Below are 128,083 nucleotides of genomic sequence, written 5' to 3' on the forward strand. Positions count from 1 at the left end.
ACGTTCGGCTGACCCCACTGGTGGAAGATCCTGTCCGCTAAACAGGGGTCCGCTCGTGGAGTTGGAATGTCCGGCTGAGGTTGTGCGCTACCACATTCTCGGTGCCTGCCAGGTAGATGGCCCACAGGAGCATGGAACGTGACAGGGCCCAGGCCCATATCTATGCCACCTCTTGGCAAAGGAGATAGAGCCTGTGCCCCACTGGTTGTTCACGAACCATATGGCCATCTGGTTGTCCATCTGGATCAAGATGACTTTGTTGGACAGGCAGTCCTGGAATGCGTAGAGCGCATACCGCATCGCCCAGAGTTCCAGAAAGTTTACCTGGCAGCGTGCCTCAGCTTTCGACCACAACCCTTGTGTGTGTAAGACCATTGACATGGGCTCCCCAGCCTAGGTTGGAGGTGCCCATGGTTAAGGTCACTTGAGCAGCCGGGGGCTGAGAGGGAATTCCCTTGCTGAAGTTGGATTCTCGCGCCCACCAGGCGAGGGAGAGCTGGAGTGGTTTGGTTATGTGGACCAGTGCTGAGAGTCTATGAGTGGCTTGGTGCCACTGAGATCGTAGGGTCCATTGTGTGATCCTCATGGCTAGGCAGGCCATGGGGGTGACGTGCACCGACGATGCCATGTGACCCAGCAACTTCAGGAGCAGGTGAGCTGAGGCTGTTTGCCGGCGACAGATGAATGTGGCCAGCCCGGCCAGGGTAGCTATGCGTTCACTGGGAAGGAACGCCTTGGCCACCGTGGTGTCCAGGTCTGCCCCGATGAAGTTTAGTTGCTGGGACGGAGTCAGCTGGGATTTTGAGTAGTTCACAAAGAACCCAAGTGACTGGAGGATGCTCAACATCACTTTCAAGAACTGGTTCCCTCTTTTGAAGAACTCTTGATGAGCCAGTCGTCCAGATATGGGAACACATGCACCCCATTCCAGTGCAAGTGTGCTCCCACCACTGCCATGCACTTCGTGACAACCTGGGGCGCGGAGACCAGCCCAAAGGGGAGAACCTTGTATTGGAAGTGCGGTGGCCTACTACGAAGCACAGATATTTGCGATGAGGTGGAAAAATCACAATGTGCGCGTAAGCGTCCTGTAGATCCAGAGAGCAGAGCCATTCCCCTTGATGCGGAAGCGGGAGTAGAGTACCCAAGGATACCATTCTGAACCGTTTTCTGCGAAGGATCCTGTTTAAGGTCCGAAGATCGAGGATGGGACGAAGGCTGCCTGTTCTCTTTGGGATGAGAAAACACCGGGAGTAGAACCCTCATCCTCGCTGAGCACGGGGAATCGATTCCACGCCTCTGGACCATAGCAGAAGCGAGAGTTCCAACTCAAGGGTAGAAGCGTGTTCCACAAGAATCCACGATGGGGAGTCTGGAGGAATAGTGAGTAGATTCAGGCGGTATCCTCATGCTATGATGGATAATACCCATTGGTTGGTGGTAACTGGGAACCAATTGATGAATTGGCAGAAACAACCTCCCACAGGTGGGTCAGACGGTGCGGGCAAAGGGGATAGGTTTCTGCTCTCTGTATGCCAGTCAAAAGCCAGCTGCAGGACCAGGCTGGGAGGCTGGCTGAGCTCTAGGTGCTCTTTGTTGGCGAGGATGGCCTCTTTGGGAGGACCGAGCTATATGAGCATAGGAGGCTGGAGGATAGTATCTCTGTTGCTTGTAAAACTGCTTCCTGGTATCTTCATGTGGACCTCTACAGGTCGCCGAAGAGGCTCAGAGGTGGTAGTTGATAGCTGACTTAGGGTCTCATTGTGATCCTTGAGTTGGGACACTGTGTCCCGGATTTTGTCCCCACACAGGTTTTGTCCTGTACAGGGTAGGTCGGCCAGTTTCTCTTGAACCTCCGGTCGAAGGTCGGAAGCTTTTAACCAGACCCAGCATCTGGCACTAATGCCTGCTGTTGAGACTCTTGACGCTGTCTCAAAAACGTCATAGGCCGTTCTCACTTCATGTTTTCCAGCTTCCAGTCCTTTCTGGAGGATGGATTTTAGGCCATCCTGAAATTGCTGTGGCAGGGGCTCAGTAAACGTCTGGACTTGTTTCCAGAGCTACCTGTTGTACTGGTTCATGTACAATTGGTATTCCACTATGCGAGCGATAAGCATGGATCCCTGGAAAACCCTTCGACCCAGGGCGTCTAAGGTTCTGTGGTCTTTTCCTGGAGGGGCAGAGAAGTGAGGGCGGGTCCTTCTGGCCTTTTTCTGGGCTGATTCAACTACCACCGACTGATGTGGCAACTGGCTCTTCTGAAAGCCTAGGGCCTGTTGTACTAGATAGGTGGCATCCGTTTTCTTATTGACTGGAGCCAAGAACCTGGGTGTTCCCAGACATTTATTTATTTATTTATTATTTTTGTTATACCGAGTTTCATGACAGATATCACATCAACCCGGTTTACAATTAACAATGTGTGTAAAGCATAGTGTAACGTAATAAACAATATTCCCAATAAACTGTGAAACTTTAAATACAGTGAATCAATACAGTGTGTGAGAAAGTTACAATAAAACAGGGAAGATTAACTTGGAGCTGGATCGGGAGCTGGAAGAGGGGGAAAATTGAACAATGCAATATATACATTTCTTCCAATTAATAAAATAGTATAGTAGAGTAAATAAATAAGCCTATGTGGATACATGTGATGGTACATAAATAAGAGATGGTAAAAATAAGTGATCAAGGGAATAAATAAGACACAGTAGTGCATGGAAAGATATGATAAAAATGGAACGGTAGTATGTAACCAAGAGAATAAATAAATAAGACACAGTAGTGCAAGGTAATGGTATGATAATACATGATAAGACATGGTGAAGGAGGTCCAAAAGAACCTCATGCACCGGGACAGCCATCACATCCTCAGGAGCGCTTACAAACTGGAGGACCTCCAACATCTTGTGACGGGCATCCTCTTCTGTTAAAAGTTAGAAGGGAATGGTCTCCGCCATCTCCTGGGATGGTGAGCCGTCTCTCTTCTGGTAGGGAAGGCTCTGACAGAAGGTCCTTGGAGGCCTCCGAGGAATGTTCAGAGGAGATGTTTTCCCATGGATCATAAGGGGCCTCTTCCTCACCGATAAGCTGCTTGGATAGAGGAGGGAGGCTAAAACCCAGAGTATAGGGCGCGGGCACAGATGGTTGGAAAGGTGGAACTGACAGCGGTGGCGCCGGCATCGAGGGCCCTGGGACCTGAGATGGACATCGGGGCACCGAAGGCCCAATGGCCTGGGGATGGGATCCGGCATCAGCGGTTCCATCTGTGGAAACGGGCAAGGAGCCGCATCTTCCTCCTCCAAGGAGCCTGGAATCAGGATCAAGACGGGAAGAGGCACTGGTTGTGGGCAGGGTACCAAGAGGCCTGCTGGCATGGGCTGCGTCAGCAAAGCACCGAGCAGCACGTCCAGCCTTTCCAGCAGAGGTGCCAAAATGGAGGGCGCCGGTGTTATGCTCTCCTCCTCCAGAGGGGAGGCGTTAGCAATCTGTTATCGCTCATCCCGCCAGGAGGGCGGAGATAGCAATCTATTCTGCTTTTCTCCTGAAAGGAGGAGGAGTTGGCAATCTGTCATAATCTGCTCCTCCAGAAGGGAGGAGTTAGTTATCTGTAGTGCTTACCCGCCAGGAGGGCGGAGTTAGTAATCTTGTTAGCGAACTGCTGTTAGATGCTCCTGAAAGGAAGGAGGTAGCAATCTGAGAATGATCAACTCCCCAAGGAAGAGGAGTTGGCAATCTGTACAATGATACTCTTCTGAGGAGAGGAGCTAACAATAGATATATTGTACTTCGCTATGGAGATAGCAATCTATCATGCCTCCGCTACGGAGTAGCAATCTGTTATATATAGGCTGCTGGCAAGTCCCATAGAGATAGCTATCTATAAAATACTTCCGTAAGCGGTGGTAGTGGTCGGTAGTGGTTGGCTCCCACAGAGTGATAGTAGTGTAAGGAATGACCACTTAGAGGACATGATAAATCCCTGGGCCGATGGCAGATGACAGCACCCCCAAGAGGAGATCCTGAGAGGAACCACTGGCTAGGCTAGAATATGAGATAAACACAAATAGTTCTTTATTAAGCTGGAAGCTGGACCACCAAGTAGGGGAAGCTGAACTCACCAGTAGTGAGTCGATGTGTTCGGCAAGACTGAAGTCCTTCTGATACTGGAATATAATCTCTGGATTGCTGAGCTGTAGAGAGAGACTAGAAGTAGTGAGTAGACAGGGTATACTGGATACAAGATGGTACACTCACAATAGTAGTCTGCAATGGTCTCTATGCCACGGAGAGTCTTCAATATATTCAGGTCAGGAGCCATAGGCGAGCACTGGTTCCTATAAACAGTCTGTAATAAGAACTCACAATAGCTGTATATGAAATGGCTTCTAGAGAGAGTCTGTAAAGGATTTTAGAAACATGGGCCCTTGTGGAGCGAGTACCGGTTCCTATCTGCAATCTTGCCAATATAACTCTCAATCTCTGTTACCCAAGATAACGTCTTGGAAGGAAGGGAGTCTTCAGAGCTATAGGAATGTAGGCCCTCGTGGAGAGAGTACCAATTCCTATCTACAATAGAACTCACTGAGTTCACGTCTGCGATCACTTCCAGGCAATGAGGAGTCTTCCGAGTATGCAGGAACCTCGAGGAGCGAGTACCGGATCCAGTCTTGACAATCTGAAATCAAGAAGAGAGAGCGGAGCCCCCGTTGCGCGGGTACGCCTGGTAAGTTTGAAAAGGCCGAGCAATGGAGAAGGATTCCCCTAGCTGTCTCGGATCGTTGTTGCAAGTATCGTGGACTGCCGAAGCAAGTCCTGTTGGAGTTCCTTGCTAACTAGTTAGAGGTTAGCAAACAAAGACCTTTTAAAGTGGAAATGGATGACGTCACTACGGGGGGATGCCCCCGAGGTTTGCGCCCTTGCTGGTACAAAGTCTGGAGTGCACGCCCTTACGTCATCAGAAACATGGCGGATTTGTAGCGTCAAGCCAGCCCGGGGACACCGGGACCAAGAGGCAGGGAGAAGCCGCGGCTGCAACTGTCCATCAGAGCCGAAGGGAGTCACTCCCAAGGTAGAGAGGGTGAAGCGAGGGGCGAGAAGAGGCACGAACACAACAGCCGGTTCCGATGCCGGTATGGGGGCCAGCGTCAGTGGCGGCTAGAGACCCCGAAGGGCATTAAGCACTGCCTGCTGAATCATGTGGTCCAACTCCTCTTGAAATGAGGGTGTGGACAAAACCGACCCTGGAGTAGGAGGGCAGGTTGGGAGTCACTGGAGCATCCACGGAGGCTCAGTGCCCGGCACAGATATCTGTGAGGAACACCCTGGACTCCCAGGTCCAGAGAAGGAGGGGGCCTCCTCTCCCCGGGGCCTCTTTAGAGGTGTTTCGGCCGAGGCCACTCTGGTGTCGGCAACGGCACTGGACGGTGATGACTGTCAGTGGTGTCAATACTTCTCATGGTGTTCAGACCAGTCCTTTTTCCGGCGCCGAGGAAAACTATGCAGAAGTCTTCGTGACTCAATGCCGATGAGGGGCAATACTCTTCTGGTCCCTGATCCTCTCAGCAGGGCTTCGAAGGTGAAGTTCCCAAGTCAGTTTGATCCCCACGACTCGATGTACCTGGTACCAGAGTCAATGGAGCAGATTGCTTGGAACCAAACTTGGCTCCATCTTGTCCAGGCGGGTGCGCTGGCCTTTGGGGGTCATCTGAGCACAGCTGGGACACCGGACGTCGTGGGAAGGCCCAAGACACAGTATTCAGACGTTGTGTTGGTCCGTTATGGACATAGTCCGTGGACACTCCAGGCACTTCCGAAAACCGGTCGCCATGATAAAAAAGGGCGTGTGCGGTTGGTGGCCATAAGCCACTGGGAGGTAGACACTCGGGAACAGACAATAAAAAAAATGCGAAACAGACTTAGCAAACACCGAAGGAATCTGTTCGCGACTGGGAACACTGGAGCAGGGAAAAACTGGAAGAAAAACTTTGAATTGTTCCTTCAAGAAATTGTGAGGATAAAGTTCTCACAGAGCTCCACTAACCACAAGGCAACAGCTCTGCAGAAAAAAAATAGACTGAAGGGGGACCCCATGTGGCTGCGGCAGTGGTGGCATGCTGGGCATGCTTAATGTGCCAGTCAAAGTTCTAAAAACTTTGACAAAAGTATTCCGTGACAGGGCTCCATCTGATGATGTCATCCATCTGTGAGGACTACCATCCTGCTTCTCCTGGGAAAATAGCCTATTTAAAGATTCTAAAATAACTAAATAGTGTTTATATGTAGATGTATCTCAAATTTTTGTTAAGAATCAACATCGCATTTATAAACTTCCAACTAAATACGACTGTCATACATCCCAGGTGATATAAGCAATTAGATGTCCTTGTGACCGTTTATATATTGGCAAACTAAAAGAAAAATGTGAACACGTATCTTAGAACATCTAAACTGCATTCGTACTAAGAAAGATGGAGCCCCATTGGTCAACCATTAGGAAACAATGAGAGACTGTATTGAAGATCTAAGATTATTTGTTATTACCCAGGTTGTCTTCAATAGAGGAGATGACACTTCTAAATTATTAATATGCAAAGAAAAAAGATTCATTTATGAGTGGCATACAGTTGAATCTATGGGTCTAAATGTTGACATCGAGTGCAGAATCTTTCTTTAACATTATGGGCAAGCTGGCCGTTTAAGCTTGGATAGTTGAGATGAATAGTAAACTGTATTTTTGATTGGAGTTAAGTGGTCCAATAGTAGTGGTTTACATATTGGTAGGTGGTTCCTTCAAGCTATATATAAAAGACAGATCGAATACAGTTCGCATATGCAGTGTTTTTTGGAGTAGAAGACACGTTTGTTGAAGCTGTGAACTCTAGGAAAAATATTTTAAATATTGATATGTATGTATTTTTGGAAGATTTATTTGGGATAGTTAGTAAAACCATATTATATTTAAGCTGCAAATTTTTCTATGTTATTTTTAGATAATCCTTAATGGTATTTTTAAGTAAATTTACAGATATTTAAGAATAATTGATCCTGTCGGATAATGGATGGTGAAGTTCAATACTGTCAAAATTGTTCGGATAAGCTCAAATATTAATTTGGTAGATAGATGTGGATCTTGAAAATATTAATATATTTTTTTGTTTATTTTTATTTATTTATTTATTTATGATTTTTATATACCGGTGTTCATTTCAAAAAGAGATATCACATCGGTTTACAATAACGTACAATAGGTAATTCACTATCCCCTAAAAGGGCTTACAATCTAAAATTTTTGTACCTGAGGCTAAGAGATTACAAAAATAAAACCATCAAAATCAAAGTTCTTAACAATTAAGCAAAAGGTATAACAAGGAGCATATTAAAGAAATAACACAAAGGGTTGCACGAAGGGGTGCTTGCTTGGTGCCTTTCAAACTGCCCGGCTCTGTTTGCGATGATGTCAGGGGAGGGAGCGGGTCTCAGAATCATGGTTTTCCCCACAGAAATTTCTTCTCAGTTTCAAAGACAGTTTTTTCAAAATTTTTTTTCTTTTTACACCTTGGATGTTAGCTGCTATTTTCTAGGAATTACGTTGAATATAGTGTTGCCTAAATGGGTCCGGTATTGTGAAGATACTATTTGGCATTACACCCAATTACAGTAAATATTTTCTTTTGAGTTAGATATTTTTATTTTTATATATTGGCAAAGACCATAAATAAATAAATAATGGTTGTTTTCTTTATATTTTAGATACAATATGGATTTTTCAAAAATCATAGTTGACAACTTATATAAAGCACAATATTTGTGCGATTATTTGATTGTATTAAATTATTACTATTGATTGTTGGGTTTGTTCTTAACGGGTGGGTATCTGAAGAACACGACCATGAGTCGTTGAAACTAGGGTCCTAGTAGGTATATGATGTATTTGGTAATGTGGGATATGATATATCTGGAAATGTGGGGGATTTTTTATGTGAATGAGGGTTGATGATAATGTATGAAAAAACAATTTCTTCTTTGTAGATTTTTGATAATTGCAATAAATATAATTTTATTAAATTAGGTACCAATTATAGTTTCTTTTGTACTTGTGATCGTTGGTACCACATTTATACCTTCAGTAATTAATACTATTTATTTATTTTATTTCTTTTATATACCGACATTCGATCGAGATATCACATTGGTTTACAGGTAACTGGGCGGATAGGGCGAGTTCTGCCCTATTTTACATTATAACATGATAACAAGATAACAATTATAACATGGTAACAATTATAACATGAATATATGGAAAAAAATAATATTATGGCATATAACATATGTACATTATGTCTTGATGATAAAATAATTTACTACAGTCACTTGCCATAGAAAAGATTTGTATATTAATTAAAAAGAATTGTTTATTTAGGCTTTGGATCACCTTTCTACAAAGTTCAAGGTAATGTACAAACTATAAATACAATAATTGCAACAAACATATACAAATAAAACAAACATCAGGCATTAATTATGAGAAGGAATACTAAGAAAAGGCCATACTACTAAGTTTTTCCCCCCATAGATACAAAATGTGAAACATACTTTAGTACATCTGACTCCAAAGTATTGAAAAATTAGCTATTCTGAAAATAACATCAAATAATATATCCATTAACACACTTTTGAAACCAAGGGGGCTCATTTATGTTTAAGAAAAAATACTGCATGCTCCAGTGACAAGTTTGTTTTATTTTAATCTCACACTATGATTTTCTGCTCAAGTCAATATCAAAAAATGTAATCTTGCCTCTGAAGGAAGTCATCAGGAAGCCATTACACTTGCATAAGTTTGAAAGTTCAGTGCCAGTGTTTGATTTTAAATGCATATAAATAAAAATTATATAAAATGGATTAAGGAAGGATGATGAAAACACTGAGCGGCTGGTTTGAAGGACTTTAAAGGGAGTGAAAAACGGGTATTATACTCATAAGCCCTTTTGCTGCATTCTTGATGGTTCATAATAATAATCAATATTTTAATTCCAAGAACCCTATGCGAGTCCGCCTTATTCAGCAAAATTTAATGAAGTTGGTATTTTTTTTTAACAAGATTAATATTTTTTATATTGATTTGAGCAGAAAATCATAGTGTGAATTATTTTGTGTATTTATTGCTCTGGAATATTTGTATTTATTCTTATTTTACCTATTGCTGAGCATAACCCACTGAATCTGGAACTGCCCCCATGCACTCTGAATCTCTGTACCTCAAAACTAAAAGCACTTTCAGGAACCCCCATTCCTTTCTCTTAGCAAAACACCTGCTCTTTAAATTGTTTAGTATAAGGCTGATAAATAACTTGCAAAAGAATAAAACACGACATAAAACTTGCTCATTTGCCTCTCAGGCTGTTCAACATACACAGATATACACCTTGTATCAATCCAGTGTTCTTCTCTACAAGATGCTACTGTTGGTTATCCCCATTGCCAGTGTTCTACACCTGCCAGTTTTCAGTGCTTTTCTATATTCAGTGATTAGTTTGGTTTAAAATACTTCAGTAAACTGTTAGACAAAGGGGACCTTGGAATGGATTTTTTTTTTCCTTTAGTTACTTTCATTTTTTTCTCATGTTTATTTACAGGTATTTTGGAAGTGAGCTCTTGTCTTTTCCATTCGGCTATTAATTCATTTTGCACTTCTGATGGTAGTTCTGAAAAAATCTTGAGGTCAACATTAGAGGGAAAAGTGGTTCCTTCTCCAAGTTTTATCTCCAATGGATTCACAAGAGGATCAAATTCAGAGCCTGCATCTCTAGGTTGCATATGATCAACTGTAAAAGGGGCTGTTTTCAACAATAGTTGGCTTTGCAAGTTAATATTTACTGGCTGCACACTTGCAGAATGGAGAGTCTGTGATGTTTGACTCATACATTCATCAAGAAGTACTGTTTCCAGACCCAACTGGTCTTCCTGGGTGCAGGTGATATGACTTGGTCTAGGCAGGAGTTCTGGGGACTCCTCTGGAGAATTAATTTGGGAGTTTTACTGCATGCCACAGAATCTCTATTATGGTCATCTATCCTGGAGTATGAAGATGTAATCTCCTTTTTTTGGTGTGCAAAAAATGACTGCATTCCTTTAGACAATGGGGATGTTTGACTAAATGTGCTGCCTGTAGAGTTTCCTCTTTCACTTGTGTTAGACAGAATTTCCTTCTTAATGTCCCCTGGAAGTTGACTGAAGACTTCCCAATCAATGCCAACAGGAAGTTGTTGAAATGGGAATTCATGGATTCCTTTCATTTCAGTATCATCTGGTATGTGCGAGCCTTTCATTTCAGGCTCTCTGGTATGTGCGATTGCACCAGGAATCAAATACAAACATTCGTCCTTGGTCTGTGAAAGATCTTCTATGGCAGCAATTAAATTTTCCTGTAGAAAATAAATATATTAAATTGAATGAAAATATTTATATGATTTAAAGTATGGTTGTGATATACCTACATATAATCCACCACAATAAGTGATACTTTAAATTATAAATCCAATAAATATAATCACCTATAAAACAATTTTAAATAACCTTAATTTTTAATTCATTCAATATACTTTTATTTCTAGTCCATTACCAGTCTATTCTTTGGCATTTAAGTATAATTATCACGTGATATGGATTAATATAGGTACAACTTGATAAAAACGGCACGGGCGAGTTACACAAGATGTAGAAGGCACAGGAACATCTGAACATCCCCTGAAGAAGGATTCGGCGTCAAACGTGGCCACGTTGGGAGGGTAGTAAGCTATCTCGGTCTTCTCATAAGACTGGCAACACGTCTGGATAGGGCTGTATAGCCATTTTTGTTTTACATCAGTTCGGCAATGTTGTTTAATATAAATACAAACAGACACTGAAACATTATAATCACGGTTCCCTATACGTACCCGGATCAGTCCAGACAGTGGGTTATGTCCCCCTTCCAGAAGATGGAGTCAGAGAAAATTTTGAAGGGTGCTCCCATATAAGCTAGTGCACCCTCTGTTATCCTTCAGTATTCTTCTGACTCCAGCAGATGAGAGTGGCTGAACCCAAATTTCTTAGCTTCCTTCCTATCTTAACATGGATCAAGGTTAACAGAGAATAGTAAAAATAAATAAATAAAGACAGGGAAAGCTCAGACCCTTGTCTAGGGTCCAGCAATCTAACTTGCAGGAAGAGTTGTTTTTCAGTCTCCATTGCTGTATTTGCTTTGTGGGGGTAAGTTTTTGTACCTTTCTTAATTTGCAGGTTAGATTTGTAAGCTCCGGGGTGCAAGTTGGTGGTCCAACCTCTCCCCCTTTTCCTTCGAGCCGACCCGCTGCCCTGAGAAGTCGTTTTGTCTCGGGGCAGCTTCCACAGAGACGTGACGTTCCTCTGTGTGGTGTTAATATCAATTCAGGCAGGTCGGGGAGGAGTAGTGCTGCAGAGGGGTTTTTTCCTTGCTACTCACAGCCACTCACCAGCGATTCGTTGGCGGCTCAGCTCATAGATCCATGCCGTGGTCCTCGAGGTGCTGCGTGTGCAGAGAGCCCGGTTCCCGGCTCTCCCGTGAGGGGATCTGCACAAGATGCCTCCCTGGGGGGAGGGTTCCTCGCGGCCCGCAGGACGAGCAGTTTTGCGCGCAATGGCGTGCCTTGATGCACAGAGGCTGGCTCCAATCCTGCCCAGCGCAGGAACGGTGGCCATCTTTGATTCTGAGCAGACTGCTCCAGAGCAGCCAGGGGACGATTCGGATGCCAGTTTTTCAGGGCTGCTGCCGATCCTGACCCCTGTCAACCCCCTGGACCCTTGTACACCCGCAGGAGACACCCCCCCCCCCCCTCAGTGCCTTCTTCTGGACCACCTCCATTTTCGGCAGACTTTGTGCTTTTAATGCACAATGCCTACCCCTCGGTGCCTTCTTCTGGACCACCTCTATTTTCGGTGGATTTTGTGTTTTTAATGCACAATGGAACAGCAGCAAGATCTAACAGGGCCTCCCCCTCCTAAGGTGAGCAGGATGGCTGATCCCCGGGGCCTCCGGGATGCCCTCAGGGAGGGGGGGCCTCAGGACCTGGGGTTCACCAAGGTGCCTCCAGGGTCCGCGTGGTCCATCATCCTCCGGGGGCTTGGCTCCTCTTCCTCGAGGCCCTATCCCGGACCCAGACCTGGACGAACCCTCTCTGATGGCTCAGATGGAAGGGGATGGAAGGGGGTACTGCGTCTCTTCCAGAGGGATGAGTTGGATCTGCTCATCCCATATGTCGTGCAGGAATTGGATATTGAGGATCCACAAGACCCTCTAGGGTCTTCTCCACCAGCTAAGAAGGGGGACCCCGTGCTCTCAGGTCTGCGTCCACCATCGAGGTCTTTACCTTCCCATCCTACGCTGCTGCAATTGCTGACCCGGGAACGGGATTCCCCTGAAGCCTCCCTCAAGGTGGGTAGAGCTATAGATAAGCTATACCCCCTCCCAGATGATTTTCTGGAGCTTCTCAAGGTTCCCAAACTGGACGCGGCGGTATCTGCAGTGACGAAACACACTACCATTCTGGTGACGGGAGGTGCTGCTCTACAGGATATGCAGGATAAAAAGCTAGAGGTGTATCTCAAGAATCTTCAAGGTGTCGGCTCTGGGCATCAGAGCCACGATTTGTAGTTCCCTCACACAACGGGCAGGACTCCGATGGGTCCAACAGCTCGTCAGTACACAAGAGCTGTCTCCTGCTGAAGCGCAGCAGGCTGACCGCCTGGAGACCTTGATAGCGTATGGGGCAGATGTGCTATATGACTTGCTCCGAGTTCTGGCCAGGTCTATGATTTCAGCAGTCTCGGCCAGACGCCTCCTGTGGCTCCACAACTGGTTGGCGGATTCCTCCTCCAAGTCCCAGTTGGGCTCCCTACCCTTTCAAAGGGAAATTACTCTTTGGAGATGATCTGGACCAGATTATCAAGTCACTCGGCGAGAATAAGGTCCACAAGCTGCCGGAGATTCGGCCGCGGGCTGCTAGGACCTATGGTTCTACTTCAGGAACATCTGAACATCCCCTGAAGAAGGATTCAGCGTCAAACATGGCCACATTGGGAGGGTAGTAAGCTATCTCGGTCTTCTCATAAGACTGGCAACGTGTCTGGATAGGGCTGTATAGCCATTTTGGTTTTACATCAGTTCGGCAATGTTGTTTAATATAAATACAGACAGATACTGAAACATTATAATCACGGATCATTCACTGAAGCTGTTTTAGCTTTTCAAGTTTATAGGCTTTGTGCACTTATATCACATACAATGGAAGGAGGTTGGAAGTTAATGATTAAACCAAAATCTAGCTCATTACCGGGAAGTAATGGTATATAATATGAAACCAACAACCTTCTTCCAAAAATATTATTTCTACAATTGTACTTAAAAGCCAAAGAATAGACTGGTAGTGGACCAGAAATAAAAGTATATAGAATGAACTAAAAATTAAAGTTATTTAAAATTGTTTTATAGGTGATTATATTTATTGGATTTATAATTTAAAATATGGTTGGGCAGTACCATTATATATTTACCAATTATTGAAAATGGAGAAATGTATACTTACCTGATAATTTCCAACTTCATTTCAAATTCTTTCTTAGCCTACCTTATCAATGTTTTACTTACCTTGACAATGCTTATGTTTTTTTTCTATTGTCTTCAGATAGAACCCTCTTCCAATTTTTGAAAGATTTTTTTTTTACCTCCTCTTTTAGCCATGCTGGTAATCATTTTGCCTTCTTTCCAGCTTTCATAATGCATGGAATGTGTCTGAACTGCGCTTCTAAGATTGTATTTTTAAACAATGTCCACGTCTGTTATACACTTAACTTTTGCAGCTGTACCTTTCAGGTTTTTTTTTCTATTTCCTCATTTTATCAAAGTTTCCCTTTTGAAAATTTAGTGTTAGAGATGAAAATTGGTTCTTACCTGATAATTTTTGTTCCTGTAATACCACAGATCAGTCCAGAAAAGTGAGTTGTGTATCCCTACCAGCAGGTGGAGTCAGTTAACATTTAGAACTTTGGGCACTGCTACATAACGAGAGTGCCACCTGCAGTCACTCAGTATTGACCTGTACCCAAGCCCATGCTAACAAAACTAAATAACGAAGGGTAGCACCCAACCAAAATTTCCGGACTACCACTTCGCCGCTGGCAAAAACCAGCCCGAACAACTGCTAAAAACTGCTCCATGAGTCATGTCTGCAAAAAAGGAGCTTCAACAATAAAAAACGTAAGCAGGTTCTGACCAAGACAGTCTTTCGGTATCTGAAGAAAGGGGTGGCCCTCTGGACTCATCTGTGGTATTACAGAAACAAAAATTAGCAGGTAAGAACCAATTTTCATTTCCTGAACATACCCAGATCAGTCCAGAAAAGTGGGATGTACCCAAGCCACCCTACACTGGGCGGGAACCTGAAAGACCCACACGAAGCACACTCTCCCTGAAGGACGGTTCATCAGAAGCCTTAATGTCCAATCGGTAATGTTTCGTAAAAGTGTGAATAGACTACCATACCGCCGCACTACAGATCTCCTGGGGCGACAGTAACTGACACTCTGCCCAGGAAGTAGCCTGAGCCCTAGTGGAATGAGCTCTGAGACCCAAAGGCATCTGACGCCCTCGGGCTACGTATGCTGTGCAAATGGCTTCCTTAATCCACCGAGATATGATCACCTTTGATGTTTTGTCCTCCTTCTTTGGGCCACCAAAGAGAACGAACAAATGATCGGAACTTCTGAAATCATTGGTATCCTCCAGATAACACAATAAGGCACGCCGCACATCCAAAAGATGAAGGTCTCTGTTCTGAGAAGACTCCCGGGACCAGTTAGGAAACCCCGGAATCTCCACAGTTTGATTGACAAGAAAGGCTGAAACCACCTTAGGGACAAAGGACGGAACCATACGTAATGATACCCGATCACCGTAAATCCGAAGAAAAGGATCCCGACAAGACAGCGCTTGCAACTCTGAGATCCGACAGGCCGAGCAAATGGGCGGCCGAGCAAATGGCCACCAAAAACACTGTTTTCAAAGTCAGATCTTTCAGGGAAACTCCACGAAGAGCTCGAAAGAAGGTCATACAGAACTTGCAGGACTAAATTCAAACTCCAATCCGGACACACCGAACGGATGGGAGGGTGCAAACGTTTGACCCCCTTAAGAAACCGAGCAATATCCAGATGCGCTGCTAGCGAACAACTGTCAAAGCTTCCCCGCAAGGCACCTAGAGCTGCAACTTGTACATGAAGGGAACTGAATGCCAAGCCCTTAGCGAGGCCCTGTTGCAGAAAGTCAAACACCCGAGGAACATGCCCGGCTAAAGGGTCGCAGGAACGCTGACATCATGTCTCAAAAAGCTTCCAAATTCTCACATAGGTCAAAGAGGTGGCTGGACGTCTCGCCTGTAGGAGGGTGGAAATGACTTGTTCTGAATAACCCCTCAAGCATAAACGTCACCTCTCAAAAACCAAGTCGTGAGAGAAAAGCGATCCTCCCGATCCGAAAATATGGGCCCCTGACGGGACAGATGCGTTAGATGAGCCAGCTGAAATGGACCCACTAGAGCCAAGCATACCAGATCGGCGAACCACAGATGACATGGCCACTCCGGCACCACCAGAATCACCCTTCCCAGGTGCCGCACTATGCGACGGAGAAGCCGACCTATGAGGGGCCAGGGCGGGAAGGCATACAGAAGAATTCCCGTGGGCCAAGGACACACGAGAGCGTATATGCCCATCGAGCCCTGTTCTCGGCGACGGCTGAAAAACGAACTATTTTTGCGTTCGCCTGCATTGCCATCAGATCCAGCTGAGGAGTTTCCCATCTGGTGCAAATGAGATTCCACGCCTCGAGAGAGAGTTCCCATTTCCCTGGGTCTAGTTGCTGACGGCTGAGATAACTGGCTTGCACATTCTCTACTCTCGCGACAAGGGATGCGGCAATGCCCTCGAGATGACGCTCTGCCTAGGTGAACAGAAGACGTGCCTCCAGTGCTACGACGGAACTTAGAGTCCTGCCTTGCCGGTTGATGTATGCCACAGTTGTCGCATTGTCTGAGAAAACTCGCACCATTCTGCCCTGGATCCAGGGAAGAAACGCCCGCAGGGCCAGACGTACAGCCCTGGTCTCGAGTCGGTTTATGGACCAGGATCTTTTCATTGCCGACCAGAGCCCTTGGGCGGACCTGTCTGCACACACCACTCCCCAACCTGAGAGTCTGGCATTGGTGGAGATTATCAGCCAATTCGGAGTGTCCAAATCCACCCCCCGTTCCAGATTGTCCAGTGACAGCCACGACAGACTGGCTCTGGATTCCGGAAGTAGAGGCATTGGTAGATGGAATTGCTCCGACACAGGGCTCCAGCAAGACAAAAGCACACGCTGTAAAGGTCTTACGTGAGCAAACATCCAAGGAACCAAGTCCAAGGTTGAAGCCATGGAGCCCAGGACCTGAAGATGATGCCACACTGTGGGATTGTTCCTTCGAAGAAGGGAATGTATTTGTTCCTGCAACTTCTCTGTTTGGTCCGCCGCTAGAAACACTTTGCACAGCAAGGTATCGAATTGTGCTCAGGAGATAAATCAACTTCTGAGTGGGTTCCAAGTGACTATTCTGCACATTGATTACCCATCCTAGGGATCACAATGTGAACATCACCATGTGGATTGATCTCTCGCAGTCCTCCTGAGACTTTGTGCGAATCAACCAGTCGTCTAGGTACGGGTGGATCAAGATTCCCTCCTGACGAAGGAAGGCCGCCGCCACCACCACCATCACCTTGGTGAACGTGCGAGGAGCTGTTGCAAGACCAAATGGGAGGGCTTGAAATTGGAAGTGTCTGCAGTCCAAGGTCCAAGGACCTTGGACCGCAGAAACCTCTGGTGATTCAGCTGTATCGGAATGTGTAAATACACCTCTGTGAGGTCCACAGAACCGAGAAACTCCCCTTCGAACCGCGGCCATCAATGTCCTCAGAGTTTCCATACGAAAGCGAGGAACCCAAAGGCAACGGTTCACCTTCTGCAGATCGAGGATGGGCCGAAATGTGCCCTCCTTCTTTGGGACCACAAACTACATGGAGTACCGATCTCGTCCTTGTTGAGCCTCCAGAACTGTGACAATAGCTTTGAGCTCGAGAAATCGTTGTACAGTCACCCGGACCACCTCTCGCTTGACACTTAAGGCCACTCGGGACTCCACAAAAACCTCCCGGACCGGGCGCAAGAACTCCAGTGCATACCCATTCTTTGATCACTTCTAAGACCCAGCGGTCTGATGTAATTCTTGCCCATTCCGTGTAAAAGTGGGATAATCTACCTCAGACTGCTTCGACGATGGAATGGGTGCTCGTGGCTTCATTGGGTTTTTTTTTTTTTTTTTTTTTTATTACTTCCTGTACCAAGATGTCCCGAATCTCTTCCGGGCCGGCGACCCTTCAAAAGGACTGCTGGTGCCCCGAAGCAGGTTTAGAAGCAGGTGGTGTAGATTATTTATTTATTTATAAACTTTTTTATACCGACATTAGTGGGAAACAACATATCGGTTTACAATAAACTGAAGGTAGAAAATACATGGAATAGGTAGGGGGAATGGACTAAAAGTACACAAAAAATTTAAACTAATTATAGAAAAATAGAGGAGGAAACGAAAGTGTGACTATATAAATAAAATTACAGGAGGGAAATTAACATGATGACAATAACACAAATTTAGGGGGGGAATTTCTGAGGTGATGGGATAATAGGGTAGGGCCCTAGTCTGGGTAAGCCTGCTTGAAGAGCCAGGTCTTTAATTTTTTCTTGAAGTTGATAGAACCTTGCACTAACTACCCACTCTGAAGCAGCGAGTCCCCCGAAACCTAGCTCGAGGAGGGAAGACTTTCTTAGAAGATCTTTTATCTTACGGCACCTGATTGCCCTTGGATTCGGCAAGCAGCTTTACCAGCTGATCCAGATCCGCCCCAAACAGGAGCTTTCCCTTAAAGGTTAGATTACAAAGCTGGGACTTGGCATTCCTCATAGGTGGAAAATCCAGGCTGCCACTGCTGGATTCAGTGACTACTTGTGTGGCTGGAAGGAACGACTCAGGCGGTCCGCCAGCACGTTCAATGTCCCAGCCAGATACGTCGCTCGCAGAGACATGTCCTGCAATAGAGCCCAAGATCAGATCTGCCTCCTTGTTTGATGTACTACATTGCTACCTGATTGTCTGAATCAGGACTGCCTTGTGGGACAAATGGCCTCGAAATGCCCACAGAGGGTAATAAACTTCCTGGAGCTTCAGGCGATTTATCTGGCACTGACCCTGTACGTGGAGGCTGTCCACATGGGCCCCGCAACCATGGGTAGAGGCATCAGTGGTAAGTACTACCTGAGGTGGGGCAGCTTGAAATGTTTTCCCTGCTCCAGGTTGGAGAGATTCTCCCACCAGGACAGGGAGATGGAGACACGGGCCGCGAGGTCCTGGGATGCCTGTTGCCATTGTGACCGCAATGTCCATTGCGCCCTGGTATGCAAAGGCGGACCAATGGGGTGACATGGACAGAGGTCGCCATGTGCCCCAGCAGGTAAAGCAGCAGGAGAACAGGAACTTGCTGACTGCTGCGCACTAAGGCCACCAGCAAGGACAGGGTGAGGGCCTGGTTGCAAGGCAAAAATGCCTTTGCTGAGTCATGTCCAGTCTGGCTCCTATGAAGTCCAATCGGGGAGACGGGAAGAGGTGGGATTTTGGGTAGTTGATGACAAACCCGAGATTGCAGTACCTGTATGGAAAGCATCCAGTGCTCCCTCCTGAGTTCCAGGCAGAGGAACTCATGTATCCCCTGATGCCTGAAGTGCGCTGCCACCACTGCCAGGCTCTTGGTAAAGATTTGAGGGGCTGAGGCTAAGCCAAACGGCAGTACCCGGTACTGGTAGTGAGCTTGCCCAACCACAATGCAAAGAAACTTCCTGTGGTTTGGGAAGATCGCAATGTGGGCATTGGCATCCTTGAGATTGAGGGAGCCGAGCCAGTCTCCTCTCTTGAGGAGCAGGATCAGAGTACCCAGAGAGACCATTTTGAACTTTTCCCTTTGAAGGAATTTGTTCAAGGCCCTGAGATCGAGAATGGGTCGTAGGCCCCCAGTATCAGGAAATACCTCAAAATACAACCCCCGGCCTTGCTGGTGTCAGGGAACGGGTTCCACTGCTCCTGCCATTAGAAGGTCGGAGAGCTCTGTTAAAAGTATTTCCTGCAGAGCAGGTGAACCCCACGATGGACATGGAGGAAAGTCCACCAGGACGTCTCTGAAATTTAGCCGATACCCCTGGCGGATGGTAGTGAGAACCCACCGATCCGAAGTCATGAACGGCAAATGGTGGGCAAAGTAATGAAGTCTGCCTCCTACTGGGGGACCGTGTGCCGGGGGTATGGTCTGCTGACTCCGGCTCCCTCGCCTCCAATCAAAACCCCGTAGCAGGGTCCGCTGGCGGGGGGGCTAACTGGGGTCTGGAGGCCTGCTGCTGACTTGAGTGACCCCTGAAACCAGCACGGGGTGTGTGAGCCCAGGAGATAGGAGGGTAATACTTCTGCTGCCGATAAAAGGATTTCCTCAAACTTGGTCGAGAGGACTTCCTGACAGTGGACGGCAGATCGGAAGCCTCCTGCTATTGCTGTGGCAGGTGTTCTGCGAGTTCCTGGACCTGTTTCCTCAGGTTTCGGTTATATTGGGTCATATATGATTGGTAGGAGGAGATACGGGCGATAAGCACAGTTCCCTGAAACACCTTCCTATCTAGGGCATCCAGCTCCCTGTGATTTTGGCCCGGAGGGGCGGAGGCAAGGGTGCGGGAATGCTTGGCCTTTCTGAGAGCTGACTCCACTACCACCTAAAGCCTACTGCACCAAATAGATAGCGTCTGCCTTCCAATTTACCGGAAGAACTAACACCGGATATTCCCATATCCTTAAAGATATCGTAGACAGGAACAGCCACTATTTCTTTTGAGGTGTACAATAACTGAGGGAAAATAATCAAATATTGGTTCCCCAATACACGCAATTACCCATAAATAAGGAGAACCTTATATAATATAACAAAAATACTTTAAAACACACATTTATTAAGAAAGACACATCTAAATGTAACCCCACTAAATACATATACAATCACACATTTAAAAACATCAAACATGAATATCATATAGGCAGAGAATATTTGTAAATGTAATATAATCATAAACAATATGAATCTTCACATATGTTGTATTAAAGTGCTTCTAAATGCAGATTCTCGTAGTTTTCAACTTCGCAGCTCTCCTCCATTAATCACTGCCGTAATGAAATTCACTTGAGTACTACCCGACACTACTCCCGATACTACTCCCGACGAAGATCTCCGTTTCACCTGACAAGCAGGCTTCCTCAGGGGAAACTTCTAATATCCCTGCAACAATCAAACAAAATCATTTACCTCATCCCACATATAACCAATGCCTACATATCACTATAACTATAAATCCTTACCATATGCGTCCAAACAAGGGACACACAAAAATTCTTATCCAAGTAACGAATTTCTCCAAAAATCTTTGATATACTTCAATTTCATCAGAGCCTTATATCCATTCTTCAATTTGGTCACGAAACTGTAAACCACAAACATTATTTTCAATCATCAAAGTTTAAAGAAATGAAAGACAGCATACTACCTGAACAAACGCTACCATCACGTACCTTCAAAAGACGGAAGTGACATCATCACTTCCTTTCTGCAAGGATCTCCATTCTACACAACTAGTGCATTGCCTACTCTATATATAGTCCTCAACTACCTAAACTACCAATTAAAGAACGCTCATCAACAATAATCCGCTGCTACAGATACTGGAGGAAACCACACAATCAACCAATCAAAGTAAATCTATTCCAAACCCCTCTGAAAGGATAACTAACAAATTACAACAAGAAATATACTTCCATCCAACCAATTATTTAATGAAAGCCCCCCATTCAATTGGACCATTGAGTCCATGTGGACTCACAGTGTCCCAGTTGAAAATGTAACGTTGTTCAACCTGTCTTAGAATTGCTGATAAATCACCCCCAAACTGAAGTTTAATCTTTTTAATAATGAAGAATTTTAATTCTTCTATCGAGTGACTTTTGTCAATCCAGTGTTTAACTAATGGGGCATTCTCAACACATGATCTGATCCTACTCCTGTGTTCCCCAATGCGTAATTTAATAGCTCTAGCAGTTTGCCCAATATAAATAAGCTGACATGGACAAATGATTACATAAATCACGCCATTAGAAGTGCAGGTAAACCTTTCAGGAATCACATAAGGTTGACTCAAATTCGAATGGTAAAACACTTTCAAAGGTAACACATGCTCACAAACGGAACATGATCCACAAACAAATTGACCCCGTTCAGAATCTACTCCACTATCCTGACTCCCACTGAGCTTTAAATTATCCCATAAGTTCTTCCATTTTTTCAAAGAGAAAATAGGTTCATCAACAAAAATGTTCAATGGAGATAATACATGCCAATATTTTTTAACAATGTCTTTAATTTGAAAAGCCTTCGTTGAATAAGGAATGGTACACACCATTCGAGAAAGAGGCTCCTTCTGCGAATTAATCAACAAGTTATCCCTGTTCGAAAACAAGGCACGTTTATATGCCTTTTTTAAAACAGAATTTGAGTAACCACGGTTCTTAAATCTGGTATTCAATTTTTCAGATTGTATCTTAAATTCATCGGTGGAGGTACAATAAACGCCTGTATCTAAGGAACTGTCCCACTGGTATGTTATTCTTCAACTGCAGCGGATGAAAGCTACGAGAATGCAAAAGCGTATTTTTATCCGTTGGTTTCCTATATACAGTGGTCATGATCTGAGAATTATGAAAAAATACCTTCATATCTAAAAAAGAAACAACATGTTTATCCATAGTTACTGAAAATTTCAAATTTGGATCACCACAATTAATATCTTGAAAATTTTTTTTCAGATCTTCAACTTCTCCCCTCCAAACCATAAAAACATCATCTATGTATCTACCCCACCAAAGAACCTGTGTGTACCAGTTTGAGGAATAAACCACTCGTTGTTCGAATGCTGCCACGTACAGGCATGCTAAAGTGGGCGCAATGGGAGAACCCATGGGGATTCCTTTGACTTGCAGAAAAAAATCGAGACTTATATATAAAGTAACTGTTAAACAGTATAATTTCTGCTATAGTCAACAAAAATTGTAATTTCTTCTCTGAAAAATCCATAGACCCAAGTAGATCTGTAATAATATCAAGGGCAGCGGACTGTGGAACGTTAGTATAAAGGGCAGTGATATCTGCTGTAGCCAAAAGCCAATCTGATTCAACCTTAGGTAATACCTTTAATTGGTTGAGAAAATGGATAGAATCCTTTATATAAGAAGGAATAAGAAGTGCCTGAGGTTGCAAGATCTTATCTAAGTATTTGGACAATGGCTCAAAAATTGAACCTATGCCAGACACTATAGGCCGACCCGGCGGTGACACAAGAGACTTATGAATTTTTGGCAAGATAAAAAAATGTGGAATACACGGACAAAGTACAGTAAGATAGTTAAACTCTTTGCCAGAAATGATCTTTTCCTTAAACGCTGCCTGTAAAATATTATTGATCCGCATATGAATATCACGGGTGGGGTCAGTATCTAGAGCTGAATAATATTCAGTGTCTTCTAACTGTCTAAGCACCTCACTGTCATAGTTCACTTCATCTAGCACCACAATTCCGCCTCCTTTATCTGCTGAAACAATTTTAATGGAGCTATCATTCTGTAATTCTTTCAAGGCTAACCATTCATTCTTAGATAAATTATACTCTGGAATTTCCCTAGTTTTATCCAAATTTTCCAAATCATTCAAAACCAAAGTTTCAAATGCCTGAATCAAAGTACTAGGGGGTGTGGGTGGAGACCATCCCGAAGGTTTAAACAAAGCATTTTTATCAGGGGTATAGTCACTCGGTCCAAAAAACTCTCTAATATGCAATCTACGAAAAAATTTTTGAAGTTCAATACGAGTCTGAAAGGGATCATATCTAGAGAACGGAACGAAAGAAAACCCTTTATCCAATACATTAATCATGGATGTAGAGAGATGTTTAGAGGATAAATTCACAACGGCTTCACAGCCCTTTTTATAATTCTCAACAGTATCCTTCTCATCCCTGCCTGGATTTAATCTCAATCCAGCCATCCGAATGGAACTGCACGCTGCCACTCTAGCTGAATATTGCCACATTAAACGTATACCCCGGGGGTTACGTCTTAATAAAGAACCTTCTATGTTTAATGAAGATGAGACATTTATTTTAAAATGGAATTCCATTTTAAACAAATGTTCGCACGATCTGATGCTCTTACTTGTGGAAACCACCAAAACCAAGATTGAGGTACTTAAAATTGAAATTGATGATGAACTCACCAAAGTGTTTGAATGTTGTCCTAAAGATACAGTAGAAAATCAGTTAGGGGATTTACAGGTCCAATTAGACGATTTGAGAAAAGAGATTAAATTATTTAAGATCAACAAATTTAGACGTGATGAAAGGGATTACACGGGTGGCTATGTCTACCCGTGGATGAATGTGAATAGAAAGAAGGGTTTTAAAAAACGAGGGGATTTTTCATCCTCTGATGATTCAGGGGATGATGTTGGTCAAAATACAGTGAAAAATAAATTAGACTCTCGGCATGTTCATTTTAAGGACACTACAACTGACAATAGAGAGGAGCATTCCTCCTCGTCTTTTTTAGGTGCTCGGACCCAAGGCAACAAAAATTCAAAAACGTTTCGTACACAAAAAAACACACGTACGCAGACGAATTACAATTTACGTCATTGAGATTAAATCCAGGCAGGGATGAGAAGGATACTGTTGAGAATTATAAAAAGGGCTGTGAAGCCGTTGGGAATTTATCCTCTAAACATCTCTCTACATCCATGATTAATGTATTGGATAAAGGGTTTTCTTTCGTTCCGTTCTCTAGATATGATCCCTTTCAGACTCGTATTGAACTTCAAAATTTTTTTCGTAGATTGCATATTAGAGAGTTTTTTGGACCGAGTGACTATACCCCTGATAAAAATGCTTTGTTTAAACCTTCGGGATGGTCTCCACCCACACCCCCTAGTACTTTGATTCAGGCATTTGAAACTTTGGTTTTGAATGATTTGGAAAATTTGGATAAAACTAGGGAAATTCCAGAGTATAATTTATCTAAGAATGAATGGTTAGCCTTGAAAGAATTACAGAATGATAGCTCCATTAAAATTGTTTCAGCAGATAAAGGAGGCAGAATTGTGGTGCTAGATGAAGTGAACTATGACAGTGAGGTGCTTAGACAGTTAGAAGACACTGAATATTATTCAGCTCTAGATACTGACCCCACCCGTGATATTCATATGCGGATCAATAATATTTTACAGGCAGCGTTTAAGGAAAGATCATTTCTGGCAAAGAGTTTAACTATCTTACTGTAGTTTGTCCGTGTATTCCACATTTTTTTATCTTGCCAAAAATTCATAAGTCTCTTGTGTCACCGCCGGGTCGGCCTATAGTGTCTGGCATAGGTTCAATTTTTGAGCCATTGTCCAAATACTTAGATAAGATCTTGCAACCTCAGGCACTTCTTATTCCTTCTTATATAAAGGATTCTATCCATTTTCTCAACCAATTAAAGGTATTACCTAAGGTTGAATCAGATTGGCTTTTGGCTACAGCAGATATCACTGCCCTTTATACTAACGTTCCACAGTCCGCTGCCCTTGATATTATTACAGATCTACTTGGGTCTATGGATTTTTCAGAGAAGAAATTACAATTTTTGTTGACTATAGCAGAAATTATACTGTTTAACAGTTACTTTATATATAAGTCTCGATTTTTTCTGCAAGTCAAAGGAATCCCCATGGGTTCTCCCATTGCGCCCACTTTAGCATGCTTGTACGTGGCAGCATTCGAACAACGAGTGGTTTATTCCTCAAACTGGTACACACAGGTTCTTTGGTGGGGTAGATACATAGATGATGTTTTTATGGTTTGGAGGGGAGAAGTTGAAGATCTGAAAATTTTTTTTCAAGATATTAATTGTGGTGATCCAAATTTGAAATTTTCAGTAACTATGGATAAACATGTTGTTTCTTTTTTAGATATGAAGGTATTTTTTTCATAATTCTCAGATCATGACCACTGTATATAGGAAACCAACGGATAAAAATACGCTTTTGCATTCTCGTAGCTTTCATCCGCTGCAGTTGAAGAATAACATACCAGTGGGACAGTTCCTTAGATACAGGCGTTTATGTACCTCCACCGATGAATTTAAGATACAATCTGAAAAATTGAATACCAGATTTAAGAACCGTGGTTACTCAAATTCTGTTTTAAAAAAGGCATATAAACGTGCCTTGTTTTCGAACAGGGATAACTTGTTGATTAATTCGCAGAAGGAGCCTCTTTCTCGAATGGTGTGTACCATTCCTTATTCAACGAAGGCTTTTCAAATTAAAGACATTGTTAAAAAATATTGGCATGTATTATCTCCATTGAACATTTTTGTTGATGAACCTATTTTCTCTTTGAAAAAACGGAAGAACTTATGGGATAATTTAAAGCTCAGTGGGAGTCAGGATAGTGGAGTAGATTCTGAACGGGGTCAATTTGTTTGTGGATCATGTTCCGTTTGTGAGCATGTGTTACCTTTGAAAGTGTTTTACCATTCGAATTTGAGTCAACCTTATGTGATTCCTGAAAGGTTTACCTGCACTTCTAATGGCGTGATTTATGTAATCATTTGTCCATGTCAGCTTATTTATATTGGGCAAACTGCTAGAGCTATTAAATTACGCATTGGGGAACACAGGAGTAGGATCAGATCATGTGTTGAGAATGCCCCATTAGTTAAACACTGGATTGACAAAAGTCACTCGATAGAAGAATTAAAATTCTTCATTATTAAAAAGATTAAACTTCAGTTTGGGGGTGATTTATCAGCAATTCTAAGACGGGTTGAACAACGTTACATTTTCAACTGGGACACTGTGAGTCCACATGGACTCAATGGTCCAATTGAATGGGGGGCTTTCATTAAATAATTGGTTGGATGGAAGTATATTTCTTGTTGTAATTTGTTAGTTATCCTTTCAGAGGGGTTTGGAATAGATTTACTTTGATTGGTTGATTGTGTGGTTTCCTCCAGTATCTGTAGCAGCGGATTATTGTTGATGAGCGTTCTTTAATTGGTAGTTTAGGTAGTTGAGGACTATATATAGAGTAGGCAATGCACTAGTTGTGTAGAATGGAGATCCTTGCAGAAAGGAAGTGATGATGTCACTTCCGTCTTTTGAAGGTACGTGATGGTAGCGTTTGTTCAGGTAGTATGCTGTCTTTCATTTCTTTAAACTTTGATGATTGAAAATAATGTTTGTGGTTTACAGTTTCGTGACCAAATTGAAGAATTGATATAAGGCTCTGATGAAATTGAAGTATATCAAAGATTTTTGGAGAAATTCGTTACTTGGATAAGAATTTTTGTGTGTCCCTTGGTTGGACGCATATGGTAAGGATTTATAGTTATAGTGATATGTAGGCATTGGTTATATGTGGGATGAGGTAAATGATTTTGTTTGATTGTTGCAGGGATATTAGAAGTTTCCCCTGAGGAAGCCTGCTTGTCAGGTGAAACGGAGATCTTCGTCGGGAGTAGTATCGGGAGTAGTGTCGGGTAGTACTCAAGTGAATTTCATTACGGCAGTGATTAATGGAGGAGAGCTGCGAAGTTGAAAACTACGAGAATCTGCATTTAGAAGCACTTTAATACAACATATGTGAAGATTCATATTGTTTATGATTATATTACATTTACAAATATTCTCTGCCTATATGATATTCATGTTTGATGTTTTTAAATGTGTGATTGTATATGTATTTAGTGGGGTTACATTTAGATGTGTCTTTCTTAATAAATGTGTGTTTTAAAGTATTTTTGTTATACTATTTCTTTTGAGGCATCGACAAACTGGAGAACTTCCAGCATCCTCCTCTATGAGGAGTTGGAAGGGAATGGCTTCAACCATGGCTCTGATGAAGCCTGCAAAGGAGAGATCCTCTGAGGGCGACCTACGCCTTTCATCCGGTGACGAAGGCTCCGAGAGGATATCACCAGTCCTTGGAAGAGGAATCCGAAGTGTCATCCCCCCCATGAGTCATATGGGGTCCTCCTCCTTGCTAAGGTCCCCAAGGGGCCTCTGCGGATGAGCCCTGCCCAAGCTCCTCAGCCTGGGCAATGAGGGCACCGGCAGCATCGGTGGCCTTGATGGTGGCAAAGGTGCCAATGGCCGTGAGGATCTCTATTTTCCAGGCACGGGTTGGGGACTGTGGCCTCAGGGCCAATAGACCAGACGGTGCCGCAGGCCGCTGCGGATCTTTCTCCTCGAAGGAGCCAATGACGGGAATTGCTCTGGAGGAGGGCATCAGTGGTCACTAGGGAACAGAGGGTCCCCCGGGCACTCGTTGTGTCAGAAGGACACCAAGCACGACGTCCAGACGCTCTCTTGGGGTGCCAAGAGAGATGGTGCATGCTTCGGCACCAGTATGGGGGCCGGTGCCAGAGGCGGTTCGAAGCCCTGAAGGGCTCAGATCACCGCACTCTGTGCCCTGCAATCCAACTCCTCCTGGAAAAGTCTGGTGAGGACAGGACTGAGAGGGGGATGAGGCAACACCAGAGCCTCCTTGGTGCCCAGTATCGATATTGGTGGGGAACGCTTGAGTCTTCCAGGTCTGTAGGAGGATGGGGCCTCCTCACCATGGGGTTTCTTCGGTGGTGGCACAGCAGCTGCCGGTGCTGCACTGGAACCAGAGCTGTAAGCAGATGGCAACCAATGTCTGTGTTTATGGGATTTCCCACAATGCTTGGCCCCAGTCTTTTCCTGGCGCCGAGGAGGCTGAGGATCCCAAAGTCTTTGAGAGCGTCGACATCAGGGAAGACCTATCCTCGCTCCCTGGATGATCCCACCGGGGGTGTAGAGAGGGACAGCGTATCCAGTGGTTCCCCCTCCAACCCCGGGCATCGATGACTCCGATGCCAGAGTGGATGGAGCAGACTTTTTAGGGCCAAAAAGCTTCTCCATTTTATCGAGCTGAGCACAATGGCCTTTGGGGATCATCTGATCGCACAGCTGACACCCTCAGGCAGAGGATACAAACCTCATGTGGATCAGTAATGGACATGAACCGTGGGCACTGGGGGCACCGACAAAAACCAGACAATACTGGGTCCATCGAGCCCAAACGAGACTCTTCTGGGGGCGCAGCAATCCCTAATTCTTCCAGAATTGCAGGAATTAGGGGACCCAGCTCATCCCTTCGGAATAGGTGGACTACCTTAGGATAGTCACCCTCAGTGACCTGACTCTACCGTGCAGTCCCATGAGGTTGGTCGCTGACTCCTTCGACCCCCCTCGGGGGCAGGGTAGTCTCATCTGGATCTTCTGGATCTGGGGACTCCGAAGCCGAGTCCGAATCCTCCCGGGGTGGGATAGCCCACAACGGACATTGAGCCTTGGAAGACCCCCCTGGGACCAGTGACTGGCTCCGCCTCTTGGCTGGGGGGGGGGCATGCCTCAAAGTCCCCGGATTTAGGAGCATGCCTTTTTGAGGCGAGCCTTAAAGGCTCTATGCATGGCTAAATTAAATCTGAAGAAAAAGACGAACAGGAACCCTCTGAATCCGTTCCTGTATCGTCATCCTGCAGCCGTCGCCGTCGGAACAAGCCTCGCAGCTGGCTGCTGCGGGGAGAGGGAGGGCGGGAAATCTCCCCCCCCCCCCGCGATCGGAACTGTAAAAGAAGCAGCTCCCAAAATGGCGGCTTTTCCTGCGCTCACCGGCACTGGTCTGTGAGAAGAGGCAGGCAGTTCCCCGATGGCGATCGCCATTGAACTCCACCTCACAAGCACCCCCCTGACCGGCCGCAATGGCCCTTCACCTCCAGGGATGCAGGCAGAGCACAGCCCATCCCGCGAGAGGCGTGTGTGCTCCGCCCCACAAGCGTCGCAAGCTGGACCACGTGGCATCGGGGAGCCGGGCCGACTCAACACAAAACGAGAAAAATCTAATAAGGGGGGGAACGGACACTCCAAACGGATCGCCTTGGCAAAAAAGTAAGAAGAGACCCGCCAGAGAAAAAAAAGCTTTTTTTTTTTTTTTTTTTTTTTTTTACAGTAAACGCCACCTAACCTGCTCCGCTGTCCTGAAGCGGTCTGGTTGGGGTGAGTGATCCGGGCTTCCTGGTATCACCCCACGCTGGGCTGCCTAAAAGGCACAGGTAGGGCCCTCGATCCTTAGCCAAAGCCGCCTGCAGAACCAGGGGGGATGGTCCCCTCAGGACCTGCCAACCATCTGGGAGGCAAAGTCAGTCAGCCAGCAGTCCCTTTCCTTCGATTAGAATTTCCCTGTTTTTTATTTTTTTAAGAAATCAGACTGAGTGTTGCACCCGGACCATCTGCTGGAGACAGAGTAATACTGGCTGACTGTGGGTGGCATCCTGGTATATATGGCACAGCCAGTCAAATCTTGCTCTGTCTCCATCTGCTGGTATGGAGGCAAAATCCAGGAGTTTGGACTGATCCGGTATTTATTTATTTATTTGTGTTTTTCTATACCGGCATTCACGGAAGTTCGTATCATGCCGGTTTACATAAAACAAGGGGTGAGCAATACATTATAACGTACATAACTATAACAAGAGAGTATACTTTACAATTTAAAACAAGTGCATAGAAAAATAAGTTACAATAAACAGGGATGAATCTTACTGGGAGTAGAATAAGAGGAAAGATAGAGGATTAACAAGAAGTAGAACGTTGCAGTAATTTATTTATTTATTTATTTATTTAAAATTTTTATATACCGGCATTCATGTTGCAAACACATCATGCCGGTTTACATATAACAGGGGTGTACAGTAAACAATTCAATAACCTATTTGTGTAGAAGGAAGCAGTTACAAATAACAAGGTAATAGAACTGGGAGGAGAGAAGAAAAGAAAGAGAATAACATTAGGTATAGGTATTTACATTAATAATAACATTTTGTATAATAATTTTTTTATAATAATAACATTAGGTATAGGTATTTACATTAATAATAACATTTTGTATAATAATTTTTTTTGTATAAACATTTTTGTATAATAATAACATAATTGGTAAAGTCTGGATCAGTTTAGAGGATGATGATCAGTATGTACAGGGAACAGCCTTTCACTGTTGCTGCCAGTCAGGCACTGCACCATGCCATGCTCCTAAAGAAAAGTTCCATAGGGCAAAAGAGAGGGGAAGGGCAGAGATGTGCATTAAATATCCCTTCTCCAGATTTCTCCGTTCAACCCTGTCAATGCATCTCATAAAAAAATTGAATACATTTTTTTCCTCTAAATGTATTTCTTACTACAACCAACTCTGAATGTTTAAAAGTGATTAAAACATAAAACCATGATATCTGTTTGACATTATGTTCAATTCTGCCAGTATGCTGTTTGACTTCGTTTCTTCTCTTGTGTATGTTGTATTTAAAACCTGGGTGATCGCACGTGTTTTGCTATTAAATAATCATGAGGAAAAATGCTACATATAGTAATTCTAATAATGCCAACACAGTAAATGACAGCAGAATGTCCAAATGACCCATCCATTCTGCCCAGTTTTCCCTGTACATAGTACTAGTGATATATTCACAGCTGGCAGTCGTAGAGCATGACCACTTGTGAGAGCTCTCCTTATCCAGGATAGTTTATAGTATTCCTCATTTGTATGCCATCATCTTGGATGAACATACACCCACTTAGTTCACACCCAGCACCCACTCTTACCATGTCCAAGTATAAAGCTTTGTAATAATCTAATCTAATTAGTTATCAATACTAATGTTGCTGTTGCTCAAACATTTGACTTCCTAGATCCTCTGCATAGCCTGTGAAACACTGTTGACCAATCACATTTTAATGTGCTGCAGAAAAGCTGCATCAAGATGAAGCCACCTTACCTGATTGCACTGGTCAGTGTCAGGACCTATAGTTTTCTTCTGAGTCAAATAAAACCCAATGGATCCTTTGGTGATGCTGGATGCAGCCTTCATGTTGCAGAAGCAGACGCTCAGGAGGGTGAGATGAAAAGGCACCTTCACATTTATCATTTTATGAAACAGTTTCATAAGCAATTCAACCAGCGGGGCTATGATATTAGAGTTCCCTAATGGTCAGATTGAAGAAAAATTAGTTTTTCTCCCATGCACAGTCAAAATATACATAACAAAATTGTTTTAAGACTGAAAGAAAAGATATTTCTCCATTCTATTGCTGCCAGCCATGGTTGATTCTACTGCCTTTGTATACATATACCCAACCAAGTAGCATTCTCTGCTCTAATGGGTCTTTTGATTTCCAGTATGATTCTTCCTATACTGCAGTTTAGGCCCACTCCCCCTAGTCAACTTCCAAGCTACTGAAAAAATGATTTACCTCATAACTCCAACCACCCCCTCTCCCTGTTTCCTAGTTCCCCTTGCTAGTTCCCCTTTCCTACTGAAATCTAAAGTTTTCAGTGAAGAAACAGCATTCCCTGACCACTTTTGATAGTCTAGGCTCATGCTGTAGTAAGTGAATATAGGCCTTGGTGATAAAGCTGCACAGTGCTATGTCTTCAAATCCCAGGTCAGATTTTCCATTCTCTAGCCAGGCAAGGCTACAGAGGCAGTGCTCGCAACCCATGGGAGTCAGGAATCTCGGTCATTGTGCAAGGATGATTGCAGGGCTCGGTGCACGGCCTCCAGCCAAAGGACTGTCAATGTAATGACTGGGTTGAGTTAAGAGGAGAAAAATCTCCAGGGAGTTGTAAATGAAGGAACATGATGACAAATCCCTGCCCAGGTCCTGACTGAATCTAGAAGCCCAAAAGAGCAGGAGAGAACTACCAGGCCCAAAAAAAAATATGGAAGTGAACAGAAGATTTCTTTTTTATTTTTAAATAGTTACATTTTGAATGTTTACAAAAATGATGCATGAATGATAGCTTAGCTAAGAATGATGCCTTCACCAATATTGCTGCATTATTAATTTATGATGCTGTTTTATTGCTGTGTATTTCATTTTTGACTAAGCTTGTGCATTGCCCTGTGGCTCTTGAACAGGGTGGTTGATAAACAGAAGAAATGCATACCTAAATCTAATTAGTTTAATGCCCTCTGGTACTTCATTCTTTACATGGAAAACAATTAAGACCACTTTTTTTTTAAACATTTCATATTTAACTTAATGAAATGGAAATTTAGTGTTTAAAGTTTTTGAGTACTTCTCCTATTATACCACACCCACCATTTTGTATCTAAGTTATTAAAATCTCATACAGGCATCTCTGATCCATGTACAGTATGAAAACAAAATGGCAGGAGGAGCACCAATCCCTGCCAAAATTACAGCTGTGCTTGCTACAGAGGCAGGTGTTGCCAGTAACGAGTGCCCTCCTGTTCATAAACCAGCAGCTTGAGAAACAAGACAGAGCTTCCCAGGAACTTGATGGGCGTTCCCTGATGAGGAAGGGCAGGAATACTATTAGATCCATGATAGGAAATACTGCTAAGTCCCTAGTCCCAAGTAGTTTGTTTTTATTGGTTCCCAGGAAGGAGGTGGTCTGTTAACTTCCCAGCCTTCCTAAGGAGTGTGAAGAATCAAATGCATGATGCAGCTCTTTGCAAAGTTTTGATTCCTAGAGGTAAGGGACAGAGACGTTTAAATTTGCCTGAAACTATGATTAGTCTGTTAAGAAGGTTGGGAACTTGTTTAAACAGCTGGATCTCCAAATCTCAAAGACAACAATAATTATTAAATTGTTCCAGAGAGCAATTTGAAGGACAGACTTTTCTGAAGCTTAATGCCATCATCATTCACCTGGCAAACCTGTCCCATACAGTGGCAAAGTGGGATGCAACCACCTACTGGTAGAAAAGGACAACAAAAGAGACAGAACACAAGATACTGGTGTGCCCTGTTACTAATGAAAGGCAGTAAGGGTCCCATAAGATGATGGGCATATTGGCTTGCATGTGCGGTGTATATGGTATGCTGGAATTTTTAGCCAGGGCCCCCACAGCAATATAAAACCGTTATTACACAGGTGTATTTTTTTCTGTCTCCTTCTTCAAGCCATTAAAATAGAGGGTGCATTTGCCAAGTTGCCAGAGATATACTGGAAGCAATGCTGGCAGCAAACTAGGATGACAATAAGTGGATGATAAAGCAAGTGATACAAATCCAGGAGCAAATGAAAGGCAAACTCATGGGAACAGGAGCATGTTTCCTACTCTTCAAGGAAGAAGCAGTGGGACCCATTAGAAAAAGGATGCAGATGACCCAATACAAATGGACATTTGCAGTGTATTAATCAGGACCTCAGCACTGAAAGTAACCCTTCTGCAAGGGAGTGGATTGCTAGTGGTACTGTGATGGTTCAGGTTGATATAAAGAATCTTTTCAGGAACACTGATGAGAACTAACTGGGCAGAAATCTGACTTGGGATTAAAGTTTAAATCTAATCAACAGAATGCTGGGATTGGCAGTAAGCCATTTGGAAGAAGAGGGTAAAGAGGGAAGATGAGTATGTATGGAATGTGGGAAAGAATGTTACACTAGCTGGTGAGGAGTCCGGCAATGGACAGGAGAGGCACTGTTTGGAACTTAGCCACTGACCCAACTAATCCATTGCAAATAGATTTGGAGAAAATTATTCAAAACGTATGTGGGACACATAGTTTATTCATAAAAATATAAAAGCAGAGAGAAATTGAAGCTGACCCAAGAATAAAGCCATCCCGGAGAAGGTTTTCATGGGTAATGATTCAGATGGACTGAACCAAATCACAGTAAACCTGGAAGATGTGGTAGTCCTGATTGACAAACTGAAGAGTAGTAAATCACCTGGACCGGATGGTATACACCCCAGGGTTCTGAAGGAACTAAAAAATGAAATTTCAGATTTATTAGTAAAAATTTGTAACCTATCATTAAAATCATCCATTGTACCTGAAGACTGGAGGGTGGCTAATGTAACCCCAATATTTAAAAAGGGCTCCAGGAGCGATCCAGGAAACTATAGACCAGTTAGCCTGTCTTCAGTGCCAGGAAAAATAGTGGAAAGTGTTCTAAACATCAAAATCACAGAACATATAGAAAGACATGGTTTAATGGAACAAAGTCAGCATGGCTTTACCCAAGGCAAGTCTTGCCTCACAAATCTGCTTCACTTTTTTGAAGGAGTTAATAAACATTTGATAAAGGTGAACCGGTAGATGTAGTGTATTTGGATTTTCAGAAACCATTTGACAAAGTTCCTCATGAGAGGCTTCTAGGAAAAGTAAAAAGTAATGGGATAGATGGCAATATCCTTTTATGGATTACAAACTGGCTAAAAGACAGGAAACAGAGAGTAGGATTAAATGGACAATTTTCTCAATGGAGGGGGGATGGGCAGTGGAGTGCCTCAGATCTGTATTGGGACCCATGCTTTTCGATATATTTATAAATAATCTGGAAAGGAATACGATGAGTGAGGTAATCAAATCTGCAGATGATACAAAATTATTCAGAGTAGTTAAATCACAAGCAGATTGTGATAAATTGCAGGAGGACCTTGTAAGACTGGAAAATTGGGCATCCAAATGGCAGATGAAATTTAATGATAAAGCAAGTGGTACAAATCCAGGAGCAAATGAAAGTCAAACTCATGGGAGCAGGAAACAGAGAGTAGGATTAAATGGACAATTTTTCCATAAATGCAAGGTAAGGCATTTAGGGAAAAATAACCCATGATATAGTTACACAATGTTAGGTTCCATATTAGGAGCTGCCACCCAGGAAAGAGATCTAGGCATCATAGTGGATAATACATTAAAATCGTCAGCTCAGTGTGCTGCGGCAGTCAAAAAAGAAAACAGAGTGTTGGGAATTATTAGGAAGGGAATGATGAATAAAACGGAAAATGTCATAATGCCTCTGTATCGCTCCATGGTGAGACCACACCTTGAATACTGTGTACAATTCTGGTCGCCACATCTCAAAAAAGATATAATTGCAATGGAGAAGGTACAGAGAAGGGCGACCAAAATGATAAAGTAGATGGAACAAATTTCCAATGAGGAAAGACTAAAGAAGTTAGGACTTTTCAGCTTGGATAAGAGATGGTTGAGGGGGAATATGACAGAGGTGTTTAAAATCATAAGAAGTCTAGAACAGGTAAATGTGAATCTGTTATTTACTCTTTTGGATAATAGAAGGACTAGGGGGCACTCCATGAAGTTAGCATGTAGCACATTTAAGACTAATTGGAGAAAGTTCTTTTTCACTCAACACACAAACTCTGGAATTTGTTGCCAGGGGATGTGCATAATGCTGTTAGTGTAGCTAGGTTTAAAAAAGGTTTGGATAAGTTCTTGGAGGAGAAGTCCATTACCTGCTATTAATCAAGTTGACTTAGAAAATAGCCAATGCTATTACTAGCATCAGTAGCCTGGGAAATACTTAGTTTTTGGGTACTTGCCAGGTACTTGTAGCCTGGATTGGTCACTGTTGGAAACAGGATGCTGGGCTTGATTGACCCTTGGTCTGATTCAGTAAGGCATGTTCTTAAGCAGAGATGCTTACCTGTAAGATATTCTAGAACAGCAGGATGTTAGTCCTAACAAGTGGGTGACATCATCAGATGGAGCCCAACATGGAAAACCTGTCAACGTTTCTAGAAACCTTGACTGGCACACTGAGTATGCCCATCATGCTACTGTCCACGCTGGGTCCGTCTTCAGTCTTGTAATATAGAATTACAAAAAACTAAAATAACAAAGTTGGAGAAATCCTAACTCTGCGGGGTGGCGGGTGGGCTTCCTGAGGATTAGCATACTGCTGTCTTATGAGAACACCTGTTACAGGTAACCAACTCCGCTTTCTCCTAGGACAAGCAGGATGGTAGTCCTCACAAGTGGGTGAATCCCTAGCTACTGGCTGTTCCCAAACAACAGGACCAACTTTCATCAAACCAGGTGCCAATGGGCACAACAATCGAGACACAGGGAGACAGCCTGAACAAGGGGTCTGAGGCAGAAAGAGTTGGGTTTGACAGCTGAAAGAGATTCCGGAGGGAGGATGGACTGACCGAAAGTGCTGTCACGTCGGCCGTCCCAGTCTAGACAGTAGTGCAAGGCGAAGGTGTGGAGAGAACTCCATGTCATTGCCTTGCAGCTCTCATCCACAGGGTCCACTCGCAAGCGGGCCACTGAAGTTGCCATGGCTCTGACAGAATGAGCCTTGACATGGCCCCCAACCTGCAGTCCCGCCTCACCATAGCAGAAGGAAATGCAATCCGCTAGCCAGTTGGATAGAGTCTATATAGCAATCGCAACTTCCAATTTGTTCCTGTCAAAAGAGATGAAGAGTTGTGTGGACTACCTATGGCCTGCTGTCTGCTCCAGACAGAAGGCTAAAACTCTTTTGCAATCCAAACTGTGCAAAGCCCGTTCCCCCTAGTGCGAATGAGGCTTTGGAAAAAAAAAGTAGGTAGGACAATTGACTGGTTTAGATGTAAATCTATCACCACTTCAGGCAGGAAGCTAGGGTGCGTGCGCAGGACTACCCTATCGTGGAAGAGCTTCATGTAAGGTGAGTACGACACCAAGGCCTGAAGTTCGCTGACCTTGCGCCGATGTGACTGCCACCAAGAAGATAACCTTCCAAGTCAGGTTTTAAGTTCACAGAAGTGCAAAGGCTCAAAGGGAGCCTTCATAAGCTGGGACAAGGCCACATTAAGGTCCCAGGACACAGCAGGGGGGCTTAGGGGAGGCTTCAGCTGAAGCAAACCCCTCAAAGCGCCCCACTATGGGCTGCACCGAGATGGGCCATCCATCCACCTCTTGGTGGTAGGCCCCAATCGCATTGAGATGCACCCAGACGGAGTTGGTCTTTAGACCAGCCTGTGAGAGGTGCAGGAGGTAATCCAGTAGCTCCAGTATGAGGCACGAAAACTGATCCAAGCCATGGTGCTCACACCAAACGGCGAACCTCCTCCACTTTAGGACATAAGACTGTCTAGTGGAAGGCTTCCTGGATGCCACCAGAATCAGAGACACATCATCTGAGAGGTCTAGGGGCAGCAAAATTATCCTCTCAACATCCAAGCCGTTAGGGATAAGGCCTGGAGGTTGGGATGGCGGAGTCTGCCCTGATCCCACATGATGAGGTCTGGGGAGGTCCCCAGATTGATCGGCTCCTGGAGGGAGAGATCCTGCAGGAGGACGAACCAAATCTGCCTCGGTCAATAAGGGGCAATGAGGATCATGGTTCCCTTGTCCTGTTGGAGCTTCAGGAGAGTCTTCGACACTAGCAGAAGCGGAGAATACACATACAGGAGGTCCACGCCCCAATGCCAGGCGAAGGCGTCTGATGCTGGTTTGTCGTTCTCCTTGAACAGGGTGCAGAACTGGTCTACCTTACTGTTACAGGAGAAAGCAAAGAAACCCACGCCCAGGGTTCCACAGAGACAAAAGATCCAATCCGCAACCTCCTGCTTCAGGGGCCACTCGTGGGGACGGAAGGAGCGACTCAGGTAGGCTGCCACTACATTTCCATCCCCGGCAGGAACATGGCTCATAGCAGAATACCCTGGGACAGAGCCCAAGACCAGATCTGGACTGTTTCCTGGCAAAGGATATACGATCTTGTGCCTCCCTGCTTGTTGAGGTACCACATCGCCATCTGATTGTTGATCTGGATGAGGACTGCCTTGTTGTCCAGGCGATCCCGAAATACTCAAAGAGTGTATTGGATTACATGGAGTTCCATGAAGTTTATCTGACACCTCGCTTCCTTAACAGATCATCGACCCTGGGTGCAGAGGCCCTCCATATGGGCACCCCATCCCAGGTTGAAAGCATCTGTGGTGAGCACAACTTGAGCGGGGGATGCCTGGAAAGGCACCCCTATCACCAAATTGGACAGATTCTCCCACCACGACAAGGAGTCCTGGAGTGGCAGAGTAATACAGATGCGCACCCGAAGGTCCTGGAAGGCCTGTCGCCACTGAGACTGCAGGGTCCACTGAGCTCTACACTTGTGCAGAAGAGCAAAGGGAGTGACATGGATGGCTGCAGCCATGTGCCCCAACAGACCTCTCAGATGGTGTGCCGAAATCAGGCAACTCTGAGAGGTCATTCTCATCAAAGACAGCACAGTGAGAGTTCGATCCCGGGCTAGAAATGCCCTGGCCTACGCCATGTTGAACCTGGCACCAATAAAGTACAGCTGGAGCGACGGAATGAGTTGCAACTTCGGGTAGTTGACCAGAAACAAAAGGGTCTCCAACAAGAATGGTGTAGTGCAGGGATTGCAATGCCCCCTCCTGGGTGGCACTCTTGATTAGCCAGCTGTCCAGATAGGGGAACACCTGCCCTCTCATCCGCCACATGTAGGCCCTTACCACGGCCAGGCACTTGGTGAAGACGCGGGTGCAGACACCAGGCCGAAGGGCAGAATCCTGTACTGGAAGTGCTGCTCGCCCACCTCGAAGCAAAGATATTTCTGTGCTCCTTTGAGATCGAGGGAACAAAGCCAGTCCCCCCTTCGCAGGAGATGAATCAGGGTGCCCAGTGAGACCATCTTGAACTTTTCCTGCTTCAGGAATTTGTTTAAAGCTCTCAGGTCCAGAAGAGGGCAAAGTCCCCTTGTTCTCTTTAGAATCAGGAAATACTTGGAGTAGAATCCACTCCCTCGTTGCTGTCGCAGCACGGGCTCAATGGCCATTATGAGGGCAGAGAGCTCTTGCAAGAGTACCTCCTGATTCACTGAAGGGCCCCAAAAGAGACAAGGGGGAGAGTCCAGAGGGATGCCCCGAAAGTTCAACCTGTATCCGCGACGAACAATGGACAGGACCCACCGGTCTGAGGTGACGGACAACCATCGGTCAGCAAAGAGCGCTGGCTGAATCCTAGGGGCTCGTTGCCTTGGGTGACCCCTGGGACCAGCCTACTGAGATCTCGCCCTGGTCTCTGGTGGGTAATACCTGCGCGGCCTGTAAAAGGGGCGCCTCAGCCCTTGCTGTGAGTGCATCTTGCCTGAGGACTGTGGGTCCGAGGTGCTGACTGAAAGACGCTGAAGAGTCTCATTATAATCCTTCAGCTTTGCTACTACCTCCTTAAGTCCGCAATGCGCTCTTGCACCTCTGGGATGGAGGTCGAAGGCTTGAAGTCAGGCCATGCGGTGGGCTCCAATGCCTGCTGCAACCACTCTCACCGACATCTCAAATAAGTCAAATGCAGACGGACCTCATGATTGTCACATTTCAAGCTTTGCTGGCCCTCCTTCAAGAAGTCCTCCTAAAGTTGCTGAGGAGGGCGCTCTACCAGATCTTGAACCTGCTTCCAGAGGTTCCTGGAATGCTGACTCATATACAACAGGTAGCAGGCAATGCGGGTTACCAGCATGGAACCCTGGAAAACTTTCCTCCCATGGTGACCAGAGCCCTGTGCTCTCAGCCCAGGGGAGCAGAGGCATGGGTGCGAGAACGCTTTGGCTTCCATAGAGCAGACTCCACCACCACAAACTGTTGCGGTAGCTGGAGACGCTCACACCCCATGGTAGGCTGAATTAAATACATCGCATCAGTCTTCCTATTCACAGGAGGTACCGAGATGGGTGCTCCCAGATCCGGACAAACAATTCCCTGAAGATGTCGTGGACGGGGATAGACATCACTTCCTTAGGTGCATCCACAAACTGGAGGACTTCCAGCATCTTGTGTCTGGAGTCTACCTCAGTCAGGAGCTGGAAGGGAATGGATTCCGCCATAGTCCGCACAAAGCCGGCAAATGTTAAATCCTCGAGAGGGGACTTACACCTCTCCTCCAGAGGAGATGGCTCAGAGGGTAGGTTCTTGGAGTTAGCAGAAGAAGACTCAGAGGTGTCCTCTCCCAACAGGTTGTACGAGGCATCCTCCACAATGAGATCGCCCAGAGACAGCAGTGGGGGAACCCTCATTACGCTCTTGGTGCAGGCAACGAAGGCACCAGAGGTCTGGAGGTACCAAAGGCACCGCAGGCATCGGAGGCACTGAGTGCTTCGATGGACCCAGTAGGGGCTCGGGCAATGCTAGCTGTGGAGTCAGCCTCAGAAGAGGTGCCACCGAGCCCAATGGTCCTCCCTTATCCAAAGAATCGCGATGAGAATGGTCTCCGGAGGCAGCATCAGTGCCCCCCGGGGCATAGAGGGCACCAGAGGCACCGAGAGCAGTTGCATCAGCAGGGCACTGAGGAGCATATCTAAATGCTCAAGCAACGCTGCCAGCATCAATGGTGCTGGTTCCGGCATCGGTGGCGGCCCCAATGGAGCTGGAAGCTCGATGCCTTGTACAGCTCGGCCAACTGTACTCTCTGTTCCAACTTCTTCTTGAATGCTGCCGAGGAGAGGACAGATGGAGGAGGAGCTACCTGGTCTCCCTCGGAGCCCAGAGGGAGACTGGGGTCAGGCACCAATATCAGTAGGGACTGCCTTGGGCTCCAGGCCTCGATGGAGGGCGACAATTCCTCAGCCCGGGGTCGCTTCAGGGGTATCTCGGCCTGTGCCAGTGCCTTCCCGAGCTTGGTCTCATGCAAAGATGGAGACCGATGATGATGCTTCTTCGCCTTCCCATAGTGCTTGGTCCGGTCTTTTCCCCAGACCTGGAAAGGGAGGAAAGAGGTAGGCTGGTGCCCAGTGCCTACTTTGACCTGGAGACTCGGCGGCAGAGAAGACAGCATGGTCCCGGCAGCCACCGGACCCTTCTTCCCTAGAGTTGTCGACAATCCCGATGCAGAGGTCGAAGGACCGGATTGCTTGGGGCCGAACAGCTTCTCCATCTTGTCTAGGCATGTGCAGCAACCCTTGGGGGTCATCTGGGTGCAGAGGGGGGCATCCCCTGACATCGGGAGATTACCCCAAGCACAGGACATAGACCTTGTGGGGGTATGTGATGGACATCACCTGGGGGCATCGGCGAAAGCTCGACGACGCCATGTCAAAAAATAACAGACGAGTGGTTGAAGGTCGGTGGACTCGGGAGGGATGGCACCATTAGGGATCGACTGCAAGGAACATGAAACTCATCGTGATGCCCACTAAGGCCAGGACGATGTTGACGGACTCAGCGCAGAAAAAAAGAGTGAGAAGAACTTGAACATGGAAGTTTGCAAGAAAAAACAGCACAAGCTCCACATCCGCAAGACAATAGCTCCACGGAAAAAGAGAAACTGAAGAGGGACCTCGCATGGATGCGTGGATAGTGGCATGCTGGGCATGCTCAGTGTTTTCCATACCGGGCTCCATCTGATAATATCGCCTGTTTGTGAGGACTACCATCCTGCTTGTCCTAGGAGAAAAGCTAAATCTTGAATAATCTAAATGATGCCACTGCTTTAATCAGATAGAATCTGGGAGAGGGGCTGGGGGTGATCACAGCCAAAAACAGCACAGTTGTCACGTTGTCACTGGCTTGCAATTCCAAAGTTATAAAAAGAAACAGGACTATGTAGAAATCTCAATGCCAAAACATTTTTACTTTCACTGGAGTAGGATTGGCTGCACTATAGGCAAATTGCTATGATTCTCAGTATGAAAATTAACAAAAATAAATTGATTCCATCCCACTTTCTACCCATGCTGGAAATCTGCAGTAATGACGGTATGTAATAAAAACAACATGCATGCACAAAATGTCAGAAGAGAATTACTTGCACCAAGCTTCTGAATCAGGTGAGATGGAATAGGGCTCTGCCGACTTTCCCGATTGAACCACTTATTGGTTGGAGAAAACTGACGAATAGTTAATCGTATTGTATGTGGTTTCCTTCCATCTTTACAGATTCTAAAGACAGAAAAAAAAAGTTAGAGGGGAGTGGACTGCCATTGCCCTGGAAACAGAGTACACACTACATCCTCTAGGAGACAGCAGCAACCATGAAATGGACAGATGTACTGATGAGTTCCTCCCATTCATAGGGAAATACTTAGCATGTTTGATCTAAAGGATGGTCAGAGAAACAACAATTTGTACAATCAAATTTAAAAAAAAACAAAAACATTTCTTGATGAATAAGCATCTTAACTTTAACATTTCTCGTGCCCATTAAAGATGTTTGGAAAAGAACATCTATAAACCAATGGTGAATTCCATGATTCATATGGATGCTATGTACTAGACTGCTGTAATTCTCTTTAAGCAGGCCTCCCAAATGCTTGTTTACAAGCTCAAGCTTTACAAACTCTGCCACTAGGCTTCTCTTGGGTGGACATTATTGTGATCATATAAAACCATTATTGAGAAAGTTGCATTGGATTCCCATAAAGCAATGAGTAAAATTCAAGATCTTAAGACTAAGTTTATAAATCGATTTACAAAAAGGTACAATCTATCTAATTTATGTATACGATTTGCGCCTTCATTTCCTCTTAGGTCTGCGAATCAGGTATTAGTGGAAGTGCCATCTGTTAGGAAGGCCCACTTAACTATGATGCGAAGTAGGGCCCTTTTGGTGGAAGGGCTCGTTCTTTGGAACAAACTCCCACTGGAGCTTCTAAATATTTCAGATTTTAAAACCTTTCATAAACAGTTTATTTATTTATTTAAAATCATATATCCTGCACCCTCCAAAGTTCACGGTGGGTTACATAAAAACATTTACAATATAAATGAGTAATCATCACAATTACAAACGAAAGCCATGGACTCAATAGTTTAGAAGATAATATGTGCATCAAGGGCTAATCAAAGAAGGCTAGGTGCTTGTATTTTGCTTTATTAAATCTTCAAATGCCTTATTGAAGAGAAACTTTAACATTTATTCTATGAAAGGCCTTCGAACATAAGAATTGCCTTACTGGGTCAGACTGAGGATCCATCAAGCTCAGTATCCTGTTTCCAATAATGGCCCATCCAGGTCATAAGTACCTGGCAGGAATGCAAAACAGTAGATAGATTCCATGCTGCTCACACCTGGGATAAGTAGAGGTTTTCCCAAGTCTATACAGTTAATATGTTTATTGACTTCTCTTTCAGGTCTTGTCCAAACCCTTTTTATACTCCAGCTACACTAACTGCCTTTACCATTTCCTCTGGCATGAAATCCAGTGCTTAATTGTGTGTTGAGTGAAAAAGAATTTTCTATGATTGATTTTAAATGTGCTACTTACTAGCTTAATGGAGCTATCCCCTAGTTTTTGTACTTTTTGAAAGAGTAAATAACCAATTCACATTTTTCTAATCTATTCCCCTCATGACTTTATAGACCTCTATCATATCCCCCTTCAGCTTTCTCTTCTCCAAGCTGAACATCCCTAACCTATTTAGCCTCTCCTCATAGGGAAGCCATTTTATTCCAATCTTCTCTGTACCTTTTCCAGTTTATCCATATCTTTTTTGAGAAATGGAGACCAGAAATTCACACAGTACTTTAGGTGCAGTCTCTCCATGGAGTGATACAGAGGTATTATGACATTCTCCATTCCTTACCTAGTAATTCCTAACACTGTATGCTTTTTATTTTTTTATTTTTTACCACTACTGCACACTCAGCTGAGGATTTCAAGATCCTTTTCCTGGGTGGTAACTCCTAATATGGAACTTAACATCATGTAATTACAGTATGGATTATTTTTCCCCATATGCATCACTTTGCACTTGTCCACATTAAATTTCATCTGCCATTTATATGCTCAGTCAGCTAGTTTTGTAAGGTTCTCCTCAAATTTCTCACAAATCTGCTTGTGATTTAACAACTCAAAATAATTTTGTGTCTGCAAATTTGATCACTTCAATCATCATAGCCTCTTCCAGATCCTTTATAAATATATTAAAAAGCTTAGATCCCAGTACAGATCCCCGAGGTACTCTACGGTTTACCTTTCCCCATTGAGAAAACTGACCATTTAGTCATACTCTCTGTTTTCTATCTTTTAACCAGTTTGCAGTCCACAATAGAACACTGCCTCTTATTTCATGACTTTTTTTTTCAGGAGTCTCTCATGAGGGACTTTGTCAAATACCTTTTGAAAATTCAAATACACTATATCCACAAGCTCACCATTATCTACATATTTATTAACTCTTTCAAAAAATTTAACAGGTTGGTAAGGCAAGACTTGCCTTGTGTAAATCCGTGTTGGCTGTGTCCCAATAAATAATGTCTATCTATAGGTTCTGTGATTTTGTACTTTAGAATGGTTTCTATGATTTTTCCAAAGCACCAAAGTCAGGTTCATCAGTTTTTAGATTCCTGGATCACCTCTGGATCTCTTTTTAAGGATTAGCGTCACACTGGCCATCCTCCAGTCACAATAGACAATTTTAATGATAAGTTACAAATTACTAGTAACAGAAACACAGAAATGATGGCAGAAAAGAACCAAATGATCCACTCAGTCTGCTCAGCAAGCTTATGCTTATGCCAATATCTGCAGCACTGTGCAAGTTACCCCTATGCTTATCAGTTTCCCAGACCGTAAAAGTCAGGGCCCTCGATTGCTGATTGAATCAAATTTCTCTTAACCCTTGCCGTGAAAGCAGAAAGCAATGTTGGAGTTGCATCAAAAGTATCAGACTTACAGGCCGATACATTACAGTGCGCTCTGACAGTGCACAGAAAAGCAGTAAAAACTGCTTTTCTGTGCACCCTCCGACTTAATATCATGGCGATATTAAGTCAGAGGTTCCGAAGAGTAAAAAAAGTAAAAAAAAAAAAAAAAAATTAAAAATGGGCCGGACGCTCAATTTTGCCGGCGTCCAGTTTCCGAGCCCGTGGCTGTCAGCGGGCTTGAGAACCGACAATGGCAAAATTGAGCCTCTGCTGTCAAACCCGCTGATAGCCGCTGCTCCGGGTCAAAAAGAGGCGCTAGGGACGCGCTAGTGTCCCTAGTGCCTTCTTTTGCCCGTTTCTACCGCACCACCTAATTTAATACAGAATTGCGCGCACAGGCGAGTGTCCCTAGCGACTTTTACCGCGGGCCCTCATTTATATACGGACTGATACTGAATCGCGCGCCCAGGCCAGTGTCCTGGGCGCGTGTCGGGAGAGTGGGCGCTCGCCGGCTCTCTCGCGACTTTTACTGTATCGGCCCTTATGTTCCTCAGGGGACAGATGTGTCTCCTGCATTAAGGCTATAGAGCTGTGCATTTGACTATCCCCATGTTTATTTATTCTCCAAACCATAAAAGTCGAGGCCCTTGTTGGTTGCTGTCTGAATCCAATTCCCCTTTTCCCCACTGCCGTTGAAGAGAACAGAGAGCAATGATGGCGTTTCATTAACAGCATCAAGGCTTATTTGTTAAGGGTAGCAACTGTCACACCACCAATTTACCCCCATGCACTATTTTCTTTATTTCCATCCTCTAGCCATTAGGGATCTACAGTGTTTATCCCATGCCCCTTTGAACTCCTTCACTGTTTTTGTCTTCACCACCTCCTTTGGAAGGGCATTCCAGGCATTCACCATCCTCTCCGTGAAGAAATATTTCCTGACCTTGGTTCTGAGTCATCATCCCTGGAGTTTCATTTCATGACACCTAGTTCTATTGATTTCTTTCCAACAGAAAAGGTTTGATTATTGTGCATCATTAAAACCTTTCAGGTATCTGAAGGTCTGTATATATATCTCCCCTGCACCTCCTCTCTTCCAGGGTATACAGCCTCTCCCCACAAGTCTTCCAATGCTGACCTCTCGGTCGCTCATCTTTAGACCGCCTCTATCCTGTCTTTATCCTTTTTGAGATATGGGCACCAGAATTGAATGCAGTCCTCCAGGTGAGGCCTCACCAAGAACCTGTACAAGGGCATTATCACCTCATTTTTTTTCTTACTGGTTATTCCTCTCTCTATGCAGTCCAGCATTCTTCTGGCTTTAGCTATCACCTTGTCACATTGCTTTGCTGCCTTCAGATCATCAAACACTATCACACCAAGGTCCCTCTCCCAGTCCTTGCGCATTAGAGTTTCACCACCCATCACATACAACTCTTTTGGATTGCCGCACTCCAGATGCATGACTCTGCACTTCTTGGCATTGTATCCCAGCTGCCAAATCTTTGACCACTCTTCAAGCTTTCTTAAATCACTTTTCATTCTCTCTACTCCTTCAGGCATGTCCACTCTATTACAGATCTTAGTATCATCTGCAAATAGACAAACATTACCTTTTATCCCTTCCACCAGGTCGCTCACAAACAGGCTGATTCAATAAGAAGCGCAGGAAAAAGGGCACTCCGTGCTGAGTGCTCGCTCTCCCACACCCAGCCAACCTCTCCTGGGAGCACAATCCTTCATTTAAATGAGAGGTCATGCTAAAAAGGGAGCACTAGGAATGATAGCGCGTCCCTAGTGCCTCCTTATTAGCAGCAACCCAGGAGAGGTGGCTGTCAGCAGGTTCAGGAAATCGACGTTCAATTTTATGAGTGTCGGTTTTCCAAACCCGCTGACAGCCATAGGTTAAAAAAATGGACGCCATTAAAATTGAGCGTCCATTCTCCTAACCTGATCGGCTGGCACATTTTTTATTATTATTTTTTAAATTTTATTTAAATTTTGGTTTTTTTACATTTGGTTCCTCCGACTTAATATCGCTAAGATATTAAGTCAGAGGGTGTTCAGATAAGCAGTTTTTTTCTGCTTTTCTGTACACCTTTTTGGACTGGCCGCACATTTTACTTTCAGTATCTTGGGTGAATAACTAATAACTTCATGAACATGCATTTGCATGTGATGAGAATTATTAGTTTCAGGGGGGGGTTTGGCCGTGCTAAACCCCTTACAGTACAAGGGGCAGTGGACGCGCGTTGGAAACATGCAATCAAGCGCGTGTTAAACAGGGTGCCGGAGTGCACCTTACAGTATTGACCTGATAGATACTTGAACAGAACCGGTCCCAAAACAGATACCTGTGGCATTCCACTTAACACCGTACTTTCTTCACAGAAGGTTCCATTTACAGTTACACGATGTCTCCTGTCAGTCAACCAGTTTGCAATCCACGCTACTACCTTGGCATCCACTCCCAAGCTACTCATTTTGTTCACAAGTCTCTTATGTGGGACAGTATCAAAAGCTTTACTAAAATCCAAGTAAATCACATTGAGCGCTCATCCCTGATCCAATTCTCTAGTCACTCAATCAAAAAAATCAATCTGGTTTGTCTGACAGAACCTTCCTCTGGTGAATCCATACTGCCTCAAGTGGAGCAACTCACCGGATTGTAGATAGTTCACTATCCTTTCCTTCAGCCGAGTCTCCATTAATTTTCCCACCACTGAGGTCAGACTAACCAGCCTGTAGTTTCCAGCCTACTCTCTGCTCCCACTCATGTGAAGCAGAACCACCACCGCTCTTCTCCAATCTTGCAGCACCACTCCAGTTTGCAGAGATCTGCCAGCACATCTCTGAGCTCCCTCAATATCCTAGGATGTACCTTATCCAGCCCCATGGCCTTGTCCACTTTCAGTTTTCCTAGCTCTTCACATACATTCTCTTCTGTAAATGGAGTTTCGTCTACTCCACCCCTATAACAATCTTGTCAACTAGCGACAGTCCTTCTCCAGTGTCTTCTTTAGCGAACACCGAACTGAATTACTTTTTTAATATTTCAGCCATTTCTTCATCTCTCTCCAATATATCTGAAAATTGTTTTGTCACCTTGCTTTACTTCTTTGGCAATCTTTTTTTCTGCCTGACTTTTTGCTTTCTTGATTTCTTTCTTCGTCTCCCTCAGTTTCACCAGATATTCTTCCCTGTGTTCCTCTTTTTGGGATCATTTATATTTCTTGAACGCTGTTCTTTTTGCCTTTATTTTATCAGCCACCTCCTTTGAGAACCAGACCGGTTTCTTAATTCTTACTTTTGTTTACTTTTCTAACATATAGATTTGTTGTCTTTGTAATTGCTCCTTTTAGTTTGGCCCACTGTTGTTCCACCTCTCCCATTTTCTTCCAGTCTTCTAGTTCTACTTCCAAGTATGTCCCCATTTCGACAAAGTCTGCATTTATGAAATTCAAAACTTGGGTCTTTATGTGACCTCTTGGTATCCTATTTGCGATATCAAATAATACTTTTAAATGAACCTGGTGCTCAGGTGGGAACCCACCCAGACATTAGAGACATTATCCCAGTTAGTGAACACTAGGTTGAGTATAACACCCTCCCTCACGGGTTCCATTACCATTTGTCTGAACAGAGCCCCTTGCAGGGCATCCACTATCTCTCTACTTCTGGTAGATTCCCCAGAAGGGATTCTCCAGTCTATGTCCGGCAGATTAAAATCTCCAAAAATCAATACTTCTCCCTGCTTTCCAACCTTTTGGATGTCTTCGATCAGATCTCTGTCTAGATCTTCCATTTGAGTTGGAGGCCTGTAAAGCACTCCGATAAAAATAAATGTATTTTTTTTTTAAAGGATGGCCCATAATGCTCCTTCCTTACCCCACATTCCTTGCAGTTCAGTTGCTTGGATAGTAATAAATCTACAATTTAATGTTTTAGTTCTTTCAGAATTCCAGGGTATAAACCATCTGGTTCAAGTGATTTGCTACTCTAGTTTGTCAATTTGCCCTAATACATCATCCAAGTTCATTGTCATTTGTTTCAGCTCTTCCGAATAATCATGATTAAATACCATTTCCAGCACGGGTACCTCAAACATCCTCATCAATAAACAACAAAGCAGAGAATTCCACAATAGCCTTGTCTTTCCTAAGTATACCTCTAACCCTTCGATAGATGATCCAACCAACTTCCTCACAGGCTTCCTGCTTCAAAAATATTTTTAAAAGGTTTTATTATTAATTTTTGCCTCTATGGCCAGCTTTTCAAAATATCTTTGTTTCCCTATCAATGTTTTACATCTAACTTGCTAATGCTTTTTTTTTTTTTTTCTATTTTCTTCAGTTGGATCCTTTTTTCAATTTTTGAAATAAGTTCTTTTGGCTAAAATCGCCTCTTTCACCTCACTTTTTATCATGCCAGCAGTCATTTGGCCTTCCTTCCACTCTTTCTAATGCATGGAATACATCTCGTCTGGGCTTCCAAGATGGTATCTTTAAACAATGTCCACACCTGATGTCAACTTTTAACCTTTATTGCTGCACCTTTTAGCTTTTTCCTATTTTCCTCATTTTATCAAAGTCTTCCTCTTGAAAAGTTAAATGCTAGAGCAGTAGATTTATTTAATGTCTTCCCTCTAATCATTAACTCCAGTTTGATCACATTATGATAACTGTTGCCGAGCAGCCTCACTATCATTACCTCTCTCACCAAATCCTGCATTCTACTAAGGGTTAGGTCTAAAATGGTTCCTCCCCCCCCCCCCCTTCCTCTCGGTTTCTGGACCAACTGCTCCACGAAGCAGTTATTTATTTGGTAGAATCTTTATCTCCCCTAGCATGTCTTAATGTAACATTTACCCAGTCAGTATTGGGATAACTGAAATCTCCCATTACTGTGCTGCCAAATCTGTTAACTACTATAATTTGTTAATTTTGGCCAGATGACAGTAATATATACCCACTGCTATACTCTTCCCCATCATGCATGGAATTTCCACCATAAAGATTCTACTGTGCATTTAGTCACATGCAGGATCTTTATCCTGTTGGAATCTATGCCATCCCTAACTAAGCACCACTCCGCCACCAAGTTGATCCACCCTATCATTGCATATAATTTGTCCCACTGGTTATCCTCCTTCCACTAGGTCTCAGATGACAATTAAATCTCTCTTCATTTAGGGGTAGATTTTCAGACGAGCGCGAACAGCCTACTTTTGTTTGCGCTCCAGGCGCAAACAAAAGTACGCTGGATTTTAGTAGATACGCGCGTAGTCGCGCGTATCGGCTAAAATCCTGGATCGGCGCGCGCAAGGCTATCGATTTCGTATAGCCTGCGCGCGCCGAGCCGCGCTGCCTACCCCCGTTCCCTCCTAGGCCGCTCCGAAATCGGAGCGGCCTAGAAGGGAACTTTCCTTTGCCCTCCCCTCACCTTCCCCTCCCTAACCCACCCGCCCGGCCCTGTCTAAACCCCCATCCTACCTTTGTCGGGGGATTTACGCCTCCCAGAGGCCCCCGGGCCGTAGCCACGCCCCCGTACCCGCCTCCAAAACGCTGCCGACACGCCCCCGAAACGCCGCGACGACCGGGCCCGCCCCCCGACACGCCCCCCTCCGAGAACCCCGGGACTTACGCGAGTCCCGGGGCTCTGCGCGCGCCGGGAGGCCTATGTAAAATAGGCTTCCCGGCGCGCAGGGCCCTGCTCGCGTAAATCCGCCCGGTTTTGGGCGGATTTACGCGAGCAGGGCTCTGAAAATCCGCCCCTTAGTGCTATACATTCTAACTCTCCCATCTTATTTTTAGATTTCTGGCATTAACATTTCAAGGTACGTTTTGTATTCGTATATACAACTTTTCTAGCAGTTAATAAGGTTAAATTAGAACATTTTAACTTACTTTTTTTTTTTTAAACTTATAGGCACATGGTCTGCTTTTGCTTTTATTGGAACGCTCTAACTCCTTTGTTATTTTAGGATCATTTGAAGATACCACCCTCCGAACCATGTGCTGCTGAGTGACTGTTGGCTTCCCCCATGTTCTAGTTTAAAAGCTACTCTTTCTCCTTTTTAAAGGTTAGTGCTAGTAGCCTGGTTCCACTCTGGTTGAAGTGGAGCCCATCCTTTCAGAATAGGTTTTCCCTTCCCCAAAATGTTGCCCAGTTCCTAACAAAACTAAAGCTTTCTTCCCTGCACCATCATCTCATCCATGTATTAAACTTTCAAGCTCTGCCTGCTTCTCAGTTCTTGTATGTGGAACATAAGCACATCAGAGAATGCTAGCCTGGATTTCAACTTTCTACCTAAAATCCTAAATTTGGCATCCAGAACCAGAACCTCCCTCCCATACCTTCCTATTTTGTTGGTGCCGACATGTATGACAGCTGGCTCCTCCCCACTTTACAGTGGCTTTCAAAGCTGCCACTGTAAAAATAGCTGGCATGCTCAGCAGCCAGCAACACTGTGTGTAAGACCTGGGAAGGGGGAGGACAAAAGATATTCCACTGATCCGAAAATGCTCTCATCTGGAGATGGAAGGTGAAAAGAATCATGGGGTCCCAGAGGACAGGGGAGGTGAGAAGCATTACTACTGGCACAAATATCCTTTTTGCAAATGTTTGTGGGTTTCCACTTTGGCATTATACAAATACCAAACTTTCTGGTTTTGTGTGGATGCAATATTAGCCCTCTTCCCATTGCGCTAGAGTACATGCATGGTTGATATGTCTATTCAAATAAGAAAATGTAGATTTACAGTAAAATAGTATTTTCCTTCTAAAATTTAACACACATTCTAAAATGGAGGCAACAAGAGTTGCCTAATAAGAATACTGCACAAGCATAGCCTGTAAAAATTGTGGAATACAAGAAGTGGCTGCTGTAAGTTCCCCACCTACCAACAGAAGCAGTTGTTGCAGGCCTTCCTTGCAAGAAGAGCCTGATGCAAACCCATGGTTACAGACAAGTAAAAACACTACTGTGATCCCTTTCTCACTGACAGCAGAAGCAGCAACCAGAGCAGACCCCTCCACTGCTGCCAGTTAACAAGAGATGAGGCCAGTATAATTCTGTGCCAATCAACCATTAAAGAAGAAGAAGTGGAGCTCTATGCAGCCAAGAAGTAAACAGGATGTACTGGTGCCATGCAACCGCCAGCCAGCTAAGGAATAAAGTAACAGATGGGTCCCCTGAAGTCACTCTGAGGGAGCAAAGGTACAGTGTTCTCACTAATCCTCTTCAACATCCAGTCTATGACATCATTCAGGTCTTCAAAAATGTCACCTGTCTGCCAACATATAGCTTTGCATCAAAAGAGGGATAGGTCAAGCTGCATCCATTTCAAATTTCAATGATTTTCTCAACTTTGCCCTACTTATCAGGACCCCGCCCTTATATCCAAACCCTCAGCAGTCTGGGGATGCAACTCAACCACCATTTCACAATGGAAAGCCATGGGGAAAACGTGAATAAGCCCCTTCCAACGGTCCTATTCATGAGACCTGATTTCCTGCACTTCCAGTTGCCTCTTCTCTGACATAATTAGAGGCTGCCTGGGGTCTATAAAATAGCAGTGTTCAGCAGAACATCGCTGCACCAAAGCAGTGCGCTCTTAGGTCTGGATATTGAGGTTCATACTTCACACAAATGCCGACAGTCCCAGAAGATGACATGGGAAAGAAGAGAAAAGGTAACTGCAGATTTACCCATCTGAGACATTGTCACTCCTCTTTCTTCCCAGCCAACACCAGAGGTTTTCAATTTTCAGAGTCAACCTAATATGAGAGTTGAACTTGGAGCTTCGAGTGCCATTCACAGTGAGGCTTATGTTCCCTTAAGTCCTGATGCCCAGAGTCCTCCCACAGGTAGAAATTTTGACTTCTACTCCTTTCTGACTCCAAGATGGGGAGTTTTTTTCTGCTGTGAGTTTGGTGTCATCTACTCCGATGAGGCTGGAAGCACTGAGTCACTTTTGAAAGTAATGTGGCTCTTATTAAAGATAATTATACAGCATATACCCGTATTTCCTCATTAAATCAACCTAATTCTTTATTACAACCTTCATTAAAAAACATACATTACATTCCCTAAATTACCATTCACCCCACACATTCATCCCTAAACAATACATGATACATATACATTAAAACCTATTAACCCCATATGTATAACATACATTAAATACTGTTTTTTTAACACAACTTAAACATTCCCACCCAATTACATATTTTCAATTCCACTCAATTATTTGTGTGGCTTATTTATCACAGATTTTTTTTCTCACAATACTCGATTTTTTCAATATTCAGTTTTCAACTTGCTCTTCACATGATTTTCTCTCAACTCTCCCTTCACTAGATATTCTCTCAATTATTCTCCCGAAAGGAAGCTCCTGTTTCACCCTTCAGTTTCTTCAAGGGATTAGCCTTATAATCGTTCTTCAAAACTTCATCACATGGAGAACATTCGACAATTCTGTATCGCCAATCACCTTATTCATGGAACTGTCATTCCAATCCTATTATTTCAAAAATACCTTAAATGAAGCTCAAATATTCCTTTTACCCTTTATCATAGACAATTCCATTAATACCTGTAGGGTGTATTAAATTTTAATTTTATTAATATATGGTGAAGGTATTAATGGAATTGTCTACGCGTGTATCTTTTAAAATCCAAGGTCGGCGCGCGCAAGGCTGCGCAAAATCGGCAGCCTGCGCACGCCGAGCCACACAGCCTGCCTCCGTTCCCTCCGAGGCCGCTCCGAAATCGGAGCGGCCTCGGAGGGAACTTTCCTTCCACCCCCCTGCACCTTCCCCTACCTAACCCATCCCCGCAGCCCTATCTAAACCCCCCCCCCCCCCCACCTTTGTTGGAAAAGTTACGCCTGTCCAAGGCAGGCATAGCTTGCGCGTGCTGGGCCGCCTGCCGGCACGCAATGTTCCAGTCTAGGGGCTGAGGCCACGCCCCCAGGCCGGCACCACGCCCCCCGGAACGCCCCCGAATGTCGCACCATCCCTGACACGCCCCGCCGAGCCTATTCAACATAGGCTCGGCGCACGCAGAGGGAGGTTGGAGCAGGTTTTCGGGGGTACCCTTTGAAAATCTGCCCCTATATGTATATTGATTTGATCAAAAAGAAGCGCACGTTTTTTTATGGCTGCACAATTCAGATGCCAGTAGCAATGGCTGCCTGATATAATAAACCAGCACTATAGCAAAATAAACAAAAAGAAGTATGATCAAAACATACGTTCATATTGCGCGCCCATAGCAACTGTGGTGCCTGATGCAATAAACTCCTTTGAGCACCCGACACACACAGTTCTCCCTTAGTGTGCCCTTTTTTACGCTACCCCGATTTCCCCTGTATCGGGTGCACAGGAGATGTGGCAGCGCACGTTAGGAAAATGGGTGCTCAATGCAAGCGCCCATTTTGAATGTGCATCTTATTACATTGGCCCCAGAGTGTGCTACTCTACTAGTTACATAGACTCAAGAATCAGATAAGCAATGTATAAGGTTATTCTTTCGTCTTAAAGATACTCAATTTTTGGAGCAAAAGATTGCATTGTTCCCAGATGTAGTTAAACAGAGAAAATTGCTTCTATTGAAAAAGTACAGAGTGATTGGCTTTGAGGCCACTTTTCTACTGAAATTTCCATGCAAATTGTAATGAGAGATACGTCCCATTACAACAGCTAAAAAGGAAGTTAGACAAAAGTTCAGCCGGGGGAGGGGAGGACTACAACTCCCAGAGGCAAAGGGACTGAAGGAAAGGAAAATTGATCATCATCTACTAATTTTCGTTCCTGAAGTACCACGGATCAGTCCAGACAAGTGGGTTTATGCATCCCTACCAGGAGATGGAGGCAGAGAACAAAGCTTTGAGGCAGTGATACATAATTGAGAGTGCCACCTGCAGTCCCTCAGTATTCACCTGTACTCAAGCCAAGATGTCTACCTTAACAAACCCCAATAAACCTGGGGCGAACAGATACTTAAAGGTTGGAGCCCCCTGAAAAAAAAAACAACTAGGCCCTCTTAACCTGTCAGAACGCACATCTAAAAACTATGTACACTTCTCATTACTCTGAACATATCACATATCAGCTCAGCAATATCCAGAAGCGAGGAAGTCTTTTGAAATATGGGGACGGGTCTCTGGAATGATCCGTGGTACTTCAGGAACAAAAATTAGCAGGTAAGAATCAAATTTTCCTTTCCTGTTCATACCCCGATTCAGTCCAGACAAGTGGAATATACCCAAGCCCCTCTTATTCTGGGAGGGAACTCTAAAGACCCACACACAACACACTTTCCCCAAAAAAGTCTCCTCTGACACCCGCACATCTGAGCGGTAATGTTTTGTAGAAGTGTGAAGAGAAGACTACGTCGCCGCACAGCAAAACTCCTATAGAGAAAGCAATTGACAATCCGCCCAAGAAGCCACTCACGCTCTAGTAGAATGTGCTTTCACAGCCACCGGTATTTGACGACCCTTAGAAACACAGGCAGAGCAATTGTTCTCCTTCAACCACTGAGAAAGGAATTTATGACTTCCAAACACCACAACCGAGTGCGTCACACATCCAAAAGATGCAAGTCTCTCTCCTGCGAGGAATCCTTAGACCACTCCGGAAAGGCCGGCAACTCCACCATCCGATTCCCATGAAAAGAGGACACCACCTTCCGTAAGAAAGAGGGGACTGTACACAATGTGACCCCAACATTAGAAATATGCAGAAAAGGAACTCTGCACGACAGCATCTTCAATTCCGAAATCTGCCTGGCAGAACAAATGGCTACCAGAAACACTGTCTTCAACGTCAGGTCCTTCAATATCGCCCTTCTCAAAGGCTCGAAAGGCGTTCCACAGAGTACCCGCAAAACCAAATTGAGATTCCAATCTGGTCACAACTTCTGAACTGGAGGCCGCAAATGCTCGACTTCCTTCCGGAAATGAGCCACAACAGGATGAGAGGCCAAAGATCTCCCCCGCAACTTGCCCCTAAGGGAACCCAAAGTGGATTCCTGAACACGGAGGGAGCTAAAGGTCAAACCCTAGACAAAAACCCTCCTGCAAAAAGGCTAAGATCTGAGGAACGTCCACAGATAAAGGATCCATTTTCCGAAGTAGACATCACGATTCAAAGACCCTCCAGACCCTGGCATAAAACAGAGACGTAGAGGTCTCCGAGCCTGGAGGAGTGTGGAAATAACCAGTTTTGAATAGCCTTTCAACTGCAAACCGCCTCCTCTGAAAAGCCAAGCCGCGAGACCAAAGTGATCCTCCCGATCCGAAAATATGGGGGCCCTGCCGAAGCAAGCGCGGCAGATGAGTCAACCTGACAGGACCCTCTACTACAAGATGCACAAGATCTGCAAACCATGATCATTGTGGCCACTCTGGTGCCACCAGCACTACCATCCTTGGATACAACTCTATGCACCGCAGAACACAACCGATGAGAGGCCACGGAGGAAGCACATACAGAAAAATCCTGGTTGCCAGGGACACACCAGAGTATCTAGACCAACCGAACCGGACTCCCTCCTGCAACTGAAAACCCTTGACGTCTTTGCATTGGCCCACATCGCCATAAGGTCCAACTGGGGAACACCCAAAATGTGAATTCCAGGCTTCTGGGGACAGCTCCCACTCCCCCGGATTTAGCTGCTGCCTACTGAGGAAATCTGCCTGCATGTTGTCCAATCCTGCGATGAACGAGGCCGCAATCCTCTCAAGATGGCGTTCCGCCCACACAAACAGCTGCGTCTCCTGGGCCACTGCAGGACTCCTGGTCCCTCCTTGCCGGTTGATGTATGCCGCCGTTGTCGCATTATCCAAAAACACTCGAACACTGGTCTGTGCGTCCCTGTACCAAAGACAGGAACACCTCCAGGGCTCTGTGCACCGCTCTCAACTCCAGGCAATTGATTGACCAGGATGCCTCTGCCGCTGACCAAAGATGCTGGGCCAACTGTCACAGGCACACCGCTCCCCAACCCTTGAGGCTGGCATCTGTGGTCACCACCGCCCAGTTTGGGGCCTCCAAGTCTACTCCTTTTTCCCAGTTGGCCCTTGACAGCCAACACAAAAGACTGGACTTGGATCCTCGTAGAAGAGGTAACAGCAGATGATACTCCTCGGACAATGAATTCCACCTGGACAAAAGCGCCTTTCTGTAAAGGACGCAAGTGAGCAAAGGCCCAGGGAATCAAGTTCATAGTCGAGGCCATGGAGTCTAGCACTTACAAGTAATCCCAGACCTTCGGCATCAACAGGCTCAAAGACACGTCACCTGCACCTTCAACAACCTGTCTGCTGTCAGAAACACTCTGGAAATTCAGCTAAAGCAAATGTTTGAGGTGTCTATCTTGAGCCTCGGGCTGCAGTGTGGCAGCCTGATGCAGCAGGCTTGTCTGTGCTGGGTTCAGAAAGCACAGGTGTAGGCTTCTACTGGGATGCTCAGTCTAGGGCAATACACGTGCTTGGAGGCAGGAGTGGCCTATGTGGTAGATGTGCTGTATGATTTGTTGCATGCATCCACCAGGCTTTTATGGTTGTGCAATTTGTTGGTGAACCTGTGATCCAAATCCCAGCTATGTAATCTGCCTTTTAAAGGAAGGCTTTTGTTTGCAGAGGATTTGCATCAGCTGATGAAGTCTTTGGGAGAGTCCAAAGGGAACAGTTTACTGGGGGATAAGGGGAACTGAGGTTTCTGTCTGAGAATGACCAGCATGTATAGTATAACATGATAAAACAATAGCATACTACAAGATATATAATCTTCTACAAGAACATTTCTCAGATGAAGGCAAACAAGCTCCATATTGTGCCTTTTAAGCTCACCTTACAACATTACAATTCAGAATGGTTTATATTATAGAAGAGCCTTAGGCAAAACACGAAAGCTGGGGGTTATGAAGCAGACTGGCTGTAAGAGTAACTCTGCACTCACCTTTCTAAAAGGGGTATTAGTAGTTCCTCAATTTTCTTCTTGACTTCAGCTTCTGTGGAACACTTTTTAAAGGAATCTTCATCACTAAGAGACTATAGCAAAAATATATGCAAATGAATGGACATTAATCCACACACACTGGCCACAGATAAAGTATTCAAACTCTAATATCAGATTAGAATTTAGAAGTTCTCTGCTCTATGATCATATTTATACCAACACACCCAGGGCTTAATTTGTAGACAAAAAGGAAGAGGAACTGTGGAACTGAGAAGGGGAAAGTGGAGCAGGGAGTGACCTATATGAGGGGTAAGGGCAGGGCCAATGTGAACTTCTTCTCTCTCTCTCAAATATACTGTCTCTCTCTTACGTACACATGCATGAACATGCTCTTCCCACTTTTCTTCCTTAACCCAGTGATCCCCCAACCTCAACCCCCCACCAGTGCTCAAGCCCCAGACATTCTTCAACTTGATGAGCACTGGTGGGCGAAGGAGGCTGGGGGATGAGGACTGCTAGGATCACTGGGGTAAGGAGGATCACTGGCGTAAGGGTGAGGAAGAAGGTGGTAAAAAGAAATCCTCTCTCTTCCCTTTTCCTTCTCTCTGCTCTGGGGATCCTGGTCCTCCATTCTCCCAAATGAATCCCCCAGTGCTCGTAGGGCCCCCAAGTCTCATTCCTATAGTCCTTGATCCCCATCCCACTGAAAAATTACCTTCTCTAGCAAGTCTCATCCTCCCCCTCCTTAGCCAGGCCTAATCTAAATCAAAATCAGCTGGCTCTTCTCAGCCTTGGAGGATGTGGGAAGACTGCTGTGTACTGCCCACTCTCCTCAGCCTTCTTGGACTGGTGGGGGGGGGGGGGGAACACCTAGAATCCATAAGCATGGTCTGCTCGCTGCCTCCTTGAGGAAGGAAGTAAGACAGCAATATTGTATGCTCTCCTCACTCGCCCTCTCCTATCCCCTCCCCTCATACACTCTTTCCAACCCCCCTCCGATCACCTCAGATAAGAACATAAGAAGATAAAAAATTGCCATGCTGGGTCAGACCAAGGGTCCATCAAGCCCAGCATCCTGTTTCCAACAGAGGCTAAACCAGGCCACAAGAACCTGGCAATTACCCAAACACTAAGAAGATCCCATGCTGCTGATGCAATTAATAGCAGTGGCTATTCCCTAAGTATAATTGATTAATAGCCGTTAATGGACTTATTTACTTATTTATTTATTTAGGAGCTTTTATATACCGATGTTCATGTACTGGTACAAATCAAGTCGGTTTACATATAACCAAAGTAGGAAATTATATCGAACAATAAACATCGAACAATCGAACATTGTGTCAGACAAGAGGTAACAAGTCACAGGTCAAACAACATGAGAACTTATAGATTATGCTGGGAACTTTTGGATGGAGCTGGGGACAACTTAAAGGTTAAACTTAAAATTAAAATTATTACAAAATCAAATAAGAGTCAATAAACAGAGTCAATAACAGAGTCAAAATAACAAATAAATAAAATTAACAATCAAAACAGAGTCGGAAATTACAACCGACTTATTAAACATGGGTGTAGATAGATGTAAAGTAGAGCTAAACAGGGGAGTTAAGGGCTACGGCGTCCGGGTTCTAACATGATGGGGTGTGACATCCAAGAACTTATCCAAACCTTTTTTGAACCCAGCTACACTAACTGCACTAACCACATCCTCTGGCAACAAAAATTCCAGAGCTTTATTGTGCGTTGAGTGAAAAAGAATTTTCTCTGGAATGCCCCCTAGTCCTTCTATTATTCGAAAGTGTAAATAATCAAGTCACATCTACTCATTCAAGATCTCTCATGATCTTAAACACCTCTATCATATCCCCCCTCAGCCGTCTCTTCTCCAAGCTGAACAGCCCTAACCTCTTCAGCCTTTCCTCATAGGGGAGCTGTTCCACCCCCTCTATCATTTTGGTTGCCCTTCTCTGTACCTTCTCCATCGCAACTATATCTTTTTTGAGATGTGGCGACCAGAATTGTACACAGTATTCAAGGTGCGGTCTCACCATGGAGCGATACAGAGGCATTATGACATTTTCCATTCTATTAACCATTCCCTTCCTAATAATTCCTAACATTCTGTTTGCTTTTTTGACTGCTGCAGCACACTGGGCCGACGATTTTAAAGTATTGTCCACTATGATGCCTATATCTTTTTCCTGGGTGGTAGCTCCTAATATGGAACCTAACATCGTGTAACTACAGCAAGGGTTATTTTTCCCTAAATGCAACACTTTGCACTTGTCCACATTAAATTTCATCTGCCATTTGGATGCCCAATCTTCCAGTCTTGCAAGGTCCTCCTGTAATGTATCACATTCCGCTTGTGATTTAACTACTCTGAATAATTTTGTATCATCCAACACCACCTTTGATTCCCTCACTCACACTCTCCTCTATAAAACCTACAGCCCCTCCAACCTGATCACTTACTCTTTTGCTTTCCCACAGCCCCTCGCTCCAATTCCCTTTCCTTCCATTTCATCAACAACTCTCCCTACTGTGGGAATTATGAGCTTTGCCAGTAAGCCATTTCAGGGTTTAACACTAACTTCCCTTCTCCCTGACCTTTGCGCTGAATAAAGCATCACTTGTGCTTAAGCCTCTCTGCCTAGGAGAGGATACCTGACTGTCATGTATTTCTCTGACTTATAATTAACCCTGATAGCCTGAAAGAAGGGCTGGGTGTTCCCTAGTCAGAGGCAGGACAAAGACAGGAGGTATAGGATTCAGCAGACAATGAAATGATCCGTACACCCCCCCTGAGCCAAGCCAATAGTGTGGTGATACGTCTGTTGCTATGTGGAGAGGAGCCAATCACGTGATGACACATCATCTGCTTTTGAATGTATGCACAATAAAAAGAGGACCCTCGTGAGGGCTCACCCCTTTTCCTGCCTGCCATGAAACCTGCCTGATGTGTCTTCTTTGCCTCCATATTCAATACCCTACCCCACATCCCCTCACTCTCTTGCCACTTCCTCCTCCACTAGTGTGTTCATCAGGGGAAGAAACGATGAGACTCAGGAAGCCAGTACAGTAAGCAGTAGTGGGGCCAGTAAATCAACACACCAGTAATAGCAGAAGTAGTGGGGCTGGCAGGGATCCATTCCATGTATATTTGACCTTGGCTATTCTCCCTCACAGTCTCCTCAATTGTGCTAAAAAAAAAAAAAAAAAAATCACACAAAAATCAAGGCCACCCTTGTTTCAGGGGTAAACCACTTACACGTTCTCTGCTATGCTTTGTTTCCTCCAGGGGCTGTGGGGCCAGAAATGATTCATCCTGCTACTGGCTCTATTCCATTTCCACAGGAGAGCCAGAACTGATTTACACTACCAGCTCTACTCTTGCTTCTATGGGTCCCAAAAAAAAGGTGGCAGAATGCTGTTCTGGGATGTTCCACCAGAAATTAAACCCTAGATAACAGACCCAAAAGGGGGATGAATTAATTTAGCCAAAGTTGAAGCCTTGACAATTGATCCCGCTGCTCACAAGCTTCAAACTTGTGCTAATTCAACTGCTCTTTGGGTCCTTTGCTCTGCAGTGTCTGCTTCATGATCACCCTCTCCCCTCTTGTTCCCCACAGGAGAGGAGGGGGAAACAATATTACAGGAGCTAGATTAGAACACACTGAGGTCGATGCAATAAAACCCACTCCAAAATCAGCACTATTTTTTAGCGTTGATTTTTAATACCACGAGTAGTTTAATCAGCAGCCTTGCTCGATGTTATTACATAATGGTATACAAGAACATAAGAAGTTGCCATACTGGGTCAGACTGAGGGTCCATCAAGCCCAGCAACTGTTTCCAACAGTGGCCAATCCAGGATACAAGTACCTGGCAATATCCAAACAGTAAATAAATCCAAACAGTAAATAAATTGCCATTAAGAACATAAGAAAATGCCATACTGGGTCAGACCAAGGGTCCATCAAGCCCAGCATCCTGTTTCCAACAGTGGCCAATCCAGGCCATAAGAACCTGGCAAGTACCCAAAAACTAAGTCTATTCCATGTAACCATTGCTAATGGCAGCGGCTATTCTCTAAGTGAACTTAATAGCAGGTAATGGACTTCTCCTCCAAGAACTTATCCAATCCTTTTTTAAACACAGCTATACTAACTGCACTAACCACATCCTCTGGCAACAAATTCCAGAGTTTAATTGTGCGTTGAGTAAAAAAGAACATTCTCCGACTAGTTTTAAATGTGCCCCATGCTAACTTGATGGAGTGCCCCCTAGTCTTTCTACTATCTGAAAGAGTAAATAACCGATTCACATCTAGACCTCTCATGATTTTAAACACCTCTATCATATCCCCCCTCAGTCGTCTCTTCTCCAAGCTGAACAGTGGCAATTCCCCAAGTCAATTTTATTAATAGCAGTTGATGAACTTCTCCTCCAGGAACTTGTCCAAATCTTTTTTTAAACACAGCTATGCTAACTGCCTTAACCACATCATCTGGCAATTAATTCCAGAATTTAATTGTGCAATGAGTGAAAAAGAATTTTCTTCAATTTGTTTTAAATGTGCTACTTGCTAACTTCACAGAGTGCCCCCCTAGTCCTTGTATTATCTGAAAGTAAAATAACCAATTCACATGTACCCATTATAGTCCTCTCATGATTTTATAGACGTTTATCAAGTTGGCAAAAAATCAAGCAGAAGAGAGGATTGCCAAGGAGATAAAAAATGGTGACAAAACATTTTTCAGATACATCAGCGAAAAGAGAAAGGTCCAAAGTGGTATAGTGAAATTGAAAGGTGGTAATGATCAATGTGTGGAGACAGACGAAGAAATGGCAGAAATATTAAACGAATACTTCAGCTCTGTGTTCACTAAAGAAGACCCTGGAGAAGGACCATCTCTACACAACAAGAAACTGGAGGGAAGTGGAATAGATGAAAATCCTTTTACAGTAGAAAATGTGTGGGAAGAGCTAAAGAACCTGAAAGTGGACAAAGCCATGGGGCCTGATGGGATTCATCCAAGGATATTGAGGGAGCTCAGAGATGTTCTGGCGGGTCCGCTGTGTGACCTGTTCAATAGATCCCTAGAAACGGGAGTGGTGCCGAGAGACTGGAGAAGAGCGGTGGTGGTCCCGCTTCACAAGAGTGGGAACAGGGAGGAGGCTGGCAACTACAGGCCGGTTAGCCTCACTTCGGTGGTGGGAAAAGTAATGGAGTCTCTGCTGAAAGAGAGAATAGTGAACTATCTACAGTCCGGAGAATTGATGGACCAGAGGCAACATGGATTCACCAGGGGAAGATCCTGTCAGACAAATCTGATTGACTTTTTTGACTGGGTAACCAAGGAATTGGACCAAGGAAGAGCGCTCGATGTCATATACTTGGATTTCAGCAAAGCTTTTGATACGGTTCCGCACAGGAGACTGGTGAATAAAACGAGAAGCTTGGGAGTGAGTGACAAGGTGGTGACCTGGATTGCAAATTGGTTGACGGACAGAAGACAATGTGTGACGGTAAACGGAACCTTCTCTGAAGAGAGAGCGGTTTTAAGTGGTGTACCGCAAGGATCGGTGTTGGGACCGGTCCTGTTCAATATCTTTGTGAGCGACATTGCGGACGGGATAGAAGGTAAGGTTTGTCTTTTTGCGGATGACACTAAGATCTGCAACAGAGTGGACACGCCGGAAGGAGTGGAGGGAATGAGACGGGATCTAAGGAAACTGGAAGAGTGGTCGAAGATATGGCAGCTGAGATTCAATGCCAAGAAGTGCAAAGTCATGCATATGGGGAGCGGAAATCCAAATGAACTGTATTCGATGGGGGGGGAAAGGCTGACGTGCACGGAGCAGGAGAGGGACCTTGGGGTGATAGTGTCTAATGATATGAAGTCTGCGAAAACAATGCGACAAGGCGATAGCAAAAGCCAGAAGAATGCTGGGCTGCATAGAGAGAGGAATATCGAGTAAGAAAAGGGAAGTGATTATTCCCTTGTACAGGTCCTTGGTGAGGCCTCACCTGGAGTACTGTGTTCAGTTCTGGAGACCGTATCTACAAAAAGACAAAGACAAGATGGAAGCGGTACAGAGAAGGGCGACCAGGAAGGTGGAGGATCTTCATCGCATGACGTACGAGGAGAGATTGAAGAATCTAAATATGTACACCCTGGAGGAAAGGAGGAGCAGAGGTGATATGATACAGACTTTCAGATACTTGAAAGGTTTTAATGATCCAGCAGAACCAGGGGTCACGATTTGAAGCTCCAGGGAGGAAGATTCAGAACCAATGTCAGGAAGTATTTCTTCACGGAGAGGGTGGTGGATGCCTGGAATGCCCTTCCGGAGGAAGTGGTGAAGACCAGAACTGTGAAGGACTTCAAAGGGGCGTGGGATAAACACTGTGGATCCATAAAGTCAAGAGGCCGCCAATGAAGAGTGGGTGACTCGCCAGAATGATGGCTACTGCCTGGAGACAATACCCTTATTCAATAAACATACACATGGTTACTGTGACTCCAACATCACTCTAAGCTTCAACAGCAAGAGGAAATGTGGAAAAAAGGATTTGCACTCACAAAGACAGGAGTAGCTGGCTTGTTACGGCGGTTACTACCCCAAACCAAATATCCAAATTACTACCTCCACCTTCCTCTATTCCTGATGCCTTTCAACTAGCTTGATCACTCCATTCTTATACTTCACTTCAATGCATATCCAGCATAGTTCTCTGCTTCAACAGCAGGGGAAAAGAAAAACTGTTACTTCACACATCCAGCAGAGCTCTCTGCTTAAACAGCAGGGGAGAAGAAAAAAGGATTCACACTCACAAAGCGGGGAGTAGCTGGCTTGTTACGGCGGTTACTACCCCAAACCAAATGTGCCTGATACTTCACTTTCAATGCATATCCAGCATAGCTCTCTGCTTCAACGGCAGGGGGAGAAGAAAAAAACTGATACCTCACGCATATCCAGCATAGCTCCCTGCTTCAACGGCAGGGGAGAAGATAAACAACCAATAAGGGCTGTATAACATAATCTGGGTAAAAACAAATAAGCATGGGTGTAGCTTGCTTATTGCGGCGGTTACTACCCCTACTACCTCTAACTACTCAAGCTAGATATTTCACTTGGATGCAGCTCCATCACCCGCTCTCTACATTAATGGTGGGGGTGGAAGGGAATTAGAACCAAGAGCTAAGAGAAACAGATAAGTATGAGAGAAGAAATGAGGGAAGCTTGCTGGGCAGACTGGATGGGCCATTTGGTCTTCTTCTGCCGTCATTTCTATGTTTCTATGTTTCTATATCATATCCCCCCCTCGGCCATCTTTTCTCCAAGCTGAACAGGCCTAGTTTCTTTAGCCTTTCCTCATAAGGAAGTCATTCTATCCCCTTTATTATTTTGGACTCTCTTCTCTGAAACCTTTCCAGTACAACTATATCTTTTTTGAGATGCGATGACCAGAACTGCACACAGTACTCAAGGTGCAGTCTCACTATGGAACCATACAGAGGTACTATGATATTCTCTGTTTTATTCACCATTCCCTTCCTAATAATTCCTAACATTCTATTTGCTTTTTTGACTGCTACAGCACAATGAACCAATGATGCCCAGATCTTTTTCCTGGGCGATAACTCCCAATATGGAATCTAACATAGTCTAACTACAATGTACAATACGTTACCCTATGTCCATCACATTGCACTTGTCCACATTAAATTTCGTCTACCATTTGGATGTCCAGTCTTCCAGTCTCACAAAGTCCTCCTGCAATTTATTACAATCCACTTATGATTTAACAACTCTAATGTATTTTGTCATCTATAAATTTCATCACCTTACTTGTTCCCCATTCCAAATCATTTTTAAATATATTAAAAAGCACTGGTACCAGTACAGATCTCTGAGGCACCCCACTGTTTATATTTCTCCACTGAGAAAACTGACCGTTTAATCCTACTCTCAGGTTCCAATATTTTAGTCAGTTTATAAGTCTCAAAAGGACATTCTCTCTTATCCCATGAATCTTTTTAACTTTTTTAGGAGTCTGGCATGGGGGACTTTATGTAATGCCTTTTGAGAATCCAAATTCACTAAATCTACCGGTTCACCTTTAACCACATGTTTATTAACCTCTTCAGAAAAAAATAAATTAGCAGGTTTGTGAGGCAAAATTTGCCTTGAGTAAATCCATGCTGGCTGTGTCCAATTAAATCATGTCTATCTATATGTCCTGTGATTTTGTTCTTAAGAATAGTTTCTACAATTTTTCCCAGCACTGAAGTCAGGCTCACTGGTCTATAGTATGCAAATGAGTCCTACATTAAAAACACACACCAAAAATGCACATTAAGGCCCTGAGGCAGAAAACCGTGAGAAAAACAGGCATTAAAATTGGCACTAATTTAAAAAAAAAAAATGCTCAGACTTCCTACATGGCTGGTAAAAGTGACATGGGCCAACTGCGGTATAACTGGTGTGCCTAGATATCCATTAAATATTCTGGGACACTCTTTGCAGGGTAATAAAAGACAGCTCTTTCCAGGGCCACGTGCTTGGTGGTGTTAGGAGTTGCTTAGAGTTGGTGGTTGGAGTTCTTTTGCAATTGCCGAGGGGTGTCTTTTGTGCTGCTTCTTTTTGCTTCGAGGTATCCATTTCCTTTTATCTTTAGTATGTGTTATTAAGTGAATCTTTAGTTATATCCGTCTAAATTAAACCTGCTTTTTGGCAGGTATAACTTATCTGGATAACTTAACCGGATAAGTGGTGCCACCCTGATCTGCCCACAGCCTGCCCATATTTTAACCAGCAGCCACTAGATAGCAGGATAAAAGACAATTGGTTCTTACTTGCTAATTTTCATTCCAAGAATACCACAGAACAGTCCAGACTCTGTTTTGCATTACTGCCAGCAGATGGAGACAGAGAAAGTTTCACTGACACTGCTACATAACCTAGTGTGCCATCTACAGTTCCTCAGAATTGATATCATCTTGGCTTGGGAACAGGTCAACACTAAGAACCTTGAATGCAAACTCCCACAATGAGCAGGAGGAAGGTGAATTTGCAACCAAATGAAAACTCATTCCCAGAAAATAAGAAAATAAACAGCATGGACAACCACCAACAATTCTGCATTATAAACAAACCATCAGTACAAGTGGCAGACTAACCCCCTCCCAACTGGCGGGTCTCTGGCCTGATCTGTGGTATTCCAGGAACGAAAATTAGCAAGTAAGAACCAATTTTCCTTCTATGTTCCTGATCCAGAATAGTCCAGACTCTTGGGATGTACCTAAGCTTCCATAAACAAGATGGGACCTGAAAAGTCCCACTCTCAGAACAGCCACATCAAAACACATGCAAGCCAGAGCCCCAACATTCAAGTGATGTCTAGCAAAAGTATACAACGATTTCCAAGTAGCAGCCCTGCAAATCTCCTGTGGAGACACCTGTTGTGACTCAGCCCAAAAGGTTGCCTGAGAATGTGTCGAGTGAGCCCTTAATCCCTCAGGCACAGGATGACTCTTCTATATCTAAGTCGAGCCAAATGCCTCCTTTAGCCAACGTGCAATTGCAGCCTTAGATGCCTTACACCCCTTCTCTAGATCACTCCACAGTATAAAGAAGTGATCTGATCTCCGGAAATTATTAGTAACCTTTAGATATCTCAATAAAGTATGCCTCACATCCAAAAGCCTAAGTTCTCTCGCGTGAGGCATGGATGAATCCAAACCCAGAAAGACCGGAAGTTCCACAGTCTATAATAGAACACTGAAATCACCTTTGGCAGAAAGAAAGGTACAGTGCATAACGATACCCCCGACTCTTAAATCAAAAAGATCTCAACACGATAAAGCCTGGAGCTCCGAGATTCTCCTAGCTGAACAAATAGACACCAGAAAATCCACTTAAGAACCAAGTCCTTTATGGTTGCCCTCCTCAGTGGTTCAAATGGAGACTCGCTCATTCCTCTAAGCACCAGATTAGGATTCCAAGACGGACAGATCTTTCTCACCAGAGGATGCAAATTCTTCACGCCTTCCCTCCCCAAAGAAAACATCATGATATCTGGATGCGTAGACAGAGGATATCACTGTACCTTATCTCAAAGATAACCCAAGGTTGCTAACTTACTCTCAGAGAATTAAAGGCCAGACTCTTGATCAAACCCTCTTATAGAACAGTCAAAATAAACACTGTAGCCTGAATGCGCTGCACCCCATTAACTGTACTCCAGGACTCAAACACCCTCCAAATCCTTGCATACACTAAGGATATGGAAGATTGCCTGCCTGCAATAAGGTGGTAATATCTTTCTTAGGATCTCTCTTCTGTCTCAGCCATCTCCGTTCAAATGCCAGGCTACAAGACAGAAGTGAGCCGCCTGATCTAAAAACATTGGGCCATGATGGAGAAGATTCAGCCATGGCCGAACCTCAGTGATTCAGCCATGGCCATGTTGATGAGTTCTGCGAACCATGGTCAACATGGCCACTCAGGAGCCACCAGAATCACGTTGCCCAGATGTTTCTCTATCCGCTGTATCCTCCATGGCCTCCACCAGAGGCCATGGAGGAAAAAGATAAATAAGAACGCCTTGAGGCCATGATAGAACTAGAGCATCGATGCCTTCTGCCCCGTGCTCTCTCTGGTAGCTATAAGAACAAGACGCCTTGGCATTCTGTTTGGTTGCCATTAAGCACACGAGGCTATTCCCATTTCTGGTGAATGAGATGCACAGTTCCCACACTCTGGGGTCTAGCTTCAACAGACTGTGAAAATCCGCCTGAACACTGTCTATCCCAGCGATGTGAAACACCACTAGCTACTCTAGGTGCTGCTCTGCTCAGAGAATCAACTCCTTGGCCTTCTGAGCCACCGCCCAACTCTGGGTTTCTCCCTGTTGGTTGATATAAGCCACTGTCATTGCATTGTCTGACAGGACCCGCACCACTTGGTCACGTAACCATGGTGGAAAGGCAAGTAAAGCGTAACACACCGCTCTCGTCTCTAATCGACTAATAGACCATGACACCTCTTTCTTCGACTATTAGCTCTGCAGCGACTGATCCCGACACTGTTCCCCAGCCCAAAAGGCTGACATCGGTGATGACTATCATCCAATCCAGAACTTCTAATTCTACACCACTCTCCAGACTGGCACAAATAAGACACCATGAAAGACTATCTCTGCCTTCCCCCTTGAGTGGAAGAAGAAGATGAAACTCCTCCAATAACAGATTCCCCTGGGAGAGAAGAGCCCTCTAAAGAGACCACATATACGCAAATGCTCAAGGCACCGGTTCCAAAGTTGATACCATACAGCCCAGGGTCTTGCAAATAGTTCCAGACCTTGGGGCTAACAGGTGTCAAATCTGATCTGCAACTTCAGCAACCTCTCTTCCGTGAGAAACACTCTTCCCTCCAGCGTGTCAAACTGAGCCCCCAGATAATCCAGGGTCTGAGAGGGAACAAAATGGCTGGATTTTCTGAGCTGCCAAAGGTTAGACCCAGGAGAGTGGGAGCTGTCATGGGACCACTGTGCCTCTTCCTCCAACCAAAATCCTTGAGCCGATTGGGACTGACACCCCCCCCCCTTCAACTGGAGAGGCTGGCATCCGTGGTTACTATTACCCACTGAGGCACCTCGAGATCCACACCATGCCTCAAGTGTTTGTGGATGAGCCACCAACCAAGACTGGATGTGGCGGACTCTGTAAGCCATAAGGTCAACTGGAACTCTTGCGACATCGGGTCCCAATGGGATAGCAACGCTCTCTTCAAAGGTCTTATATGAATAAATATCCATGGAATCAGTTCCAGAGAAGACGCCATGGAGCCCAGGACCTGCAAATAATCACAGACCCTGGACACCGCAGCCACCAACAGATTTTGAATTTGAGACTGCAACTTCAAAATTTGTTCCTCCACCAGAAAGACCTTTCCCACTCGGGTATCAAATCTTGCTACTAAGAAATCCAGTAACTGAGAAGGATGAAGGTGAAGGAGAAGGTAAGGTGGCAGAGCTCCTCTGACTTCATGCGAATGAGCCAGTCATCCAGGTACGGGTGAATCAATATCCCTTCTCGTCCCGCCGCCACCACAACCATTACCTTGGTGAACGTGCGTGAAGCTGTAGCCAGACCTAAAGGAAGAGCGCAAAACAGGAAGTGCTTTCCAAGGATCATGAAACTGAGAAACTTCTGATGATCTCTGCGAAACCCTATGTGCAGGTATGCCTCCATCAGATCCAAAAACTCCCCCCGTCGCAGGGCCGTTATGACAGATCATAGGGTCTCCATGCGAAAGTGTGGGACTTTGAGGGTACCGTTCACCTGCTTCAGGTCCAGAATGGAACGGAGGAACTTTCCTTCTTCGGTTCCACGAAATAAATGGAATGGTGGCCAGTCCCCTACTCTGCCTGGGGGACAGGAACGATGGCTCCCAGGGTAAACAAATGCTGGATTGTCTGTTGAACGACCTCTCTTTTGAATAGAGCGCCACATGGAGAGACCATAAAGAGATCCCGCAGAGGCCAAGCAAACTCTAACATAGCAGTGTTCTATGATCTTTACAACCTACTGGTACAATGTGATTTTGACCCATTCCTCGTAAAAAAAAAGTGCCAGCCGGCCACTGATCACTGGGGCACAGGAACGGGTTGGCCGTCTCTCATTGAGAGGACTTGGATCCGAGGAACCCTGGCTAGCCCCATCTCGGCTTCTTCTGTGTCCACGAAAGGACTGAGTCCAGGGTTGGGACCTCCCGAGGATTGCCGCTGGCTTGGCCCTGGAGTCCTGCTCTGGCAAAAATGCCTTTGCCCCTGAAAATGAGAGCAGGTGGGGAGAAAGCTCTGAATCCCCTTAGGCTTGTCCTCCGGGAGTTTGTGGACCTTTTTGTCGCCCAGAAATTTACACAACTGCTCCAAGTCTTCACCAAAAAGAAACTTGCCCTTAAAAGTCATTGCGCTGAGATGAGCTTTGGAGGACACATCCGCCGACCAGTTGCAAAGCCAGAGAAGATGTCTCGCCGAGACTGCAGACACCATTGTTCGGGAGGAGGTGCGAAGGAGATCATACAAGGCGTCCCCCTCCATAGGCCACTACCGCTTCTAAATGCTCGGCCTGCGCTGCCTCCTGAGGAGGAAGTTCCCTGGCGCTCAACAGCTGCTGTACCCAGCGGAGACTGGCACAAAGCATAAAACTGCTACAGACCGTAGCGCGAATACAGAGAGCCGACACTTCAAAATCCTCTTGCGATGTACCTTGAGTTTCCAATCCTGGAGGTCCTCAAGGGCCACTGACCCCGCAATGGGGCTGGTTGTTCTCTTCGTGACCACTGACACCGAAGTGTCCACCTTGGGCACCCTCAAAAGTTCCAGAGTCTCCTCCAGCAAGGGATAGAGCTTGTCCATAGCTTGGCCGACTCTCAAGCCAGACTCAGAAGTGTCCCACTCCTTGATCATAAGCTGTTGTACCATATGGTGAAATGGGAAAGTTTTGGCTGGCCCTCTGAGACCAACCAAAGCAGAATCCACCATGTCCTGACCAAAGTATCTTGAGGGGCTGTGACCCCCAGCTCTACTATGACATGCGGAATCAGAGGGTCTAATTCCTCCCTGAGGAATAGGCGCAGTACCTTTGGATCATCGCCGTCAATGGGAAGCGACTTTTCCTGCTCTTTGCCTTGATCTCCTGAAAGGAGAGAAGGGTCTGCAATGGAATCAGGAGCGGCAGGCGGTCAGACAACCCCGAAGGAGGTTCAGCAGCATTGTCCCGAGTCACAGGGCCCCTGACTTTGTGAATCCCAGTTGTCCCTTGTGGCTCCTGCCTTCTGGGGATCTTTGCAGGCGGACCACCGAGTGGCCTGCGCTGCGGGGGGCATCCGGGCGGGTCTGACTAGCTTCAACCATTAAAAGCATGAAGTTGGCAGTAAATCCCGTTGGGCCCTTAGAACCTCCCTCCAGGGGATCGAGGTCCTCATCCAAAACATCCTCCTGAAGCCCCGCAGGACTCAAGTCGGCAGGGGACAAATTGGGCAGGAGATCTCCCTCCCCCGCCACATGAAGAGATTCCAAAATGGCTGACATTCCCACGCTGAGCGGGAACGGATTGGCTTCGAGGTCCAAAGCCACCAGCCATTTGCCCACACCACAGGCCTTGCCAGTCTTCGCCCCCATCACTCCCAAGGAGTTCTCCCCTCTGGGGAGGCAACGTCCACAAAGTCCGGCACGGGACAAATGCGCGTAGGTCTCTCCACAAGCAGAGTATTGGGACCCACGCAGCATGGCAGCAGGAAAGCGGGGGGGGGGGAGGGGGGATGCCACGAGACAGGAGGGAGAAGCAGGGAGCCTAAAATCCGAAATGCATGCAAGCGCTTGTTTGGAGTAAGGTTGCTAAGAGCAACTCATGCAGGGAGGCAAAGTGACTGCTGACGACATTCTCTCTTTTTTTTTTACCTGACAGCCAAGCACTCCGGCCCCAGAAAGAAGAGAGAGGGACCAGACCGGACCACCAGTATCACCCCCGGCAACACTGAAAGTAGGGGAGCTAGTTAGAGCCACCGAACCTCATTCTTAGAAGCCTGTGATGAGGGGGGATGGTTCCTCCAGGATTTGCCAACCCCCTGGGAAGAATCATAGATCGTTCTTGTGCTTCTTGAGTAGCTGAAGCTGCTGAGGTTGCTTTTGTAATCTGAGAGATTCTCTTTTTTTTTCTTTTATAAAGAAGAAACTAACTACGGTCAGAGCCGCAGGATTTGCATCACCTCCATCTGCTGGAGACAGAGAAATACTGAGGAGAGATAGGTGATGCACCAGGTTAAGAGGGGATGCTCTCAAAGTTTTTCTCTGTCTCCATCTGCTAGAAGGGAGGCAAAACCAACAGTCTGGATTGATTCAGGTACGTACAGGGGAAAAGGGGATACTTCCCTGCTCCACTGGGCTTGCAGATGCAGAGCTGTCAGCTGGTCTCCACACTGCTTCATGGGGGATAAGGGATCCAAACCTACAGATGTCCACCCCACAGACTTCAGGATTGAGCTACCAAAAAGGGTCACCACCTGGAACTGGGGGGGGCCACCAGGACCTCACAACCTCATAGAAGTATCCAGTAATCTTATTCTCTTTATTATATATTTTTCTACTCCAGACTGCAGGTATTATACCATCTACTGGGGACAGAGAATATTAGGGGACTGCAGGTGGCACACTAGGTTATGTGACAGTGCCAGTGAAACTTTATCTCCATCTGCTCGCAGTTAGGCAAAACCCAGGAGTCTGGACTGATCTGAGACATGAACAGGAAGTCCTGTTTAACTGGCTATCTAGTGCTAAATGTGTTTGCAATATTGGGCCCACCGTTTCTAAACATTTATCTTAGGAGTGTTTAACATCTAAGGATTGTAGGAAGAGATTACAGTTAAATCAAAAAACAATAGCCTGAATTCTTGGTGGTTTCAGTCAGAGATCACACGACACCCTTTATTGTCAGATTTACATTGGCTGCCAGTTGATACTCATAGAATATTTGAGATTTGAATGCTCATCTTTAAAGCACTGAATGACATTCTTGCATAGGCATTGAAATGGGGGGGGGGCCTGCAGAGTTCATAGTCCCCCCCCAAACAAAATTCAGCCGACTATTTTCCCTCCTACTCTAGAACTGCCATGAAAGGGACCCTCTTAAAAAATTAAGAAAAGTATTAGTGTCAGTGGGACAGTGCTTGCTGCACTGAAACCTCTCCTACCCACCTGCCTACCTGCCCCAGATCCCCTAAAGTACTGCTAATTAAATTAAACAGGAGGAGACAAGCTTTGCAGGCACCCAGCAGGGGAGAAGAAGGAGGCGCCCAGGTCTCTGCAAAGCTCCTGTCTCTTCCTCCTCCTGTTTAATTTCATCAGTGGTAAGAAGGGATCTGGGGAGGAACAGAAGGAATGACCGTTCAAGGCTAGGGGCGGGAGGGGGGCAGAGGGAGTGATGGAGTGAACTGTGAATTGGGGATAAGGAAGAGAGTGAACTGATCATGAGTGGAGTAGTGGGGAGGGACAGAGTGAACTGGGAATGAGGCAAAGGAGGGAGAGAATAAACTGGACTGTCAGGGGAAGGAGGGATGGTATGAACTAGGAATGGGGACAGGGAAGGGAGGGAATGAATTGGGAATAGGGGAGAAAATGATGAAAAGAGTGAACCATGGATTGCAGGTAAGGAAGGGAGTGAACCATAATGAGGGGGATAGGAGGGAGGGACAGTGAACTGGGAATGGGTCAAAGAAGGGAGAGAGTAAACTGGACTGTGAGAGGAGGGAGGGACGGAGTGAACTGGGGATCACGGTGGGGGGACGGAGTGAACTGGGGATCATGGTGGGGGAAAAAAGAGTGAAACAGGATGGGGCAGGAATGAACCAGGATGAGTGAAGGGATTGGTTGCAGGGGAGGAAGTGAAAGAGGGAGAGAAAAATCAAAGGGGCTTTGGAAAGGGGATAAGGAAAAAAGGGGAAGGAGGTGTGGGGCTGTGGCTTCTTTCCTTCTCCACCACATCCCAATCTTCTCTTCTTCTCCTCTTTCTCCTCCACTCCCATCCCTGGTCCTCTCTCTTTCCTCCTCTTCCACCTCCATCCCCAATACTCTCTTGCGTTCCATCTTCCCATCACTGATCCTTCTTCCTCCATCCCACTCCTAACCCCTTATCTGTCTATCTCTCCTGCCTAAGATTCCTTCATTTCCCTCCTCTATGATCTCCTCTCTTCCTATACCCAGATCCCTTACTCTCCTTTCTTCCCAGACCCAATGCAAGTAATGGAATGACAGTTGGGGGCAGAAAAGGGGGCAGAGTTGGGGGCAAATTGCATGCCCCCCTAACTCTAACCAGAAAGGCATTCCCGCTGCCCCCGTATTTATGTCAGATTATTTAAACATGTATGAACTCATATGGAGTTTCCATTCTTCTAAACGGAGATTATTTATGTGTTCTGATATGAGAGAAGTTCAGCTACAAAGAGCAAGAAATTCTATTTTTTCAGTAATGGGATCATCTTTGAAATCAATTACCAACTACCCTGCACCAACTTAGTGACTACTACTCTTTCAGGAAAGGAATAAAAACTTGGGTTATTTGGGAGGGCATATATATAATCTTGGATCTCTGATTCTGGTAAGGTAGCAGTAATGCTAGAAAATAAGTGATGATGCTGCAATAGGCTGCTTTATTTTGGAATTGAGGACAGGCAGAAGCGTTTGATGAGGATTGTTTTTTTTATGCGACAGTCTATCCCTCATCTGCCTGTGGGCTGTTACATGGGAAAAGACATAACAGCATCAAAGCCTTCAACTATTTATAGTCACAACTTGAATGATGGCCTACCCCAAACCTTAAAACTCCACCATCTTCAAGGTATTTGATCAGTGTTGCTTTCCACATACTATATATGCATTTTTTCCTTCATGATTGTACCTGAGGTGGTCCTGAGGGTGTGATGGGTGAATTGTCCTCTCCGTAACTGAGCATACGAATGCGTTGAGCAGCTGTGGTGCCTAGTTCCTTTTCTAATATTGCAAGGGAACATGTTTGGAGATCACGCACACTGCTGAGACCAAGTGACTTGAGACGCTCAGTGGTTTTATAGCCAATGCCTAGTTAGTGTGAAATTATTCCAGAAACAGTTAAAAAAAGAATTGACAGACATTCATTTTTCATTTATACACATGCATATACAGAATCCTCCAAAAGCTAGAGAATGAGGTGGACAGGGGATTTGTGATCTGTGTCCAACCACTGAAATGAATATGCCCAATAGGTGATTTATTCAACAGTATGTAAATCTATAATCCAAGTCTGAGTTATAAACTCAGAAAAATGAATTTGCCTACTAACATTACTGACTGCATCTCATGACTATTACAGAAACAGAAGAACTGCACATCAGAAAAGGATCTTATATTTTCAAATTGAATTTAACAGCACATGACAAAAAGATGGGACATCCCAATGACCCAGTCCTTAGTGCTATGAGAAGGAAGACTTGTGTTTCATTCTCAGCTCAATATTTTGCTCCTCAAGCACAAAATACCTTTCCAAAGTGTTATCTACTTCAATTTATAAAACAACAATGGCACCTGATGGATCTCTTCGCCCATTCACAGGAGATGATAATATTATTTTATTTGTATTCCACCTTTCATGACCGGTTAGCTGCACCTTTTATGACTGGAGCCGCAACAAAAAAAAGCAGCCACATATATATGACGGCTAAAGAATCAAGGAAATAGTTTGGAAAATATATATTAAAGTAAAGACAGTCAAGCTAGCATCTTGATAAATCTCATTCACTGGGAACTAGGGGATTTCAATTAAACTGTGCATTTTTTGATTATCTCAGTGTTCCACTGTTTTTCCTTTATGAACATATTGTATAGTGTGCAGACTCTAGTGGAACCAATTATGTCTCAGTAAATGCTCTTTGTATGATACCGCACTGAGTTTTCTTATAGTATTTGTCCCATACTACTATCAATGGGGGGGATAAAAAACAGGGAAAATACTGGAGGCTGGACACTGTCACAAGAGATTAAACAAAAGATACAGAAGAAGCTTTAGTGTGCTTTACTATCCTAAATTAGCTGGTAGTGCAATAGAATTATATTGCTTCTTTTTGTTCAAGCCCTTAGCATTGCACATGTCAAACAACGGCTTACCTATTAGAAAACATCTTATCATTAATTTTAAAGTAAGTACAACTTTTGGGACCGAGCAGTAAGAAAAACAAAACAAAACTGAATTTAGCATTTTGGATAGAGCACACAATATTTCCAGCCAAATTATTTATGCTATTTCAGGAGAGATGTTCCATAGCGTTCCCTGGGACCATGTTGAATACAGCTGATCACTCACCAGGTACTTTACTTAGCTGCTCCAGGCTATCCATTATATGCTGGCAGCTTTCTGGCAGGAGAACAGTTTGCTGGTTTGGTTTAAAGGTACCAGACACCAGCTTGGCTAGCAGTTTATTAGAGGCCACTCCTGCACAGCCTGTAAGGCCCAATCTGCTGTACAGTGCTTCTCTTATTTCCGCTGCTATCTGAGATCCAATGGCCAGCTGGATGTGCACATCATCGTTTAAATTCACAGCTGAAACATACAAGTCAAGTGGTTACTGTGCAGTCCAACATGACAAATGGTTGAACTTTAAGAACTTTGAACAGTTCCATACAAGACATTTCATTCATGTAGTGATATCAGAAAAATTCCTACTTGTTCACAGCCCCCAGGGGAGGGAGATCCAGTCATCATGCAATGGCGACACCTAGTGAATTGGTTTCTCTTTTTTTCAATTCACCTTTTGGAGATATAGCCTTCAGAACTGGACAATATTTCAGGTGAATTTCCATTAATGAACTATATAAAAACATTTCCTTTATTTTTCCTGGTAATATCCAAAGTCAACGACAAACCTTTTCTGTTGGAAAAAAAATCAGTAGAACCAGGGGTCACAATTTAAAACTCCAGGAAGGAAGTCTCAGGACCAATGTCAGGAAGTATTTCTTCACGAAAAGGGTGGTGGATGCCTGGAATGCCCTTCCGGAGGAGGTAGTGAAGACCAAAAATGTGAAGGATTTCAAAGGGGCATGGGATAAACACTGTGGATCCATAAAGTCTAGAGGATGTGAATGAAGAGAAGAGGCATGGGGGTGGCTTGTGGGAATGACTGCTACTACCTGGTGATTAATACCCTTATTCAATAAACATACACACGGTTAATGCGACTCCAACATTGCTCTATGCTTCAATGGCAAGAGGAAATGTGGGAAAAAGGATTTGCATTCACGAATATGCATGGAAATAGCTTGCCTGTTGCGGCAGTTACTACCCTGAACCAATTAAGCCTGATCAGAAAATTATTCCTTACCTGCTAATTTTTGTTCTTGTAGTACCACGGATCAGTCCAGACGGTGGATTATGTCCCCCGTCCAGCAGATGGAGTCAGACAAAACTTCAAAGGGAGCTGCCTTATAAACCAGTGCACTCCCTGTCCCTCTTCAGTAAAAGGAATATCAAAGCCATATAGACAGAGAAGAGGATGGATCAAGGAAATCATACACGTGTGAACCATGAATAGTGAAAAGGAACTCGAACAAAACTGATGCCAAGGGACAACTTGCAAAAAGAACGCTGAAAAACAGCCCCACCAAAGAGAGGCTACAACAGTAGTAGATAAGCAGAGAAGACAAGGCAAGGAAGTCTAGCAGTAGATCCCAAACAGAAATCCCAACAATGCTGAGGAAGGGAGTCTGGAATGATCCGTGGTACTACAGGAACAAAAATTAGCAGGTAAGGAATAATTTTCTTTTCCCTGTACTTACCCGGATCAGTCCAGACGGTGGGATGTACCAAAGCTTCCCTACTGAGGGTGGGCCCTTGATAGACCTGCTCGAATGACCCTGTCGCCAAAGGAACCAAAAATGGACGACTGGATATCCAAACTATAGTGTCTAGCAAAGGTATGCAATGACTTCCAAATGGCTGGCCAACAAACCTCCTGAAAAGAAACAGACTGATGCTCTGCCCAGGACGCCGCCTGAGAGCGAAGAGAGTGGGCCCTGATGCCCACCAAGGGTTGCCGACCCGTGCCTATATATGTTGCCACAATGGCTTCTTTCAGCCAGCGAGCAATCGTGGTCTTCGTAGCCTTGGATTCTCTCTTGGGACCATGCCAAAGAACAAACAAGTGGCCCGACAGCGAAAATCATTAGTGATCTCCAGGTAACGGATCAGGATGCGCTTGACATCAAGCTTTCGAAGATCTCGTGGATCGTCAGCGGAGAACGAAGGGAGCTCCATCGTCTGATTCAGATGGAAAGCAGAAACCACCTTGGGCAGAAAACGAGGGCACAGTTCGCAAGGTGACCCCAGAATCCGTGAAACGGAGGTAAGGTTCCCTGCAGGACAGCGCCTGGAGTTCGGAAATCCGGCGGGCAGAGCAAATGGCCACGAGGAAGACCGTCTTGAGGGTGAGATCTTTGAGGGTAGTGGAGCATAGAGGCTCGAAGGGAGGGCCGTCCAAGATTCTGAGGACCAAGTTGAGGCTCCAGGAAGGACAAGGAGCCTGAACCGGTGGCTTCAGATGCTTCACACCCCTGAGGAACTGGACGATATCCGGGTGAGAGGAAAGTGGAATTTCCCCCCGACGATGAATCAGAGATCCGAGGGCCGCCACCTGGACCCTCAGAGAGTTGTAGGCGAGGCCCTTCTCCAGACCTGCCTGAAGAAAGGAAAGGATCTGAGATACCGAAGCCTTCCGTGGTATCGCTGAGTTGGTAGTGCACCAGGATTCGAAAACTTTCCAAACCCAGACATAAGCGAGGGAAGTAGAAGTCTTCCGAGCCTGGAGGAGTGTCGAAACTACGGCCTCGGGGTATCCTTGGCGTCTTAGCCTGCGCCTCTCAAAAGCCAAGCCGCAAGACAAAAGTGATCTGCCTGGTCGAAAAATACTGGTCCTTGATGTAGTAGGCGTGTCAGATGGCCCAGACGGATAGGGCCATCCACCGCTAGGTTGATCAAATCCGTGAACCATGGACGACAGGGCCATTCCGGTGCCACTAGAACCACCGGACCTTGGTGAAGTTCAATTCTCCGGAGGACCTTGCCCACGAGGGGCCAAGGAGGGAACATATAGAGGAGAAGATGCCAGGGCCACAGGAGAACTAGCGCATCCATGCCTTCTGCACCATGCTCCCTTCTGCGACTGAAGAAGCATGGTGCTTTTGCATTGTGGGGGGTGGCCATGAGGTCCAGGTGAGGGGTCCCCCCAACGCTGGATGAGGATCTGCAGTGCCTCTTCGGAGAGCTCCCACTCCCCGGGATCGAGACGCTGTCGACTCAGGAAGTCCACCTGAATATTGTCAACTCCTGCAATGTGAGAGGCCGCCAGTCGAGAGAAGTGGATATCCGCCCACGCCATCAGCTTGTCCGTTTCCAATGAGACATGACGACTTCTCATGCCCCCCTGGCGACTGATATACGCTACCGTGGTCGTGTTGTCCGAGAGAATCCTGACCGCCTGATAACGGACGAGGGGAAGGAAACTCCTCGGCGCCAGGCAGACCGCTCTGGTTTCCAAGTGATTGATTGGCCAAGAAGCTTGAGTCCTCGTCCACTGTCCCTGCACGGAGTTCGTTTGGCAAATTGCCCCCCAGCCGGAGAGACTGGCATCCGTAGTGACCATGACCCATTCCGGAGTGTCCAAGGGCATTCCCTGCGCCAAGTGGAGCAGGTCTAGCCACCAGAGCAGGCTGTCCCTGGTGAACTGCAGAAGTAGTAGTATGGCCTGGTACTCCTGCGACACCGGTTTCCATCGTGAGAGTAACGCTCTCTGTAGTGGACGCATATGCGCAAATGCTCAGGGTACGAGGTCGATAGTGGATGCCATGGAGCCCAGGACCTGTAGGTAATCCCAAGCCGTGGGAAAGGAGAGGCAAGAAAAGCTTTGGACCTGCACCGAGAGCGACTGTGCCCGATCTGGTCGGAGGAAGACCTTGCCCGTCACTGTGTCGAACATCGCTCCCAAGAAGTCCAGCAACTGAGAAGGAGTAAGACTGCTCTTGGCGTAATTGATGATCCAACCGAGAGATTGGAGCAGCTGCACCACTCTGAAAACGCCCAGTGACCCTGGCGCAAAGTCTTCGCTCGAATGAGCCAGACATCCAAATAAGGGTGAACGAGTATGCCCTCTCGTCGGAGAGCTGCCGCTACCACCACCATGACCTTCGTGAATGTTCGGGGGGGCGGTTGCCAGGCCAAAAGGTAGGGTCTGGAACTGAAAGTGCTGGCCCAGAATCTTGAATCGAAGGAATCGCTGATGCGCTATGAGAATGGGAATGTGAAGGTAAGCCTCTGTCAGATCCAGGGAGGCCAGAAGTTCTCCTTGATGAACTGCAGCAATCACAGAGCATAAGGTCTCCATCCTGAAATGAGGGACCTTGAGCGACTTGTTGACCAATTTGAGATTCAGAATGGGGCAGAAGGCTCCCTCCTTCTTGGGGACAACAAAGTAGACTGAATAATGGCCGGCGCCCACTTCCATGGGGGGCACTGGGATGATTGCCCAGAGAGCTAAGAGCCTGTCGAGAGTCTGTCAAACAATGAGCTGCTTTTGGGAGGATGGCAGGGAGAGAAGAGGAATCTGTCCCTTGGGGGTCGAGCAAAGTCCAATGAGTAGCCGTGCCTTAGGATATCGAGGACCCACTGATCCGAACCCACTCCTCGTAGAAAAGAGAGATCTGTCCCCCAAACCTGGGCGGCGGTGAGCGGGTCAGCCTGGCATCATTGTGAAGACTTGGAGGGTGCCCCTTGGGCCATCCCATCCCTTGCTGGTCTGCGGCCTCGAAAGTAATGGGACCAAGACTGAGATCGAGAAGAGGGCGTCCGAGGGGTCATCTGCCTGGTGGTGCGAAAGAGACATTGACTGCGGAAGCGGCTTCTGGAGGCATTGAAGTGTCTAGTATCTCGCGGCCGATCTTCCGGGAGTCTATGCACCGTGTTCTCTCCAAGGGACATGATAATCTGGTCCAGATCATCCCCGAAAAGAAATGTTGAGATTACTTACCTGATAATCTCCTTTTCCTTAGTGTAGACAGATGGACTCAGAACAAATGGGTATAGTATGCTCGTGCTAGCAGTTGGAGACGGATCTGACGTCAGCACGGCTATATATACCCCCACAGGAAGCGTAGCAACTCAGTAATCTTCCTTGCAAAAGCTGTTATGGATGTGTGTACCGACGCTCAGTGAAAATAGTGAAACAGAATTCCCCTGACCGATGGATAGTAGCTGGAGACCGCCAGCATTCCCAACCGGAAGGCGTCGCCACCTGGCAAAGGGGACGCTCTTATGGAAACAGATGACATGGCTTACCTTGAATCGGTGAAACCCATGTACACAGGCAGCTGGGCGGGATGCTGAGTCCATCTGTCTACACTAAGGAAAAGGAGATTATCAGGTAAGTAATCTCAACATTTCCTGGCGTGTAGCCAGATGGACTCAGAACAAATGGGATGTACAAAAGCTTTACTCCCAGCCTGGGCGGGAGGCTGCCTGAGGACCGTGTAGGACTGCCCTCGCAAATGCTGTGTCCTCCCTGGCCTGGACATCCAGACGGTAGAACCTGGAGAAGGTATGGAGGGAGGACCACGTCGCCGCTTTACATATTTCTGCAGGCGACAGCATCCTGGATTCTGCCCAAGATGCCGCTTGTGCTCTGGTGGAATGAGCCTTGACCTGTAGAGGCGGAGACTTCCCGGCCTCTACATAAGCTGCTCTGATAATTTCTTTAATCCAGCGGGCGATGGTGGGCCGAGAGGCCGCTTCACCTTGTTTCTTTCCGCTGTGCAGGACGAACAGATGGTCAGTCTTTCGTACTTCTTGTGTCAATTCCAGATATCTGGGCAGCAATCTGCCTATATCGAGATGGCATAATAAATGCCCTTCTTCAGATTTCTTCAAACCCGCCATGGTAGGCAAGGATATAGTTTGGTTAAGGTGAAACTGTGAAACCACTTTAGGTAGAAAGGAGGGAACCGTGCGAAGATGGATAGCCTCGGGAGTGATCCTGAGGAAGGGATCACGGCAGGACAGTGCTTGTAGCTCTGAGATGCGGCGTGCTGAACACACTGCCAGCAAAAACACCATCTTCAGAGTTAGAGAACGGAGAGACAGGCCCCGAAGGGGTCTGAAGGTGGATCCCGCGAGGAAATCCAAAACAAGGTTGAGGTTCCACAGAGGCACTGGCCACTTCAGTGGCGGACGAATGTGCTTGACTCCTTTCAGGAAGCGAGAAACATCTGGGTGCTTAGCAATAGTCTTGCCGTCCCTCCTGGGACCGTAGCAAGACAGTGCAGCCACCTGAACCTTGATGGAGCTGAGGGAGAAACTCTTCTGAACAATAGGGATTGTGGTCGCATGTGGATTGGTGCCATGAGTGTCGCACCACGCTTCAAATACTCTCCAGATCCTGACGTAGGTGAGGGATGTGGAAAACTTGCGGGCTCGGAGGAGTGTATCTATTACGGGCTCCGAGTAACCTCTTTTCTTCAGTCTAGCCCTCTCAATGGCCAGACCGTAAGAGAGAATTGAGCCGGATCCTCGTGGAGGATGGGACCTTGACATAGAAGGTCCCGGAGAGGAGGCAGGGGAAGGGGCTCCCCTGCCAGTAGTCTTCTCATGTCCGCGTACCAGGGTCTTCTTGGCCAGTCTGGTGCCACTAGAAGAACCTTGCCCCGATGTTTCTGAATCTTGTGGATGATGGCGCGCCCAGCAGAGGCCACGGAGGAAAGGCGTATAGCAGAGTCCCTGGAGGCCATGGCTGAACCAGGGCATCGATTCCGTGTGAGAATGGGTCGCGCTTGCGGCTGAAGTAGCTGGGTACTTGAGCATTGGACCTGTCCGCTAGTAAGTCCATGTCCGGAATCCCCCAGTGATCCACAATCATCTAGAAGGCTGTGGGTGACAGCTGCCACTCTCCCGGATCTAGGCTTTCTCTGCTGAGGAAGTCTGCCGCGGTGTTGTCCTTTCCGGCAATGTGGACGGCGGAGATATCCTGAAGATTCACCTCTGCCCAAGCCATCAGCGGGGCTATCTCCAGAGATACCTGTTGGCTTCTGGTTCCGCCCTGACAATTGATGTATGCCACCGTGGTGGCATTGTCAGACATCACTCTGACTGCTCTGTTCTTCAGTCTGTGAGAAAATCGTAGGCATGCCAATCGGACTGCCTGGGCCTCTAGACGGTTGATGTTCCACGCTGACTCTTCTCTGTTCCACCGCCCTTGTGCGGTGAGTTCTTCGCAGTGTGCTCCCCAGCCGCTCAGGCTGGCATCCGTGGTGAGCAGAGTCCACGTGGGGGAGGACATCTTCGACCCCCTGCTCATGTGGTTGGGCTACAACCACCACCGTAACTGGGTCCGCACTCTGGCTGGATGCACTGAGTAGTTCCGGAAGCGGGGACTCCAGCGCGAGAGCAGGGAGCGCTGAAGAGGTCTCATATGGGCCCTTGCCCAAGGTACCACTTCCAGGGTGGATGCCATGAGGCCGAGAACCTGCAGATAATCCCAAGCTATGGGCCGACTGGCTCCCATCAAGGACCGGAGACGCGTCTGAAGTTTTAACCTTCTCTTGGTAGTGAGACTGACTGTGTCTGCCTGGGTGTCGAACTGGACCCCCAGGTATTCCAGTGACTGGGAAGGCCGTAGGCAACTCTTGCTGAGGTTGACTACCCAGCCCAAGCTTTCCAGAAGGGCGATCATTCTGTCGGTTGCCCGATGGCTCTCCTCTCGTGATTTCGCCCTGATCAGCCAATCGTCTAGGTAGGGATGGACAAGGATTCCTTCCCGTCTGAGTGCCGCTGCTACCACCACGACCACCTTGGTGAAGGTCCGCAGTGACGTGGCTAACCCGAAGGGCAGAGCCCGGAATTGGAAGTGGCGTCCCAGAACCTTGAAGCGTAGGTAGCGCTGATGATCCGGATGGATCGGGATATGCAGGTAGGCTTCTGACAAGTCTAAGGCCGTGAGGAATTCTCCTGGCTGTACAGCGTTCTTGACTGAGCGCAGAGTTTCCATGCGAAACCTCGGGACCCTTAAGTATCGATTGACTGACTTGAGGTCCAGTACGGGCCGAAAGATGCCCCCTTTCTTGGGTACCATGAAATAAATAGAATAGTGTCCAGAATTCACTTCCCATGCAGGTACTGGGATGATGGCTTTCAAGGACAGGAGCCTCGCCAGGGTAGCTTCCGATGCCGCCTTCTTGTGTATGGGACATGAAGATTCCACAAACTTGTCCGGAGGGAGATGATGAAAGTCCAGATAATACCCCTCTCGGATAATGGTGAGGACCCACTGGTCCGACGTAATCTCGACCCATCTGGGGTAGAAGAGGGTTAACCTGCCCCCTATGGCTCCGTCCCCCAGATGAATCGGTGGATTCTCATTGGGAGGCGCGGCCGGGACCGGAACCCGGGCCGGCTCCCCTCTTGCGCTGCTTGGTCTGAAAGGACTGATTCCGGGCCTGAGGACGAGGCGCCTGGTAGAGACTCCTGTAGGGAGTGAAGCGCTGGGAGCTTCTACCCCTGAAGGGCCGTGGAAAGGCGCGCTGGTTCCTTCTGAGCCGATCTTCCGGCAGTCGAGGTATTGGAGAGGCGCCCTATGTGCTGGCTAGTCTATCAAGGTCGCTGCCAAACAGGAAAGAGCCCTTAAAGGGCATTCTGGTGAGGCATGTCTTTGAAGGAGCATCGGCTGACTAATTCCGGATCCAGAGCTGCCTCCTGGCGGCTACGGAGGATGAGATCCCCTTAGCTGTTGTCCGGACCAGGTCAGATGCAGCATCCGTGAGGAACGAGAGAGCTGACTTCATGTCTGCTGCTGGAGCGTTGTTCCTGACCTGTGACAAACAGGAACACGTCACCACTGTGCAGCAGGTTGCGAACCGCAAAGATAGCGCAGCCACCTCACAGGTCTGTTTCAGAATGGCGTCCAATCGCCGGTCATGAGGCTCCTTGAGGGCCCCCCCCCCTTCAACCGGAATGGTAGTGCGCTTAACCACAGCGCTAATCAAGGCGTCCACCTGAGGGCACGCCAGCAATTCCTGAATAGCCGGTGCCAGGGGGTACATACCTGTCAGGGCCCGACCCCCTTTGAATGAGGCCGCTGGAGCAGCCCATTCTAAATCTATCAGTTGTTGTACGGCTTTCAAGAATGGAAAATGGCAGGCTGTAGGACGAAGACCTTCCAGCAGGGGGTTCTGCGCAGAGGGTACTGTAGCGCTGGGACCTGTAATATCCAACTCTGCCAGGCATTGAGATACCAGGTCGGAGAGATCCTCTTTAGGGAAGAACCGCCTCATGGTTCTGTATGGCTCAATCCCTGAGGGAAGTTCCCCCTCGTCCGGGGGTTCGGACTCGTCCGGTGAAACATCAGGGTCCATCTGAACCGGACTGTCTAGAGGCGGGAGATCCTGCCCACGATAAGGGCGTGAAGGTCCAGGAACAGGATCCGCTGGAACTGCAACCGCCGCAGCAACAGCAGCAGCAGGAACAGCAGGGCCAGGACGGGAAGCTGTTTGCATCTGGACAAAAGCATGAATTCCCTTAAAGAGATCCACCCAGGAAATGGAAGCGGTCTCTAATCGCCGGGGTACTAGGTCCCCCGGGATTCCAGGTTGGTCGAGACTGCCCGCTAAATCCGGGGTACTGGGGAACTATCAGCAAACCGTGGCTGAGACGGGTCCTGGCCCGAGGGTCCCACGGCCTCCTCACATTGGGCACAAAGGGAGTCTGGCTCTTCACTGTGCGTGGCTCTAAGCTGGCATGCGGAGCAGAGGCCGAGGGCTTTAATGCCGGAGGCAGGAGGCGCCCCCGCTGAAGACGCTGAGGCGTTCTGTTCCATTGAAAAATATGCGCTTAATGATAAGCGGCAACAATGCACGCTTAATAGAACAGGCGCTTAATAATATGCGACAGCAATATACGCTTAATACAACAGGCGCTCAAAATAACAGGCGCTTAATAATATGCGGCAGCAATATACGCTTAACACAACAGGCGCTCAAAATAACAGGCGCTTAACAATATGCGGCAGCAATATACGCTTAACACAACAGGCGCTCAAAATAACAGGCGCTTAACAATATGCGGCAGCAATATACGCTTAACACAACAGGCGCTCAAAATAACAGGCGCTTAACAATATGCGGCAGCAATATACGCTAACACAACAGGCGCTTAATACACCAGACACTTAATAATATGCGGTTTAGCAATACACGCTCAATGGTATTCAATATGCTCTCAGCAATATGTGGTCAGCAATATACGCACAATGGTATTCAATATGGGGTAGATTTTAAAAAAGTGCGCATTCGCGTACTTTTGTTGGCGCACCAGGCGCAAACAAAAGTATGCTGGATTTTAGCAGATACGCGCGTAGCCGCGCGTATCTGCTAAAATCCAGGATCGGCGCGCGCAAGGCTGCCGATTTTGTGCAGCCGGTGCGCGCCGAGCCGCGCAGCCTGCCTCCGTTCCCTCCCAGGCCGCTCCGAAATCGGAGCGGCCTGGGAGGGAACTCGCTTTCGCCCTCCCCTCACCTTCCCCTCCCTTCCTCTATCTAACCCACCCCCCCGGCCCTATCTAAACCCCCCCCTACCTTTGTCGGGGGATTTACGCCTCCCGGAGGGAGAAGTAAATCCCCGCGCGCCAGCAGGCCGCTAGCGCGCCGAGACGCGACCTGGGGGCGGTTCCGGAGGGCGCGCCCACGCGCCCAGGCCCGCCCCCGAAATGCCGCGTCCCGCCCCCAAAACGCCGCGCCGATCGGCCCCGCCCCTGACACGCCCCCCTCGAAAAACCCCGGGACTTACGTGAGTCCCGGGGCTCTGCGCGCACCGGCAGGCCTATGGAAAATAGGCGCGCAAGGCCCTGCTCGCGTAAATCCGGGCGGATTTACGCGAGCAGGGCTCTTAAAATCCGCCCCTATGCTCTCAGCAATATGTGGTCAGCAATATACGCACAATGGTATTCAATATGCTCTCAGCAATATGCGGTCAGCAATATACGCACAATGATATATATAATATGCGCTTAGTCATAGACAGGCGCCTATCATGGACGCTCAATACCTGAACAAGGCCAACAAAATGGCGCCCTCCACTGCGTGCCGCTTACAGGCCACGCCGCCGATCCTCGTCCCGCGGAGACCAAAAGTAAGAGATGTACGCCTTACCTGATCCTCGGCGCTTCCCGGCTGGAACCCGGGCGGTCTCCGGCTGCGGGGGGAGAAGGCAAGTACCTTTGCCGGGACCGAGGCGCCTCGCTCGCCACGCCCGAGCCTCGCCCGGGGGCTACATCCCTGCTGCGATTCGGCCACCGGACAGAGGTCTTAAACCTCCGGGGGATCCCGGAAATCACCCTGGGAAAGTCAACTGGGGGAGGGACCCCAAGGGTATCACCGCAGGAGTGCGGGGCTCGATGTTGCAGTAGAATTTTAGTTAGAAGAAAGTAGAAAATAGAAAGTAGATTGGAAACACGCTCAGCGAGCGTGCAGGCTCTCCAAACTGCTTTGGAGACGGAAATTACTGAGTTGCTACGCTTCCTGTGGGGGTATATATACCCCTGCTGACGTCAGATCCGTCTCCAACTGCTAGCACGAGCATACTATACCCATTTGTTCTGAGTCCATCTGGCTACATGCCAGGAAATTTCCCTTTAAAAGGCAGGGAGCCCAGCTGTGTCTTGTATGAGGCATCTGCCGACCAGTTGCGGAGCGAGAGGAGGCATCATGCCGAGACTGCCAAGACCATTGATCTGGCCAGAACTTGGAGGAGATCATACAGAGCATCTGCCCCAAGGGAGTTATGGGCTCCAACCGGTCTGCCTGCCATGCCTCCTCCGGTGGCAGGTCCTGTGACGTGAGGAGCGCTGGACCCAGTGGAGTCCCGCTCTTTGTGCCAGCGAGCTACAGATGGTTGCCCGGACTCCCAGCGCGGAAACCCTCTTAAGGTAGACTTCTAGTTTCCTGTCTTGAAGATCCAGCAGCGCTGTGCCTCCTGTCACCGGAATGGTTGTTCGCTTCATGACTGCCGAAACCGTGGAGTCGACCATCAGGACCCTAAGCAGCTCTAGAAAGTCCTCAGGGAGAGGATATAGTTTTTCCATCGCCCTGCTGACCTTAAGAGAGGCTTCGGGCAAATCCCACTCCCTAGACAACAACTGGAGAAAGGTGGGATGGGTAGGAAAGGCCCTGGTAGGCGGGCATAGCCCCGCAAGTACGGGGTCTCCCTTCTTCCCCGAAGGACTGGGGCCCGGCGGTTCCAGAGGGGCTTCAATGTCCAGTTCCTGAAGAATATGTGGGACAAGAGTGTCCAACTCGTCGCTCTGGAAGATCCGCAACACCCTGGTATCATCCCCCTCCATCTGGACAGCAGTAAGGGATCATCCAGGTCAAGGTCTGGTGCGACATCCATCCCCCCTGCAGGGGGGAGAACCAAATGCACCCTGGAGGACCCCTGAGTGACCCCGGAGGCCCCCACCCCTGGGGCCTCTACTCCCTGGGAAACTCCCACGGGAGGAGGGTCAGCCATCCTGGGAACTTTGGTCCGGGGCGGAATCCAGAAGCTGGGACAACCTGGCCAGATAGGCATTGGATGAACAAAGAAGATAGATGCCTGATGTCTTATGAATTCCTTTATTGAAGCGGAGACACAAAATTTGTTCATCCAGATAGGCATTGTGCATGAGAAGCACAAAGTCTGTGGAAAACGGTGGCGGGCCAGGAGGAGGCAAAACAGAGGAGTCCCCAGGAGGTAAAACGTGACCCAGAGGCGGAACCGGTGTCAATACCGGCAGGAAAAGCAAAGAAATATCCTCCGAGTCATCTTCTGGGGAAGCGGGATCAGGGCCTGCCTCTGCCTGTGAGAGCGCGCTGAGGAGCGCGATGCTGAACCTCCCGCCAGCTGCGAGATGCCCTCCCCCCCCCAGGGAGGCACATCATGCAGAGCCCCTCGTGGGAGAGCCTTGACCCGGGCTCCCCGCACATCAGCAAGCCCTCGGCATGACCGGAATGAGGGGGCAGGGAGTCGCGAGGCAATGACCGGCAGTGCCGCGGGAAGGAGCCTCCGCTTACTAAATTACACTGACCCTCAGAGCTGGCCAGGCTCTGCAGAGGAAGGCAACCTCTCTGTGGTAAGCAGTCCCGAGAAATGCGCTTCTTGGGACCGTGGGCCAGATCGCGACGGGGGGGGGGGGGGGGGGGGAAGAGGTTGAAACCTCCAACATGCACCCCCAGACGAGCTGTACTGAAAAAGAAAGCTAAAGGGGAAAAAAGACGCAACTTACCCCACACAGCCCAATGAGAACAAGAAACAATAAGCAGAGAAAGAATACAGATCTGTCTGCAAGTTAAGCCGGTAAAACATTAGGACCCCTGGTTTTTTTTTTCAATGAACTTGATCCATCAAAGAAGCTTGAGAGTAGAAAAGGTAAGAAAACAAGTACTGAAAAATAAATGTACTGGGGAAACAAGAGGTTCCTCTGCTCTTATCTGCTGGAGTCAGAAAGATACTGAAGAGGGAGAGGGAGTGCACTGGTTTATAAGGCAGCTCCCTTCGAAGTTTTGTCTGACTCCATCTGCTGGACGGGGGACATAACCCACCGTCTGGACTGATCCGGGTATGTACAGGGAAACTTCACTTTCAATGCATTTCCAGCGTAGCTCTCTGCTTCAATGGCAGGGGGGAATGAAGATAAGAAGATTTACATTCAGACAACTACCAACAAGGACTGAATTGCATAGTCTGGGTAAACAAATAAGCATGGGAGCTTGCTTGGGCAGGCGTTAATTTATGAGTGTAAAATGTGCACTGCACATTTTACTTTCAGAATCCGGGGTGACTAACTAATAGCCTCATCAACATGCTGCTGCGCTCTCTCTGCCTCACCTCTTTTCTGTCCTGCTCCTCTCCCTTAGGAAAGATGGCTGCCTCCGCTGCTGTTTGCCGACCTCTCCGGTGTCCCCAGACCGGCATGGGCGATTATGTTCGCCATGTTCCTCCTGAGGTCTCCTAGGGTGCGCGTGTTACCCGCACATTTGAATATGTCATGGCGGGAACCTTGGGGGCGTCCCCACCGCATGACGTCACTACCTCCGGGTACTTAGCCTCCAATCTCCAACAGTGCTATGAGTTAGCAAGGATTACGGTCCAGCTAATTCTGACCTCTTCTAAGCTGCCCGCTTGGAACTCCTCGTCCTACCCTCCGGGATATTCGCTGCCTCCTGGAAATTCTGGGTACTCGCTCCTCAAGAGCCCTCCAGCTTCTATCCAACCTCCGGGGTGTGCCTCATTCTAACAACCCAGGACACCCGTTCCTCGGGGGTCTTGTCTGTTTTTCTCTCCAGATACCCTGCCGGAAGGAAGCCCAGGGAGTCGCTCCTCGAGGGCCTATTCACTCCTGTCCTCCTCAGGTATTAACATCACGGACCTTGGTTGCATAGGATAACAAATATTTTAGGAGTCAAATATGAAACATTTACTTACTCTGGTAATTATAAACATGTCCAGCCACTGCCACAGAATATCCAGCATTGTGTGGCTGTTTTAGTCTCTTCTCCACCATCTCAGTGAGGTCAACAAAGTTTTCATCAAATCCAAGTCTTTCGACCAATGGGCTAAATTCTTCCAACAACTCTGAATATAAAAAGATTATTGCTATTAATAACCGGTGTAACTGTATGAGACATATCAAGTACTTTAGACTATCAATAAGATAAATATCAATATACCAAACAATTATACAATTCTGATGAATACTCATGTTTCTGTGTATATAAATTACTAAAAAGTGAATTACTACCCAATTTAGGCCTTTATTCTATTAAGGATTACCTCACCCAAATTCAAACTTAGAAAGCTTTACTACCTGCTCAATCTGCCCGCCCTACCAGAACGAACCTCAAATGCACCTTACAAGTCCCTACACTTAAGACAGCCCGTCTCTCAACAACAAGGACACGTGCCATATCCATTGCGGGCCCCACCCTCTGGAATTCTCTTCCTCCCGACCTCCGCCTGGAACAATGTCCTTTTAAATTCCGTAAACTGATAAAACATGGCTCTTCCACCAGGCCTTTCTGGATTAGCATTTCTTTCCCCCGCCCCACTAAACCCCCCTGTTATCAGTATAAAGTGATCCTATAGACCAGTGATGGCTAACCTATGACACGCGTGTCAGAGGTGACACGCCGAGCCGTTTTTGCTGACACGCGCAGCGTTTTGGGACTATCGAATTTTTTTTTTTATCGGCTGTGCCGAGCCTTTTTTTTTTATCGGCTGCGCCAACCCTTTAAAATTAGTTTTTCAGTATCTCCCCAATGCCCCCGGGCGCAGCGACAGGCAGGGCTGTGGTGAGGCTCACGTCACCACAGCCCAAAGAAAAAGATCGTGTTTGAACACGCTGATGCTCCTCCTCCTTCCTGCCTGTGCAGCCCCGGAAGTAAACGTTGCCGGAGCCGCGTGGGCAGGAAGGAGGAGAAGCATCAGTGCATGCAGAAGAGGAGCTTCGCTTGCGCTTACGGGCCGCCGCGATCCTAGGCACAGGCAGCAATAGTTATGCCAGTCGGTGACAGACATAACTTTGCCATACTGGCAGTATTTAAATCCTGGGATCTTGAGAGCCATGGATAGCACTTAAGTGCTTTTGGGGGGGGTCACCGAAGTGAGAAAGAGTAAAGAAAAGTGAGAACAGATATGAGAGGAGATTCGCATCTGTGAGCTGCGCGGGAAAAAACATAACTAAGCAAGTACGGTAATCACGTGGGAACTGCTGCGTAGAGCAAAGCTCTGTATCTCTTGAGAGAAGTTTCCTCCTCGAGCCGCCCAAAGGGATGTCCCAGACAGCATGGCTATTTCAGCCTGCTTATCAACGGGAAAAACATCATGCCCTGTGCTGACAGAAGACAATTAGCATATGCTCTAGAAAAAGTACCTGTGACTTTGTAAGATATTTCTCTGTAGTTCGTCAGATCCTCCCCACAAACTAAAACCAGCTGAGGGCACTTTTCTTTGGCTTCTCTGACATACATAAGTTTTTTAATCCCAAACTTTCTGGCTTCATAGTTGCAAGTAACAACCACAAATTTCTGCAGAATGCCTGGAAAAAAAAAACAAAACATATAAATGGATTTGATAGTGCAAAATTGTCATCTGTCCCAAACAAAAATTGCATACTTTATTTGAAAGATCAATAATGCATAAAGGTGAGAATCATACAAAAATATTAGCAAAGAATAGAAAGAACAAGCTTGGTAAGGAACAGGATATTCGGAGGACAGAGAAGGGAAGGAGCAGTATCTAGAAGGCTAGGTACATAAATGCTCATAGCTTGGGTAACAGAGTCCCAGACTTGGAGGCCCTAATTTCAGAGGCAGATCTGGATATTGTCACGATCACAGAATTATGTTACAATTCATTTCACGAGTACAACACAGCCATACTGTGCTAGCATCTATTCTGAAAGGAAAGGGTAGGAAGAATGGGGGAAGCAGTAGCACTGTATGTAAAGAAAAGTAAAGGCAATGCAAGAGGTATGAAAAAGTAAGGAAGAAGCACTGTTGGTTTACTTTATAAAAGGAAACAGGACACTTCCATTTTCATATGTATGATCTACAGATCTTTAGCAGAGGCAGAATAGTTGAAGTGTGATGTAGACAAACATCAATAAGATATTTATTTACATTTGTTTCATCATCCATTTGGGACTCTGGATGATAGGGGAGATTGTGTTAGTTGATAACTTTAACCTGCCAGATGTCAACTGAACATTCATCTATACTACAGAATCAGCTAGAAGTATGGAGATTTGGGGTTCCCTACAAGGAGCACGTCTCAAATAAATGAGACTTCCACGTAGCTGCTCTGCAAATTTCTTGGGGCGAGATTTGTTGGCATTCCGCCCAGGACGCTGCCTGCGCCCGTGTAGAATGCTGCCCGAAGACCCACCAGTAAGGGTCTACCACATAACAAGGAAGCTGAACTTATAGCTTCCTTCAGCCAGCGGGCTATGGTAGTTTTTGCAGCCATATTACCTCTCTTCGGACCACTCCACAGAACGTAAAGATGGTCTGACAAACGAAATGCGTTTGTAACCTCCAGATACCGCAGTAAAGCCCTACGCACATCCAACTTCCGCAAGTCTCTCGCGAGGGGATCCAATCGGTCCAAATCCGGAAACGATGGAAGTTCCACCGACTGATTCAAGTGAAAAGAAGAGACTACCTTTGGAAGAAAAGACGGGACCGTCCGTAAGGAAATCCCCGACTCAGAAATCCTCAGGAAAGGCTCCCTACACGACAACGCCTGAAATTCTGACACCCTTCGAGCTGACGAAATAGCCATCAGAAATATCACCTTCAATGTGAGATCTTTCAGCGTTGCTCTCTTTAATGGTTCAAAAGGCGGAGCACACAGGGCTGTGAGGACTAAATTCAGACTCCACGAAGAACAAGGATGTCGAATTGGAGGCCGCAAGTGCTTCACTCCTCGAAGAAAACAAGCCACATTTGGATGTGCCGCTAACACCACTCCTTGAATGGTACCCCGTAAACAACCAAAAGCTGCCACCTGTACCTTTAGAGAACTACACAACCCTTTAGCTAGTCCAGTCTGCAGGATACACAGAATGTCAAACAGTGACGCCCGGATTGGGACTATCTCCCGTTCTACACACCAGGCTTCAAAGACCTTCCACACATGGACGTAAGCTAAGGACGTGGAAGGTTTGCGTGACCTTAACAGTGTAGCAACCACTGCGTCCGAATACCCTTTGCCTTTCAAACGGCGCCTCTCAAAAGCCATGCCGCTAGACAAAAGCAATCCGCCTCTTCCAAACAGACGGGTCCTTGATGAAGAAGAGCCGGGAAATCCTGCAGACGTAAAGGGGCCGCTACGGCCAGGTTGAGCAGCTCAAACTATGGGCGTCTCGGCCATTCTGGGGCTACAAGAATCACCTCCGCTGGGTGACGTTCTATTCAGCGGAGTATCTTTCTGATCAGAGGCCATGGAGGAAACACATACAGCAACACGTTGCTTGGCCAGGGAAGCACCAGAGCATCCACTCCCTAGGCCCCTCTCTCCCTTCGCCGAATGAAGAAGCGTGGGGTCTTGGCATTCTTGAATGTCACCATCAGATCCAGGCTGGGAGTGCCCCACTTGTTGCATATGAGCTGAAAAGCCTCGTCCGCTACCTCCCATTCTCCGGGGTCTAGACGTTTCCGACTGAGAAAGTCGGCCTGAACGTTTTCGACGCCCACCATGTAGGATGCCACCAGGCTGGCCAGATGCTGTTCTGCCCAGTGTATCAACTGCTGAGCTTCTTTCGCCACCAGCCAACTTTTGGTCCCTCCTTGGCGATTGATATACACCACTGTGGTCACATTGTCGGACAGCACCCGGACTGACTTCCCCTGTAGAAGTGGAAGGAAAGCTTGCAAGGTCAAAAATACTGCTCTGGTCTCCAGCCGGTTGATCAACCACCAAGACTCCTGCGGAGACCACTGTCCCTGTACGGATTTCTCTAGACAAACAGCTCCCCAGCCGGACAGGCTGGCATCTGTAGTCACCACTGTCCACTCGGGCATTACCAAGGAAACCCCGCATTCCAAGTTGTCCGAGAGGAGCCACTACTAGAGACTGGACCGTGCCAAATCCGGAAGCGGAAGAAGCAGAAGAAATTGTTCGGAGATTGGATTCCACCGGGAAAGAAATGCAGACTGTAACAGACGCATATGAGCAAAGGCCCACGGCACCAACTACAGGACCTCAGATAATCCCGTAACCTGGGAGGATTTTGGCCAATAGGTCCCGGACCTGACCCTGCAGCTTGCAAATACGGTCCGTGGTAAAGAAAACCTTCCCTTGCTTCGTGTCGAACAGTGCTCCCAGAAATTCCAAGGATTGAGAGGGAACCAGGCGACTCTTTGCCAAATTGATCACCCAACCAAGCGATTTCAAAAGCTGCAGCACTCTGTGAACCGCCGACTGACAAAGCACTTTGGATTTGGCTCGAATTAGCCAGTCGTCTAGGTAAGGATGTACTAAAAGACCTTCCCTCTGAAGCTGCGCTGCCACCACCACCATTATCTTGGTGAAAGTCCTGTGAGCGGTAGCAAGTCCGAACGGCAGAGCCTGGAACTTATAATGATGACCCAGGATGAAAAACCTGTAGGAACCTCTGGTGGGCTTTCCGGATGCCTATGGAGATATGCCTCCGTCAGGTCCAGCAACACCAGGAACTCTCCCTTTCTTACGGATGCAATTACTGACCTCAGAGTCTCCATGCGGAAACGAGGCACCCAAAGGCATCTCTTGACTCTTTTTAAATCCAGGATGGGCTGGAAGGTCCCCTCATTTTTGGGAACCAAGAAGTAGATGGAATAGCAGCCCTTCCTCTGGTCCGCAGCCAGAACTGGCATAATGGCGCCCAGCTCGAGAAGTCGCTTTTCCTCGTACGCGCACGGGGAAACCAGGAACCTGTCCCGAGGCCGGCGTACAAAATCTAAGGCATAACCTTGACTTATCACGGTTAGGACCCACTGGTCAGATGCCAGTTTGGTCCATTCCTCGTAAAAAAAGGGATAGTCTGCCCCCCACGACCGGCCCTGAAGAATGGACCAGCCTCATTCATTGCGAGGATTTGACTCCAGGGGAAGACTGGGAATTACCGGGTCTACCAAACCGGCGACCTCGAAAGGTCTGCGACCATGTCTGCTGTCTGTCTGAACTTTGGCAATAGGAAGGACCTGCTGACCTGGACAGGCGAAACCTCCGATTTCCCCAGAAACAAGACTGAGCAGCAAAGGAGGCCCTTGACCGGGGACGATCCTCTGGCAACCTGTGACCCTTATTCTCGCCCAGGGACTGAATCGTGTCCTCCAATTGCCTTCCAAAAAGTAACATGCCTTTAAAGGGCAACGAACCGAGCTGAGCTTTTGAGGAAATATCCGCAGACCAATTTCACAACCACAGAAGTCAGTGAGCAGATACGGCTGAGACCATGTACCTGACCAAAGTCTGTAACAGATCATAAAGCGCATCCGCACTGTAAGCGATCACCACTCCCAGCCGACCAGCTTGGAGAGCTTCACCCTCCAAAAGATCTTCTTTAGCCTGTAGTTGCTGCACCCAGCGAAGGCCGGCGTGTAAGGAAAAGCTGCTGCACCCAGCGAAGGCCGGCATGTAAGGAAAAGCTGCTGCACATCGCCGCACACACTCCCAGAGTGGAAACTTCGAAAATCTTCTTGAGTTGAAGTTCCAGCTTCCTATCCTGCAAGTCTTTAAGGGCAGTCGCCCCAATCACTGGAATGGTGGTCTTTTTGGTGTCCGCGGCATCCACCTTGGGAACGCGAAGCATCTCTAAAGCTTCCTCTGGCAGAGGATATAGCTTATCCATAGCCTTGCTCACCTTCAATCCTAGCTCTGGGGTATCCCATTCCCGGAAGAGTAAGTCCGTTACTGAAAAATGAAACAGAAAAGAGGTGGTGGGGCCCATCAGACTCAACAAAACCAGAGCCATAGTCTCTAGCTGAGTTACATCCAGCAGTATTTCGAGACCTAACTCCTCCAAAATCGCGGGAATAAGCCCCAGTTCCTCCTTTTTAAAGAGACGGACCAACTTCGGGTCGTTCCCTCTGGGATCCGCAGACTGCGTCCGGTTGCTGATCTGCATCCCCATCTACCCCTGTCGGGGGTTTGGGCTGCAAATCCTGGTCCTCGGAGGAGTCCGAATCAGTATGCTGCACTACAGACCTTAACTGGCGTTTAATCTTCACCCCATGGACTTTGACCTCTTTTGAGCGGATTTGCGGGTGCCTAATTCGGAAAGCTTTTCCTCAGATTGCTTCTTGCCAGATTTCTTGGCCTTAAATTCTGAGGAGAATGAAGATGAAGAGGAGTCGTCCAAAGCCCCTTCAGGGCTATCCTCTGTGTCAGGAGTCTGGGTCTGCCGGTTCTCCTCCCAACAGGGCCCATTTGTTGCGGGGATAAAGCTGGAGGCAAAATCCCCTCCCCCATCTCGGCACTCGTGGCTTCCCTAAATGTGCCCAAAATGGCCTCCGTTTCCGCGGGAACGCACTCAGCGGAAACAGATCAGCTAAAGTAGCTCGCGATGCAGAAGGACCCAAGGAGGCCTTGCGTGTGCACCATGCCGACCCTCCCAGACCAAAACGGGGAGACATGCAAAGTCCATTGCAAGATAGGTGCGCGCGGCAAGTTGAGCTCTGGGACTTCGCAGACAGCCGAAAAAATACAGAAAATGCGGTGAAACTAACACAGACCCGACCGGCTGCAGCAAGGAGGGAAGAGTCAGCATGGAAAAATAAAAAAAAATGTGTTTTTTGTGGGCTGTTTTTTTTTAATTACCACAGAATGGACATGGCAGACGTTCTTAGGTCCTACACCTTCTGGGGTGAGTGAGCTGGGCTCCCCAGTATCACACCCAGTTCCCCTCAGGACCTCACAACCCTCTGGGCAGCTAAGGAAATTCGATTCCTCTGTGTCTTTTTTTTTTTTTTTAAACTAACTTTAAAAGTAAAGTAACCAACCTCTTCTGTCTAACTTCCTATCAGCCCTTACTCTTTTTCTTTTTTTTACACTAGAGAATCAGAACAGACTGTAGGTTTTGCACCTCCACCATCTGCTGGAGACAGAGAAATACTGGCGGACTGTGGTGGCACCTCAAGGTATAGGGCAGAGTTGTGAAAACTTGTCTCCATCTGCTGGAGGAGAGGCAAAACCCAGGAGTCTGGACTGATCCGGTACGTACAAGGAACATCATGTAACTATAGCATGGGTCATTTTTCCCCATATGCATCACCTTGCACTTATCCACATTAAGGGGTATATTTTAAAAGGTGCACGCAGGAGTAGAACAAATCTACTCCCGATTTTATAATATGCGTGCGCTGCTACACGCATGTTATAAAATACAGGGTCGGCGCGCGCAAGGCTGCGCAAAATCGGCAGCCTGCACGCGCCGAGCTGTGCAGCCATCCTCAGTTCCCTCCGAGGCCGCTCCGAAATCGGAGCGGCCTCGGAGGGAACTTTCCTTCCAGCCCCCCCCCCCACCTTCCCCTATCTAACTCACCCCCCAGCCCTAACTAATTATCCCCCTACCTTTATTATACAAGTTACGCCTGCCTAACTTGCATGCACCGGCCGGCTGCCGGTGCGCCATGTTCTGGTCCGGAGGCCTCGGCCCCACCCCAGAACGTTCGCTGATGACGCACCGGCCAAGACGCGCATCTCGGTGCTTGCGCGTGCCACTGAGCCTATGCAAGATAGGCTCAGCACGGGCAGGGGGTGGAAGGGGAAGCTTTTCTGGAGTTGCGCGCATATCTTATGCGTATAACCTTTGAAAATCTGCCCCTAAATTTCATCTACCACTTGGATGCCCAATTTTCCAGTCTCACAAGGTCCTCCTGTAATTTATCACAATCGGCTTGTGATTTAACTACTCTGAATAATTTTGTATCATCTGCAAATCTGATTACCTCACTCGTCAAATTCCTTTCCAGATCATTTATAAATATATTGAAAAGCACGGTTCCCAGTACAGATCCCTGAAGCACTCCACTGCCCACCCCCCTCCACTGAGAAAATTGTCCTACTCTCTGTTTCCTGTCTTTTAGCCAGTTTGTAATCCATGAAAGGACATCGCCACCTATCCCATGACTTTTTACTTTTCCTAGAAGCCTCACATGAGGAACTTTGTCAAACGCCTTCTGAAAATCCAAATACACTACATCTACCAGTTCACCTTTATCCACATGTTTATTAACTCCTTCAAAAAAGTGAAGCAGATTTGTGAGGCAAGACTTCCTTGGGTAAAGCCATGCTGATTTTGTTCCATTAAACCATGTCTTTCTATATGTTCTGTGATTTTGATATTTAGAACACTTTCCATTATTTTTCCTGGCTCTGAATTCAGGCTAACTGGTCTGTAGTTTCCAGGATCACACCTGGAGCCCTTTTTAAATATTGGGGTTACGTTAGCCACCCTCCAGTCTTCAGGTACAATGGATGATTTTAATGATAGGTTACAAATTTTTACTAATAGATCTGAAATTTCATTTTTTAGTTCCTTCAGAACCCTGGAATGTATACAATCTGGTCCACAAAAATAAAATATTGCCCACAAAATAAAATACTGATGACATTTGTGACTGGACATGACATATCATTTACTTCTGACATTCATAGAAAGCTTGGTTAAATAAAAAGCCCTTAACCTCTTTCCTGAAAGCTTTAATGCAGACCTCAGAGTGAATGTCATTTGGAAGACTGGTCCAAAGTTCTCGCCCTGCGATGGAAAAAGTACACTCTCTTGTTAAATCAGATGGTCAAGTTCATCTATTTTTAACCCTCTTGCCCTGGAATAATTCTCCAGTGTATTGCACTGGGGCACTGTAGCATGGGAAAGGCAGCGTGTGCAGTTGGGACCCGATACAGGAAAATTAGTTCTTACCTGTTAATTTTCGTTCCGGTAGTACCACGGATCAATCCAGACCATGGGTTGAGCCTCCTTTCCAGCAGGTGGAGACAGACCAAAACTGAAAGGGTATCCTATATGAGGACAGATCCTACCCTGTAGCCCTTCAGTAGAACCATTGTCAAAGCAGAGAAGATAAATACCATGGAACAAGCAAGTAACAGAAGAACTCGAGCAAACCACAAGAGAACTCTGAAAATATTGAACAAGGAACAACAGGGAATAAATGAATGAATGAACTCCGTGCATGGACACTCTTGCATGAATGCCCACCATCATCACATGGATGCTTCCGGTGCCTCCAATGAGGAAATACATAGCATAAGGATCTTCGAGCAGACAGGATGATAGAAAGGGAAGGGCGCCTGGATTGTTTCGTGGTACTACAGGAACGAAAATTAACAGGTAAAAACTAATTTTCCTTTCCCTGTATGTACCCGGACCAGTCCAGACCATGGGATGTACCAAAGCTTCCCTAGACAGGGTGGGACCTTGACAGGCCCCTCAAAGTACCTGCCGCCCAAAAGAATCAAAAACTGGCACTTGACCATCAAGGCGGTAATGTCGAACAAATGTATGCAGAGACTTCCTGGTAGCTGCCCTGCATATCTCCTGCGGGGAGACAGACTGACTTTCCGCCCAGGAGGTCGCCTGAGAATGCAAGGAATGGGCCTTGAGGCCCTCCAGGACCGGGCGTCCCTGACAGATATAAGCCGACGATATCACTTCCTTCAGCCAGCAAGATATCATAGTCTTAGAGGCCTAGTTGCCCCGGTTGGGGCCACTCCATAAGACAAAGAGACGATCCGACACTCGGAAGTCATTAGTTACCTCCAGGTAACGCATGAGAATGCGTTTCATATCCAGACAGCATAGGTCACCTCCGCCAGGGCTTGCAATGTCTGCAGAAGAGAACGCGGGGAGCTCGACCGACTGATGGACATGAAAAGAAGACACGACCTTTGGTAAGAATGACGGGACCGTCTTGAGAGAGACCCCGGAATCTGAAAAACATAAGAAAAGCTCGCGGCCAGACAACGCTTGGATCTCAGACACCCGTCTGGCGGAGCAAATAGAAACCAGAAATACCGTCTTGAGCATCAAATCCCTGAGAGTGGAATGGCGAAGAGGCTCAAAGGGAGCCCGACAGAGCGCTAGAAGCACCAAGTTCAAACTCCATGAGGGACAAGTAGGACGCAACAGTGGCTTCAAGTGTTTGACCCCTTTGAGGAAACTGACAATATCCAGTAAGACGCAACCGCATGGCCGTCGAGGCTTCCCAAAAGAGAACAGAGGGCAGACACCTGAACACGGAGTGAGCCAAAGGAGAGACCCTTAGAGAGACCTCGCTGGAGGAACGAGAGGACGAGCGAGACTGGGGCCGAGCGCGTCGTAACGCCCGCTTCCACATAGGCCAGCTCAAAAACCTTCCAGAACTGGACATAGGCAAGGGAAGGAGAAGTTTTGCGGGCCCGCAAAATAGTGGAGATGACATCCTCAGCGCATCCCTGCCGCATTAGCCTTCGCTGTTCAAAAGCTAAGTCGCAAGACAGAAGCAATCCACCTGGTCGAAAAATACAGGACCTTGACTAAGAAGGTGCTGAAGATGGCCTAGGCGAAGAAGACCGTCTGACGCCAGGTTGACTACATTCGCGAACCACGGTCTACGGGGCCACTCGGGAGCTACAAGAATGACCGGGCCTCTGTGAAGCTCTATGCGTTTGAGCACTTTCCCTATGAGGGGCCACGGAGGGAACACGTACAGCAGGACATCACTTGGCCATGGAAGGGCCAGCGCATCCACCCCTTCCAAGCAGTGTTCCCGCCAGCAGCTGAAGAACTGGGAAGCCTTGGCGATGTTCAGAGTTGCCATCAAGTCCAGGTGCGGGGGACCCCACCTGTCGATAATGAGGGACATGGCGTCGGACAGCTCCCACTCGCCTGGGTCCAGGCGCTGACGACTTAAGAAGCCGGTTTGAACGTTCTCATTGCCCGCTATGTGGGAGGCCGCGAGGCAGTCCAGGTGGTTCCACCCACTCGAGAAGGCAACTTTCTTCGAGGGCCACCAGTCGACTTCTGGTGCCCCCTTGGCGACTGATGTATGCCACGGTGGTAGAATTGTCCGAGAGCACCCGGACCGCCCGTCGCTGAAGTAGAGGGAGAAAGTCCTTGAGTGCTAGATGAACCGCCCAGGTCTCCAGGCAGTTGATGTGCCAGAGAGACTGGGCTGGGGACCAGTGCCCTGCATGGTCCGAGACTGGCAAACCGCTCCCCAGCCGGATAGGCTGGCATCCGTCGTGACTACCATCCACTGCGGGGTCCGAAGGGAATTTCCACGGAGGAGGTGCTTGAGAGAAAGCCACCATTGTAATTCGCTGATGGTAGAGTCTGAAAGCGGGAGCTGCATCTGAAACTGCTCAGATACCGGCTGCCAATGAGCCAGCAAGGCTCTCTGTAACGGTCGCATATGTGCAAACGCCCAGGGGACCAGGTCGATCGTGGAAGCCATGGTCCCCAGGACCTGCAGATAATCCCACGCCGTGGGGAGAGGCATGGAGAGGAAGCCCTGGATCTGATCCATCAACTTGAAAGCTCTCGAGTCCGGGAGAAAGACCTTTCCGGTGCGGGTATCGAAGCGAGCCCCCAGGAACTCCAAGACCTAAGACGGATGGAGATTGCTCTTGGAGAAGTTGACTATCCAACCTAGGGACGAGAGGAAAGCGAGTACGCGGTCCACTGCCCGACGGCATAGGGTCTCTGACTTGGCCTGGATTAACCAATCGTCCAAGTACGGGTGGACCAGGACACAGTCCTTCCGGAGGGCTGCCGCCCCCACCACCATCACCTTGGTAAACGTGCGTGGTGCCATGGCAAGACCGAAGGGCAGGGCCCTGAACTGGAAGTGCTGACCCAAGACATGGAATCGGAGGAGCCTCTGACGTTCAGGCGGATCGGTATTTGCAGGTAGGCCTCCGTCAGATCGAGTGAGGCCAAGAACGCTCCGGGATGGACCGCCACTATCACCGCCCGAAGGGTTTCCATCTGTAAATGGGGCACTTTGAGGGCCCTGTTGACCCTCTTGAGATCCTGCACCCTGAGGAGATCATAGAGAGTATCAGCCCCATACGCAATCGCGTCTTCCAGCCTGCCTGTTCCGCCTCTGCAGACAGGAGGTCCTGGATGCTGAGTAATTGTTGAACCCACCTGAGGCTTTCCCGCTGCACGAGACTGCTACAGACTGTGGAGACAGAACCCTTAGCTCCGCCAGGACTGCAGGAATGAGGGGTTCCAACTCCTCCCTCTGGAACAGACGTACCACCTGAGGGTCATCACCCTCCAAAGAAGCCTGTTTCCCTTGCTCCTCATCCATGCCCACCCCCCCCCCCCCCCCCCCCCCCCGCGGGAGAGGGAGGAGAGGCTCCTGCAGCCTCACTGCCCGGCACATGCGGAGTGGCAGACCCTCCTGAAACCACCGTGCCTTTTAACTTCGCGACCCTTAGAGACGCGGGAACATCGGCATGCTTGGCTACCTTGGGGGGCAGTCCCTGCGTAGGTCTGACTGGCAAGGCACCACCTTGCAGAGACCTGGGAGCCAAGAAGGCTTTATGCATAAGGAGGACAAAATCTAAAGAAAAGGAAACAGAATCAACATCCTAATCTGAAAAAGCAGGGTCCTCCTGTAAAAAAAACCTGATCCTGAGCTGCATTCTCATCAGGAGTTGCAGGGACTGGATACAATGTTGGAGGAAGCGCCCCCTCCCCCACAGGCCTTGCCTGAGCTGCATGACATGTGCTTAAGACATGTGCTTGCTTAAGATGACTGCTGTCCCTGCACTGAGGGAGAAAAGACCAGGTCTGAGCTCCTGCGGAGCCTGACATTTTTGAGCTCCACGAGGCTTGGCTGTTGCTGTAGACCCTGAAAAAAAAGAGATGCCCACTCCCCCTGGAAGGCACCTCGAGCAAATTCCAGTCCTAGAAAACCACACGGCCGATTCCTCACATGCTATACACCAGGATGGCCGCGGCATGGTGGGGGGAAAAACGGCTCACAAAACCCAAAATTGGCCAAAACACGGCGATTCAGGTGGGCAAGGGTCCTGGATTGCAGCTGACCAAAAAGAGGAGAGGTAGAGGAGAGTGTGAGGGGCTCAAATTGGGGGGGGCGGGCATCAGGACCTCGGAGGAAACCCCCCCCCCCCCCCCCCCCCCCGGTAGGCAACATGAACAGAGTCCCTCTGCGAAAGCCTGACCGAGGAATCCCCGCAGACTAAACACATCTGAGATCGTGGCATGCTGCTGTGTGGGGGAGGGGCAGCACCAAGATAAGCTGAGCTGCTGGTGCTGAAGGAGCGGAGGCACAGAATGAACTGTGCATGCTCTCAATTCACTCTCTCAAGCTGCAAAAGTAAGGAAGGCAGGAGCCTTCTGTTAATGTTATCAGGGACTCCTCTAGGTAAAATCACCTTTTATTTAGTCTTTGTTTTTTTTGTTTTTTTGTTTTTTTTTTACAAATGTCCCTGTCAGCAGTTACACAAACATGGATCCCAATGAAGGGAGAGCAGTACAGAAGAGAAGGAGAGAGGGAGCTGCACAGGGGGAGTGACTGGCACCACCGATTTTCACCCCTGCAGCCGAGGATCTCCGGGAAAAGGGAGCCTAGGCTATATAAAACAAGAGGCCAAGCTCCCCTAGGCCCCAGCAAGAGTGAGGAGACAGGGACTGTCTCCTGTGAAGGATCCACAGAGTTCACACTTTTTTTTTTTAAACAATAACTCAGAAATACTTGCTTGATCCTAACACGATAGACACACAGAAGGAAAAAACGCCCAGAAGGGACAAGTAGAAGTTAACAGGGAACCATGTTATATGTAAGGGCTCCGCCCAAAAGTTCTTGTTTTTTGTGAACCGATGCGATGTGCGAACGGATATTGGTATAGAAGAGACTTTAAATAAATAAATAAAATAAATAAATAAATAAATAAACCACAGGGTGAGCTGTTCCACCTGCTGGAGATAGACAAATACTGAAGGGCCTCAGGGTAGGCTCTGTCCTCATATAGGATACCCTTTCAGTTTTGGTCTGTCTCCACCTGCTGGAAAGGAGGCTCAACCCATGGTCTGGACTGATCCGGGTACATACAGGGAACTCTTGTTGGATTGCTGTGTTTGCACAGCCTTTAAGGTGAACCACATGGGGGAACGGTGACAATGGAGTGCGGCTATGGGGGGATGACAACAATTATGGAAAGAAGTCCCACAGCAGCCTCTGCTTAAATCTTTATTGACTTAAGTTGTGTGTTTTGTCCTCGTGTGAAACACATTTGTGTTGAGGGCCAGATTTATGTGAACTGAATTTCTTCAATATTTCAAATGTCCAGAATGACCCATATGATGGAATAAATCTAACTGCTTTATGGATGCATATTTTGAAGCTCGCCTTCCCTGCTTAGGATATCGAATTACATGCAATCTCTCCTTTTGAATTATATTTATACCATTCTTGTCTATGCCATGTCAGAATCTACCTTGATTCCCCATGTTACAAATCTTTACATTACTCCCATATATAGAAAAGTCCTATGTTTTTGCAGAGCAACCCATAGCTACTACTATGTTCCCAAATATAAGAGGTATTCCTTCTTCTCTTTTCCCTATTCCATCTCTTCTGATTTCCACTACATCTACCTTCCCCTATTCCACCTTTTCCCAATGTTTATGTCCGCTGCCTTTACAACTGAAGTCATCCGGGGGAAAACCAAGATGGCGCCCTGAGAGGGAGTGAATTTGCGTCGCTCCGGACCCACGATCTAATATTTCAAGCTTATAACGCTATTTCCTTGAAATTTAATGCCTCATAAGCGGAAAGGCAAGATTCGGGTCTTTCCACCCGACCCTGATAATGCTGCCGGTCAGCGTCTAATAACTGAATTCTCCCTCCAAATGCCGCAATTAGGGCTACAATCCCCGTTGGTGAGCAGGCGGGAGGAGAGCCGTACTCACCAGGGGAGTTATCATTGAGCCCTCCTGACCTCAGGACGCCGGTTAGAGCTTTGCCCCCGCTCGTCGACAGAGGAGCTGAGTCGCAGGCTGATGAAGTCATCGGGCATGCTCAGCTGGGTGGTTCAGACGCCGAACGAGCGGCAGGAGAAATCCTGGAGCCCCGAGGGACTGAGTAGAGGAATGGAGAAGGCTGTGGATGGACCCAGAACAACGGGAGAAGCGAGTGGACTCGAGAGAACCGGGGTAAGAACCCTCTCCCAGCAATTGAATAAACCGGCTGTTATTACCCTGGATAATATCTGGGAACTAATGGTGAAAATGTCTACTAAACTAGATAATCAAACCCTGAAACTGGATGAAATAGCGACTAAAGTTGGTGTACTTGAACAGGACACTAATCAAAAGTTTTTGGAGCAAGATAATTCTATTAAGAAAATAAGTACTGATATAAAACACCTCCAAGACATTAATGTTTCAATGGTCTCAGAAAGGATTTCATCTTTAAGAAGAATTGAGTCAATAGAGAATTATGAGACATTTAAACCTGAGACTGTTGAATTTTCCTATAATTGCAGGGGAAATACCCTTGCTTACTTTTAAAAAATTTGTAATGGAGGTTTTGAAGATTCCACTAAGTGAGATACCAGCTACTAAAAAGTTTTTTTTCTTCCAAAGAAAAGTAGCACGCCGATCAGTTTTCCTTCTCAAATGTCAGAAGTTCATAATCTGACTGATTACTTAGAAAATTCTAATGTTGAAATTATTGACCGTGCAGTGCTCTTTGTGACCTTCTTTGAAGAAACAGCTGTATCTTTGATAATGAAGAATTATTTTAAAAATATAAATGTTTCCTTTTTCGGAGGTCCTGTACGGATATACCCCGACTTAGCCAACTCTACGCAACAGCGTACAAAAGAATTTCTACTTATGAGATCTGAGACCATCGCTGCAGGGGGTAGTTTTAAATTATGCTACCCCTGTAAATGCATAATACAACTGGCCAGAAATACATATATTTTCTTCTTACCAGCCCAATTGAAGGATTTTTTATCTGGTAGGAGACCACCAGAGGAGATGTAGTGAGGTCTATTTGAAAAAGCGGTAGTTACAGGGCTAGTAATTTGTAACTGTTTTCTTTCTTTACTCCTCGCATAGTTTCATTCCCCCCCAGTATTTCCTATGTAATAAGAAAACAATGTCTGTAATGAGAAAGGTTTGAATTTTGTTTCTATGTTAAGGGCAGGTAAGGCCCAATATTGTGATTATAAATTCTGTAATTTTCAATACAATGATCTATTGTATATTATTGCAAAAATTGAGAAATAAATAAATAAATAAATAAATAAATAAAAACCCAACTGAAGTCATCCAAAGATGTCCTTCCTGCATGATTAATATCAATACCTAACCACTTCATACACACCCCACCATCATGTACAACTCTCTTGGATTTCTGTGCCAGAAATGCATGGCTATGCTTGCTTGTATTAAATCTTAGTTGCCAAATTCTTGACTACTCCAAGTTCTCTTAGATCATTCCTTATTTTTCTATTTCACGTGGCGTGTTCACCCTTCTACCGATTTTCATAGCTGCAAAAAAAAGACAAACCTTTCCTAGTAATGCCTGTCAGTTCTGCACTTGTTTGTCATATCTGCTTATTTATCTGTGTATTTTGATTCATTTTATCGTGTATGTTACTTTGTAACCTGCCCCAAGCCTAGGAGGGTTCAGATAAGAAATACTCTAAATAAAAATAACCCCTCTGCAAAACTTAACCCATTCATTTTAGGTTTACAATGTTCTATGGATTTGGATTTTCTCTGCAAATATGAGCTTAAGAGATACTGTAAACATTTCCTTGCCCCAGAAAGCTTACAATCGAAATACCGGATTCACCAAGGGTTTTTCCCATAAACACAAAATGGGAGAAAAGCCTTAAGGAATCTGGCACTAAGTTTGTGACTGAGTAAATGGAGAGCGATGTCACAGGGTCCCAAAGTCACAATTAGAGTCAGTGGCAGCAGTGAGCTTTCATCTATGGTTTTCCTGATTCTCAGCCCACTAGGTTACTCCTCCACTCTTTCTGGATAAGTACTCGAGGGGAAGACAAAGTTCTTATAGATGACCTCTTTTGACATCAAGGGTTGCTCATATGGTTTTGTAGCCATCAGCCTTTTCTCTTTCAACATTTCCCATTGGCCCATAAAGATCCATACATTCCTCCCCTCCCCAAATACACACACACACACATTGTAGCACCAGTCCAGTACGTCATGGGAAACTGTATTCTTGTAGCTGCCTATACAATGAAATAAAATAAAGTGATTCAATACAACAAACTCACCTAAAGGCTTTCCTCTCAATTCAGGGTTACGGATCATTTCCACTTGTGCATAAAAACAATCCATATCGATATGCATGACGACTCTGTGTGCAGGATTTCCTCTGCTCACCACGTTGTCAAGCACCACTGCAGAGAATACAAAAATATTTATTTATTTTGGACTTTTAAATAACGTTGTTCCATAGTTTATCACAAGTTTACATAGAGCAAAATTTAAAATTTGAAAATACAATACGATCAAATAAAAAATCAAGATTAAAAGAGTAAAATATAGTAAAAACAAAGAAAGTTTACAATGGAAATAAATAGTAAAAGGCTTAAATAAACTAAAATAGGAACAAATGGTCAAAAATTTAACAGAAAACCTATTAAAAATAGCCCATCCTGCCTCGTCCAATTTAAAAAGCCAATCAATTTCTCGCTCTATTAAATTCATTCACTTGTTATTGCAGTCTTATCATTCCTTTTCATCAAAAGCTTTTTTGAACAACCAGGTTTTTAAATGTTTCTTAAAAGCAACCAAATCTGCTTATTGCGTGCTACAGTGAAACAACCACCTATCAAGCTGTTGATCCCATCATTACCACTCAGTTCCAGCACAGCTTGAACCATGTGTGTGTGTGTGCTGCTGCATCTTTGTTTAGTAAAAAAAAGCATTGCAATCCATCTCATACCTGTGGCAATTTTTATTTGACTATTTCCCAAGGAAAAGAAAGTTTATAAGTTTGCTGTGTCTGTGCATACTCCTAACTACCACCAGATTTAGGCCTAGATTAACTAAGCCGCGATTTTTAATCTCGGAAAGGTCAAAATATCACCTGGCCGGGGGGGGGGGGGGGCGGCACAATATTTTCAATATTTTGCTCCTTCCTGACAAAATATTCGGCATTATTGCCACGCTCTTTTGTATTGCAGGAAAAGTCCATGATAGACAAGAACACAGCTGGGGCCTCCTAAACCCGCAATGCTGGCCCCCTAAGCACGGGGCCACCATTGCATTAAAGGACCATGCAGCCCAGCATGAAATCCCCCCTCCCCCCAAAATGTTAATACAGCCACCGGCTTGAAACGGGATCCTCCTCTAAGTATAATAACACACTGGAATAGAGATTTGCATCTAGACCAGAGTATTGAGAACTAGAAGAGAATATGGAAATATGCACACCGAATATCAATATGTGGCCAACAAGTGGATTTTATGATTAAGCCATTCCACAGAATAAACAGATGTCTGGTATTTTATTCTAAAATTCTTGGAAGAAGCTTCAAATCTTTGTTGGAGAGGTTGCGGGCAAGCAGGTACCTATCTGGATCTGGGGTGAGCTTGTCCTTTTGTGGAGGAGTTCTGGAGACAGCTTGGACTGATAAAAACGAAGAAGAGGATCGGTATAAAAAGGACTTTTATTAAATCTTGCCCGACTCTGACCGAGTTTTGCTCTTCAAGGAGCTGCCTCAGGGGCTACTGTATGAAAGAACTTTAGATAGTCAATACTATACTCCATGGCGCGCCGCAGTTTTTTTCACAGTTTTGCTGCTGACAATAAGTACAAGTATTGGTATTGAAGCATTCGCAATACTAGCATGGCTTCAAGCATAAATACACTTTTCATACTAAGTTCGCAATGTGTGAAAAAAAATCAAGCGTCAACACCTTATAATTTTCAAAAGCAGTGTGCTCGTGGAGGTATTAACAGATGTGCTTGACAAGAATATACCGTATGTATTACCTGTTTTCTCATTGACTGGAATCATTCTATCTAGGTTCATGGTAGGTTCATGGTATCCACAATTTGGAAATTCACCCCTATGCTCGACTATTGGGGTAGACAGGTGCATTAAATAGCATTAGTAGAAAAGCTTACATATCTGCCCCGTAGGCTACAGCCTATTTGTGATAGGGCTAAAATGTGAGAGAAGGATAGGCATTGATTTTAATGGGCATGGGTGCAATACACCTCATATAGGTTTGAGAATTTTGGAAATGTATATTAACACAAGTGTTGGTATATCCACTGGGAGTGTTAGCTCTCTAGGTATGTATAATTACTGGCAAATCAAGCAAGCATTACATATTTCGGAGATGCTTATAATCAATCGATGTTCTGACCATAAAGATTTATATACTGTAACAGAGATAGATTTGAACAGAAGAAACAAGGTCGGTATATGGAAAACTTTATTTTCACGTAGATAAGCAGCTGAATTAGCCATACTGTCTGGGTACGTCCTCTGTGCCACTAGGTGGCGGAGCAATCCAAGTATGGTTAAGTCTTTCAGCTAGGCACTCCCTCTTGTATATCGCTCGCTCTCATAAATCTCTAACTTAAAATCAGCCACAGTATCTGAGAATTAGTGTTGCCAACGTATCGCTCATTTGTTAAAGGGTTCTATGGTGATCTGAGAAACTGCAGACCGGCAAACGATGTCATTACCAGGCAAAATGGTAGAAGCTATTATGAAGAATAAAATTACTAGCCATCTGGTTAGACATACATTATACGGCAGAGCCAACACGGATTTAGCAAACTAAAATCTTGTTTTATAAATCTTTTAGATTTTTTTGAAGGGTTAACACGTGGACAAGGGTGAGGTGGCTAATATAGTATAGCTAGATCTTCAAAAAGGATTTGACAAAGTCCCTCATGAGCAGCTCTCAGTCAATGTCCTACTGAGGACTGGTAACTGGTTAAAAATACGAAATGGTGTAAGACTGACAGGTCTTTTCTCTCAACGGAGAAAGGTGAATAGTGGCAAGCCCCAGGGATCAGTACTTTTAAATATATTTATAAATGATCCGGAAATGGGAGTGATAAGTGAAGTGATCAAATATTGGTCTTTTCTGTCATCATGTTTCTATATTTATTTATTTGTTTGTTTATACTCAATATTCAAACAAATGAGAAATACCAACTTTCTCACTAAATTTTCAAAGTTGTATTTATAACTCAGGGAATTAGTATCAGAATGTTTTGTGCTCAATCCTTTAAAAGCTTTTAATAGCCACAAAAACAGACACATTGAATGGGTGTTAATGAGCACATTGGGTTTTGGAGCCACGAGAGGAGGTGATGGAAGTAACTGGAGTTTACACAGAACATTTTCAAAAGGTAAGTGATTCAGTAAAGTAATGAGTAGTTTTAAAATAATATTAAATAAAAATTGTGGTTTAATGGGAATTGGTAAATGAGGTCAACAACTAAGTGCTGTTTCTACCATGAATATGGTTGCAGCCCTGTAAGGGCAAGAGCCTAAAGGATTGAGCACAAAACATTCTGATACTAATTCCCTGAGTTATAAATACAACTTTGAAAATTTAGAGAGAAATTTGGTATTCCTCATTTGTTTGAATATTGAGTATAAGCATACATGGTGAGGAAATATTAGCCCTAATAGTAGGTTTATTTATCTGTTAACATTTATTTCTGTGTTTATAATTCTTAACATTCTATTTTCTTTTTTGACTATTGCTGTACACTGAGCCAAGGATTTCAAAGTATTGTCCACTGTGGCTCCTAATATAGAGCCCAGCATCATGTAACGGTAGTTTGGATTATTCTTCTCTATATGCATCACTTTGCACTTGTCCACATTAAATTGCATCTGCCATTTAGACAACCAGTCCCTCAATCTTACTAGGTCCTCTGGAAATTGCCTACCATCAGGTTGTGATTTAACTACTTTGAACAATTTTGTGTTATCTGCTTACGGCACATTGTTGCGCCGTCGCTGCTCGATGCCCTCACTCCGCCCTCTTTACCTCTGTGGCGACTCCCTCCGGGTCTGATGGACTGTTGGCTGCCGCGGCATATTCTTGCCGTCTCTCTTCGGTGCCCCTGAACCGGCACGACGCTGTGGATCCGCCATATTGCCTGATGACATAGGGCGCACACGCACTCCAATTGATGTACTAGCAAGGGCGCGAACCTCGGGGGCATTCCCCTGAAATGACGTCATCCACTTCCAATATAAAAGGTCTCAGTATTCGCTAATGAATTGATTTAGCAAGGGTAAGGATTTGGATAAGGATTTCTCCAAGCTCCTCGGACTTACCAGGGGTAACACTCCTCGGGGGCCTCGCTCTATTTTCTTTATTTCAGATTGCAGATAGAACTGGTACTCGCTCCTCGAGGGCCCATGTTCCTGAATACTCTGAAGATTCTCTACTGCCTGGAAGCTATCGCAGATACAGACATTTGTGAGTTACCATCGCTCTCTCAGATCTTTCCCTGGAACCAGGTACTAGCTCCTCGAGGGCCTAACCCTTTCCAGTTACTGAGCTTCCTCAAGACCTTATGTGAGTTTTGTCATCCAGTTCTGGCTAAGAACTGGATGACTCACTATCTATAGTTTCTCTACAGCTCAGCAACCCTGGGATCGCTGTTCCAGTTCCTAAGGGACTTCAGTCCTGCCGGGCATATCAGCTCACTACTGCCACCTCTGGTGGTTCTACTAACCTGTCTAATAAAAGAATTATCTGGGCCTGTCTCCATAACCAAGCCTAGCCAGTGGTCCCTCTTAGGATATCCTCCTGGGGGCGCAGTCATCTGCCATCGGCCCAAGGATCCACCTATCTACATTCCTCTACAAGCTGAGTGCCCTCTCCAGGCACTCCGCTAACAGTTTGCTAACTCCTCCCTTCTCGAGGAGTAGTGCATAACAGATTGCTATCTCCTCCTACCACGGGAGCCGAACCATAACAGTTTGCTAAACTCCTCCCTCTCCAGGAGCTAGTTCATAACAGATTGCTAACTCCTTAGGAGTCATCACTAACTACTATCTGCTTGCTCCTCCCATCAGCATAGCAGATCCTAACACATATCCAGTCTGCCCATCCACACCAACTACTCAACTTAGAAAAAGAAAAACATAACGGCTGGAAAAGACTGCGCACCCACCCTACTAATTTAGCTTTACAAATCCCAACATACTCTCAGAGATCCATGTTTATCCCATGCTTTCTTGAAGTCAGATACTGTTTTTGTCCCCATCACCTCCATTGGGAGGCTGCTCCATATATCCATTACTCTCTTTAAAAAGTACAGTGCATTCAGAAAGTATTCATACCCCTTCTCTTTTTCTATATTTTGTTACATTACAGCCTTATTCTAAAATGAATATGCATTTTTCCCTCTTCAATCTACACACAATACCCCATAATGACAAAGCAAAATCAGATTTGTTGAAATTTGTGCGAATTAATTTAAAAAACAAACAAACCAGAAATATCACATTTACATAAGTATTCAGACTCTTTCTATGACACAAAGTTAAGCTCAGGTGCAATCTTGTTTCCATTGATATCCTTGAGATGTTTCTCCAACTTGATTGGTGTCCACCTATGGTAAATTCAATTGATTGGACATGATTTGGAAAAGCACACAACTGTCTATATAAGGTCCCACAGCTGACAGCACATGTCAGAGCAAAATCAAAGCCACAAGGTCAAAGGAATTGTCTGTAGACCTCACAGACAGGATTGTGTCAAGGCACAAATCTGGGGAAGGGTACAAAAAACTGCTGCAGCATTGAAGGTCCTGAAGCACATGGTGGCCTCTATCATTCTTAAATGGAAGAAGTTCAGAGTTGGGGTGTGTGCTGCGACTGCGATCTTTGTTGATATGGCGGAGGCCTGTATTAGAAGAATGGCCTACAGGAGCAGCTAGTATAAAATGGTTTCCGATAGACTGGATAGTGACGCTTTGTCAATGTTTGATCAATGGATGATGTGAGTGACAAAACCGCCACACTCTGCTTTGAGCTGGGATACCGTTTCCTGATGCTTCTCTCCGAAAATGGTATCCCTTTTACATAGAAGGTCTGCTAGTTTGTCATGGACCTCCTCGCGAATCACACTCACCTGGAGCCATGCATTCTAGCCGCGATGGCTGCAGCTGAAGTGGGGCAGAGATATCAAATCCTTTGTAAATTGTGAGGAGTAGATTCCGCAATCCCTTTTAGTTATTTATTTTATAAAATAAGTTATTTATTTTATCCCCATACAGTTCTTTTACTCCTCCCCATTCATCTTTTCTTCCTCTCCCAGTTTTTATACCCCTGTTTTTTGTAACTGCTCCCCCCATGCACCAGTTTTGTTCTACTGTTCGATGCACCCCTTGTTTCTATGTAAACCAGCATGATGTGACCTGGTCATGAATGCCGGTATATAAAAAGCCTAAATAAATAAAAATGTCTGCTATACCTTGTCTCTGTGGAATATCATCTGTAGGCTGTTGTGCATCAGACTTCATTTTTTGAAGACATTCGTACAAATACTGCGTTATGTAGAACTGGTGCTGCTGGATCTTAGAGTTGATCATTGTACCCTGGAACAGTGGTTCTCAACCAGTGTGTTGCCACATTTCCCGGTCCCCCGATGCTCCCCCTACCCAAGCAAAATAGGACCTCTGCCCGGGTTTAACATACCAATAGCCCGGGCGGAATGCAGCAGAACAGCTGGAGTCAGCAGCACCGACATGATCTCTCTTAAGAGAAACATGGGGGTAACCTGTGCGGAGTGGCATAAAGAATTATTCTTCTTTAACTGTGCCCTTAACTGCAATGACCCGGAAAGGAGCCAACGCTTCTACATGGTCTGCAGAGGCCATTTCTGCGTTCGAGGATTTAAAGACTGCCTTTTCCACCGAACCATGCCTGTGTCATCCAGGCCCCAACAAGCTATTCAACGTGGAGGTCGATGCTTCTGATGTCGGTGTGGGGACTGTATTGAGCCAAACCAGAGACTCCAAATCCTTATGTCCCTGCTCCTTCTTCTTGCGACGTTTCTCTCCGGCAGAGAAGAACTATGGGATCGAAGATAAAGAGCTCCTGGCTATTAAGTTGGCATTCGAGGAATGGCAGCCTTGGCTCGAAGGCGCTCAACATCAAATTACCGTGTTTACGGACCATAAGAATCTAGAGTATCTCCGCCATGCGCATCAGCTTAACCATAGACAAGCCAGATGGTCCTTATTTTTTAACCGTTTTGACTTCGCGCTCAAATATCGCCCCGGAGACAAGAATACCAGAGCTGATGCCTTGTCACGGTCCTTTCTCTGAGGATGTTCCAGAAGAACCTGGATATTATCCAGGTTCTTCTGGAACATCCTCATCCTGGATTATTCTGGAACATCCTCATCCTGGTTCTTCTGGAACATCCTGGATTATCCTGGATATTAACCTGGATATTATCGACCCGAAGAAAGTTATCTTGGCAGCTACTCATACTGTGCCCGCTGGTAAAACCATCGTGCCTAAAAACCTCAGGAAGAAAGTGCTCTATTGGGCACACGATTCCAAGCTGGCTGGCCATCCTGGTCAATGCCATACCCTGCTGAAGTTACAGAAGTATTATTGGTGGCCAACTATCAAGGAAGATACACTCTCCTATGTAACATCTTGTGCCAAGCACAAACCTACTTCTGGCCAACCGTAAGGATTGCTGCAACCGCTTCCAGCACCGGAACAGCCCTGGACGCATATCGCTACTGACTTTGTAGTCAATCTTCCCCTCTCTGGAGGTATGAATACCATTTGGGTCACAGTCGACCGCTTCAGCAAGATGGCCCATTTCGTTGCGCTGCCTGGCTTACCTTCAGCCTTGGAGCTTGCGAAGTTCTTCATAACCCACATCTTTCGCCTTCACGGCCTACTGAAGCACATAGTCTCGGATCGAGAATCACAGTTCACGGCAAGATTCTGGAAGGCTTTGTGCAAGCTTTTCGACATCTCTCTAGATTATACATCAGCCTATCATCCTCAATCAAATGGCCAAACAGAACGGATGAATGGGACCCTGAAACAGTTCATTCGGGCCTATGTGAGTTGCCGTCAGAATAACTGGGCCAAACTGTTACCATGGGCTGAATTCACCATTAATTCTCATCCAGCATCATCCACTGGATCAACACCTTTTGAAGTGGTATATGGACGTTCACCATCACCGCCACTTCCACTGAAGCTCTCAGTGACATCCCCAGTAGCTCAATCCACTGCTGATATATCCATCAATTATGGACTCAGGTGAAAGAAATGCTACTCAAAGCGAGTGATCGAGCCAAAAGGTTTTATGACACTCACCATTCCAAAGCGCCTGTTTTTCAACCTGGTGACAAAGTCTGGTTATCCACTAAGCACCTTAGACTGAAGTTACCCTCCACTCAATTTGCTCCTCGCTATGTTGGACCATTTCCAATCCTCCGACGTCTTGGCAACATCACTTACAGTCTGAAGCTACCACCTGGATTAAACATCCACAACGCTTTCCATGTTTCACTTTTGAAACCACTCATTCTCAGTGAGTTCTCTTCCAAGTCTCAGAAACCATCTCCCATCAATGCAGAAGATGACCTAGAATACAAGGTCAAAGCCGTCCTTGATGTCCAAAGACGAGGCAAGACTTGGGAATACCTTCTTTCATGGGAAGGCTTTGGCCCCAAAGAAAATTCTTGGGAGCCTCTGGCTACTATCCTTGACAAAGAGATGCTCCATCAGTTTCATCTCTCGTATCCTTGGAAACCAAAACCTGGTACCCACAGAGGAGACCGCCCTTTGAAGGGGGGTACTGTTGCAACCCTCACTTCCCGACGGCTTCACTCCGCCTACCTTTCCTTTTTTTGGGGCTCCTCCTACTCTTCACGGATGCCTGGCTGCTGCGGTGTCCGCCTGCCGTCCTCAGACCAGCTTGGGCGCTGCTTCCCGTCATGTCCTACAGGTACCTTAGGGCGCGCGCCGCGTTGCCCTCATTCTTATTTCCTCATTGGCGTGTTCCTCAGGGGCATCCCCCTGTGATGATGTCACGCTGCCCGGATATTTAAGCCTACAGTTTATTGCTAGCCATTGAATTAGCAAGGGGAATTCTACGGATGGGATTCGCTCTCCGTACCCAGCTACTCTGCCTTTCCAACTTCTATTGGACTCTTTCTGCTAACGGGGTAACCGCTCCTTGGGGGACTCTTTGCTTCTTTCAGGTCACTATCAGGTAAGCTGTACTCGCACCTCGAGGGCCCATGTTCCCTGACCCACTGCCTGCATCTATCTCATCTTCTACTTGGAAGAATTTGCTACAGACACCATCAGTGAGTACTACTATCATCCACTCCTCAGAGCTGTCTCCCCGGAACCAAGTACTTGCTCCTTGAGGGCCTGCCTCCGTTCCAGCACCAGTGTCATCTCCTACGTGGAACCGCTGTGTGAGTACTTTGCCAACGAGTCTCTCTGCTTCCAAGGATCTGGTACTCACTCCTCGAGGGCCAGCTCTCCCTATTTCGGGGCATCTCCATATTTGGGACTCTGTGTTCTATTGTACTAATTTCTCAGTTCTCTCCACTACAGCACTGCTATCGGAGGAACCGCTGTTCCAGCGCCCTGGGGAATACTAGCCCAGCCGGGCTACATCTTCTACTCACTACTGCCACCTCTGGTGGTTTCTCAAACTGTCTAAATAAAGAAATATCTGGGTTTGTGTGTCCAGAGCTGAGCCGGATGTGTGGCCCCTCACGGGACTTCCCCCATGGGCGTGGTCAGCTGCCATAGTGTCCAAGGGTCCACCCAAACCTCACTAATTATAACAGTGTGTGAGAGACTGGTCAGGGAGGCGACCGGTGTGTGCATGTGTGAGAGACAGACTGGTCAGGGAGGCGACCGGTGTGTGAGAGACAGAGACTGGTCAGGGAGGCGACTGGTGTGTGCTTGTGAGAGACAGAGACTGGTTAGGGAGGTTACTAGTCGGTGAGACACAGATACTGCGTATGAGTGACTGGTTGTGGGCGCTAAGGAAGAGGACTGTGAGGACAGAGCTTCAGCAGCCACTGCTGCTTCTGGTGTGTGCTATTGGCCTGCAAGGGAAAGGAGCAGGAGAGTTGCTCGAGAGGGTAAGTAATGGTGGCTTTTTAAGTTTATTTTTCTTGATTGACTGCCATTTTAATTATTGGGTATTATGTGATGCATCTGCTGTTTTGAAATATTTTATTGATATTTGGACAGTTTTTAATAATTTTTATGTTATTCTGTTCATCAGCTGTTTTGTAACATTTATTAGTATAGTTTTACAATTATTTCTGTGTGGGGCTCTATAACAGCTTGGCTTGTTCTGTTTTCCTAATAGGAAGTGTATTAGTGTTTAGGGCCTGGTTAAATATTTGTAGTGTTGCCTTTTCATAGATAGGGTTGTTACTCTTTGAGTGAGTTCCATAATCCAGGTATAACTTTGTGTGGGTTAGTTTGTGTGCATTATTGCAGATCCTGGGACTATTTAGGTGCTACATTTCTCTTTTCATTTCTCCAGGTTTGCTCTGAATGCAGAGTGGCTGTTTTGGTTTTCCATTTCAGTTTGTCTCCATATTTGTAATTTGTGGTAAAGGTCAGTTCTGGGTGTGTGACCGAGGTGAGGTCTTTTATTAGCATGTAGGCATTTGCATCAATCTTATTTGTTGTGTTTTCTCAATAGGACATGCATTAGTGGTAAAATTACTGTCTTTTCATAAGGAGGGGTATTGTACTTGCAAGTAAAGGGAGTTTGTTTTGCTTTTACTGAGATGTCATCAGAACCAGTATATTTTTTTTTATGGTATGGGTAATGTCCTAGTTCTGCTCTGCACCCATTTTTGGGGGGGTCGAGGTTACTGAGGAGGCAGAATGTATATTTACATTTAGCCCCGAGACAGTCACATGTTCAGTGTGTTACACATGTGAGAACCATCTATCAGGTGTGTCCCGGCCGAAAAAAGATTGAGAACCACTGTACTATACTAATGATAACAGTCATCCATGACCACTTGGATAGTTATTTTAACAAGAACTGAAATTTTGGGAATATGTTTTCTCTTTTTTGTGTATAATTTCATGATATCAGTATAATTTTGTGATGTAAGATGTGGATGCTATCTCAAATGAATATGAGAAAGGGGATATTATGACAGACAGTCCCCCACTGCCTGGGGCAAACATGTAGCAATAATCTGCAGAAACTCCTCCATGGCAGACCTCCAACAGACCAGCCTCAAGTCAGAGAGCAAGCTACAGGAAGCAATCAGTGCTAAGAAGCAGCCACAATAGGAAGCCTGTAAATACACTCAGTCTTGCTGAATCAAATTTAAATTGTTATAAGGCCATGAGAGTCTGGATTCTGCCAAGCACATATAAAGCACAACCTTTAAGTGCTGAGTGTGTGTAAATATAGCTTCAGAAGTGATAGTCACTCTGTAAAGTGCACTACTATCCAAGTAACTGAAAAAGCACTTGTATTAATTTTAAAATAAAATCATCTAGCTAATCAAAGCAAATATACTTCACTTTAATTGTATTTCATCCCTTAAAAAACACACCACCGTTTAAAATTGTAAAAGATGCTCCATGGTTAACCACTCCTATAGTTGTGAATCAAAGTAAATCAGAATGTGCGGTGGCTTAACCATCAAATCCCCTATACAGCAAAGAACGACATATGTAAAGCGCCAAGAGGACCCCAGTAAGGAAAGTCTTAAAAATAGGGAGCATGACAAAAATAGGAGATATGCGCCTTTTATTTATAAAAAAAATAAATAAAAATGTTTTAGAAGAAATAAGACATACTGATTCTTTAAATAATAGGCAGTGCATGAGTGGTTCCCAGACCTATGGTTTCAGGTCTGAAATGTAAGCGATTTGGGCGATGCATTGCCACCGAGGAAAATAACAAAAGTGTAATCCAAATTGATTTGGTAATCCTACTTCCACCCACACCTAAAGCTGAGCCAATCCAGTTGTGAAACACTATCAATATTAAAAATGAATATCAAATTTAAGGCAACACTTTGCAGATGGTCACAGTGTTTCAACTTCAAAATACACTGCACTATTCTGAGTAAAAAAAAAATGAAAGAAAGCGCAACACAAAGAAAGGACCTTAGCGGCTATAAGAGCCCTTCACTGCTGGTTCCTGCTTTCTCAAAGGAAAGAGGCCGTGCGCAGCATGGGCGGGAACACTGCTGGCTTCCCCGCCAGCCAAGGGCCGGACACTTCCGTCCCTCCCCACACAGACGAGCCAAGTCCAAGGCCCGCTTCCGGTCTCCGTGCCATTCCCCCCCCGCGCCGATGGCAATTTGCAGCACCTGGGAGCCGAGCGCTCCCCGGACAGACGTCCTGGACAGCCTCCAGCCAGTCATCTTCCTCCTCCTGCTCTTCGTCGGGCGTCTGCGGGAGCTCCATAAAACCTCCCTCGCGAACAACAGGGACGATAGCCCGGCGCTTAGTCAAAGGGCCTTAACGAGGACGCAGCACTACGCAGTTCCCCCTTTCCCGCGTCAAGGATTCAATTGCCTCCCCTCTCGCCCGTCCAAATTGCAGCGCAGCCAGCGGGAGAGAAGGGAGGGGAAAGGAAAGCGGCAGCCGAGCCGTCCAATGAGAGCGCTGGAGGCGGGGCCCGCGAGATCCTGCCCGGGGCTTTGTTACTTTTCTTTCCTGCTCTTTCATTTGCGTGAATTGCTTGGCTGCGTTGCCAATTTGGTGATTCTATCTCGATCTAGCGAATTTGTTTAACCCGACGGAAAATTTAAAACTGACCGCGACTTGAAGCTAATTTAGCGGGAGGGACAATCTAATTACAAATTAGGAGCCTTTTCGCTGCTGTAAATTTTCCCTTGGGGTTCCCTACTTGGAGCACGGCTGGAACCAAGAATGTACAAGCGGCCGAGATTTCCCCTGGCTAGAGCTTTTACCCTGGCCTGGCTCCAGTCTCATTTCTCATTCAACACAGGCTCTGCCGGTTCGGTGTCTCAGCGGGAGACGCTTGAGGAGTCCGATAATATGAGGGCCAAGCTCTCTCTGCTGGAAAGAGAGCCAATCAGCAAGCAAAACAAAAAACAGGCGCGATAACTTTTTTCTAATCATCTTATGGCAGACTGACAACAGCAAAAGGAAGTACGCAAGACAAGGCGAGGTTAGGTTTTTATCATCAGCACTGAAGAGGAATCACTGTTATCTGCAGCACCACATATGTGTGCTGCTAGCCTAGCATTAGAGGTTTCTGTAAGCTCGAAGAGGGGCAGTGGGCCCACCTAGGACAAAAGCAGTGGCGTCAACGAGTTTCCGAATAAGTGGAGTTACAAAGGCAGCATGAACCTAACTTTCAAGGATGGGGCGGGCAGGAAAAAGTTGGGGTGGGGAAGGGGGAAAGGACTGGCAGTGAGTGCAAGAACTTTATAAGACGATGCTGTGGTGCCTGCTGGAGGAATGTAAGCACTCAGTGAATGCATAAGTAAAGGCACAAGTGTGAGCTGTTTCAGAGCGAACGAGTGATTAAGTGGATGTGTATAAAAGTAGGGGGGGGGGGAGTGTCAGAGAGTGATCAAAAGTGTGTTTGATACACCCCTGCCAGTCTATAATAAACTCAAAGGTTCGCAGCTATGCTGGAGCCATCACATAGCAACATTGTTCGATTTATTTTTTACCCCATCTGGAGACCTTTTTACAGTTAATCTAGTGCAGGGGTGGCTGACTCCACTCCTTTGGAGCCACCAGTGAGCTGGGTTTTCGAGATGTCCACGGTTAGTATGCATGAGATAGATTTGCATGCAATGGAGGCAGTGCGTGTGGGTGTCTCTCATGCTTGTTTGTTGTGGGTGGCCTGGAGGCTGGTCCTGTTTCTGGCTTTTGGGGACTGGAGTTGGTCACCCCACTTTAATGACTCGGCATGTAAGACTTAGCAACATTAACTATTGGCAAGGGGCACCAGCTTAGCTGTTTTGAAGGAGCAAAGTGGGACTTTCCTGGGTCCGGTGGCCTCATGGGGGGGGGGGGGGGGGGGGCAAGTATGGCTGTATCAATACCAGGAGCCTTATATATGTTGCCGCTGTGGAACCAGACTTAGGATCAGTTGAAGGACTTACATCGAGTCTACAAGGCACAGGCCTTGCACTGCCATAGTCTGAGAAGTGGTAGCTGGGATGGATATGACCTTGTGTCGCTGAAGGCCAGATTACCCCCGCAATGGACCTCAGTGGCACAATACTGGAGTGGATCAATGCTGTTACTGGGTGCCCCATGGGTTGGGCACACAAAGATGGGCTATGGAGCCCTAACTGATGATAACTTTTGGCTGCTTGGCTGAAGATGGAGTTGATTTTGATCTGGTGAGGAGGCTAGGTTTGGGAGGCAAAAATGCATTTGGAATGTGATGCAAGATAAGTTCATTTAATAGAATGGTTAGTACAATGGTTGTATTTGCCTCATTTAATAATAAAACTGCTGCCATTTGTTCCCCCTTCCTACCTGCATTGTGTATGATTGGTCTTTTGTTTACATGGAGGTTCACATGGGGCCAGTGCTCTGCTGTAGGAGGACATGCACACCTCGCTTTTTCTTTTCCTCCCCATGCACTGAGCAACTCCATCACTTACAACTCTCAAAGCAACACTTAACCTCAGTAGCTTGAGCTTTCTAAATATCATCTTTCCTGTTTGGTTTCTTTTCTGCCCTTTTTTTTTTTTGTGCTTTTTTGTTTTCAAGCTTTCATTTTTTTTCTCTTTTATCCCATTTTGACAAGCATTATACCAACCTACTTCTGGAATAAAACTAAAATGTGCATGCTTTATATCATGACAATTTTTTATGCATTTCTTTTTGTAATCCACTCTTCAGTTCATAATATCCTACCAGACTTTGCTGTTAGCAGTGTGAGCAGAATGTGCCTTTCTTCTGGTAGTATTATATGTTGGATGGAGCGGGGAGGAGGAGAAGCAGCTCAACCCCATTGCACCGTGGCAATACCTACGGGCTAGATTTGATGCCCATGTTTTCAGGATTCCAAAAGAAGTAGTGGTGCATTGACCCCAGCTAAGGATTATCCAATAACTGGACTAGAGGAAACTGGGAAGAGATATAGATAAGAGGAAAAAGTTCCCTGGGTAATTGCATATGTTTTTTGCACTAGATCACAGCTCTAGTTCTGACTGAGCTAGAGCCCCAACTAAGCAGTAAGAAACAAGGTAAGGTCATCAACTCTTCCCTTCCCCAACAACTGAGTTTAACTCTTTCCTGCTCTATCTGAGGCCCCACCCAACTCATCTGCTCCCTGCTACAGTTTAGACCTATGATCAGGCCTCCTGCTTCCTCTTACTGTCTTTGGGGAATGGCTGCCATCACCATGGCTCACTTGCCTGTTGGCTCTACTACTGCATCTGTTGCTGTTTGGCTTTGTGAGTTCAAGCCATGTGGTGCTCAGACTTTTGTACTGTTATTGTGAGAACAATGTAGGAATATGGGCAAGCTTCCTGGTTCAAAGTCACAAAGTTATGTCAAGGAGATGGAGCTGGAATGCAGAGAAACTAGAAAGCATTGTGAATGCTCTGGAAGAAAAAGGAGAGAGCAGCGTGTTTAACTGATAAATTCCATATTTATTTTTTTTTACACGGGATGCTTTTGGGAGATGAGGGGTTTATTGGTCTATTAATTTAAACAAATATGTATATAGGTGTAAAAAAAACAAACCAGTGGTAGTGGGGAATGCTGCTGTTTATGGTAGTTGGTTTTGGGCAGCAGAGTCGAGGGAAAGCTGGAGGATAACCCCAAGGTGCCATTTTGACCCTGTTCGGCTGTGGAGAAAAGCAGAGCCAAGCCAGATCTTGAGAAAATGCTGTGGCCTAATTTTGGCTACATTTCAAACAGGGGCATCCTTTGGGAGGTCAGGCAAAGGCAGTTGGGCATAGCAGTTGGTTACTACTGCAGAAGAAAAGCTTTGTTTTAGTGTTTATAAGCCCCCTATTAAAGACATGAAAGTGGTGATGAGGCCAGAAGTAACCCGAATCACAGTACCATCTGAACTGTGGCCGTGCTGGGAGCGTGGAATGAGGCAGAGGCAGTGGGGACCTCCTGCTGAAGAAGTTCCATAGGGTGAAAAATACTCTAGGAAATACCTGGAATGGCCAAGACAGTTTAGAGAGAGGGAAAATGTTTGCTGGTCCCACTGGGAAAAGGTGGAGACTTCCAAAAAGAGGGAAAAACTATTTTAAAGGTGCATAGTTTAAGCATGAGACATGCTGTGAAGAGGCTTTCAAGGTCATAGGCCAACTGGCTCACGTACAGGTTGACAGTTGAAGAGAAACTGTTGAAATGAAGAGAGAAAAAAAATGGAGAAAAATTGTTTTTTTATGTTCAGGGCCTCTGGTCTGTGATTCCACAGCCCCGGGTTGGGCTACAAAATCCACGTCTTGTGGATTTGCTGATCTTTGCAGATTTGCCGCAGGAGATCAGGGCCCTGCCAGCAACATAGTCCAAGGTCCTCCCTGTCTCCCTCCCCCACTTCAGCATCAGCATGGCAGGCCGCTTCTTCCTCTTTTGCCACCTGGGATTAATTTAAGCTTTCACCCATGTGGTTGAACAAATAGTCTCATGGTTGAAACTGAAAGCAGTTAGGCGCAGAGGGGGGTGCAGAGAGAGAGAAAAATGCAGGATGATCAGAGGGGTGTGAAAAAAGGGATCCCTTCCCCCTAACATCACTGTGAACCCAATCCCCCACCCCCTAAAAAAGGAAAACTAATAAATTAGTTGGACATAGAAATGTCAGAAAAGGACTTTATAAAAATAAAGTAAAAGGAATATGAGGGGCTTTATAGTAGTCAAGTATTCGGAGAACCAGCTAATAGCTCGTTTCTCCTGTAGTTTCTCTCTCCAGATACCCTAGCGGAAGCAAGCCTAGGTACTCTCTTCTCGAGGGCCTAACTGTTCCATTCTCCTTGGGTATTCTGCACCACAGACCTCAAGTCCTTCTTCCTGCTCGATTGCAACAGTGGAGATATCAACCTGGGCTACAGCTACCAACCAGTGAGTACCTCATCTCTACAGACTATCTACTTCACCTTAACAGATTCTCGGCATACTCCGCTTGCGGACCACTACCGGATCTGTCTCCACCCTCCTCGCTACTGACAGGGTTCTCGGGTTACCCCGCTCAACGGACCACTATCGGACCCACGTCTTCTACCAGGGTGAGAGCTACTCAACACCAGAAGATTTTGTGTTTAGTCTGGAGTCATTCTCAGAGGTACCAGGAACAACAGAGACTGTCTGCTTCTCGGACAGTACCATTTGCTGTACAATAAAAGCTTTATTCCACTGTGTCCGCTTACACTACGAGATCAGCCTATCGCTATGCTTCCCCAAAGGGCCCTTCCCCATGGGAGGAATCATCACCACAACGACCAAGAGTCCACAACCATGCCACAAACACAACAGATGACATCACCTGAGCCCTGTATATAAGGCAGGGCTCAACTCTTCATTCCCCACCTTGGCAATTGGGTCGACACTATTGTGTACAAGTTTGCCACTGTCTCCTCGCTTTGTTCCAGCATCTGTCTGTTCCAGTCCTGTCCCAGCATCCTTCTGTTCCAGTCCTGTTCCAGCATCTGTCTACTATGTCTCTCCAAGTAGTACCCTCGGACTGATTCTCTGGTACTGACCGCTGCCTGCCTTCGGACCATATTGCCTGCTGTCTGGACCTGACCTCTGCCCATCTCTTCGACTACTCCCGACCTGACTTATGGAACCCGACCTCTGCCCGTCTCTTCGACTACCCTCGGACTGACTTCCTGGAACCAACTCCGCTTTGGCTGTCCATCCACGGATTGACCTTCAGAATTGACCTCTGCTACTCCTTGACCATGCCTCCTTGAATCTGACCTTGCTCCTAGCCTTGTCATTACAAACTCTATTCTGGCCCTCTGTGATTCCTCTTGTCTGCTGTCCAGACACTGACCGTGCTCCCCTATTCTTGGGCACACCTTTGAACTTTCTCTCTGGGAGAACTTCGGAGGCCCACCTAAGACCAAGTGACCCGGGTCATTACAGGCTCCACCCGGGGGACCTCAGGTTTCCAGTGGTGAAGCTCCAGCTAGTCTCTACTTCCTCTTGTGCTCCGCCTCTTGGTGGCAGGTGCCTCCTGGTCCCATCCAGGGAGCCGTCCTCCCCTGCACCAGGCCAAGAGCGCTACACAATGGATTCATGAACAGGATCATCTTGGCCTAAAACTATACCATGGGTATTGTCTTCACCTAAGGAGTCTGCTCTATCACTATTACCATCATTATCTCTACTGTTGAAGCTAAGGTTGGGCACCTTTTATCATGCACAACGTGCAGCCAGTATGAAATTTCCTTTTCTTTCCTTTCATATCTCAATACAGTGGTAAACTGTCCAAGACTTGCAATAGATGTGTAAGGATCCATTGGTTCCTACCTTATCCATGTTGTCCCTAGCTTAAGCCCTAAGTTAGGTATTGGACAGAAGTTGCCAGACCATCTCTTGCAGGCACCTCTTGTGAGGATGCCTTGGACTGGTCAGCCTGTTTGCTTAAAAGCAGGCAGAGCACAAGGCACAGTGTGGTATTTTTGTTAAGAATTTCGATAAAGAAGGAGAGTTGCTGAAGTTATTCCCCATTCTGGGTCAGACTCATGGTCTGGCAGGAGAGCGGAGAAGAGTTTGGGAGAGTTTACTTTGAGCAGATGTTTTGAATTTTGGTGTGGCCCCGACCTACCTAAGGAGGATTTGCACCCTTGCCTTGGGAGATCAGGATAAGGTGTTTCAATTCCCTTGTCACTCAGCTAAAGAGGGACAGCAGTAACCTGACAGAGAAGAAGAGAAGTATTTTTGCAGAAAGTTTTGTTCCTGTTGTTTTGGGAGACATTTTTGCCACCAGTTTCTGTCCACGAGAAGGAGAAGGGCATTTGTGTTCTGGTGTTTTTGGGACTCTACTCAAAAGGTTTCCAGTGACATCAGAGATAGACTCGGGAGATCCCAGCCCACACTAGGAGCCCACTTTCAACCATCTAGAGGGCTGGGTGATTTTCTATTGCTTGCCACCATAAAGGACACTGGCTCAGCAATGCAGGTCACAGGTCATCAGAACTTTCTGATATTTGTTTTTGTGAGCATGGATTGAAGACTTGGTTGCTGATTGGACTACAGAACATTTATTTTGGACTATCCCACTAGAGTGCCCGGCTTCTTTAGTCAGAATACAAAGCACCCTAAAGCAAGTGTTGTGGGCCTGGACCCTTCAGCCGAGGTGAAGTTGGTTCATCCTGTACTCCTTGGGGAATTCTGTGCAAAAAAATGTAAAATTCTCCGCACAAAAACTTAAAATTCTTGGTGAGGGGCGCCAGGAGACGAACATTTATCCACAAAATGAAGACCAAAGCTGGGCAGATAGTGACTTTGGCTGCTGACATGGGAAACGTGTTTTGCTGTTTTTATGAATCGCTATATTCAGATGACTTACACCCGTCCCCGACTCAAGAACAATAATTCTTTTCAGATATTGTCCTCCCCTTGCTGTCCGACTCTCAACAAGATTTTTTAAATCAACCTATCCAAACATATGAAGTTCTTCGAGTAATCAAGGAAGTTGCCAAAGGCAAAGCACCAGGCCCTGATGGATACTCGTATGATTTTTTTTAAAAATACTACAAGATCCTATCACGGTCCCCCTAACCGAATACTACCAGGCGGGGCTTGAGAGCCAAAGGTTCCCGGATGAATTTAACAGTGCGACGATCATCGTCCTCCCGAAGGAGGGGAAAGATCCGTACCTCCCGGCTTCTTACAGGCCGATTATCACTCCTTAACAGTGACCTCAAGATCTTGGCTAAGGTCCTTGCGGACTGACTGAACAGTTTGTTACCATCACTCATCTCCGAACACCAAGTAGGCTTTGTTCAGGGCAGGCTGGCTACAAGTCACGTTTTGAAACTGCTGACGGCTATGAAACTCTCACAACAAGCAGCCATCCCATCTTTAGCCGTAGGATTTGACTCCGAGAAGGCATTCGACAGAGTGTCCTGGCAATATCTTTTTTCGGTTCTTAACCGATATGGCTTCAAAGGAGCCTTTCTCAATTATATTGCTCTTTTGTATGATCATCCATCCTCCAGAATCCTAATAAACGGCCAACAGTCTGAGAAATTCTCCCTGCAG

The 128,083-nt window shown here is 46.2% G+C and overlaps 1 protein-coding gene across 4 annotated transcripts; it reads right to left on the reverse strand.

Moving 5' to 3' along the window:
- Positions 1-8,396: 8,396 nt before the first annotated feature.
- Positions 8,397-120,869, reverse strand: POLI (DNA polymerase iota). 4 transcript variants are annotated; one of them, XM_029579924.1, is made up of 10 exons: positions 120,832-120,869; positions 108,140-108,265; positions 92,238-92,402; positions 90,791-90,940; positions 76,608-76,844; positions 75,171-75,349; positions 57,697-57,788; positions 41,887-42,020; positions 31,134-31,339; positions 8,397-10,427 (listed from the first exon to the last, which is right to left on the reverse strand). In XM_029579924.1, the coding sequence occupies exons 1-10, from the start codon at positions 120,851-120,853 to the stop codon at positions 9,921-9,923; spliced, it is 1,818 nt and encodes a 605-aa protein (XP_029435784.1). In that variant the 5' UTR covers positions 120,854-120,869; the 3' UTR covers positions 8,397-9,920. The 4 variants fall into 4 exon arrangements, with proteins under 4 accessions (XP_029435784.1, XP_029435778.1, XP_029435792.1 ...); XM_029579918.1 differs by lacking the exon at positions 120,832-120,869 and adding an exon at positions 120,226-120,574; XM_029579938.1 differs by lacking the exons at positions 8,397-10,427; positions 120,832-120,869 and adding exons at positions 30,186-30,393; positions 120,226-120,574.
- Positions 120,870-128,083: the final 7,214 nt, after the last annotated feature.

This window comes from Rhinatrema bivittatum, chromosome 1 (assembly GCF_901001135.1).
Source record: "Rhinatrema bivittatum chromosome 1, aRhiBiv1.1, whole genome shotgun sequence".
In the NCBI taxonomy this organism is placed as follows: domain Eukaryota; kingdom Metazoa; phylum Chordata; class Amphibia; order Gymnophiona; family Rhinatrematidae; genus Rhinatrema; species Rhinatrema bivittatum.

Coding starts and splice junctions, on each gene's coding strand:
- POLI (XM_029579918.1), bottom strand. CDS start 120,322: ATGGAGCTCCCGCAGACGCCCGACGAAGAGCAGGAGGAGGAAGATGAC. Junction 108,266..120,225: donor GGGGAGCGCTCGGCTCCCAG/GTGCTGCAAATT, acceptor TATTCTCTGCAG/TGGTGCTTGACAACGTGGTG. Junction 57,789..75,170: donor CACCCTCAGGACCACCTCAG/GTACAATCATGA, acceptor TTTTTGCTATAG/TCTCTTAGTGATGAAGATTC.